This window comes from Marmota monax, unplaced genomic scaffold (genome assembly GCF_021218885.2).
Source record: "Marmota monax isolate L192 unplaced genomic scaffold, Marmota_monax_Labrador192_F-V1.1 WCK01_AAM20220418_F8-fsc00036, whole genome shotgun sequence".
Taxonomy (NCBI): domain Eukaryota; kingdom Metazoa; phylum Chordata; class Mammalia; order Rodentia; family Sciuridae; genus Marmota; species Marmota monax.
This window is the reverse complement of record NW_026694491.1, coordinates 10,368,528-10,498,041: the sequence shown is the minus strand read 5'-3', so window position 1 is coordinate 10,498,041 and position 129,514 is coordinate 10,368,528. Positions and strand designations below refer to the sequence as shown.

General features: G+C 37.7%; 1 long non-coding RNA gene across 1 annotated transcript; it reads right to left on the bottom strand.

The window, feature by feature from the left end:
* Positions 1–16,892: 16,892 nt before the first annotated feature.
* Positions 16,893–126,725, bottom strand: LOC124075674 (uncharacterized). Its single transcript, XR_009224482.1, has 5 exons — positions 126,661–126,725; positions 120,254–120,328; positions 118,675–118,737; positions 42,044–42,128; positions 16,893–18,699 (listed from the first exon to the last, which is right to left on the bottom strand). It is a non-coding gene; the product is annotated as an uncharacterized LOC124075674 (long non-coding RNA).
* Between the last annotated feature and the right edge of the window lie 2,789 nt (positions 126,726–129,514).

Here is a 129,514-nt window from a genome sequence, read left to right as displayed (position 1 = left end):
TATAGTGTATCATCTATTCTAATGTCACTAGCACTATTTCATTTGTGAAGATCATGAATGAAAACTATCAATGACATACAGAAGCATGAAAGCCAGTACATGGGTCCAGCTAGACTCAATGTTAACAACAACCAACCTGAAATCTCAGTGGCTTAACACAGTAAATTCTTATTTCTTATCATGGTTCAGTGTGGGCTAGTGTGTCACAAAGCAGAGGGAGGGACTAGATGCTCTACTCCACACATCTTGCCATCCACCCTACCCTGCGTGCTTGGTGCCCTCTCATATAGTTATGAGAAAGAAAAAGACAGCAGAGAATTGCATCTGGGAGAGGTTTTTGACAAAAGGGTGGAAAATGTGCACACCACTTCCATCACACCTGGGCACCACTCACATCTAAATGCAAAGGAGGCTGAAAGTGTAAACTCATTGTGTGTCAAAAGGAAGCCAACTGTCAGAAGAAAAAAAAAAAAAAAACAAACTGGCCATTCTGTACCAGAATGATCTAGGCTCACTTTCTAGCTAGATGACTTGATCCAGTATACAAATATTAAGACCAAGAATTCAAAAGTGTGAATTTACAAAATTACAAATTACACCATATTTTGCATATTCTGCCTCATATGCCTTGTACCTTTGGGAATAACAAAGGTCACTTTGCCATCAAAAGTACTGATTGTGATACAAATTGCAGAATCATTTAGTGAAAACTAAGAAGTCTGATCATTGGATTGAGATAATAGCTAAAACCAAATAACCATTGAAATGCTAAACACACCTGGACCACCACACAGGTTCAGAGCACCTTTCTGTGCTTTGTGCAAACAAAGACTCCTTCCACAAGGTTGGCAAAAAGCATTTAGAAAAGGAAGAAGAAGAAGAGGAGGAGAAAGGATATGTACACAAGGAAATGAACCAAATCAAATGTTTTGGGATATGGTTGACTACCTGCCTTGATAAGGAATCAGATGAATTTGTAAGATTTGCCCGCCCTCACAGTCAATAATTGTTAGAAAATTGTCAGCCCCAAGATGGATGACATCATGCAGGGCAAATGAAGATCATTTCCTTCTACATTGATTGGTGCTTGGGTTTTGTTTATACCCCAGCTGCCTGGGCCTGGTTGTAAGTAACCAGATATCCAAGGTTCGAAAGAGGCTTTCCATTTGCATCACTGCACAATGAGGGCAGCCAACAGGAAGCCCAGTGATTCAGAGAACTTGTTTTAATTGAAATCAATACCAACGCAAGCAAGACTGCTTGGAATGGCAGTGCTATGCTCTGATGGAATATTTTCATGGTCTCTGCCAGTGACAACTGTTATCAAGAATGAACTAATAACTTCAGTGGTGACTCACTGTGCTTTCTAGGAGGAAGGAAAACATCTTTGGACTAATAGGTTTTCAATTAGGAAAAGACAAATTTTACTTCTTCCGATTTTGTTAAGTTTCAATCATAGACTCAAGTTCCATTGCAGTTTGAGTTTCCATTAAATGGAACCCTGTCTTCTCTTCTGCCAATACCTCTCTGCCCTTTCTTTTTCACTCTTAACCCAAATTAGGTCTGGTGAAAAACAATAATTATGATAATTCGTAAGTATTGGAGTAGGACTAGGTGACCTAGTTCAAGGGTCATAAAAATCATCAAATTTTGCTTAGAGAGGACCAGATTGCAAATATTTAAGACTTTATGGGCCAACCAATCTTTTTTTTTTTTGAGAGAGAGAATTTTTTTAATATTTATTTTTTAGTTTTCTGTGGATTTATTTTATTTTTATGTGGTGCTGAAGATTGAACCCAGTGCCCCACGCATGCCAGGCGAGCGTGCTACCACATGAGCCATATCCCCAGCCCAGCCCCATGGGCCATCCAATCTTGATTACAGCCACTCAGTTTTGCTGCTGCAACATAGACAATACCTAGTGAATTGCTATTCTCTGTGTCCCAATAAAACTTTATTTACAAAACAAAAGGCAGGCTAACTTTGGTCTACAGGACTAAGTACTGGACTTTACATGGTTTACTATCTAATCTTGACAGAGGAGACTGTTATTATTTTATAGATGAGGCTATTTGGTGCACTCCAGGCTTCTCTAGCACTGGGTGAATTTATATCTAATACCAAAGGCATGTCTAACACTAAAACAGACTTGATTTTATCCACTTCACCACTTCATTGTCTGGCTGAAGAAGAAAGCAAGGAAGACTGGAAAATAGCAGAAGTTGCATTAGTCCTGGTCCTCATTATTTACAAATACAACTGTTGTTGTCCAACTCAGCCTTGTTGGTAATTCAATATTAAGCTGATCAAATTTTTCATGATGCAAGGTATATAAAGAGCCAGATGCCCTCTATGATAAGCACCATCAGAGCTAGTAAATTACCAAAACAAGTTTTCTCCCTACGGCTCCTGAAACTTCCATCCCACATAAATGGCCAAACCTGAGGGTCACTTGAGAATTAATTTGGTTTCTGACATATATTGTATTTATAATACCATATGTTTTAATGCCCACAAGAACTGGGATTGAGTATATCTCTATCTCTGAGGAGCCCTGCACAACACCTAACACACAGCAAGTTCCCAAGAGCTATCTGTGTCATGTCTTCACACAGCATCAATGTAACATGAGTAAGATGTTATCCCTACTACCTGTAAGCAGGCCCTCTAGCAAAAGAGAAGCATACACAAATATTGTATTCTGCCTGCATCATTGCTTAGGATCAAAAGAAAATTTAAAAGTGCTGCAATTGTTTAGAAGAGCAAAGAGAATTTAGATTACAAAACATCAAAGCTGGCTCTTGGAACATGGGTGGGATTAGGCAGGTAGAGATGTTGAAGGGAGGACATCTCTGCAAAGCAGAATTGATGAGTAGAAACAGAGACAGGGAAAAGGTGGGGTATTTGCACAGAAGTGTCTTGGTTTAATGAGAGCATCCAGTGGTGGGGTCAGTGCATAATGAAAGACAACGTTGGAAAAGCACAGAAAGAGAAAGCCGGACTTGAGTCATCATAGAAAGATTTTGAAATAAAAGCTAACAAAAGGGAATGTATTTACAAACAAAAAATATTTCAATGTTCTCCATTTTCTCCAAAATACAGAATTACTTTCCTAATTTAAAAGGAAGTTGACAAGAAAAGAATGTTGCTAAACTAGAATATCATAGAAAAATATAGTCTCAAAAGCAAAGTGGTTTATATGAACACACAATTATTTGTAAAGTTATTGTCTTTATTGTATTTTAGATGCATGGATTTACCTACATTCTAATTTAAATAAATAAACTATGTCTCAAGGAGTAACATAGACATGAAGTAGGAATGGAATCTATTTTTTCTCACCATTATATTCCCAGAACCTGGAACTGGATCTGGTGTTTGGCAAATACATAATAAATGTTTAAAGAAGAAATGAATGTAGTAGGATTGTCTTTCATATCCATAAAAGTGAGTATAATTTTTGCTTACTGTTTTGGCTTATATAAATATATGTCAGCTACCTAATAGACAACCAGGAAATGTACAAGTAAGCTTATTTATAAACACAATAAATCAAAAAACATGGGTTAGGTTTAGACCTCTGCCTTGACGTTAGAGTTGATTTCATAAAGAATCAACCTAAGCCAGGTGATGTGGCCCATGCCGGCAATCCCAGAGGCTCCAGAGGCTGAGGCAGGAGAATCTCAAGTTCAAAGCCAGCCTCAGCAAAAGTGAGGCACTAAGCAACTCAGTGAAACCCTGTCTCTAAATAAAATACAAAATAGGGCTGGGGATGTGGCTTAGTGGTGGAGTGCCCCTGGGTTCATCCCTGGGACCAAAAAAATAAATAAAAAGAATCAACCTGGACTCTTATTTTCAAATCAGGACCATTAGACTTTAGCTATATTTGAGGAGTCCATATAGTTCATTATTTCTCATGACTACAGATAACTTATAGGAGGAAAAAAAATCCTATGCTAAATCAAAATAAAAATTATTAGCCCCTTACTGGTTCTCCCATCCCACCACTATCACATATTCCTGTCTGACTTACTCTCTTCTAGTTAGGTTCCTGAAACAGTATGATTATGTTTTTTGAGATTAATGGGTCACTTAAAATTTAAATATGAGCAAAATCTTACTAGCAGTATCCTAGCCAATTGGTTATAGCAGTGTGAGTAGATCAATGTCTGCAGTTGGGGAGGTTTTCATGGGAATTCCTATGTCGTCTGGACTAGTCTTCAGGGTCTAGTGGCAGGGAAATCACTCCCTGTATTTCCTAATCACTGAAGCTAAAGCAGGATTTCCTTGCCAAGTAGGCAAAGCATCATCTTTAGAGACATCCTGGCCTCAGAGTAAGATGATAAAACCCCCAGATGGTGGCTTGTTTTTTCCATGTGGCACAGAAACATACAATGTCAATTAGTCATAAAATTGAAGCCCAAGAATGGCCCAAGACAGTGCAACTTCTGAAATAAATACAAGTTGGTTTATCTTTTTCCCCTCCTCCTCCTCTTCTTCTTCTTCTTTTATTAATATTTTTTTAGATGTCATTTAAAGACATTTATTTATTTATTTTTATGTGATTCTGAGGATCGAACCCAGTGCCTCACAGGTGCTAGACAGAAGCTCTACCACTGAACCACAACACCAGCCCCCTTATTCTTATTCTTCTTTTCTTTCTCCTTCTCCTTCTCATTTTCCTTCTTCTTTTTCTCCTCCTCCTTTTCTTCCTCTCCCTCCTCCTCCTCCTCCTCCTCCTCCTTCTTATTCTTCTCATAACTAGCTACTATCATTTACTTAAACAAACATTTCTTGGTGGAAGTGGTTACAGTGGTGGAAATATCATCCCAGTATACTGTAGACAACAGCTAGCTCCTGAGGTTATTACAGTGGCTGCCTGAGCAGACTGGCTTCCAAAAGTGGAGGTGGAAATTAAATGGCATTTACATAGCAGAGCTGTAGGGATAATTAGTAATTTGACACACAGCCGTTCAGGGCAAGGTCAACAGAAGGAGTCACAGAAGCATCATATGCTAAAACTGTTTAATGGGCTATGTGAAATGAGTGGGTGGTCTAGGATCAGCTCTGGACAGATACTGGTTCCCACACTCCCAAGCTCAGGAGAGGGTCTAGAGTTCTACTGCATAAAAAGAGTCATACATACAGCTCTTGCTAGACAGAGTTTGTCATGAAAGTTGCCATTGGGCCAGAGGCTGGAGTTCTTCTGGACAAATAAACTCATTTAATGAAGCTGTAAATACATGACAGTTTAAGAGCACTGCGAAAACTAAATTATATGAGTTGGTAAAAATTTTCAACTTGAATAATTTCTCCATTTCTTTGCCAATACATTATGAAAGGGAGTGAGCAGAGTTGTGTTAATCCCAGGTTAAATGAGATGTTTGGATAGCAGAAAGGCAGAGAGGTTTCATGTTGACGTTTCACAAACAGGAAAAAGAGAAAATGGCTTCAATTCATGAAAAATGCTTAAGAGTGGCCTAACAATGTGAGAATTCGTCAGTTTATTGAGAGGAGTCTGGTCATCTCCCTCCCACATCTCTATTGAATTTAGGATAGTGTCTATTTTCAGTGATACCATCCATCCCTTTAAGAGTGACAATATAGATCACTCTTCTATGCTCAGGGCAAACAAATTAAACAAGCAAAGAAAAGCAAAATGTAATGTCATGTTATGCTATGAATTCCATATTTCAACACTAATGCTTTATAGGTATTTGAATTCAACAGAATAGTACACAATCCACCATCCTATTGTGTACTATTCTGGAAACCAATCATCCTATATTCCAGACTGTATCTAAACTGAGCCCAAGCACAGGTCAACACACAGACATATTTCAAATTCCTCAGAGTAGGAAATCAGCAAATTTTCTTATGGAATGCCAAATAGCAAATGTTGTTGGTTTCATGCACAATGTGTTAGTCTTTGCAAAACTACTCAATTCTGGAATTACTCCTGTGAAAACTGCCACAGGCAACACATCAATGAAAGATGTGGCTATGGTGTAATAAGCTACATCTTAAAAACAGGTGGCAGGCCTATGGGCTGTAATTTTCCAACCCCTGCTCTAGAATAGATGAAGTCACCTGAAAAACAAACTGAGAATGGAAGAAAGAGCCAAAGTTTACTAACTAATTTTTTAAACCGTAATCTGATTTATCCCAGTCATGGCTATGAAGACATGATGAATCCCCTTAACCAGAAGCAGAAGCAGCTTCACTGTCAAGAGTATTTTATTAATTCATGATCTATGCTTCATCTACTTTCTAAAAGAATGTGAAATAGCTGTCACTGGGAATATACATGTAAGATATGCCTACATGGTATGATAGAAGAAACTTACCCAACCAACGTAATTCTAGGCAGAAGTATATATCATCAATGAGAAATTCACTGTAGAAGATAACTTGCCTTCCTCTAAGACTTAGTTAAGATGGACTGTGCCAAGTTTGAGCAGAAAAAAGCTACCAAAGAGAGTACTCAGGAAATGTCTCAAGTAGATCCCAATCCAGTAGAGAAAACATTTTTGAGGATGGGGTATGAGCTAACTTTATGATTAGTGTCAAATCATCCATTTTTAAAAGCAAAGAACAGAAAGAAGAAAAAGAGTATTAACATTTTTAAGAAATTACTATTGCTAAGCATGGTATTAAGTACTATAAAATGGATTATATATTTAGTTTTTTTCCCTTTTTTTCTATTCAGATATTCATTCCTTAAATTTGGGGAACACAGTCAAAACATAGCAAACTCTGTATCAGTTATGTGGTTTGTAAATATTTTCCCTAATCCATAGGTTGTTTTTCATTTGTTGACTATTTGCTATGCAGAAGATTTTTTGTTTGTTATAGTCCATCTATTATTTGTAGCCTGAGCTTTATTAATGTGATTATTATTTTAATGTTAGATGGACACAATACCTTTATTTTATTTTTATGTGGTACAGAGGATCAAACCCAGCACCTCACATGTGTGAGATGAGCGCTCCACCACTGAGCCACAACTCCAGCCTGTAGCTTTTCATGTGACATCCCCCCCCAAAAAAAAAATAAAATCATGTCAAGGTCTATGTCAAGGAGCTTTTCCTCTATGGGCTCTTCTAAAAATTTTATGGTTTCAGGTCTTATTTTTTTAAATATTTTCAATCCTTCAAGGTATGTACATTTAACTATACATTATAAGAAAGAAAATGAAAGCACACCTAATTTGCACAAAAGAAACTTTAAGAATTGGGATTTTAAACACAGCTCTATTTGTTTCCAAAGAACATGGCTTTCTGTTAAACAACACTGATTCTTGGGCACCAAATATTAAGATTTTGCTTATCTCTAGTCAAGAATCCTTACTTCTTCATAATTTCTCTTACCTATTGTATGATCTTTATTCTCTGACCATTGGTGAATCAAATTATGATCAAAACAACTTCAGAAATACTGTTGATTGTTTAGCTTTTGAAGTACCCCTCAAAAGCTCCTGTGTGAGAAAATCCAAGGATTTTCAGAGGTGAAATGAGAGCTGTAATCTAATCAGTGGGTTAATTCACCAATATGGATTAACCGGGTAATAAATGAAGGTAAATAGGCTGTGGCTAGAGGAAGAAGGTCACCAGGGGTATGCCTTTGGGATTTATATTTTGTCCTTGGTGAGAGGATCTCTTTCTGCTTCCTGATTCCTGAAGCTTTCCTCCACCACACACTTCCACCATGATGTTCACCTTAAGTCCAGAGCTAAGGGTTGACAAACCATGGACTGAATCTTGCAAACTGTGAGCCAAAATAAACTTTCCCTCCTCTATGTTGTTCTTACCAGGTCTTTTGGTCAAAGAAATGAAAAATCTAGCTAAAACAAACACCCAATCCGATAATTACTATACATTTCTTCTTGTTTGAGATAACTGGTCTACCACAAATTAAAGAATAGGCCCTTGGTCAAAAACTGGATCCCTTTTCTTTTTTCACTCATTTAACTGGAGTAGCCCTTTATTTAAAAGGCTATTCCATAGATCTTCCATAGCTCTCATGCATTTAGCTATAAGCCAGGCATGATAAAAAAAGAAGAGAGGAAGAGGAAGAAAGAGAAGGAGGCACAGCATGAGGAAGAAAACTAACATTTGTCGCAAGCCATCCATGGGCTGTGTGTGGGCCACCATGCATCATAGCCTAGTGCATAGGAATATCTGGTGTCTGGGAACTACCAGTGGACATTTTCTCTTGTGTAAGATTGCCCAGAGACATTGGTAATTCCTATTCTGTTCTGCCATGGCCCACACAGCACCTGAGATGGATATGATCTGCCAAGATGCCAATCAACCTGATGACGGCAAGACATCATGAAGCAAGGCTCCACCCTTGAAACCTTATCCCTGCCTTTGATGTACCCCATTAAATAAACCACTGAAGCCATCTTCTTTTGTCTAGTTCCAGCTCTTGTGTGGACTGGATTTATCAGGGGCTCTGCTTTTAAAAATATATTTCTGACTCTTTGTTTTTGTTCTTCACTAAATATTCTAGACTTTAATTTCTCAAGTGGCTTATACCCTCCTCAGCAGGAAGAAGAACACCCATGAGACACTGGCTGTCTGGGGCACTAAGTATGTGGCAATTGGTGACACTAATAATTTTCTGATAATCCTATGAAAAGGGTACTGCTACATTTGCATTTAATGCAAACCATCTTTCACAAAGAGAATCATTTGCTCTGTGTCACCAGCTAGAAAAGAAGCTAAATTGGAATTCAAATCCACATCTGCATAAATTATTTATGAATTCAAACCTTAGCAAAAAAAATCACAGGGATACTTTTCCCATTTACTGGTGACAATACCCTTGTGTTGGTAAGTACCAAGGAGATAACTAACTTGTTTCCTATAACTACAAAAAGTACAAAAAGGACTTTTGAACCCTGGACAGGAGTCTAAGAGTAAAAAGCTTCCTCTGCCCAGCCCACTCACTCTCCTCACTACTTCAAACCTCTACAGAAACTGGGAACTGAAAATAATAATGAAAGAAGGGAGACAGGACAAACATATTTGAAGGAGAAATAAGAACAGCTTAATATAGTTCTTTGAAAAACTTTATTTGGAGAATTTAAATTTATATATATCTTGGTTTAAAAGCAATCACAACTAAAATCAAAATATTACATTAGCCAGAATCATTTACTGGCATAGAGGAAAGATTTGTTATATATATATATATATATGAAAGGAAATATGAATTATTGCCTTCTTTTTTATTTCCCAACAGCCAGATGCCCAGGGTATTCCATGATGGGTTTCCAATATTACAAAGGTAAAAATCCATGACATTTTACTGAATTTAGAAACTCCATATTCTATGTGCATTCACCTAAGGCTATGAGTCAAATGACAAAATGCATTTTATTCCCAAGTAAGAGCAATCCAGTTGCTCTGACCCACATACATTGTCCTTTTATTCTGTCCTTTCAACAGAGTATAGTGATAAATCTCTTTGCCTATATAGAATCGAGATGAGATTCCTAAACAACAAAGACTGTAATTGTATTAGTTGCACAATGAGTCACCCTATCACTTATATCCTGAATAAATGTGAGATGCATCTGGTGAAATGGAATCCGTGGGCTCCCTTTAATGGCCAAATGTCTCCAAGGACAGAAAAGTGGGAGGAAACAATCCAGCTGCTCAGACTGCAAATCTTTTGTCCTTGAAAGAAAAAAAATTACAAAAGCATCATGAAAAAATAAATAAATGTGAGCACTTTACCTTGGGAAAAGATTAACAAAGCTTAGCTAGAATACTGATGGGTGGACTATTTGTGGGACTATTTATTCCTCACAGGAGGTCTGGCAAGAGTGAATTTTCCTCCATGATGTGTTCCTTAGATTATGATTTTCAAACTTTTTCAAGGCCACTACCTATTTCCATTGCTACTTAAAAAAAAATAAATTTAATGAAATGAATGGAAAGAAGAGGGATATTGCTTATAAGGCACCAAGAAAGAAATAATCAATATATTCTTTAGTATTGAAAACAAAAATATAGCATAAAAATTGTATAAAACAGGGACGTCTCTGCAATATAAAATGCACAGGTAGCTCTGAATGTCCTTGAGAGATCAGCAAATGTCCTTGGGTCATGGAAAAGAGAACTTTCCTAATGACAGAAAGTTAGCTAGCCTAGTGGTTGGAGGAAGAAGGTACTATGAAGAGAAAAAGCATTCCAGTCCCAGAGTTGAAAGGGAGCTTGCAGAAGAGTAACTCAAAATCCCCTGGGGTTGCCCATTCCTTCCTGCTATTCTCACTCCTCCTCAATCTCCCTGGAGTGAGGCAAGAGGGATTCAGTCTAGAACCTCTGAGATGACATTGCTTGCATTAGCCCTCCATGTGTGCCCTGGACAGAAGTTATCTTCACACTAAGTTATCTCCACACTAAATGGACATTAGAAAAGTTGCACCTCTCTGATCATTCATGTTCTCCCTCTGAGAAGGGTGTGGAACACAAGTAAAGGGATTCAGGTTTAGTGTTTTTCCCTATGTTCACAGTTAAGAGAAGAAAGATCATAACCTGCTGGAAAAAGTGACAGGGCCAGCACTGAGGTTAACAGAATAGCTCTGGCAAAGGCTGTAGCAATTGATGGACGTGCACAGAGGTGCATATTTCTGGGATAGCAGAAGAAACAATGGCAGGTAGGCTGAGCAGCATGAAGCAGCAACAGCCAGAGAGGAGGCATGAGGAGAGGGCAAATGGATCAAAGTGGGCAGAGGAAGACATGAGCATCTCACTCTTTTTTTGAGAGGGGCGTACCGGGATTTGAACTCAGGGGCACTCAACCACTGAGCCACATCCCCAGCCCTATTTTGTATTTTATTTAGAGACCAGGTCTCACTGAGTTGCTTAGCACCTTGCCATTGCTGAGGCTGGCTTTGAATTCTTGGTCCTCCTGCCTCAGCCTCCTGAGCGGCTGGGATTACAGGCATGCACCATTGTGCCTAGTGCACCTCACTCTTTAGTATGAGTAAAAATGGGGAAGACATGTGTACAGTGGGTGTTGTGCTGTTGAAATTAGTCACAGAGAAGGCCAGAAACCTTCCGGGATTTTTTTAATAGGAGGACAATCATCATCAGCATCGTAATGAACTTGCTTTGGCCCAGGCATGTGCTTAGCTTTGTTTTGCATGCATTATCTCATTCATCCCCATTACTCCTCTATGCAGCAGATTTTGTACTTCCCTAGCAGAGTATGGTTTTTTTTTTAACAGATGAGGAATGGGGGCTCATTGTAAGGCTAAGCATTTTGCCCAGGATCACACCAGCTGGCACATGGCACAATGAAGACTGATCTGTTTCTCTCCAAAGCTGGATACTATAAACAATGCTGAAGTATCCCCAGCAGCCTTGCTATGGATCTGTCTTTAAATTTTCATGTGTAGTCATATTTGTTCATCAACTCATTCATGAACCAAATATTTCTGAAGACCTACTATGTGCTATGCCCACAACTCAGCACTGAAGAAACATTTGTGAACAAAAATTACCATAGTCCCAGCTCATTCGGAGCTTACAGTATAGTAGACATGACAGGCATTATTCTAATGATTATATAAATAAATGTGGAATTACAATGCTGATAAATGTTATGAAGACTAGAAAGCAGAAAACAGGGGCATTTGCTAAGTCTGATGCTTCTCTGCAAAAGGTGGTAGTGAGTTAACAATAGAAAAAGAATTCAAAGATAACAAAATAAAATGTGGTGTTGGGAACAGTATTTCACCTTATACTAAATCCTTATGGATGAGAGAGAGAAAAGACAAATGTTTTTGAAGGAAATAATATAAAAGAATGTGATATTATTGTGGCCCTGGAAAGAGATAAAGAGGCTCTGAAGAATTTTGGTTTTTTTAAATTTTGGTCTAAAAAAAATAGTACAGTCTTGCATGTGTTTAAATGTTAAGTGAAGATAATAGCAAACACATATCTTGGTTATATGTTCTTTATGCAAACATTTGTATATGCTTTACATATATTACTCATTTAATTTGAGAAACAAGTAATCTTATTATCCTAATAAGCCTTTGAGAAACAAGTAATCTTATTATCCTAATTTTATAGCTAAGGAAATGGAAGCATAGACTTTAAATAAGGGGTATATATTCCCCAAAGATAAACTTAAAATAACCCTTTTTACTCTAAACTTTAAGAACCTCACCCCTCCACAGGTGCAAAGGCCTATCCACAAGTATGGCTGTATGCTGGACCGGTAGTCAGTGACGGGTATGATCCAATTGCAGTGGTACCAACCTAAGACAGGAGGCTGACGCCTAGAGGTCAGTTCATCCGATGACGGTAAGGACCATATGTTGAATTGGACTGCCTAACAGGCACGGTCCCTAAGCCACATGCTTGTTGTTTAAACAGAGAGGGGGAGATACAGAAGGTTGTATATGTCCTTCTGCTAATTGTTGTTTGACCAGGTCATGGGCTGCTTGTATCTTTTCTTTAGTCAGGGGCCACTGAGGAACCCATACAGGTCTTTCTGATTTCCAAGTAATTTTTATTGTCTCAGTGGCCCTTTCTGAAAATCCAATCCATGTCTTTCTGTTCCTTGATCTATTTGTATTGGTGCTGCTATACCTTGTTCTTGTTTTTCTAATCTTTTTCCTTTCCTAAAACCTTGTCTAGTCATAATAGTGGGTGCATTTTGGTTGATGTTATTTGTTAATGTCAAACCTAATTGATCTAGGACATCTCGTCCCCATAAATTTATAGGAAGATGATCCAATACATATGGCTGTATAGTTCCTTCACATCCTTCAGGATCCTTCCAATCTAATACCATTGCACTTCTATGGGGATTAGTCGCCACTCCTAGGCCTCGAAGCGTTTGAGTGGCTTGTTGTAATGGCCAATGTTTAATGCCGCAGTCTGGCTGGGCACAATCAGGAGCCACTTGTCAAAAGAAACTAACTTTATTTTTAGAACCACACACGCCAAACAAAATAGCCTCTCAGGAAAAACCCTCAGAGCCTCAACTGCCACCACCGGCTTTCCACAAGCCTCTCTCTCCCCCACCAGCTTCTCTCCACCTCCCACAATCCTCCTGCTCTTGAGGCCGATTGGCTGGGTCACATGGGCGGAGCCAAAAAAGTCCCCCAATGAGCAGCTCCGTGGTCTGAAAGGGCAGGGAAACAGCCCAATGAGCATCACCGCAGAGGAGCCAATCAGCTAGATGTTGCTGGGGCCGAGGAGCCAATCAGCTAGATGTTGCTGAGGCCGCTGTGAGCCAATCATCAGCCAGCAGCTGGAAGTTTGCTGGCAGCTGGAAGTTTGCTGGGGCCCCTTTGGCTGTAGCTCTCAACATCTCCCCCTCTCTGTTTAAACAACAAGCATGTGGCTTAGGGACCGTGCCTGTTAGGCAGTCCAATTCAACATATGGTCCTTACCGTCATCGGATGAACTGACCTCTAGGCGTCAGCCTCCTGTCTTAGGTTGGTACCACTGCAATTGGATCATACCCGTCACTGACTACCGGTCCAGCATACAGCCATACTTGTGGATAGGCCTTTGCACCTGTGGGGGGGGTGAGGTTCTTTGCCTCACCTCTGTTGGCCCCCAAATTTTAGACCATCACTAGTAGAGGAGGATGCAAAATGCCATGACATTAAGCCAATTGAGGGCTCCTTTGAAAAATTGTACCACCGGTGACACCATCAGCAAAAATACTCCAGCACTACCACAATTCGCTGTACCAACAGATAGTTCACAATGCATACAGGTGAGCTCACAATGTGTCCAGGCAAGTTCTGCAAGCAGTTCAGTGAAGGCTATTGTAGAAGCTGTAGATTGGTTTTATCTTTGACTTCACTAGCACTGGGATGAAGATAGGAATTCTGGCAATAATGGCTAAAGAAAAAATTATGTAACATTACAGAAGGCACTAAAAGAAAACAATTTTCTTAACAATTTACATTATCTTTAAGAGAATTATTAAATATAATGAAAAGGAAAGGTGAAAGTAAACAAACAGATCTGTTAACCTTCTTTTTTGTTTACATATTAAAACAATCCTCAACAGTTGTTTACCCAATTTAAATTAAACCATATAAATCACGTGAAAAAAAAATTTTTTGGATCCATTTTATCATGAGCGCTCATCATATATGATATATGGACATACGTACATTCAAACATATAACACAAAACACAAGTGTGCACACATAATATAATACATACAACACATAACATTATAGTAAAGGCCTTATAACTTTTTACAGGTGAAATCTCCATTGCAATGTTTAAAAACTCTATAGTCAAAAAAGAGAACTGATCAGCAAAACATTAACCTAGGTCTGTATGAGCTCAAAAAACAAAATAGAACTTCATGATATGACAAAGGGCAATAATAAAATAGATATTGAAAAAAGCATCCTGGTTCTGTTGCAGATGTAAGAATAGCCAAACTGGAGTTTTGGATATCAGTTGTTATGGATTTGAGCCAAATCATCTTCTTTTTGGTCTGTAGAAATCGCTTTAGTTAATCTTTCTGGAATCCAAATCGGCTGCTGTTCTCCCTGTGGAAACACACAAACAGACCCCCGACTCCAGACAATTACTGGGTCAGGACCTTTCCATTGTCCTGTTAGAATATCCTTCCAAAGTACCTTGGGCTTATGTACATTTTTTGGACACATATGCCTTTCCGCAGCACTAAGTCCTGATGAATCCAAATTTAAAAAGTTTAGAGTAAAAAGGGTTATTTTAAGTTTATCTTTGGGGAATATATACCCCTTCCCAATTCCTTCTTTTTGCTTTAATAAGTACATTTTAATAGTTTGATGAGCTCTTTCAACTATGCCTTGTCCCTGTGGATTGTATGGGATTCCTGTTATATGAGTAATGCCAAATGTTGAGCAAAATTGTTTAAAAGAGGTAGAAGTATAACCAGGGGCATTATCTGTTTTTAACTGTTTTGGAACACCCACAGTGGCAAAATTTTGTAAGCAATGAGCTATAACATCTTTAGTTTTTTCTCCGGCATGAAGGGAGCCCATCAAAAATCCAGAAGAAGTATCAACTATAACATGCAAATATTTTAATTTTCCAAATTCTGGCAAGTGTGTGACGTCCATCTGCCAAATATGGTTAGGTATCAATCCTCTAGGATTGACTCCAAGATTAACTTGTGGTAAAAAGGTCACACAATTTTGACATTGTTTTATTATTTGTCTAGCTTGTTCCTTAGTTATTTTAAAGTGCTTTTGTAAAGTATTAGCATTGACATGGAACTTTTTATGAAAATTTATAGCTTCTTCTAGTGTAGAGAAAATATGTATGTCATGTGTAGTTTTATCTGCTAAATCATTGCCCAAACTAAGGGCTCCAGGCAATCCTGTATGTGCCCTGATATGTCCTATAAAGAATGGATCTTTTCTGTCCCAGATTAGACTTTGTATAGTGGAAAGCAAAGAGAAAACAGTAGAAGAAGGGGAAATCCTACCAGCATCTTCAAGAGATACTATAGCATTAACTACATACTGACTATCAGAAAATAAATTAAATACAGAATCTTTAAACATCACAAAAGCTTGTAAAACTGCATTAAGCTCTACCTTTTGAGCTGATTGTTTGGGTACTAAAAATGTAAAAGTTTGATCAGGGGTAACTACTGCTGCTGTACCATTATTTGACCCATCAGTGAATATATTTGGAGCATTCATGATAGGTGTTTTCCTTGTCATTTTTGGAAAAATTACAGGATGCAATGACCAAAAAGACAATAAAGGATTAGATGGTAAGTGGTTATCAAATGAAACATTAGATTTGCACATGATTATTGCCCAAGTATTTAACTCATTAGCTAACTCATCAATTTGATTCATAGTATATGGAGTAATAATTTTATTGGGAGAAATTCCAAACACTCCCTTTGCTGCTTTTATTCCTTTGAGTATTAATTGTCCTACAGCCTCAGGATACCTAGTAAGAATAGTGTTAGGAGAATAAGATAAATGTATCCATAATAATGGACCTTCTTGCCAAAATACTCATGTAGGAATATTTTTTGTTGGTAGTACAATAAATAATAAAGGCAAACTTATATCAATTCTATCCAAATGCATATTTTCCATATATGTTTCAATGATTTTTAATGCCTTTCTTGCTTCAGGCGTTAACATTCGGGGTGAATTTGGATCTGATGGACCTTTTAGGATATCAAATAAAGGTCCCAACTCTCCTGTTGGTATACCTAAATAAGGCCTTATCCAATTTATGTCTCCTAATAACTTTTGAAAGTCATTAAGTGATTTGAGTTGATCTACTCGTATTTGAATTTTTGGTGGACGGACCATGGTTGAGGATAATAGAACTCCTAAATAATTAATTGGAAAATTTAATTGTACTTTATCTATTGCTATCTCTAGATTATAATTTTTTAATAAGTTTGTAAGTGTGGCATAACATTCTAGCAATGTGTTTTTATCTTTGTGTGCTAATAATACATCATCCATATAGTGAAATATTTGTAGTTCAGGATTTTGATTTGTAAGTGGCTGGATTACTTTGTTAACATAAATTTGACACATAGTTGGGCTGTTAGCCATCCCTTGAGGGAGTACTTTCCATTCATATCTCTGATCAGGACCTTCATGATTCAGTGCAGGGATAGTAAATGCAAAACGTGGACTATCCTCAGGATGAATTGGAATTGAAAAAAAACAATCTTTAATATCTATAACTAAAACATACCAGGTTTTTGGCAAAGCAGACAACTGAGGAATCCCTGATTGAGCAGGTCCCATAATAACCATCTCATTATTAATGGCTCTTAAATCTTGCAATAATCTCCATTTACCAGATTTCTTTTTGATGACAAAAATGGGAGTATTATGGGGATTGCTCAGCAAAAAAGGGTCATAGCTTCAGGATCCTTGATTTTAACAAATAAGAAACCCTTCTCTGTTTCCTACGGAGAAAGGGATTAATGCATTACAGAAAACATGGTAAACAGGTTAAGGTGGTGGTCCCTAAATACCAGTGTACATGAGAAGCCACAAGTATGCTCATTAGAATTCAGATTCTCCTGCCCTACTTACCTCCTAGGTTTCTGAATTAATAGGTCTAGCTTTTTTTTTTTTAAACCACACACAATCCAGGTAATCCTATTGGGTACTTTAGGGACAAAACTTTTAGAAATACTGCTGTACTGGAACAACGGGAAAGGAGAGGAGCATGAGTGCAGAGATAGATAGATTGACATGGTTGATAAGTGAGATTGTGAGGTTTCTTCCTATAACTTCTGTTTGTTCTGTGAAATAAAATGTAACATATATAAGTCCTAAAAGACAAACCTGGTGTCATCTAAAAGACTCATAAACCATGAAGGAGTGAGAATAAACCAACTCTGGCTTTAAGAACCATGCCCTATGGGACTGCTGAGTTACTTCTCCACTCTTGCCCCAGTGGTGGTTCAAGAAGGTCTTATGTCTGTGCTTTGAGCAATTGCAGGAAGAAGTGTATTTCCTAAAAGAGCGACAGGAAGTCCAGGTGAATGAGGAAGGAATTGATGAAATGTGGAAATCAACTAAGTCGCCAAGGGTGCTGCAGGCTAGCAGCCCTGTACAAGGAAGCCAGCAAGATCCAGAAGAGGAAAAGATGTATTTATGGCTGAAAGGGAAGTACACAGGAGATTTGGTTTATTTACAGTGTCCTTGTGTTTGCAATGGGCATTGTTTAAAACTTCTTTTATCCCAGAATTATTTCCCAGAACTTCCTACCAGCCTCCCAGAACATTGAGATTTACGTCTGAAAAACCTGTGCACAACGGGGAACATCTGTGGTCTTCAACTTAGTAGCTAATGGCCTTTCCTTCACTCTGACATCACGAGAGACCACAAGCCAACATGCTATAAGCATGTAACCAGCTGTAGGGAAAACATTATCCGGGAATATTGCCCAATTCCTAAGTGTTCAGCTATGAGAGGAAAAAAACTTATTTAATGGAAATATCAAAAATGGACTCAGTCTTTCATAGGTCATTCTAATTGCCTATTTCAGTCCCTCCTACATAGCAAATCTACAACCGAAGTAAGAATTGAAATCCAAGCAACTGTCAACTGTCTATGCATTTAGCAATTTATGATCCACAGGTAACATAAATGCTGTATTTAGCTAAAAAATCTTACTGTCTCCTTCTACTCATCCATAAGAAACTTGCTGGCACCTTTCACTAGGGAAAAATGCTTTCCTTGGTTTAACCTTGTCTTCCTTCAGGCTGTTACCATGAACTATATTAGTCAACCATCCATTGTGAAGACTAGAAGTAGAAGGGATACCTCCTACCCTATGAAATTGAACTAGGTACAAAATTCAGCATCTCCACCTCCACCTCCACCTCTCCAGGAGTTTGAGGGAAAAGCATGTCATTCACTTACTAAACTGAACTGGAAGCAGAAAACTTCTCTTGATATCTAGGGGAAAATGTTCATGAACTCAGGCCAAGCCAAAGCTGTCTTTCCCAGCCTTATGGGCAGCAAGCCCACCCCTTCGGAAGTGCCTCAGACAGGACTCTGTTGTGTTACTCCAGCAAGGAAGCTTCCTGTAGGTCTTCTGTCTCCTGCCTTGCAACCCTGAGAATAGCCGGAGCTCCGTCATCTGTCCTCCTCATCCTGTCAGAAAGACGAGTCAGGGAATTCCCACTTAAACAACCTCAGCAGAGTTGCTGGAGAAACAGAAGGAAAAAGGAAATATAAGAACATCCAAAGGGTTGTGGAATATACACACAAAGTAGACAATGTATATATACATAAATCACAGATACATATAAAGTAAGTGAAATATATACTATAAATATGCACACATGTGTATATATGTGTGTGTGTGTGTGTGTGTATGCATTTTATTTGTTTGTTTTAGTCAACTTTTCTTTCCTTGCTATGACCAAAATATCTGACAAGAATAATTTAGAGGATGAAATTTTTGGGTCACGGTTTCAGACAGTCAGTCCATGGGTGGCCAACTTCGCTGCTTTGAGTCTGACGTAAGGCAGAACATGATGGCGGAAGGGCACAGCAGAGGAAATCTATTCAGTTCATGACAGCCAGGACACAGAGAGAGAGCTCTGCACACCAGGAACAAATTATGAACTCCAAAAGCATGCCCCCAGTGACCTACTTTCTCCATGCACACCCTGATTGTCTCTACTTACCATCTAGTTAATCCACATCAATGGATTAATCCAGTGACTTGGTTAAAACTCTCATTACCTAATCATTTTATCATTGGACATTCTTGCATTAACTCACACATAAGTTTTTGGGGAACACTTTATACTAAATCATAACAATATTATAGGCATGTATTTGTTTATTTATATATTTATTACTTATATATTTATATACACGAGTAAACAAAATGTTGCCCTCTTTTCCTTCCAATATATATTGGCTCAGATTTCACAGTACCTTGGAGCATAGCCAAAAGACTCAAGACAACTAAAATTAAAGACAGAAGCAGATTTCCAGCAGGATGGGTGGCTGTTGTGGACACTTGATTTGCCAGGCCAGGCTTGAAAGCTGATCCAGGCTGTGGTAGATAGAGCCTGAGGAAAGAAATGTGTGGCAGCAGCTTCCCCAATATCCTACCATCTCCAAACATACAAGTTCAACTCACTCTGTTCTCTTATTCGTCCTCCAAATGGGAAGAAACATTTCTGGGGAGACATCTGTTTTAGCTCCCGGATGCCCTCAGAACACCCAGAGCAGCCGAGGACCTGCCTGCCTCGAGGTGGTTAGAGTGGGGAGGTATATGCCAGCAACCACTTGGGTGGCAGGCAGTTCCTTCTGTGCCCAAGGGCACTTGGCCTTTGAAGTTTGAAAAAACTTCAACCGTGGCACATTCATTACCATACACTTTGATTCTTTAAGACATTGAAATATGAAAATATAAACTTCTCTCCCTGAAGGAAAAGGGAGAGCAAAGAAGAATATACAAAAATGTGCACATTTTCCTGTCACCATAAATAATCCCCCAATCATCACAGCAGTCTCTGTATGTAAATTACTACAGGCCTCTTGCTGAACTGAGAAAACACTTTGTTTTCTTTATGGCAAAAACATTACTAATGCAATTGCATTTGTGAAGTCTAAGCCTCCTTAGGCGACCAAAACAGTTCCTTTTTGAAAAACTGCAGAATGGCATCACTTATCCTAAAGCAAACAGGACTAGCACACCTTGTTTTTCAATAATCAACAATAACCAGCTGCTATTGTTACTTTCTGGCTCAGAGGAACCCAATCTGGCTTCATCCTTACTGGCTTGACTACTGTCTGGCTTTTGAAACACACACTTAACTACATACAAAAATCACCAATGCAAATCACTGGTATTTCAGCAGTTCTAAACCAGGAGGCTCTCCCTTGGGATTGTGTGTTAGCAACTCAATCTGACATTACTGAAGCCAGCTCTGAAAATAGAGAACATAAAGGTCCTTTGCTGGAATGCTCACAAATGCCTGCAACTAGCATTTGAGACTCAGCGATCCACCCCCATCTGCCTTTCTAGACATCACACTCATTTCTGGAAACCAGGTACTCTCATCTAGTCATGTCAAACTGCCTCTGGCCTCCTATTCAGCATGAACTTACTGCCCCCTTGCTGTTCTTGATTTGAACATTAGGATTTGAACCCCTTTCAAAGAACCTAGCTCCTTGAGCTGCTTAGAATTGGACCTCTGGGTTCTCCTTTCTCTGAGTTCTATTGTGCTCTCTCGTGCATACAATTAATTGGCCCTTCAAACTATTCCATTCCCTAATTGTTAACATCAAACAAGAAATTGTTTCCCCACATATATGTAAACAAATATGTATGCCAAATTAAAAGTATTATAGTGGTCTGAAAAAAATAAATCATGTTAATGGACCAAGACAGACAAAAGGTGGGAGGGAAATTACAGATGGGGGATCTGGGTAGATATCTTTGAAATGAACGAAGAAGCCAACCTGACAAAGGGCTCAGGAGAGGGAATGAGGAGAATTCTAGCCCCCAATTAAAAGGCCCAAGAGGAAACCAGCCAGTAGGTCAGCAGCAAAAAGGAAAATAGAACAGAATAGAGAAAGTCATAATGATGAGTTCAGAAAGGAAGCCAGTGGCAGATGCTGGGGTTCATATTATCTGGTTAAGGAGTTGAGTTTCATTCTAAGTGCACTGGAAAGCTTTGGAGGACTTTGATCAAGTTTATGTTCTTAAAAGGCGATTCCAGGTGAAAGGTGAAAGAGGCTCACCCTGGAGTGGTAGAAGTGAGGGCAAAGAGAAGTCATTGGAGGAGAAACATTCTGAAGGTAGAGTTGGGAATTTTCGATGATGGATTAAATATAAGTTATAAGGCAAAGTGAAGAATCAAGAATTACTGCTAGATTTTGGGCCTAAACAATGGGATGTCAGATAACCTGGGTGAGCTAGTGTTTCTATTACATCCCAGTAAATAAGGCATTATTATTATCACATATTAAATACCAATGAATTATGTATGTTTTAGCCATTATTTCTAATTGTTAGATCAGCCCATCAAACAGGTATTGTGATCAGAACTTAATAAATACAATTTGCCTCAAAAATTTAATCTGCCCAGAATCATAGGATTAAGCCTGGCTTCAACCCACAGTCAGCAGGACCCTCACATCTACACTGACTTCATTCAGCTACATTAACATCACTTGTCCATCAATGACGAGACGTGCATCCACGTTGGGGTTCATTCTACAACAGCACAGGCACAGACATGAGACTAGGGAGAATGCACAGGTTTTGTTTCTTTACACACTTCTGAGAATTAGTTTTGGTTTTTTATATTATTGGGGCCTTTTGTTTTATCTTACAGAAGGAAGACTGAAGACTTTAAAATCAGGTCTGGAAAAAAAAAACAGTATCCTACACCTTAATAGTGGTACAGCCTTCACCAAGTTTCTTAGCTGATATTAATGCTAATTTCCTGGTTTACAAAGTGTGTACAACAATATTTACTACAGAGGAAGGTACAAAGATTAAATAAGAGATCCAGGAAGCATTTAACGCAATGTTTGGCAAGTAGAAAACTCTCAGTAAATAAATGGTTATCTATTTTTAGTGGTAGCTTCCAAGAGTGGGCACCAAGACACCAACAATTATCCGAGTCAGTATTTTATTATCTGTAATTTACTTCTGTCTCACTTGGTGAAACAACTCAGATGAAAGAGAAAGTGACTTGCCTAATAGCCAAGATAAATTAGAGTCAGAACAAGAATTCTCATTTCCCAAGTCCCTGAACACATCCACTAAATCACCCAAGTCTCTCGGATATCATGTATTTTTTAAACTGCTACCCAATTGATTGCTCCCAGATTCTGGAGGCATCCAAATCACATCTGAGACAGACTAGCCATTCAAATAAATAAACCATAAAATCATGTAATCATGTTCAAGGAAGACTCCTAAATCAAATTTCTATTAAGAATATACACTAAGGAAAAAATCTATTGTCGATAGAAAAATTTGTCAATATGACTTTAGGAGTTATTTTCATTCGGAAGATCTACAATCCACTAATCTATGTGTATTAAAAGAAATACATTTTCTCATCTACCCCATCAAGTCACATGATTTATGGAATTTTGAAATCTACAACCAGAGATCCCTTCTCCATGAGGTTCAAACATTTCCTTTGGGGAAACTACTAGAATGGGAAACTACTATAATGGTCAATTGATTATCAAAATCATCTGAACAGTTTAGTAAAAACTATCCATTTCTCCATCTACAAGTTCTTGAAGATGCTGATCCAATAAGTCTGGGGTGGAGGGTCTAAGGAATAAATATTTTTAAAAAACTGTCCATTAGCAATCAGAGAAATACAGATCAAAGTCACAATGAGATACAACTTTATATCCATTAGGAGAGCTATGATCTAAAGGACAAGTGGTGGTGAGGATGTAGTGAAGCTGGAATCCTCATATATTGCTAGTGGAAATGTAAGATGGTACAGCATCTTTGGAAGACAATCTGGTAGTTCCTTGGAAAGATAAACATAGAGTTACCATCTAACACAGTGATTCCACTCTTAGGACCATGCCCAATAAAACTGAAAACACATATCCAAACAAAGGCGCATATACAAATATTCACAATAGCATTTCTCATAATAGCATCCCTCCCCCCCAAAAAAAGTAAAAACAACCCAAATGTCTTTTGGATAAATAAAATGTTATCTGTACATACAATGAAACAGTATTTGTCCATAAAAAGTAATGAAGTACTGATATATAAAATGAATGAAAACATTGTCTAAGTAAAAAATAAAAAGCCAGTTACAAAATATCAGAGTTTTATTTACATGAAATTGCCAGATTGGGCCAATCTATAGAGATATAAAGTGAATTAGTGGTTGCCTAAGCTTGAGGGATAGGGGGAAGGGAGGTTGGAAGGAATGAAAGAATATACTGCTAAGTGGTACAAGGTTTTTCATGGGGGTGATTAAAATATTCTACCATTGGTTACAGTGATGTTTGCACAACTCGGTGAATGTGCTAAAGCTGTTAAACTGTATAATTTAAAGAGTGAGTTGTATGATATATGAATTCTATTTATTTAAGCTGTAATTTTTAAAAAAAAAAAAAAGCTTCATAGGTAATTTTGATGTGCAGATAGGTTTAATAAACCACTGTTTCAAGTCCTTGCTACACAAAGTATGGACCATGATCCATCAGTGGCAGCATCCCTGAGAGCTTGTTGGAAATGCTTGTTGGAAATGAGATACTTCTCAGAGCTGAGATAGATGAGATTCTACATTTTAACAAAAACCCAGGGTGATGGGTGTGCACATTAAAGTTTGAGAAGCACCACTCTAAGGTCTTATTTAGAGCCTTCTCAGAACATATCTACTCAATACTAGATACTCAAACTACAGACTTGGGGCTTCTTACTGCCTAAACTGGATTAGCATGCTAGCAAACATCAATGGTACATTCAACTGTAGGAAAATTTATCAAAACAATCTTGGAGAAAATCCCAAAGTGGAAACCTTCATAAGTAAATCTCCTTGGTATAACAGGAGTTTCAAATAGTGTTGCTAGAGTCTCCCTGGAGAACATGAAGGTGTTTTGGATGCTAGTGGAGAGAAGACGACTCTTAACCCCATAGTCAATCAGAGCAGAGGCAGAGAGGTTGGTATAGGTAATCAGAGTGAGGATAAAGGTGAACAGTTGTACAATCTGACATATAACTTAAGTCTCTTTTCTCAATTTTGGTTGGCCTTTTGTCTCCATGAAAAAAAAAATATGTGATTTTACACTGTCACAAAAAAAATTGTGATTTTCCTTTCACAATCTGTCACTCATTTCACATGTTTTATCATATCTACAGCAGTTAAGGTGCTTTTTTAAAAAGTGTAATTCTGCATTGCTGAGATGTTATGCTGGCCTCTAGGGACTCTTTTCCAGTGGCTAGGTACAAGCTGTTCACTTGACATTCCAATTCACAACACAGGGTCAATTTACCTCAAATATAAGCTGTCTGCATACACACAAAATGTTAAAAGCCAAAAAACATTTTGGTAAGAGACACTTTTCATGTTCTTATGCTATTCAAAGTGGCTGGCTTCTACAACAGTGATCAGACAAACAGCTTATAGACCAACTTAGCGGACCTTTCATAAATGCCCTTTTATAGTTTGTGCAAGCTATTTGAGTAAATCATGCCTTAGTGTCCTCTTTTCTAAATTAGTATAATAGCATCATAAAGTTGTTGTATGGAAAAATGACATAATGCACATAAAGTACTTCATATACTTTTTAAAACATAAGCAGTTCTCAACAATGTTAGCTATTATCATCATCGATTGTCATCAGATTCTTAAACCAGGATATAAGCCATGTTTGACAGCATATTTGCTTTTAAAAGAGTTTTTTAAATGGTACACTATGTTTACAGTAAAAATTGACTATCTATAAAACTCAATGGAATCAAGTATAGTTCTATATGGTGTCAGGATGTCTGAAAACCTGAGCTGAAAGCATGTACCAGGAAAGAGAATAGTGACCATATCAATAGGACAAAATATTTATCAGTAAAAATGATTGATAAGGGTTGAATTGTGACCCTCAAAACTCATTGTGAAGACTGAACACCTAGTACTCCAGTGACCTTATTTGAAAATAGCTGTTGCTCATGTGCTTAGTTAGATTAAGATGAGCTTGTTCTAATGTAGAGAGGCTCTAACCCAATAAAACTGGTAAGCTTTATAAAAAGGGAAAACTGGGCCAGAGATACACACAGGAAGAACATACCACATTAAGATGAAGGTTGAGATCTGGATGACACTTTTACATGCCAAGGAATGCCAAAGATTGTAGCAAACCACCAGAAGTTGGGGAAAGTATGAAATAGACTCTTTCATAGCTATCAGAAGGAACCAACTGTGCTAATACTTGACCTTGGACTTCTAGCCTCAAAAGCTATGAGACAATAAAGTTCTGTTGTTTAAGCCACCCAATTCATAGTCCTGTGTTATGAAACACTAGTGAACTAACAAATTGCCAAATGCATGGCTTGGTAGTAAATAAGGCAGGTCAATTTCTCTCTATCTTTAGCATTATTTCAAATTACTTAGAGGATCACAACTACTGTTGCTACTAATACAGATTAGCATACCTTACCTGAAAAACTGTAATGTCTAAAATCCAAATTTTTTTGAATGGTAACATGATGCCAATATGATGCCACAAGTGGAAAATTCCACATCTGACCTTGTGTGACATGTAGAGTCATATTCAGCACACAGAAAAGTACTGTATAAAATTTCTTTAAAGCTATAAGTTATATATGAAACATTAACAAATTTCATATTTAAACTTGGGTCCAACCCCCAAGATATCTCATTATGTATATGCAAACATTTCAAAATCAAAAAGGAAAAAAAAACAAAACAGAAAACCAAAACACTTCTGGTCCCAAGCATTTTGAATAAGGTATACTTAGCCTGTAATAATAATATTATTGTTAATTATATTTTAAGAAATTCTAGTAAGAAAGTGGAGATTAAAAAAAGGAAAAATCTTTTGGGGAGAAATGAGTTCTCATAAAGACAAGTAAAATTGAACTATTTATTATCACAGACTAGAAATTTTCAAGATTATTACAGTAACTACCCAAGGAGAGGGAGTAAGAAAATAAGCCCTTCTTAAGAATATGATTACATACATAGACAATCACCACTGGTAACTTGTGCACTAAACCTACATTTTATAAAAAGTAAAAATAATGGGGATCAACGAGCAAGAAAGACTGAGGGTTGTTTTTTTTAGTCAGGAAACCACCGTGTTCTTAACATTCATTTAGATACAAGATGTGTCTGGGTAATAAATAGGTAAATATTCATAAATTTCCTTAATATCTAGGTTTCTTGAGCCACAGCAGAGCCCTGGATTCATCACATCACAATTAGTGAAATATTACAAATTCTCCCAAATATTGAGCGCTATCTAGATTCTCTTGGATTACGCAAGAAAATACATGAAGAATATTCAATGAAAGTTAACAAATTCTGAAGAAAAATAGGCAACAACAACAAAAGTTCTTCATCAAGTAACACAAAATATTTTTTTTATTTATATATGACAGCGGAATGCATTACAATTCTTATTACACATAGAGAACACAATTTTTCATATCTCTGGTTGTATACAAAGTATATTCACACCACTTTGGTCTTCACACATGTACTTTGGGTAATAATGTCCATCACATTCCACCATCATTTCTAACCCCATGTCCCCCCCCTTCTCCTCCACCCCCTCTGCCCTATCCAGAGTTCATCTATTCCTCCCATGCTCCCCCTCCCTACCCTACTATGAATCAGCCTCTTTATATCAGAGAAAACATTCGGCATTTCGTATGGGGGATTGGCTAACTTCACTTAGCATTATCTTCTCTAACTCCATCCATTTACCTACAAATGAAAGGAAGTGGATATAAAGTGATTCAGGGGTGGTGTCATCCAGTTTCCAGCTTTGCCTGGAGCGCCCTCTTCAGGGAACACCAGTTATGGAGAAATCCCAGATTTTGCTCAGTTTGTGCGCCTTTTATCCAGGAGCTCCATGGTTCTGGGAGGAAGGGACCATACAAGAACCATGGAAGACATGAACTCTAAACTTGACCTGAGTAAATGAACACTGGGAAAATATGTGGGCTTCCCTTTTCTCCCCAGCTATAACTGAGAGTTCTGATGAACCCACCTGATCAGAGATATAAAAGGCTCAGTCACCCGATTGATCTAGGGTTGGTTCCTGGTTCTGTCATTTAACGATACATGACCTTGAGCAACTTAAATTCAAGTTCTCCATTTTCCTATCAATAAAATGAGGATAATAATAACTAAATAACTGTTACCTCAAAGGGTGTTTATTCATTCAACAAATACTTATTCTAGTGCTTATTTTGTGCTGGCCTAAGTTCAAGGTTCTGGGAATATAGCCATAGAAAAAGCAGAAAAAAACCTCTGCCCTTGTGAAATTTATATTCCAGTTTCAGACACAGTGCACAGTGGCTTGCAACACAGCCTGAAACTATTGTAGAATCTTCTTTTGCTCAAAACTAGCAGCTTTTTGGGGTCAGTTGGTAAATGAGCTGGAAAATTCACCCAAGGGATAAAAATGTTGCCTCTAAAATCTAAAGAGGACTATGCTGAGTCTCCTTTTTGGTTTTAAAATGGACTATATGTAACAATTTACCCTTTACTAGGGATATCTTGACATGTCTCGCACCATTGGACACAGAAATTTTAATTAGATGGGAGACCCCAAATTTTGTAGAATTTATTTCCCACCCTCTGGCAGGCAAATGTCTTTCCATAGGGGTCAGGGTTACTTTGTGCTCACCAGATCCATTTAACATACTATCCTCAATAAAATGAACCAGTGTGCTGGATTTAGACAGCATGTGACATTGAGATGCCTGTTTAATAACAGATGAGAAAAAGGTTCTTAATACAGTTCTATGTTAGAGCTTATCCTCAACAAGTGTTACTTATTTTTACATTAAAAATCAAATTGATCTTGCACATAGGATGCTAGACAGGGACCAGCAGAGATACAGTAAAGTTATTCAGGGAATCAACTTCTACAAACCACTCCAGATTTTCCTTCCCTTATCTATCATCAACTTGTGGTTTTCACAAAGATAGGAATAAACGTCTTACGCTACAACCCAATAAACATTGCTCAAATTAAAGCACCACTTAATTGCATCTCAGCAATGCTCCCTTGTGACCACCCCATGAGGCTTAATGAATAATTCATCAGCTCCCTGGGGTGCTTTCCTTTCCACTGCTCAGAAGAAAAAATACTGAGGTGTGTGCTTTTCAGACTCCCACCTTTGTTAAGCATGCCAGTGGCTTTCTAGCAGAAGTAGATGCCTGGGAGTGACAGAGGGATGGAGGTAGGTGTGGGTTCCCTTAACCTGCTTAAGCCTGAGCCCAGACCTTCCCCCCAGACCCTACCTATCTTAGCTCAGAAAGACTGTTGGGAGGCCTCTGTCCTCCATTCACAAATCAGCACCCCCCCCCCATCTCTGGGGCTCCAGCTGCTTTCTGGGCATCCCTTTAAGTAGATGTATGGACCTCAAAATAGAAGGGCTGTGGGGTAGCAGGGATTTTTCTCAAGCGAGCCTCACAGCAGGCAAGGGACTGGGGTCTTGGAATCCCAGGTTACTGCCCCAGAGGATCTCATCACAGTGGCAGCCAGAAGCCTCCCTCCCAGGGGCTAACTGGGCCAGAGAATCATAGAAGAACCTCTTTCTATCTGTGCATTGCGACATCACCTGTTTGGCAGCAGCACAAATGAGAGGCATATATCCACCTGATTTATGCCTTCTTTACTGTTTCCATTAAAGAAGAAGGAATTCGTTCCTCTGGGACATCCTCCACATTCAAGAAAGAAGGCTTTGAACTTGCCTATGGGACCCCAAATGTGCCCCAGATGGAGGATTCAGACTGCCTCTTCACACCATACCCTGCCTATGCCTTTGTATTAAAACCATAGTAATATCTCTCATTCCACAAGGTTAACCTATAAGAATTATCCATGAGATAAATATGATTACCACCATTTTACAGATGAGGACACTGAGACTTACCCAGGTGAGCCACCCTGCCTGAGGCTGGGTAACTAGAAAGCAATGAGACTGGCACTGGAACTCAGGTAATCCAGTTCCAGAACCAGAACACTCAAATTTCCCTATTTCCACACTGACCTCTTTTATCAATTTATGTGCTCTCTTTCCAATATATTTATTTATTTTGTCATACTAACCTCTCATATTTGTTTTATTTATTTTTCCACATTTTAGTTAGTGCATTATAATTATACATAATAGTGGGATTTATTATTATTTATATGCATATGATATAATAATACAATTTGGTTAATATCATTCCCCAGTATTTCTCCTTTCCCTCCCTCCACCCTCCTGGAGGCCCCTTCCCTCTACTCTATAGGTCCTCACTTCACTTTTCATGACCAATTCACTTCTTTTTTCAATTTGAACCACTTTGTGATTTGACTATAATGATTGATAAGCCATGTGTCTCTGCTACCTAGAGATGAGAATATAGTGTTAAGGAAATCAATCTGTAGGTTTTAGTTCTTTTACCCTTTTAACTTTTCTTTGTTTCTCGAGACTTTTCTTACCACTATTGAAAACATTATAAAAACAACAACAACATCAACAACAAAATATGTTCTAAATTGCCAATAAACTTGGCAAAATCATATACAAAACTGGTACACCAGGGTAATATCCTGTAAACCATTAGACTTCAAGTCAGAAGCCTGGATTTTAGTTCTGGCTCTACTCCCTGCTGAGTGACCCCAACTAAGTCATTTAACTCTCTGAGTTTTACTTTCCACATCAACAAAATAGAGAAAACCATAATGCGCACCCATAAGTAGCATTATTCTAAACTTAAATAGGGGAAGGCATGTGACGATGCTCTTTGCTGTCTATATAACCCTCCATCTGCCACTTTCATCAACCCTGCATGGCCAAGGGAAGGAGATGGGGGTATCAAAGGTGAAGGGAGTAAAACAAATAAAGCTTCTGTGAAGTAGCAGAAGAACTCTTAGGAAAAGTTACTATTTCTCCCTTCCTCTAGAAATCTCCAGGTAGGTGCCCACTACAACTCCCACCTGGTCCCTTCTGCCACCCTCAGCTCTCCTATCTGGCCCAGTTTGGGGGAAGATCACATCCTGTTTATTTCAATGTCAAAAGTCAGCTCTTTCCCTTGACACAGGCAGCCTACAAAGGAGAGAGAAAAAAAAAATGCCCACTGCTACTTCACCTGGATATGGAATTTAAAAAAAAAGAAAAGAGAAAGAGAGAAAAAAAAAAAACATGGCTCCTGATTGCACAGAAGAGGCTAGAGTGGGGAAGGGTCCCAGGCATCCCCCTCCACCTCAGATCATAATCAGAAATGAAGGCACACAAAGTTAAACTGTCATGGGCTCATTTGCTTCACATTCATTAGCTACATTTTTTTTTTGTAAAGCAAATAGAAAAGGAGGGTAGGGTGGGGAGGGACAACACAAACTTCTGGAAATGATTACAGCCAAAGAGGATTGATGTATTTTTTTTGTTTTGTTTTGTTTTCCCCTGAGTTTGTCTCTGGGGAACAAGTTTGACCTTTGTTTCTTCATTGAGCTCCTTATTCCCTGCAGAACAGTCATTGCATTCTCCTGAAAATCAATACTGAGAAACCAGCAGTCTTTGCTCTTCCATCCTGCAGGCATTAACATGTGTGGCAACTCTCAGATGCATCTCTCCCTCCCTCTGCCTCTGCTGCTCTTCCCTCCCTCCCCCGACCCTTTTTCATTTTCTTTTTGTTATCACAGATATCCCCCATGTTATGTTTCCATTGTTTTCTAGTATATCTCAAATAAGAAGATATTGCGAGATTCTATCCACACCTTCCAAATCTACAATAGCATTTTCCCAATTCCTTTCTTTTGGGGGCAAGGATATATATATATATATATATGAAAAGAAAGAAGCCAAGCAAATTTGAGGCAATAAACACAAACAGGACAGGGCAGGACAGGGTAGGATAGGGATGTGGGAGGGAAGGTCTAAGGTTACCTGTTTGAAATAGGTTAGTAAGGTTTTAACAAAAATATCCTCAAGCCTCCACTCAACCTTCAGGAAAAAAAAATGTACATTTTCTGATTCTTTACTCCCACACTTCACCTCAAAAAGGCAGAAATAAAGACAGGATGCTTTGAGAGCAGATGGGGACAGGGTATCTCAGAGGAAGATGAATCCAGGCTCATAGGGTGGTACTTACTGTTTTACACAGAGAGAGAGTAGGACAAGAAGCCAGATGCAAGAGCCTGTGGCTATAAAACTGCCTGATGGCCTAGAACTAAAGATTTCATTTTATGGACTGGCCAAACTGCCCGACATGTGGCATGCATTTACTCAGGGTAGAAGCCATACCAATGGTGGTACTTCCTGGGATAGAAAAGCAAAACAAATGAGCAGACTTTAGGAAGTTGCAAATGCCTTTACATAAATACATAAGACAGCACATAAATGAATGTATCTATGAGGAAATTAAATCATTTTACTAGAAAATAATACAATTCTTTCCTAGAAAAATCTGGAACATAAATGTGTTGTACCTATAGCTGCAATTGCTGCTCTTCTTTCAGGTATACACCTGGAAAGAAGGTGTACCTACACGCACATGCACGCAAACACACACACACACACACAGACTGTTTTTTTTTTTTTTTTCAAAAACACTTATCCAGATCACAGATGCATTTCAAGCATGTTCTCATGGACAAAAGCTTAATTCCTAAGAATGTCCTTAGTAGTGAATTTGTAATGCCAGGCCAATAGGGAAGATGGTTGTAACAGACTATACTTTTGGTGACATTTACACAGATTTGTCTTGGTTTTCAAATTGCACAATGTGGACCATGATATTGGAACACATTGTAAAAATCTAAATTGATGCAAACTATTTGGTGGAAGATTGGTGTTATTATTAACTGTCTGCTCCTTTTGACATGAGGATTTTTGTATTAGCACTACTTTTACAGTGAAAACAACTTAATGTCCATCAGTAGGATATTAGTTAAGTAATTTATTATTCCCATAAAAAACATGATATAGATCATGCATGATGATGTGTAAAGATGTTCAAGTATATAATTTAAGGGGAAAATGGAAATCATACACAATATTGTAATATAAGTGTATGTGTATATCTCTACATCCTTGTTAGAAATTAAAATATCTACAACCCATTAATAGAATTACATCTGGATGTGAATATACTTAATGCAGTAGTTTCCCTTATCCATTTGAGATATATTTCGAGACCTCCAATGGATGCAGGAAACCATGATAAATACCAAAATTTGCATACACTGTGGGCTTTTCTATATGTACACACCTATGATAAAGTTTAATTTATAAGTTAAGCAAAATACGAGATGAACAATAATCATCACTAATAAACTAAAACAAAGGTATACAATCTAAAACTTATTTTAATTCTAAAACTTTTTATTTGATATTTTTAAACCATAGTTGACCAAAAATAACCAAAATCTTGGAGAGCAAAACCACAGACTACTGTGCTCTTTTATATCTAAACACCTGTATTTTCTGATTTTTTTTTATTTTTTGCAATGTGAACATCTTACTATATATTCAGAACACATAATAAAGCTATCTTAACCAAATCACAGGAGGATGAACTTCCTTGTCCAGTATATACATAGATAGTCACACCGCTGAGTACATCAGAGGAGGTCAGTGAAGGTGGTCAGTCTTCTTTCTGGAGACAGCTGAGAATGATCTGGGGGCATTCATGCCAGAACTACCATCAGACTGGCCTCTCCAATCTATATTAAATTGAGTCTGGCATTTCAGCATGGCCATGCCATGCAATAAGATGATGACCAGGCAAGTATGACTGATTTGTAATCAATGTATGAATTCTTAAACTTGGGAGTTTGGGAAGCACAAAGTCTAACTTACTAAGAATTGACCTGAGACCATTAACTGTGATCTTTAGGTGTGCAGGTACACACACACACACACACACACCTGTGTGGTAAACTGGCATGTGGGATACTCATGGATGTGTTGTTCATTCCCAGCAGTTTCTGCCACTGCCTATCAGACAGCAGTCAAAGCATTCTGAGCTTGTGTCTAGATGATGCTCAACAACAAAAAAGCAGCCAATTCTTCATTTTTACCCTCAAAATTTTTTTTCAATATGCACAGCAGACACAATAGTATTAAAGGTAAAAGAAAATCAAGGAAAGAAAGTAATAATTGAAAAAAGAAAGAAATTCCAATGTTGGTCAGGTCCTCTGAGAAATACTATGCATCTGGCCCCTTCCCCCAGTCTAGGTCAGGGTAGTAATGGAACAAAATAAAAACTCTTGGTCAGTTCAGGATTTTCAGAACAGTACACCATGTTCCTTGCTTCCCCAGCCCAGCATGGAAACAGTAGGATGTCAACAGTTGCAAGAGACATGTAAGCAAAGGGACCTAGGGCAGCTTTACACAGCCCTGTACAGCATAACAGCATGACAAACAGGCAAAAGTCACATGGATGGATGTGACATTGGGTTGCTATGGGCTCCAAGAAAACAAACCCTGCCGCTGGGATCAGGAGATGTCTTAGTCCATGTGTGCTGCTATAACAAAATACCACAGATGCAGCAATAAAACAATAAAATATTTTCTCCCAATGCTGTAGGCTGGGAAGTCCAAGATCAAGGCTGGTGAAGATGGCTCTCTGCTCCCAGTACTTAGGTGCTGCAGAACTTAGTTATTGCAGTATTTAGTTGCTGCATCTTCCAGAGAAGACAAACATTATGTCCTCACATGACAGAAGAGACAGAAAAAAGGAACTGAACTCTTTACTCATAGCCTGATCACCTCATACAGGCCCCACCTCTTCATACTGTTGCAGTGGAAGTTAAATTTCAACACGGGTTTTGGAGGGAAACACATTCAATCAATAGCAGGGGCACGACAGCTGCTTCATAATGCCTCGATATTCTAAAATGTGAATGCAACGTCAATAAGAAAACAGGAAGACTAAAAGAACACATTTACTGAGTTTACTTTGAACTTACTAAGCTTAAGTTGCCACTATTTACTAAATAGGGGATTTTGTTGAAAATAAATTCAATGGTAGAGAACTAAGAAAGTGAATGTACATGCTGAGTTTTGACTGAGTGTTGTACCTGATTTACATAAGCTAAGTATTCCAACTGAGGGATCCCTCTCAGAATCCGTGTCCACAGCCCTGGCAACTTCATTTGTCCTAACTCTCCTAAGTAATCCTCATGACCTTAATGGACTTGTACATAACCCCTGGCTGCCAACACAGTTATATTTCACTTAGTACATATGTATTTGCATAGACGCTCTTATCAAAATTGCAAGGACCCTTATATCTGTTCCTTATTTGGTATAAAAAACAAATTGTTGCAGAGTGGAGGGCTACTATCCTGAAGGATTTTTTTTTCTATTTTTCTTTTTAAAAATTCTTTTCAATCCCTCTTGACTCAACACACACACACACACAAACACACTCACACACTCCTTTTGACATGTATGTGTTTCTCCAACAATCAAACACAAACATCCTCATCTTTGCATCTAAATGCTTTCCAGCTGAAACCACAATTGGCAAACACAGAGCAGCCATCTCTGCATGACAACAAAAATTTTGCAATATTTCTAGCATTTTCTAATACTACCATCACATTCACAGGCACATTACAAATACAAAGAAAGGAAAAAGGCATTTTGGCAGAAGCTGCTGTAGTGCCCAAGTTAAAAAAATAATCTAATGATGGCTAATGATTCTTTCACAAACCTTCTAAAATGTTTAGCTCAAAAAGATTAGCCTAGGAGGGAGCAGGGATGTGTAGAGAAAACAGAAGGGATTACTGCCTATAATCAAAATGCCAGGAATAATCATTGAGAGCAGCCAAAACAGAATATGAACAGAAATAGATTTAATTTGAATAATGCTTTTGAGAATTTCAATTCCTCTAAACACCCAGAGGTTTGTATATCTTCTCTATTTTATTACCAATTTCTCCCTGAAAGAGAAAACAGACATGAAATAGTCACATTACAGGAAAAATGTATCATCTTTCTCCTCCTGCTCTCTCCAGGGCAGTCCCTGGATACTCAGCAGAAGCAGACACCGGATTGGTCTCCAGTTTAACAATGGAGCCCACAGTTACTGCAGAACATCAGTGAAACTGCAACACCCGTTCTATAGGAAATGTCCGGGCAACATGGAAACCTGTGGCTGCACAGCTCATGGGTGGATGCTAGCATTTTATTATTTTGTAGTTATGTGCCCGATGAACCTGAGCCAGGAGGGATGCTTTTGGATCCTGGAGCACTGACCACTATGCAGTTTGTTTCTACACAACTAGAATGTGATTTCCATTAAGCCAAGGACTATGTTGTTGTTATAAATATCTCTTCATAACCAGCTGTCATTAAGTAGTTAAGGAATACATGAATGAGCTTCTTTGAGTTTTTAAGGTTTAAGGTGATAAGAAGCTGAACTCACAGGGTAGCAAGCAGAAAATTACCCATATTTCCCAAGAGGTCCCTTCCAAGAGGATGAAATTAGGATCACAGGTAGGCATAACAGTCTTGTCATAAGGCCTCCGATTCCATTGGACCTAGCATGGACAAGGTGCAGGACCTGCCAACTTTTTAACCATCCAATAGAGGCACATAGCAACAGAGATTTGTTGTTATTTGAAAGATGCAAGCAGGAATCAATAAAGGGAGGAGACAAACATAAGAAGAGAAAACGTGAGAGGCCACATACAAGTCAGAGTTCTGTCATTCCACCTCAGCAACCCTCAGATCACAGCCGGCGCTCCTGACCATGTGATGACACATGAACTTCGTACCATACATGTCCAGGCTGAGAAGCCTGGCCTGTATTTACAATATTATAATTGCTCACATGACAGTCATGTCTGGATGCTAATGCACATCGTCTTATTCATGGAGAAGAGACAATTTAATTTTTTTTTTAAATCTAGCTAATTTAGTTATTTTCCATGCCTAACATGATAAGGTTTCTCTGACCCAATATTCAAGGTATCAGGTAACATTCATTGATATCAGATCTAATAATGGGACAGATATTGAATACCTAGACTATTACAGAAGATTTTAAACATATGCCTAGTATCCATTTTGCCAAAACTCCAGGCCATAAACAAACAAAAGAACACCTTAATGTTGATCCTAAGTCCAAGTCTCCAACACAGAAGATAAACTTATAGAACTTATAACCCATTCTGATAAAAACTGTTTCTTACATTCCCAAGAACTCTAATACCAGATGTGCAATGGTTTTTACCACAAAAAATTCAGTTCAGTTCTCTGGTGAACACTGACTGGCTGTCCTACAATCTGATTCAATTCTGACACTACCTACCCTGCTATGCCCCTGTTTAGATACAAGGTGTCCTCCAAAAGCTCATGTGTGAGAAAATGCAAGAATTTTCAGAGGTGAAATATTAGATTATGAAAGGTGTGACCCAGTCAGTGGGTTAATCCACCAATATGGATTAACTGGGTGTTAACTATAGGCAGGTAGGGTGTGGCTGAATTAAGTAGGTCACTGAGGGTGTATCATTTGGGTTTATATTTTGTCCTTGAAAACAGAAGCTATCCCAGACATTTGTGCTATGTTCAACTGTGTCTTCTTGGGTCATTTCCATTACAATAATAAATAGCCTTTATTGAGCATTTACTCTGGTTTAAACACTAGGAGGCTAAGCCATATGCATAATTGAAATTGATCTCCAACAGTTATTTCATGTTATAGATATTATTATTTTTACAGTCCTCATGAACTAAAAAGCCAAATGACTGCATCAAAATTCACATATTGTAAGTGGTGGCTGACACTGGACCCAGACCTGCCAAACTCCCAGTTTAGGATTAATTCCCACCTATGATAATTTCTTGTAATAATGGTCCCAAATTCAAGACCTCTCCCTACATCTATGTCCTTGCCATACAACACTACAGTTCCTGCTACTCTGACCATGCTTACCTGTGTGACTTGCACTGGACAATGAGTTGATAAAAACAGACTTGAAAAATTCTGAGTTTGCCTACTCTTACCCTTTGGAGACCAGATATGGTCTAAATAGGATTCTTCAACTCTGATCTAGACACATGAGCCATTACACACCAGATTTGTATGTAGGAGAACATTTATTTCTAACCTTTGCTCTGGTTCACTGACCTACTCACCTGTTTGTATATCCACAACACGTTGTTTTAATTAAGCACAACTTCATTTTATTTCCTTTCAAGTGCTATTAGCATGCTTTTGTTCTGACCTTCCTTTTCAAAATTTCCTTGCTGTTCTTCTATCTTTATTTTATCTTTATTATAAAAATTTTCAGAATTTTCCTGTTAGGTTCCAATTTAAAATTATATTTATATTTGATTGCAATTAGTATTGCATTGAATTTGTAGATTATGTAGAAAAGAATTTGCATTTTTTAAAATATTGAGTATTTCTATCCATGGATGTGGTTAATCTTGCCATTTTTTCTTTTTTTGGTGTGTGTATGTGTGTGTGTCTCTTTTGCATACTTCAGTGAAGTTCTGCCATTTTTCCCACAAAAGTCTTTCCACTAAAATCCCAAGTCTTAAATATATATTATTAAAATAACACTTTGTTATTTTAATTTTTAAATGGGATCTTTTCTTTCCATTATATTTTCTAATGAGGTAGAACTAGGTATAAGTAAAGAGCTTTGTTTTGTTTCTACATATAATTTTCTTTTCTTTTGGGAGATTGAACCCAGGGGTGCTTAACCACTGAGCAATAACCCCAGCCCTTTTTATTTTTTATTTTGAGACAGGATCTTGCTAAGTTGCTTAGGGCCTTCCTAAGTTCCTGAGACTGGTTTTGAACTTGCAGTGTTCCTGCCTCTGTCTCCTGAGTCACTGGGATTACAGGCATGTGCCACCATGCCCAGCTACATAGAATTTTCTAGTAAATGTCTTAATGAGCTTTTAAAAATTTCCTGATATTATCAGTACTGGTGGAAAAGACTGAAAGAAGCAGGCCAACTAACAATATTCCACAAAATTAATTACCTGTGGAGAATTCATGAAGATATCCTAAAATAAGTGTTACATAGCAGTTCAATATAAAAATGAGTCTCTATTAAATACTGTTCAGGGTACAAGTTTCCAAAAATGTGCCTTTTTAATGTAGATGTTATCGCCTATAAAGTTATCTGATACCAACTTCCACCCACCACACACACACCCACAGCTTTTCTAAGTTTCTAAAACAAATCATTTCTATCATTGCTTTCTTTCTTTTCCCCTAATCAGTCTCTGCCCCCTTTTTAAATTTTTTTTTGTTCTGGGGTTAAAACCTGGGGCCTTACACATACTCGGTGAGTGCTCTAACAGTGAGCTACTTCAGCCTTCCCAAGTCTTAAATACATCTTATTAAAATAACTCTAATGTTTAATCTCAGTTGTTTGTCTCTTATATTCATCATTTCTTCTCATTTTCTCTCAAAAATCAGTGGTCACATTAATCCACTAAGAACTAGTCATTTATTTACATGGGCAAAACAGAACAGAAAGAGTACCTTGCACTTTCCCATCCTAACAGTGTTTAAATGCTGTTTACAATTAGTGGAGGTTTTAAAAGGGGGAGGGACCACCAGAAATAAAGATAATTATGCTTAATGATCCATTTCCACTAATTTCCTCTAGTTTTATCTACAGAGAAGTAGCCAAGCCATATGTGAAGCACTTTGTGTTAGACTTAAGTGCCCAATAACTCTGAATGGTAGGGACAAAGGCCTTCCCTTGGTATCTCCAGGACATTGGTTTCAAGACCCCCTTTGGATATAAAAATCTGTGAATGCTCTAGTTCCTCATATGTACAATGGCATAGCATTTGCATATGATATGCATATCCTCCTATACTTTAAATCATCTCTAGATTACTTATAACACCTACTACAATGTAGATCCCATGTAAATAGTTATTTTACTGCATTGTTTAAGAAATAATGACAAGGTATAACATCTGTACATGCCAAGTACAGAAGCAATTTGTTAAAAATTATTTTTCATCTGATCTTGATTGAATCCATGGATATAGAAGCTCCCAACAGAGAGGGCCAACTATGTTATTATCCTCACTGTTCTGATAGGGAGAGCCAAATGTATCATTATCCCCACTGTGTAGAAAAGGAAACATAAGTCCCTGGAAGAGAAAGTACTTTACAAGTTGCATAGTTAGTAAGGTCAGCTAAGTTAACCCCAGCAATCAGAATTAATCTTCATCCTTAAGCCCTGCTCTAACCCATTAACAATATGGGAAGAAACTATGGACCCAAATAATGATGTTCTCTCTGACAGTTACATATCTGCATTTGACACCAAAGTCTAAAGTATTTTATACATTTCACTGTTCAACACAGTAATCATTGCTTTAACCAGGAAGTGAACCTATATTTGGGGCCAACTGTAATGTGGAAAACATAGCTTCCTCATTTCACAGAAGCACAAACTTGGAGTTGTAACAAAATGCTCCTGGGTTCCCAAAATGTGTCTGGCCACATGATTGCAAACAAAGAAGAGCATAGGTAGGTTTGTGATATTTCACCACAACCGCCTTTTGCTGGATTCTGTGCATATGATATTGTGCATGATACTTCAGCTCATGGGTTCATAATTTCTTCCCACATTGTTAATGCATTAGAGCAGGCATTTAGTAATTTAGCACTTACTAAATGCCTTGTCAGAGGCCCAAAGCAAGGGAACCACTTGATCTTGGACTGAAACCTCCAAAAACATGAGCCAAAATAAACCTCTTGTCTTCATAAGATAATTTTTTCAAGCACTTTGCTATAGTAATAGGAAACTAATAAATGAAGGTTCCCAACATCTTCAGATACTTCATAATTCAGGTTGGCGTTCAAATCTACTTTTATTTCAACATTATACACTGTTTTGCAATTGGAAGAACGGTATAGTAATCCAAATATTTGAGGTTTTCCAAAGGTTTTAACTTTCTTCCTTTATTTTTAGATCCCCAATTTTCAAAGACAGCAAAATATATGTTTTTGATTCACTGAAAATGATATTTCCTTCGTTATGTTTTCCTCTCCTCTTCCCACTGAAAGCCAGTAACTACCCAAGTCTACTCTGAAACTTTTAGGAAATTAAATACTTTTAAAGTGTTTTCTCCCCCTTGAAGTAGTCATGGTGTTTGGATAAGTACAATCTTTATTAGTATATTCATGTTTATGAGGCTGGTCTCCTAGGACTGAAGGGAATTTGTTATCATCTCTAAGGCTGTCTTCCGTTAACTCACTGGGAAACAGCTGGCCTTCCATCCTGGCCTGCCTCACTTCAGCCAAATAAACATATTGCTGGTTCTCACCTGTGCAGTCTAGACCAGGCTTGCTGCCCTGCTGTCGCAGACCCTGCCAAGGCATTGCTGAAGCAAACCTCAGAAGCAGGAACAGGAAGCCTATTCAGAGATCCAGTTTCCTTGATACGGATCTGTCCTCTGCACTGCCTGCCTGACCCCCACCCACCTTTAATTCTCCCACTCCCTGTGGCCTTATCTTGATTCTAACTCATTGACATTGCATACCCTTGAACTACCCTCTCCAATGGCAGTAGATTTCTGGATTTCTAAGGCAGCTCAGTGACTAACCCCAACCTGCCCCAGCTGCCTTCTACCTTAGCTTGCCTTTGACTTTGGACAGTTGTCCTTGGCTCCAAACCCTGCACACTGACTTCAGTCACTCATACCCAAGGGCAGACATCTCCCAACCCTTTCCCTTTATGTCCCTGTGACAGGCCTTGGCATCCTAGCCAAGGGAAGCTATTGAATAAGGAGGCTCAGATGTTTTTTATATAACCTGGAGGCAAGTGATATGCTATGGAATTGCAAACCCATAGAAGCCACATGCAGAGAGCTCTGTTTATACTTCACCTGCACAACCTTGGTGTGTCGAGCCTTTCATGCCAAAGCATGCAATTTTCAAATTTTATTTTGAGGAAAGAAACTCAGGTGGTCTGTACCTATGACTACATGGTTTCATCTAGTTCCAGTATTACTAGATATGTGATGAAAGAATTAAAAACCATACACAATTCAGAGGCTGGCATTCCTGTTGATTTTTTTGTAGCACCAGCTATGTGACTTTAGGCAAGTACTTTAATTCTTTCAAACCTCAATTTCAACATATATAAAATTTGGACCCAAAAAAACAGTCTACCTAACTATTTTTTTTTTGAGGTTGCAGAATGTTTTATTTTTATGAGATTCTTCTCCAACAAATGTCCTAGAGAAATATTTCAAAATATTGATTTCATAACGCAGATAAAAAAGTAGTCAAAAAAATTGAGGCATTTTCATTACACTGAAAATTATAAGTCAGTGTATAAGTATGTTCTCATTATTATGAGAGTTATATGTTAAAAATTTTTATACACAAAACGTATTTCCCAAAAAGTCCATGCCATCATCCCTTTATAGCGCAGGTCTCAAATCCGAGGTCGACTTGAAACTTTTACTTCTCCTCCTGTGTGCCTTCACCAGGCTTATCCTGCCTTATTCTAGCATCTCCTAGTTTAAACTTCCCACTAAGACTACAAACTCCTTGAGAGCAGAGCCATGTGGTTCCTACAAGGGTCTCTGCATGTGCTGATAATAGATATAGCACTTGGTATACAACAGGCTTCATTTTAAGTGCTTTACATATGTTAACTCACTTAATCTTCATGACATCCTATGACCTAGAAACCACTATTACAACCATTTTATAACTGTGGAAAAGTAGGCATGAAGAGGTTAAATGACCTTCCCCAGCACACACAGCCAGTGAGTGACAGAGCTGGGACTTAAGCCCAGACAGCCTGGTTACAGGGTCCACAATGTAAATTACTGCACTACATTACCTTGATTGCACGAGCAGGTGGGTGAGTGGTTGCATATGTTGTTCCACTTATTATTTATTCTTTATTACTCTGGTCGCAGATAAGACTATAATGTAAAAAAAGCAGATTGTAATTAAATATTCATGGATTAGCAGAATAAAATTCTCTACTCAATGTACAAATAATTTCAGTGGGAATTAAAATCTGGATAATTAGCTAACCAACACTTTTTTCAAAATTTCACACAATAAAAATTATTTAATTTTGTACCAATTGTTGGCTTTATTTAAATATATCATTTTCTGTGCTTTTTCTCTGTTCGTAAATTTGCTATGAAAGTGTGTTTTAAAGATATGGAAATATTTTCTCCCATTCTGTAGGCTCTTTCTTCACATTATTGATTGTTTCCTTTGCTGAGAAGAAGCTTTTTAGTTTGAATCCATCCCATTTATTGATTCTTGATTTTACTTTTGCACTTTAGGAGTCTTGTTGAGGAAATTTAATCCTAGGCTGACATGGTGAATATTTAGGCCTACTTTTTCTTCTATTAGGCACAGAGTCTCTTTTCTAGTGCCTAAGTCTTTGATCCACTTTGAGTTGATTTTTGTGCAAGTGAGAGACAGAGGTTTAATTTCATTTTGCTACATATGGATTTCCAATTTTCCCAGAACCATTTGTTGAAGAGGCTTTCTTTTCTCCAGTGAATGTTTTTGGTGCCTTTGTCTAGTATGAGATAACTATATTTACATGAGTTTTTCTGTGTCTTCTGTTTTGTACCATTGGTCTACATGTCTGTTTTGGTGCCAATACTATGATGTTTTTGTTATTGTTGCTCTATAGTATAGCTTAAGGTCTGGTATTGTGATGCGTCCTGCTTGATTTTTCTTGCTAAGGATTGCTTTGGCTATTCTGGGTCTTTTATTTTTGCAAATGAATTTCATGAATGTGTTTTCTAGTTTTATGAAGGGTATAATTGGGATTTTAATAGGAATTACATTAATCTGTATAATGCTTTTGGTAGTGTGGCCAATTTGTCAATATTAATTCTGCCTACCTAAGAACATGGGAGATCTTTCTAACTTCTAAAACCTTCTTCAATTTCTTTCTTTAAAATCTGTAGTATTCATTTTAGAGGTCTTTCACTTCTTTTGTTAGTTTGATTCTCAAGTATTTCATTTAGGGAGGGGGTGATATTGTGAAAGTGATAGTTTTTCTAATTTCTCTTTCAGTAGATTCATCACTGATATATAGGAGTGCATTTGATTTATGAGCATTGATTTTATAACCTGCTACAGAATAGGAGAAAATCTTTACCACATGTACCTCAGATACAGCATTAGTCTCTGGGATATTTAAAGAACTAAAAAATTAAAAAAACTTAACACCCAAAACACGAATAACCCAATCAATAAATGGGCTAAGGAACTGAACAGACACTTCATACAAGAAGAAATACCATCAATCAACAAATATATGAAAAAAAGTGTTCAACATCTTTAGCAATTACAGAAATGCAAATCAAACTACTCTAAAATGTCATCTCTGGTCAGAATGGCAATTATCAAGAATACAAACAACAATAAATCTTGGTGATGATGGCTGGGGGAAAGTACACTCACATATTGCTAGTGTGAATGCAAACAGGTGCAACCATTATAGAAAGCAGTATGGAGATTCCTCAGAAAACTTGGAATGGAACCACCTCTGACCCAGCTATCCCACTCCTCAGTTTATACCTAAAGAACTTAAAAAGGAGCATATTACAGATATTATAGTGATACAATCACACCAATGTTTATAACACTTCATCTCACAATAACTATACTGTGGAACAAACCTAGATGCCCTTCAACTGATAAATGGATAAAGAAAATGTGGTATATACATATATATGTGATGGAATATTACTCAGCCTTAAGGAAGAATGAAATTATAGCATTTGCTGGTAAATAGAGGGAGCTGAAGAATATCATGCTAAGTTAAATAAGCCAATCCCAAAAAACCAAAAGCTGAATGTTTTCTCTGATATGCAGATGCTAATTTCACAATAAGGAGGGAGGGCTAGGGAAGAATAGAGTTACTTTAAATTAGGTAGAGGGGAGTGAAGGGAGGAGAGGGAGTATGGAGGTGGGAAAGATCGTAGAATAAATCAGACATTATTACCTCATGTACACATATAACTATACGACTGGTGGGATTCTATGTCATGTACAACCAGAAGGATGAGAAATTATACTCCATCTATATATGATGTATCAAATTGCATTCTACTGTCATGTATAACTAATTAAAACAAATAAAAAATTTTAAAAAGATATGCAAATATTTATGCAATATTTGTGGGGAGTTAAATGGATAGATAAATAGGAAAGAATAGGAAGGGATTGTATTTTCCTTTTTTCAATTTCTCTGAGAAGTAACTATGCCCAAGGTCTGGTTCCATCAAGATTCAAGTAGTTTTGAACCCTACTTGCTATGGTTTAAATATTAAATGTCCCCAAACAACATGTGTTAAAGGCTTGGTCAACTAACCTATGGTCCTATTGGGAGGTAATAGAATATTTAGGAGATGGGGTTTCATGGAAAGAAGTTAGGTTATGGGGGCATGCTCTTGAAGATGATTTTGGGACCCTGGTGTCTGTCTGTCTCTCTCTCTCTCTCTCTCTCTCTCTCTCTCTCTCTCTCTCTCTTCCCAATTACCATGAAGTATCCATCTCCTCCACCACTTGCTTGCCACCCTGATGTTCTACCCACTGCATGCCCAAAGCAACAGAGCCAGCAGATCATGGACCAAAACCTCTGAAACCATGAGCCAAAACACAGTCTTCCTTTTTATAAGTTGATTGTCTGAGGTCTGTTGTCTCAATAACGGAAAGCTAATACATTGCCCTAAATAAGCTACCCAAGGAATCCTGGGGGAACTTGGACACTGTGGCTTTAAAACTTCTGCCAATACAGATACATTCAGCCCTCCAGATGGTCAGTTATATCACTCCGACTTTTACCCTTAATCTCCATGCTCGAATTGACTAAGCTCTGTACCATTATCTGTCTGGTCTAAGTGCTTTGCTGTGCATTTGTCAAGCCTACATATTTTAATATCTACTCTCACAATTTTTGTTTAGTCCAGATTTCTATATTGAATTGCCCACCACAAAGTTTTAGTTGGAGGTTTTAAAGGCATCATATCCAATATATGATCCAATATATCCAAGCAAGAACAAATGGGCATCCCCTTCAAATCTGTTCCGTCTAGGGGTAAATGGCAGCATCATATCCAAATATCTAAACAAAGCCCAAAACAAAGGTGGGTAATCATACTGAAAAACCAGCCTCTACCTCAGAGCAAAGCCTGTCCAAGGAAGGGTGCGTGACTCTTGTCCTTGGAAAGACCACAGAGCACTTCTAGGCACATACCCACCCTGCTGAGTTGTTTATCTACAAATAACAGGAGAGATCTGTGGAACCAGGTGTCCCTGACTCAGTCAGTCTAGGTGAGGACCCATAGCAACCCCCTAGCAACCACCAAGGGAAAATATCTGGGATGCCAGATGACCCCCAGTAGTTTATGATGGTTGATAACATGTTGGGAAACCATGTAGTTCAGCACATACACCCCTTGTGGCTTAAACCAATCAGTTCAAACGAATCCCCCTCTTGTACTAACCAATCACCCTTACCCAATTTGTTCCCACCAGTGAATGTGATAATCATGTTTTAGAGTTGTTTTATGATTTTCCCGTGGTATGTGATGATTTGCTAAGAGATGCTATGATGTATGTGAAGTCCCTGGCTTCCCCAAAGAGTGTATAAAACTGCTGCAAACCCTGGGCTCAGGGCCTCTCAGCGTAACCAGTTGCTGTGTGCGCACGGAGGACTGAGCTAGCTCTTAATAAACACCTCTTTGCTGCTTACATTGATCTCTGATGGTCTTTTGGGGGTCCCGAATTCGAGCATAACAATCCCCACCTTTCCATCTTATACCCACTAGTTGATTCAGAAAGCTCAACAATTCTGTCAAGTATCTTATGACTCCACTTGCACTTCCTCCAAACACTGGGATCACATATACGTAATTCTAAAAGCCTCCTAACAGATATACTACTTGCATTCTTGCATTTCTCCAGATATTTTAACCCAGAAAATTCAAAGGGAAAATTATTCCCTAGTTTAGTTCCTTTCATAGTCTTCTAAATGCTTTGGGGACAAAAGGCAAAATCTTTATTGTGATTCACAAGACCCTGTTCACTGTTGTGCTCACAATGCCTAACACACATCCTCAAATGAATGAATGAGTGAAAGAATGAATTAATGTTACTCTGGTAGTTTGGAGGATGACAACATATTTTCATTTCATCCACATAACAACTTGCAAGAAGATATTACTATTTCTATTCAACAGACAAGGAAGTCAGAGTTCACTGAAGTGAGGTTATGTTTCCAAGGTGGCATAGGACAAAGCTGATATGGAACCCAGCTGGACTTCACTAAGCAATGCTTCCTCTATTTCATTTTAAAGTTGGCTCTTACAGGAAGTGAAGAGTGATCATTGTGGTCACTCCTCTACATTTTATAAAACAAGTAATTACCTACTACTAAATTTCACCAGCTGCTTTGTACTTTGTAAATGTAAATAGTATTAATATCTTTTGACATTTCCAAGGAGTTCTTTTTGGTGACCAAAAACAGTTATCACCAGTCCCTATTCAGGGCAAAACACAATAAGCCTTCAGGGGAAGTCTCTTGATAAATTAAAAAGCATGTCACCTTCATTGAAATGGAAAACACACAGAGAAAGGAACTGGGTGAATTAAAGCAAATTAGGTAGAAAAAGGAAGTTGGTGTGATAAAGGCAGGAACAAAAAGAATGGAAGAGATAATGAAAGAAAGAGAAAAAGAGATAAGTACAAGGGCACAGGAAAATAAAGAAAGAAAAACAAACGAAATTTTCAAGTCCTTGGAACAGCCCAGGAGGGTACACATGGAGAATTAAGCTGTTTTGGCTTTGAACATAACCAATGGGCTGAGCACATGTGAATGCATTACCAAATAACAAGAGCATCTGATGATCACATAGTTTGCTTGTGCTAAGGTTTTTAGAACAGTTTGGCCAATCCGAATTAAAATAACATTTTCTATTTGCCCCTAATGTCTTTGTTCTCAATATGGGTGAAAGTTAAAAGAAAGTAAAGGAATTGAATTTTTTTTCTCTGTCTAAAGCCAAAATGTCTGCCATGTCACCTCCTCCTATATTTCTGTTCCTCCTCTTGCAGCAGAATGCAGTTCTTCCACAAACCAGCCATGGGCAGACCATGGTACTCTTCTAAATATGATTCCTTCTCTATTAAAGTGGAGATTAGCATCCCAGGCTGTTTTTCTCGGTGTACTATGTTTCAGAGAATCTCACAGAAGTGGGAAGGACTTGAAGGGAAAATTTCTAGTACTGAGTACTTTATCTAATTCACCTACTACCATTTACCCCTCAATTCCAGTACTTCAAATTTTAGATTTTTATAATCACTTATTCTGTAAAATTGTTTTTCTGGTACTATCTTATGATTGTATTGCATGATTGGAAAGATTCTGAGCTCTTTAAAAATAAAAGTTATTCACTTTCTAGTTTATGCATCACATACACAGAAATATAAATCAGGGATAAGTTAAAAATGATAACACTAGATATGTAAAGTACTTTTAAAGGAAATCTAGATCTTGAATGTTGCTTTCTAGTCAAAAGAGGAAAAGAAGTGCTAAAGGCTTATCCTTGGGGATATCCCAAGGATAAGCCTTTAGCACTTCTATATCACTGATCTATATCATCCCTCTGTATCACTGATCTCCAAGGTGAGGTTCCAAGGCCAGCAGCAGTATCACAGCAACAAATATTTGTTAGAAAATCAGAAATTCTGTCTTACATAGACTACTTAATCAGAAACTCTGAGGTTGGAGGGACTGTGTCTATTTAGTTAAGACCCTGGCCCTTGAAGTTGAGACCAAGTGCTTTATGCTATACTGTATAAGACTCTGTTGGGATAGTCATGAGAGAAATAGATAGGGACAGAGCAAATGTATGATGGTGTGTTTTCATCACAAAAACTTGAACATAAAGACCAGTGCACCATATGATATTGCCAGTAGGCTATATAATTCAGCCTAAAACTAACACGTTACTGTTATAAGATTATCAATGTGTAGTAGAGGTTCACTTGATGCTTTGACTATAACACTTGTAGCTTTAAAACTTCTATGTTTATTTTTTCTTTTTCCCAATCTTCTTTTCCCTAAACTTATCCTTCCTCATATCTCCTCCCTAATCTCATTTTCTCTAAATCAGCTCTATTAAAAAACAAAACAAAAAAACTGTTCCTGGGCTGTGGTGGTGGCATGTGTGATGGGTTCCATCCCCAGCACCACATAAAAATAAATAAATAAAATAAAAGCATTATGTCCATCTAGAACTTAAAAAAAAATTAAAATAAAACAGAAACCCTGTTCCTGCTGATGGACATGAATCACAGCCTTTGGGACAGGAGTCCCCTGTGTTTCTCCTTTGCTAGCAAAGCAAAATACTGTCTTTTTCCTTGTTCTCAAAACTGTGTTCTCATTATTGGATTGTCACTGGGGACAGGGACTGAGCTTTTGGCAACAAATGTAGGAAACAAAACTTCAACAAGAGTATGGCATGTGGAATCTCAATAAATGTTCATTTATTTCCTTTTCTTTACCCTAATGCTCTAAAACAAACCCAATTAGAGTTTATGAACTCAGAAACAAGTCAAAAGATTATGAGATATATATCTATAGATACACCCAATAGTGATCTCTAGCAAACACCTAACCTATCACATGCACACATTCACAAGGAAGGAACTGTATTGTTAAATGAAGAGAGTGTTACCAGTTCACTTTTCTTGCAGGAAAACGAGTAGTTGTTTTTCTTCTATAAGTAAGGCAATCGAGGTAGCACAGTGTCTAGATGTTTGCCTGTGCACAACTCTGAGCCAAGAGCAACTGGATTTACTGCTACCTGCTGCCTCTTTCAGGCTTAGGCTTACTCCCTTCTTCTCTTGTTCTTTTCTTCCAGCTACTTGGCTACAGTTCTATGATGCTTGTAAAATAACTGACTTCTAGGATGGAAATGAGCACAGGGCTCAACAATAATTCTAAAGCAAGCCATGAACACAAAACCAAGCCTCCTGGCTGGAGTCAGTGCAAATTTTGAGTCTCATGTTTCTCTTGCCGTGCTGGGTTTGTCAATAAATATGGTGCAATAGGCCGCGTTACCAGAAATGGCCCAGGAAAAAAGAAATATACCTTCTAGCCAATCTATGTTAACTAGATGAGTAATGTTGAACTCAGATGATTAAGCTAAACACACCTTATAATCTTTGAGATCTTAAAAGAAAAAATATGGAGACCAATTTATGGGGGGAAGAGGGAGAAAGGAGAGGAATGGGAAAGGGAACAGAAAGCCTTCCTTGAGTGTTCGTACCACCTCCTCAAATTAAAGCCAAGGTACTCGTAAATAAATGCATAGAAAAGATTAAAACATCTATCAGTTTCCATTTGGTAGATGGTTGACAAGATACATGCTTTATTAGCTGTCTCAGTTAGTGAAGACACTTTAGCCATTCAGATTTTAAAAATAATAATTCCCTTCCTTCCAAATTGATGATATAATGATCAAAGCATCTGCTCACATTGGAAATAGCACAGATGCTCTAAAGGTCACACTTTCTGTGGAATATCAGTGCCCTGCCCTTTTGCTGGTTTTCATTGACTTGTTTGGGGAAATTAATTCATCCTCAGTATATTCCCAGAGCATACGGCCAGATGGATGTTAACCACCCAGCTGAAACTCAAGGTTAGAGTGCACTTGGAGAGTTTGTAGTTATGTATTTTCTTCCTAGGGACAATCTCAATCTTGTCTCCCAGTTCAAAGCCATTATCCTCAGTCTTTCAAATCTACCTCCTGATGGTTGAGGGCTGTGCCACCTTGCAACCAAATTGGAGTATGGTATAAACTCAGCAAGAGCCTGGATAGTTAGAACTAGGTAAGGGCAACCAACTATGTGTTCTATTTTTCCTTTATTACTCTTACGTACTCTCAGTAGAAAGGAGGAAACTTTGTTTTGAATATTTGTACATATCTGATCATAAGAGGGGTAGAAAGCTGTCATTCATAGTACTAGAGATACTTTTTTTTCTATTGGCTTTCTCTGCCTCCTAAGTATTCTATTTCATTTTAAATAAAACAGAATACTTCCTTCTGTTACTGATAGAAGCCTGAGACTCTGTAAAACTTTTTTCAATCTGTCCTTTCTGACCTAATCAAACAAAATGGTTTAAAAAGAATGGAAAGGTACTATAACATAAGATCATTTTATTTTTACACACCCACACACACACACACACACACATACATACACACATACACATACCTATTTAGTCCAGAGGACTCAATGGTTTCTTTCCTTCATTTCATCTGTGTTCATCCTCATGTCTATAGGCTGTATAGAAGCATTAGCTCAATAAAAGTGAATCTAGTCCATGTGTTCAAGAGTACACACACTCCTCCATTAGATCTACCTCAACACACACTTATTCCACATGCACATGCCATATGCATTAACATATGAGTACCCTCTTCTCTCATCCTCCCCTGCATTAGTTTGCTAGGGCTCCCTTAATAGGATCACGGACTGAGAGACTTGAAAAGCAGAAATTTATTTCTTCACATTTTAGAGGCTGGGAATCCAAGATAAGGTGAAATCCAAGATGTTTTCTCCTGAGGGCCTCCTCACAAGAAGGAGGCTCGTAACCTTATTTCTGTCTTCTTGTGGTTTTTCTCTATGTGTTTCTGCATCTAAATTTCCTCTTATTAGAAGGGGATGAGGGTCCATCCTGAGGACTTCATTTAACTTTAATTCCCCTCTTTAAAGACCCTATCTCCAAATGCAGCCACTTTCTGGGATACTGAGGGATGGGACTTCAACATACAAATATGAAGAGTCACAGCTCAGCCCATAATGCCCCTTAGAGAAAAGGAAGAATGTAAGTGGAAAAAGGACACCTGACTGTCCTCTAAAGCAGAGCTGGGGAGGTGGACTCTTGTTCCCAGGGAAAAGTGACATTCAGGGATGCAAACAGAATGAAGGAGAAAAGGAATGCAGGGCAGGGCCACTAGCTGGCTAGAACTGGAGCACTGTGGCTTGGCCCTCTGAACTTTCCAAGGGCCTATGAGAATGATTGTCAGCTAAAATTTAATGGTCTCCAAATATAAAAGGAAAGTGACAATAATAATAACTAATAATATAATATCTAATGAATCAGTCGTTCTGCCTCTCCTCTTATCATTGCATTTCCACACTATCAAATATCTATTTTTTTAAAACACAGACATAATAAGGATATTTTTTTTTGTACAAAATACTCTATGGTCCACCCATTACTTACAGGATAAGAATTACAGTTTTCAGGAGGGCATAAAAGGTCAGGTTTCATTTTTCATCTGCATCATGTGCAGCATTCTGATCACCCCTTCTTGCCCCTCTCCAAATGCTGTGTTCTCTTTTGTCTCTGGATCTTTAAATATGGTGCTTTGGGATGCTCTTAGACCCAGCAGGTAAAATATACCATCTTTCAAATCCCGGGTTCAATATCACCTCGTTTGTAAGATCTCCATTCTTAGGACATGTTAATTGCTCTTCCATATTCTGTAGCACCATGTACTCACTCTCAAAGATGGCTCTTACTGTATTGTTTCATAACTAGCCATTTCCATACCACTACACTATGAAATTGTGAGTTCTTGCAGCATAAAAGCCATCACCTTTGGCATTTTTTGTATCTCACCAGTGTATGGGTCATAAATACATAGTAAGTTAGTGAATTAAGTAGAATTAGTATCTTTAAGCCTGAGCAAACTATACATTTTCTCCAGAATTTTGCCTACTTATATCTACATAACAACCTGAATTACATAGGTGATGTTTATGGTGCCATTTCAGAGAATATTAGAAATGACAAGTGACTTACATAAAACTTAATTCAGTCCGGTCAATTGTCAATTTAGGGAGGTAATTGACAGAGAAGGAAAGAAATAATTTATTGATGCATCCACTTCCACCCAAACATACCATATTTAATCTTCACACTAAACATACACCTCAGGCATTGTTAACTTTCCATTAAGAGAACATGGGTTAATTTCTTCCATTATCTCACAGTGATTTGGACTTCAAGCACTAGAACGCTCATTTCAAAGCCCATGTTCTCTCCAGTATATCTTTCACCCATTATTTCTTGTCATTTACTATTGAGCAATAATAAAGACCTCTATTTCTAAAACCTTATTCAGTTTTCCATTCTGATTTAATTTCTAATCTGTTTGAAAAGGTATTATGTATACTCCTCGTTAGGATTTGCATAAAGGTATGATATCTGCAGAGGATAGGAACATGAAGTTAGATCACAGGGAACAGAAGAGAAGAGAGGTCCCCAGCTTTGGAATCAAGTAGGCATGAGATAAGTCCTTAACTACATTTTACATTTGGAGTTTTACCCCTACTAAATTGCTAGGAGTTGAAAAATAAGTGTGCCTCATGAAACTATAACAAGTATCAATTGTATTTATTCTTACAGGTATCTAGCACCTATAATAACAGTTCTATAAACTCTTTATGTCCTCATTCTTTCTTGAAGTCTTAGAACACACAGCCCACAAGCGGTGCTTGCTAAGTAAGCATAAAATTTGTCCTATCCCATGGGCTCAATGAGATAAATCAAGACATTTTTCCTTGTTATGTATTTTCATAATGATCCTCTTATATAAAGTTATAATTTTTAACTAGTCAAGAAGAACTGTGCTTTCTAAAAGAAGTTTGGACTATAATGTGATGATTTATGATAAAAAAGAAAAGTAGAAAACTATCCTAATTGTTTCACTAGATAAAACACACAAGAGTCAAATATCAATGAGCTCAGGACATCAAAAACTCATAGTTCTTTATAAAAATAAATGAGAAATGAATATATATGATGGATGGGGGGATTAATGAATGGATAGATGGATAGATAGACAGACATAATATCAGATACTTAAATCATAACTGAATAATTCTATGAAGGAAAGGTAGTTACTGCCTGAGAATTTTCAAGAAAAGTAATCTACAAGTAGCTATTCAGTAGCCCTTCCACCCAAAAAGTTTCACAGAGAAGAGGTCAATAAATTAGAAACTACCCATATCAAAAAATACGTCCATCAATGTGCTTTCAGAAAACTGCCAATTACTTTAAAGACAGTGGTAGAATTTGGTAAAGATTCTGTCTACTAATAGAACTGATTAAAACATGCAGAATTCCCCAGAGCTTATTTAATGAATTTTATAATAAATTGCTGGATCATTTTTATCACATAAAATGTGCCCAGTTTTCATTGCCTAGCCACCATCCATGCTATATGTTCACCCAAGGTTAATATCTTTAATGCAGTAGTTAAAAAAGTGAAGCTATCATCCCTTGGCTCCCTTCCCTGTTGTCCAAAAGAGAGATGGTCATTCATGAAATAGAGGTTTAGTAACCTGGAAAGAAAGCTTTTCTACTGATTTGATCAGGAAGGCATGGCCCACTCAAACCAGAGAGTCCAACAGAGAACTGCCCCTCTGCATGCATTTCATTCCAACACTGATGGAAGGGCCATCTTGGCATTGAACAGAAATTTTACTGAATTTTCCTATTCCTGATTTTTTTCCCCCAAATTTTTCCTTTGCATATCTTGGTTTATTTCTCTTATTTCTCTTTGTTTCTCCTTTATTATCCTTTTCTCCCTTCTATCTCTTTCCTCTTTTAAAAAATTTTTCCTTTAATGCTACCTGTGAATTTTAGCCTGTGGAAGGGACACTGCCATCTCCTTCTTTTTAATATTTATTTTTTAGCTTTACACAATACCTTTATTTTATTTATTTTTATGTGGTGTTGAGGATAGAACCCAGGGCCTTGCACATGTGCACTCTACCACTGAGCCACAATCCCAGCCCCCTGCCATCTCTTTACAATGTCCACAGATTCATAAAACTGCAAGTCTGTCAAATAATGAAAAACACAATAAAAAGAAAAAGCTGATAAGCCCTGATTCCTCAAATGGCAGCAAATTGACCTTTGTCTGGAAAGAGAGGCACTTAGATACTTCACAAATTACCACCTGCTGTGATGACCTTCAATCCATGAAAAAAAAATAATTTTGATACATTGGTGGTAAGCTGCTCAAAGACTTTCTAAGTACATTATGAAGAACAATCTTGGGATTTTTTTTTTCCTTAAAATCATGTGTAATTAAACTTTAATGATTTTCATTAACTGAAAGGAAATTTAACATGCCTGAAGATGCTCAATTTAAAAGGACAACCACTAATGAAAAATGTTTTTAAATGGATCTTACTGTAGAGATTTCAATAAAGGGCCCCTCTGGGATCATCCAGTTCTGAGACTATATTGCCTCCAGTGAAGGGAGTAGAAAAAGCAATGCAAACTCTATTTAAACTGAAAACATAAAGAGGAAATTTGTCCATTGGCCCACGAGGCTCCATTCCGGGTGCTTGGACATGTGTTCCTTTTACTGCACCAGAATAACACCTTCAAGCAATATTTTCCAATTACTTGAGGAAAATATGAAAGAATCATGGAAAAGAAAACATGAAGCAGAAATCCAAAGAGAAATCAAAGCTTTCCAGTTCAGTAGCACCAAAGAATTTGATTGCAAGGTAATGATCATTTGCCCCAGTCAGGAGAGTACTGTTGGGCTGAAACAAATGAAAGAGGTTGTGAAATCCTCTGGTGATAATGATGACATTTTACCCCATCCAAAGATTAGCTCAGTGCATGGTGAAACTAAAATAATGGGACTTGAAGACATGTCTTACGAATGGTGAAATGCATTGCTTTTCCAAGAGATTAATTCCCACAATAATGGGAATTTATACTCCATGTATATATGATAGGTCAAAATACATTCTACTGTCGTAGAAAAAAGAACAAAGAAAAAAAGAAAACCACAGTGAAATATCACCTCAAAAAAGGAGAGCAAGAGATTAATTCTAACAGCACAAGAGTAAGACATGATGCTGATTAACAAAAAGATTCTAGTCTGAGAGATCCTCTTGATTCAATAGGCCAAATGTGCAAAATATCACAGTGGTAGTCAGAAAAGAATCATGCAATGGAGAAGAGTGTCAAAAGGAAATTAGTTCTTCCAAAGACAATAGCGAATAACACAGTTTAATCCTTGCATAAAAATGTTTAGCCAGAGGAAATGAGAGGGTGTCTTTGGAGGCTTCCAGAAAATTAAACCAAGAATTAGAAACATGGATTCCCCTGCTGTTTCATTCCATTTCCATCATCTCAATGGCTACTCATCCTCTTTCCTTCCACTACCATCCTGAATGAGCTGGATTCCTCTGACACAAGAAGGAAAAAAATCATCACCCTAAGAACTACACAAATCAAGTCTGCACTGGAATTAATTTGAGGTAAATAAGCCATGTGATGGGAGGAAGTGGATATATGTCTATTACACTATGAAAATTAGTAGGCATCAGCTAAAAACTTGGATATTTCCAAGGTAATATGAAAAACAACTATTTGGAGTTCACAATATATGTTCCCATAGAAACATAGTTGAAAAAGATTCATTGAGTTCATATGTTACCCGTGAATTCTGTTCAAACCAATAGGCAGCTAAAATAATATTAATTTGTACTTTGAATCAGTAGAAAGTAAAACCAATTGCACTGGAATAAGAATGAGTTATAGGAAGATGAGATAATTGAAAGAAATAATTTTATGACTCTCGTACTAAAGGGCTTTCAGGATATATCAAGGGGCTTGGATATGGATGGCACCAGATCTTAATTTAGGTCCACTTTCACATCTTTCTTCTCTAGCTACACCCTCTTCCTTGAGGATCAAATTCACTTTGTGGCTTTAAATCCCACCTGTATTCTGAGATTTCCCAAATCTCAAACTCTAGCTCAATCCTCTCCACTGAGCACCCGGCAAGCAGACCCCATGCCCTCTTGTCTCATAGACCTCTCAAACTTCACATGAATTCCTGATTTGCCTTCCTGTACCTTGCTCCCTACCTCAGTTCATGGTAACTCTCTCCTTTCATTTCTGACTCCTCTTTCCTCTCACACTGTAAATCCAAACCATTATCATATCATTTCAGCTCCACCTTTTTACCTTCAAAATCCTATACTTTGCTCCTGTTGCTCTAGTCCAAGGCATCATAATCTGCACCCCCTGCCTTTTCCTTAATTCTCCCCAATTCTCCTTTCTCTACTGATATTCCTTCTATTTATTTATTTATTTATGATACGTGCTTTATACATATACTTAAGAGTGAAATTCCTATGGTATATTATATATAAATACATGTGTGTTATATATTATATATCATATAATAATTATATAATATATATTTTATATGTTATATATTATATATATGCACATAGTATGATATTGTTAAATTCATTCCCCATTTCCTCCCTTTTCCTACCTCTCCTTTCTCCCTCAAGAGCTCCTTCTTCTATCCACTGATCTTCCCTCTACATTTATGATATCCAACCCACTACCTTTCCCCCTTATTTTGCTCTACCTTCTGCATATGAGAGAAAACATTCTACCCCTGATTTTCTGAGTCTGGCTTTTTCACTTAGTACAATGTTCCCTAATTCCATCCGTTTCCTGGCAAATGGCATAATTTCATTCTTCTTTATGGCTGACTAAAACTCCATTGTGTATATATACCACATTTTCTTGATGTTTTTCTATTGACAGGCAACTGGGCTGGTTCCAAAATTTGGTTATTGTGAATTGTGCTGCTATAAGCATCGAAGGCATAATACTCTTATTGCAACTTCCTCCTGATCTCCCTTTCTTAACATTGCCTCCAGAAGTCAATTCTCATCATAGCAGGCAGAAATTCTTTGAATCATAAGTTAGGTCAAATCTCTCCACCCCTCAAAACTCTCCAACTGGTCCCACCTCATTCAGAGTAATGCCAAAAGTTCCCATTGCCCTGTGAGGCTCCCTGCTCTGTGCCCTCACTCAACCTCTCTGAGCTCATTCCCACTACATTTCCCTACTTCTTACAGCCCTGCCTCACTGCTATTTTCATTTTTCCTTGAGCATTCCAGTTCTGAGACTCTTAGAGTCTTTGTTCTTGCTTTTCCCACCATCCAAAGTGCTCTTCCTCCAGGGCTCATACAAATATCTTGCCCAACCCACCAACACTGGGTCTGCTGAAAGCTCACCTCCTTAGGCTTTTAAGAATAATTGTTCCCAGCATGGTGGCGCACACCATCCTCTCAGAAGGTTGAGACAGGAGGATCATGAGTTCAAAGCCAGTCTCAGCAATGGCGAGGTGCTTAGCAACTCAGTGAGACCCTGTCTCTAAATAAAATACAAGATGGGACTGGCAATGTGGCTCAGTGGTTGAGTGCCCCTGAATTCAATACCCAAAAAAAAAAAAAGAAGAATCCCCATCTCTTCTTTGTTTGTCCCCCACCCCATTATCATCATTTAACATACTATAACCAATTCTCTGTCTCTCCCATTCTATAAAGCATTCTCACAGGGCAGTGGCTCTTGTCCCCTATACTTAGAACACTGCCATGCATAGAGTAGGCTCTCAAATATTTGTCAAACAAATTGAATAAAGCAATGAAACAAATACCTGAATGAAAAATAATTACATTTTCTTCAATTTTTTTTTTGACTAAAAAAATTGGGTACTGGGAATTGAACCCAGGGGTGCTTTACCACTGATTTACATCTATGCTAGTTTTTATTTTCTTGTTTTGAGTCAGTGTCTCACTAAATTGCTATGGGTCTTGCTAAGTTGCCAATGCTGGCCTTGACCTTTCAGACCTCCTGCCTCAGCCTCCCAAGTTGCTGGGATGATAAGTGTGTGCCACTGCACCCAGCTCTATAAATGACTCTTTCCTTTCACAAGTGTTCTGGAGGCACTGTTCTTGCACACCCTTATCATTCATTACATGTGCATATTTCTTGGATGACAAAGGGAGAGAAAATAAATTTCACGTTCAGTCTCTTCATCTCCAGTCTTGCCACTCTCCGGGCAGCCACAGTGATCTTTTTGGTTGAAATCATACCAAAGGGACTTTATGGCTCTTGAAGTCAATTCTTCTAACCTGCCTTATTAAACCCCTTCATGGTCTACCTTCTTCATATGTTTCCAGCTTAATCATGAGAGAACCATGCCTCTGATATGGACAAAAGGAAGCAGTGAGGAGGTTTTGAGTCAGAGATCACTCCCGTATGCCAATGGCTATTTCTGCTGGATCAAGGTAGCTTGGGAACTGTTAATGACAGTTTGCAAGTTGGCCACTGACCATTCTCACAAATAAAGTAAGCCCTAAGTTGACTTTTTATTATTCACAGGGTCTATATGCCATCCAAGATATAGTTGATTTATTTACTCTTCATTCCTGAATGAAATGTAATACAGAACCCTAGTATAAAAGGCTATTGTTTTAAGGATGCTGTTCTACAAAAGGGCAAGGGTTTGAGGAGGTAGGGGTCAAGTCCTGACCATTCACTTCCTTGTGCTCTGGTACAGCTGTGGAGGCCCCTCTAAGCAGCCACTGTTGGTTGGACTCCAGCCCTAAGAATGTCAAGCAGCCTCATAAGGCATTGGCACATAAGAAGAAAGCTTTTAAAACAGCTGCACTTATTGATTATTTATAAAAATTGCCCAGGTAACTGAAATGCACTTTGCTGTCTTCTCCTCTGTTTAGTTTGTGACAAATAGCAACATCTCCAAACGGCAGGAAACAAGGGAAGAAATATGTCAACGTCTGTATCTCACAGGAGATGGAACATTATGCAGGTTTGCACAGAAAGATCGGCTCTCGGGGGAGTAATTAGGCTTTGGCGCACTTCTTACTGGTGCTACCTCAGCTTCTCTGCCAGAGGCTTCTGAGAAAAGGTTTGTTGTTTCAGTGTCAAAATTGCATTTTAGACTAGCTCTTTGAGCAGAGTGCATGTAGGGACAAATGACACCAATGATCAGCAAGTGGTATTTGTATTCACATTCTGTCTCAGGTCCATGACAGGTTTATTTTTCAGAAGTCCAATAACAATGATATTAAAAATGTAAAGCAGGAATTTCTAACTGCCAGAAAGTCTAATTTTTTTTTTATTTTCAAATACCAACATGAGGAAGCCTCCGAGGAGACTTTGGAGTTGTTTTATTTATTTATTTGTCTGTTTGTTTATTTATTTATTTATTTATTTATTGGATTTTTTTCTCATAGCATGTCATTTATGAATAGACAACTTTGTTTGCAAATTGAGAAATAAGACAATACTCAATTTTGAAAACCCAATTTGTATTAGTCCACTTTGAAGAAGGGCTATTTGCTAATGCAAATGTAAGGATGTCATTAAATTGTGTTGCAACACACAGACAAGTCAATGAATAACTACATTTTTAAACCCTTCCACAATGCCCTCTCCTTCTTCTACTTTCTTGCAACATAAACCAGCTCTCTGGAGGATAAAAGGGGCCAAGAAAGCCAATTAGAATGAACTGGCTAGTCATGCCTGTCCTCAACTTGTCATAACTTTGGATTGGAGTTATTTCTAGGATACCACTGGATTTAGCTTACTTAAGGAAGAACTAGTTGGATTTTGCATAGTCTCTCAATGCATTTGGGCCATTAATGGCTAAATGGTTATTCATAGCTACATCAAACATCCTCCTTCTCTCTCTTGCACACCCGTGTGCACACATATAACACACACACACACACACACACAGGCACCATACAAATTCATCATCCTTTTCCAAGGTTCTGGAGGAAATTACAGGATAGAATTAAAACTTTGAGGCATCTCATTATAGCTTATTTCAGCATGAATTTCATCACTCTGGCTTCAGAAACCATATTAATTGCTGCTTACAGGTCATCTCTGTTGATTTCACCCATGTAGGCAGCAGTTTAGAAATCAGATCCCTGAGCATTTTCTGTGTTGCCAAAACATACCAGCAACTACGAGGCTTGGAGTTCTTGCTTCATTGACTCTTATGTTGACATAATGCCCTAGCAAAGGAAGTTTAGGAAAGCATTTTACCCCTCAGAAGCTTGTTTTTTTTTTTAATATTTATTTATTTATTTTAGTTGTAGTTGGACACAATACCTTTATTCCATTCATTTATTTTTATGTGGTGCTGAGGATGGAACCCAGGTCCCCGAACATGCTAGGCGAGTGCTCTACCGCTGAGCCATAATCCCACCCCCCAGAAGCCTGTTTTGTTTTGTTTTTCCCTATAAATATCAGACCTTAAGGTTTTTTTAAAAAAATATCTCTTAATTTTTAAATATTGAGCCATCTGTATTAAATAAAGCCATTCCTAAGATATTCATATTACCCCCTGACTTTCATAGACCTCTTAGGCCTCAAAACATGGAAGAGTTTTCACAAGTCTCTGGCCCTGAGCACTGTTCAGCTTTAATGTAGCAGCAATGAAAATCATGCCTTCCACCTCTGATGACTGGTCTAGAACCAGCAGACACTGAGCATCAGCTGAACACAATGGTGCAACAAGTAGAGAGCCCTTGTTCAATTCAACAGCAACTCTCAGTGGAACATCTACTTTTCCCACTGATCACAGCAATTATTTTAATTTCTACGTCTATGTGAAAGGTATGTTGTTCCATTTGACATTCTGCTTTTGAGTTCCAAAGGAAATGCAGATATATGCTACAGGGAGGCAGTGTGCATGATGGCTCAGTGGAAATGTTCTGGATTCCTGCCTGCCAGAAGGCAGCCAAATCCAGCTCTCCCGCTGAGCTGCTTACCAGCTGGGTGTCTTCAAGCAAGCTACTTAACCCCTTAAAGTCACTGTTTTTCACTAGTCACTTGGAAGTGTGACTCGCACATTAACTTATAGGATTTTGAAAATTAAATTAAGCAAAATGCTCAGAATGGTGGCTTGGAAAAGTCATCCCTTCAAAAACTGGAGGTGCCATTAAAAGGAAAAAAGTCTACAAGAATTGGAGGTTTTCTTGTCAACAACAAAAAAGAGGTATTCATATTGATTGTACATCTTCTCAAGTCTGGACTATGGCTGTTAGCAATGCTATAATAGGAAGCATTATTATTATCTCAAGTTTTCAAATAAGGATATTGATGCTCATAGAAGTTACAGTAACCTTCCCTGCTCTTGGGAAATGGGTTCCTGGCACTCCAGCTCACCTTCTGGTATTCTTAGTGACCTTCTCAGCACCTTCCCCACACCCCTTCCTAGGACTTCTACAGACATAAAGAAGGGGAAAACCTCTGCATTGGACAAAACAGAGGGATGTGATTCCCCACCATGACTTTGACATCATTCTCTCACCCAGTATGTGTCAAACTTAAAATTTGAACCAAGGGTGGAATAATACCAAAGTCATCTTTTTCTACCACATTTTGAAGAACTCTTTCTAGTTGCACTGTAGAATCATTATCCTGCCTCCTAAAGGTCAGCCTAATTAATGGTGTCAGGCCTTTTCTAGAGTAATGGTCTCAATGTAGTAGGGGCCCTGCCACATCAGAATGTACAGGAGAAAGTCCAAAGCTGTCTTGATTGTGGAATTCAAGGAATACTGTAGACAGCTTAGGTTCTGGAGTTACTCCATAAAAACAATTTCCCAAGATTATTCTGAATAGGGAAACAAACCGACAAGATAATCAGACATTTTCCTGGTGGTGTTTGCAGGAGAAAGACAACGGAAAATCTTAGAGGAAAATCTTCATAAAGAGAAGAAGGAAAGAAAGAAGGGAGGGAAGGATGGAGGGAGGGAGGGAGGGAAAGAAGGATGTTGGGAAAGAAAGAGAGAAATATTTCATTTCATCCCAAAAGACTTGCAAAGAAAAGGTAAGACCTTATATATTTGTGGGGTATATTCAAGAATATTGTGAATAAAATGACTGGTTCAGGAAGCCAGAGGGTGGACAAGTTCAGCTAGCCTGACAATATAATATCAAATATTCTTCTTTCTCCTGTTCTTTATTCAGCACAGAGTGAGAAAGCTTCAGAAAACTCGGGACTCTTAGAAGAAGAACTGGGAGTACACTATCCATATGTCCAAGAAGGAAGGTTAATAAAGTCTTCCCAGAGGTTATGGTGGGCCATGGCCTCATTCTCCTTTGTCTAACACAAAGGTTCCACTTCTTCCATGGCTGTGGACAGCCTCAAGAGGGCATGGGGAAAAGATTGCTAGGGAAGTTAGAAGATGAGCTGAAGGGTGAGAAGACCCCATCTCCCTGAACACTACCCTTATCAGTGGGATTCTAGGATGGAGTGCCTTCCCCTGTCTGCAGATCACCTGAACTTGAATGTTTTCCCAACTTGGAAATCTTGTTTTCAGTTCCAAAGTGTCCAGTGCTCTTCATATGTTCAGTTCCCATGTTCTCATGTAAATAAGGTGAAGTTGTGGTGACAAACCCATGTTCATCCATTTGGAAGAAAAGCACTGTTTTTTTCAATAGTCATAAAGGATACTATTCATACAAGACTGAGCTGCACACGTGTGTCTAAACACACCAACACAGACAGCAGAGACAGCCCTGGTCCTAGGGCCCATGTCAGCCAGTTAATGAATAAGACCCTTAAAGCCAGGAAGGTGAACTCACCTGTGGAACTGATAAGAGTCCTTGTTTGACTTCCCATTGTCCTTTGTTTTGATCTAAGGCTGCCTCTTCTATCACTTTCTCCCTTGTCACAATCCCTCATTGTCAACCTTGAGACTGGAGAAAATTGTTCATTCCATGTAAGAGCAGCACACACCCCCTCCTTTTGTCTTCCTCGGGAAATTAGTAGCTCATGTTCCATTAACTGGAGTGTTTGGCCTTATCTCTTTCCTATAAGTGAAGTGGGAATTTCAATGCCATAATTTAGAATTATTCTGTCCAATGCATCCTAAATGGATTCTGTTCTCACTGCAGTGTTTATCTCTAGACCTCACTAAAGATAATATTCAGCCTCACCTACAAGCCCACAATTGTCCTCTCTTCAAGGCCGAAGTCTTTAGAAACATAATGAAATGTGACAGGCTTTTGAATTAGGCTCCAGATACTGTTCCTTTTATGACCAAATGGATTCCTTGCCATTTTAGAAGCCACTATGTACATTGTTTATAATTTATTTTATAGAAGGACCTAAGAAAGTTTCTTTTCTAAATAGACAATGCTTTCACTTTGTTCCAGAATGATCTTACAGATCATTCATTACCTTTTCTCAAATATATTTGAAATGTAAGTTTGAAACTAACACATAATCCTCAGATGACAGCATCGATGTAAACTTTTATCCTTTAAGTACCAAGGGTAAGTAAGGTTGCATTCTAACATACAGGCTAAAGTTATGACTTTTTATTGCAAACAATTCAACTTCAAGAGAAAGGTTAGAATGCTAAAAGTTGGGGAACATTCTCCCAGGATGCACCAATTCACCCAGCTGAATTTTTCGAGATTGATATTGTTTTATTTGGTTGGGATCTGTGGTCTCTATGCCCATGGTTGAGTAGTTTACCATCTAGTTCAATTTATTATTTCAAAAACAACTCAAGACTCAGAGAAGCTAAATGATTTTTCCATAAGTAATATAGATGAATAGGAGATAGCCAAGATTAGTTCAGGTTATTTGAATTCTACTTCAATACTCTTTTCACTAATATGTCTGATCATCCAAATATCTATAACCATTAACTTTTCTTTAACAAGACTCCACTGTTTCGATAAGTGAAAGGGAGAGTCATTATCAAAGTACTAGCTCAATTATTTCACAGTACTTAACAGTACTCTAAAAGTACATAGACTATTATGGCTTATAAATACACATCAAGGTCCAAAGGGTTAATTCAGGAAGAATAGCTAGAAAATAAAATTTACCCAGTTCTGTGGATTCTAGTCCTGATGGTCACAAATAATTCTTTGACTTTGACCAACTCCTTAGTTTTCACATGCAAAACTCAGCAAGTCTAAAAGAGATGCTTTGGTTAAGATTCTCAGGTGTTTGTTGGATTGGGTGACTGGGAGACAATTGATGTTCTTTTATCTTTTTTGTTTGTTTGTTTGCAGTTACTGGGAATTAAACTCAGCAGTGTTCTAACTCTGCACTACATTCCCAGACCTTTTTATTTTCTTTTGAAACAGAGTATCACCAGGTTGCCCAGGAGGACCTCAAATTTATGATCCTTCTGCCTCAGCCTACTGAGTAGCGGGGATGACAGGTGTGCACCACCACTCCTAAAGATAGATCCTTTCCAATACTGCAGTTCTATCATTTTTATCATCTGTTTACCAGGAATTAACTGAGACTCGCCTCACTGACCCTTCTGAGGAGCTTCACTTCCAGCACAGATGGCCAGAGTAGAGTCCACCCACATAGCAGCTCTGATTAAAAAAAAAAAAACCTAACAATTTCTGATAAGCCATTGTAGCAAACACTGTTAGCCTTCCAACAATATCTATCCACTTCCTCTTTCAGTAATAGTATCGCCTACACAAATTTCCACTAGACTTGAGGTTTCCTGATTATAGATGACAATCCCTGCCCTCCTTTGCAAATAGGTGTGGCTCTGTGACTAGGTTCTGACTAGTAACATCTGAGCCAGAAAGGATGTGCATAGCTTCTAGGTTTCTCTTTACTAGTAGGGATGTGTCTGTACTTCCTCTTTTCCCCTTCTGACTGTCTGTAGCCAACCTGATCACAGAGCTGGAAACTGTTAAACACAACAGAGCTAAGAAGCCACCCCTGTATTGCCTGCTTTTGAGAAATAAACTCTCCTTTTGTTTAAGCCACTGCATTGGGAGTCTTTCTGTTTTGACAGCTTAGATGGATCCCACAATGATATGGCCATCAATGAATGCTGTATGGAAGAAAAATGAAGAATTCAAGCAGGATGCTCCAGCCAGATTCTATTCAGAATCACCTAGCCCACAGGATTCCAGTTCTATTTATAGGGAAATAGTTTTGGTCATAAACTAAGGTGCCTCAAGTTTCATAAGAAGACTTGCCAACCGCTGAGGCCCAAGGATGTTTTTAAGCCAACATATGCTTACAAAATTATTAATAGTACAATAAGTCTTTATAATTAGCATATTGTGGTAAAATATTACTTCTCCAAAATTCTAACACCAATAAATTTTCCCATACCACAGAAACATAGTGGGATATATATATATATATATATATATATATATATATATTTTTTTTTTTTTTTTTTTTAATGTGGCGCTTAAGATCAAACCTAGGGCCTCACATGCACTAGGCGCATACTCTACCACTGAGTCACAAGCCCAGCCCCCATAAACATATTGTTTTAAGTAAAAACTCTAGGATCCCTGGTAACAAAACAATCTGTATTGGGTTGCAATAGTTGTCAGATTGTCTTTATACAAGTATATTTTCAAATGGAAGATCTATGTGAATCCTGAAATCCCAGGACCAGGTACCACTAAGCTTTTTGTACCAACAGAACTATTTACAAATTTTTCACTTTACTGGTCAGTTCACCATCACATCTTTCCTTCAACCCTAGCCTAATTCATAAATCATTATGTGAGTATGTAAAGCCAAGACGTAATGTTTTACAAGCATTCACCTTGAGAATAAAGAATAAGTCACAATCAAGTCATGATAATTGTGAAAGACACTCAGACTGGTTCATTCAACTACCAGTGCAATCTCCTAGCACACCTTTCTACAGAATTCAGATTGGAAAGTTAAATCCCACATTCCCCAGAGGATTCTGAATGGGACCCAAATTCTTCTAAGTTCACTCACTTTCTGAAAGCTCCCTGATACATTACATTACATCTTTTTTTCTGTTTACACTGGCTAACCTGAATTTTATTGCTGCAACTAAGAATCCTGACTGTTAGAATAATATTTTAACTCCTTGCCTCTTTAAGAATTAAAGACATGTAGAGACTCATAAAACATTTTTTTATGACTGTTTTCTTAGCATTTGACACTTTTAATGTTATTTTGTTGAGGGAAAGAGAAGGAAGGCTAGGTCTTAGGAGCTGTGAGTGCTAATCAGACATGCTAAAGAGCTACTCTCTTATTCCAGACTGACTCATTAGCCATCTGCACAGGCACAAAATCTTTTTCACACTGATTTCCATGTAGCAGCCAATGCTGGATGACTTTACAGGGCAGCTAGCTCCTGGATCAGGATTTATCTGATAACTTACAATATTTTGGAGGCCAAAAAAATTGAGCAACAAGAAATACAGCCATAAGAAACCTTGCTGATACGAGGTCATTAAGCCTGCTTCATGTAGGTTTCTAACTCTCAAAATATAGTCCCCAACCAGTAGGAACAGCAGCAGCACCAGGGACCTCCTTAGGCATACAAATTCTTACACATATATACATGCTTCAAATCTGCTGAATCAAAAGCTATGGGGATTGGGTCCAGGAATCCACATTGTAGCCAGGCCTCCAAGTAACTGCTGCAGACTTAGGTTTGGGGCCACTAATGTAGTGATGTAACCCCAAACTGAGGTTAAATGAAGCCTAAAAATAGTGGCTGGGGAAGAAAAGAGTTGAAGAAAAACTCTTTAATTTAAAAGAAGCTCATTTCAGAGGTAGAAAGCCTATAAATTTAATCTTTCACATATAAAAATTTGGGGAAAAGATTTAGTAAAAAAGAGCATTGTGTTAAGAATCTGAATAATTGAACTTGAATCTTGGAATTTTTTTTAACTAATAATTAAACAACTTTAAAGGAGTCACTTAACTTTTCTACTTTTCTGGACTTTTTGTCTCCTCCTTTTCTGTTGTTGTTTTGCCTTGTTTTGTTTGTTTGGGGGGCTGAGAATTGAACCCAGGGGTGCTGTATCCTTGAGCCACATCCTCAGCCCCTTTTTTATTTTTGTTTTGAGACAGGGTGTCACTAAGCTGTTGAGGCTGGCCTCCAACTTTCAATCCTCCTGCCTCAGCCTCTTGAATAAGTAGGATTATAGGTGTGCACCACCATACCAAACTGTCTCCTTATTTTTAGAGTGAAGGAATGGGATAAATGTTCTCCCACACTCACAAATTCTGTTTGCTATCAATTCTGGATGAAATGAACACCATTATCCTTGATTAACATCACACTGCTTTCTGTATACCATGCCTTTTCCAGTATCAACTTTGGATTAGAATTTCCCAGTATTCTATTTCTCTACTTAGGAGCTATGCCTGGTGGAAAATTGCCAAAAGATACTTGTAATTCTCCACCCAAGTCAATAGTCCAATAGAGCACTCCACCTCGGTTCAGATCTGAAAATTCCACTGAATATGAGAAAGGCCCAAAGTGACATTTAAAATTGGGAATTATCAGTGTCCTGGAATTATGCACAAATTCCACATGTGTCTCTCATTAATGATTATGCTCAAACATGTGACTTGAATGTTCAGGACTAGATATGAACACTTCAGGATCCCGTGTGTGTGTGTGTGTGTGTGTGTGTGAATTAAATGCTTTAATCTTCTTGAAATATTTAAGAATTGAGACTCATTAACATTTAGCCAAGACTGAGGCAAGTAGTCATTACATTTGGGAAAATCACAAAATTATCTCTTCACCGTGTGGAAATGCTGCACTGCTAACAGGAGATGTATCCACTCAATTTGGGAATTTTAGGGAAAGAAGAAGAAAAAAGTCTCCATTTTTATAATTGGAGTTTGTGGAAAATGGAGAAAAGGAGGGCTTGGCTTACCTCTAAAGCAGCAGGGACTGAGAGCTCATTGGTTAAAGAATTTGCTAAAGACAGAAATGTAAACACATTGCAAAAGCTCTAAAGAAATCTCAAGAAGCAAAAACTGTGCACCCCTGCAGGCTGAGACTATATCATTCTCTCTCTCCTCCCACCTGTGTTGGCAGGTAGTAGGTGCTTAGTATATATCTGGGATTAAATAAATGAATCAAGTTTATAATGAGAACATTAACTGTTTGAATAAAATCACAAAGAAACATAATACTGTAGTTGTATGTTTTGAGCAGGAGCAAGTTACTTGCTTTTTTTTTTTTTTTTTTTTTTTTTGATACCAGAGGTTGAACTCAAGAGCACTTAATCACTGAGGCACATCCCTAGCCCTTGTTTTATGTATGCATGCATGTATGTATTTTGTATGTTATTAAGAGACAGGGCCTCACTGAGATGCTTAGGGCCTCACTGAGGCCAGCTTTGAACTCACCATTCTCCTGCCTCAGCCTCCCAAACCATTGGGATTGCAGGCTTGATTTACTTTTAATAAGCTTGTAATATAGCTTCTACTTTCAACTTCTGAATGCCAGTGGAGTGTGCATGAACATTTCATGCAAATTTTATTATGTTGAATCTTATAATCACTGCTATAGGCCTACAAAAATGGCCAAGTTAAATGGATCAACCTGGTATTTTCTTTGGTCTAGTAAATATCATCTCCATTGAAAAAACTAATACTCTCTTCATGAACGCCGAATCACAAAGAGATACTCCTGGCACTGAAAGAGATGGATTCAGCATATGTTCTCAAGACTTCCCTTCAAACATGTTTTAAACCAATTTTAATTAAAGGTAATTTCATATTATAGATAGATGATAAATAGATACATAGATAACGCATACATGTATTTTAATAAAAGAGACTTAGCATTGTTCTAGAGCTATTAGACAAAACCAATTTAAAAAGATTCCAAAAATAAGTTCAAAATTAATAATGGTTATGACTGCACTGTTCTGTGATTGTACTAAAAATCACCAAATTGCAACACACTTTTAAAAGGTGAAATTTATAGTTTATCTATTATATCTCAATAAAGATTTGTTATTTGTTTTAGTAGAAGAGACTAGAGCTCCAGAAATTGGAAATACAAATGCATTGTCTGGACCGTTCTGCAGCTCCAAGGAGGAGAAGAGCACATTCCTGCCAAAACCCAGACATCTGCCTGTTGCTAGCCAACCTTCACAGCATCAGCTCTGCAAAGACTACATGTCGCAACTCACACTCTGGCCAAGCGATGAGTGTAAAAATACATGCAGTATTAATAGTCTCTGGTATTTCCAGCGTGATGCTTGAATTCTAGAAAGGGATCCCCTGAACATTCCTAAATCTAGCCATGGTGAAATGGTCTTCATGCAAAATGCCAATAGAGTCTTTCTGCAAAAGGATCTTTCTCAAATTTCACTTGTCCAGTCAGGCTCACCCAGCTGATCTTAGGCCATGGAATAAACACAGAGCATTACCTCTAAACAGGGATACTTAGTGGGCAAAGGCAGTTCTGAGTCCCAGATGAAACCTCAGCCAAGTATGCATGTACACAGATCCAAATGTATACACAGCACCAAGGGGCCCCATGGCATTTGAATCCCTTGCATGGACTCCATACTAGAATTTCTAGTCTGTGTTCGGTATACCGTGTCCCCACTGTGTTCTATTTGAGAATTGTAGTGACATTGAAAATTGAAAACAAAATTTTGGAGAGGCCCTAAATGGGCTGTTCTTTTTAACAGTCACAAATACTGATCTTGGATTCCTTGACTAGTTCTACAACTTGTAATAAGACACAGATGGCAGTGGACAATGGGACAAAGAATTGAATAGACTGAAATTATGATTACCTTATTTTCATGGTCTCAGACTCTTGGTCACTCTCCTTTTCTTTTCCATTTGTCATTTGTTATGGTTTAGATATGAGGTGTCCCCCGAAAGCTCAAGTATGAGAAATGCAAAAAAGTTGACAGGTAAAATGATTGGGTTATGAGAGTTTTAACCTAATCAATGCATTGATCCCCTAATAGAGATTAACTGGGTGGTAACTGTTGGCAGGGAGGGTGCGGCTGGAAGAGATGAGTCATTGGGGTTATGCCTTTGTGGGTATGTATTTTGTTCTTGGTGAGCAGAGCTTTCTCTGCTTCTTGGTGGCCACGTCCTGAGCTGCTTTCCTGACCACACTCTTCCACCATGATGTTCTGCCCTACCTTGGACCCAGAGCAGTGGAGCTGGCCATCTATGAACTGAGACCCCTGAAATCATGAGCCCCAAAATAAACTTTTCCTCTTCTGATTGTTCTTGTCAAGTACTTTGGTCACAGCAGTGAGAAAACTAAAACATCATTACGTATATTATTCCATTCCCAGTGTGTCTTTGCCATTCATTCATATTCAAGTTGGCTAGAAGTCCTTTATTTAATAATGACCATTTATATCCATTTTCAGTAACCATTACAAACTATTGTAAAATGACTCCAAAAATTCAGTCATTTCCCACAACTTACATAATCTGGCCCTGTCCATACTAAGCAACAGTCTTGACACTTGGTTTAAAATATATTCCAAGAGCGACTCTCCTTTTTAAAGGGAGGAAATGAAAAATGGTAAGATTTATTAAGCATCTAAGGTGTCCTCAGCAATGTGTCTAAATGTCATGGAGCACACAAAGGAAAAGGAGATTAGAGAACTCACCGCATGAGAAGAAGATTAACATTAAACAGGGATGAGAGGTGGGAGGGAAAGGGAGAGAGAAGGGAAAATGCATGGAAATGGAAGGAGACCCTCAGAGTTATACAAAAGTACATACAAGAGGAAGTGAGGGGAAGGGGAAAAATAATATAAGGGGGACAAACGAATGTCAGTAGAGGGAGCAGAGAGAGAAGAGGGGAGGGGAGGGGAGGGGAGGGGAGGGGAGGGGGGATAGTAGAGGATAGGAAAGGCAGCAGAATACAACAGACACTAGTATGGCAATATGTAAATCAATGGATGTGTAACTGATGTGATTCTGCAATCTGTATATGGGGTAAAAATGGGAGCTCATAACCCACTTGAATCAAATTGTGAAATATGATATATCAAGAACTATGTAATGTTTTGAACAGCCAACAATAAAAAATTAAAAAAAAAAGAAGGTAAGACAGGCAAATATAAGGTAATGAGAAAATGGAAGAACAGTTCATTCCAACTATTCCCATTCATAGACCTTAAAATGAAAATAAAATAAAATAAAACCAGTTTCAAATAAAGATAGAAGTGTTTTACACTCCATCCTTTGACTTGCCTGTACTAAAATCAGGCCCTTAGGAATACAGCACTGAAGTAGCATAATTCTGGAAGGCAAAAAAGCATTAATTTCTGGCATTCTACACAGCTCCATGTTATACAATATGTATTTAGCAAAATTAAGAAGTCACAGTCTTTGCACATGAGTTGCTTGCAGCCCAAGTTTAAGTTTCCCAAATGATGAGAAAGAAAAGGCTCTTTTTTTCCTTCCTACTTGAAGTTCAGCAGGAAGTGCCAAAGGAGAAATCTGTTCTTGCAAGATTCTCAAGCAGAAACAAGCATTTCCATTAAAATACAGCAAATAGGACTCTTCTCCTGAGATTTCTAACCTAATTAGTCAGATGAAAACATCTTTCAGATAGTCTCCTGCTCGTATGTTTGGAGATGATAAAAAAAAAATCATTGAAAATATTTTCTCCTTTCCTATCTATGGAACACAGCCTGTGCCACTTGAGGTACAAAGAGGCTAACAGAAACCAATTTACACGTCATTTAGAAAGAAAGCAGCACTGGAATGAAAACAAAAGTCTTGAGCAATTCTTAGAGATTCCCAACCAATTCTAATTTAAAATATTAATACCTATGACTAATACCCCAATGCAAAAAGCCTAAGTGAACAGTCACAAGAATGAATGAAGTTGGTTGAATTGAACAGGATTTTGTGGGATAATAACCCAATCCTGGATCATGGTCAAGCAATGATGTTACATAAAAGAGAATGCACCTCGAGTTCAGTGCACATTTTCTTCTTAGATGTCAGTCCTGAACTGCTTTCCATACACCTAAGCCCAATCTAGTGTATTAGGCACAGTATAATCACACGCTGTGCACAATAGTTTCAGAACCTGTGTTTATGAGTATGTGTTTATTTTTATTGCACTATATAACATGCACATAGAAAAGTACATAAAGTATCTTTGAACTTTGTGATAATTATTTCAACAAATAGTCCAATTCAGATCAATACATACAATGTTATCAACAACCCAGAAGCTGCCTATGTGTTCCTCTCTCCTAGAGAAAACCATTATCCTTACTTGTGTTTTCTTTTCAGGGCTACTAGTTATGCATGCATACCAAGCAATAGAGTTTGGTTAGTCTGTTCTGAATTTCCTAGGAACAGAAACATAATGCATGTGATCCTTTGATTCCTTTGTTGAACCCTTCAATCATGATCATTTCCATCGATGTTGCCTGTAATTGTCATTTGTTCATTTATGTTACTTTTAGTATTGCAATTTACTTTTCCATTATACATAGGTCCAGGGCCCATTTGCAAACATTTCTCCTGGGTACATTCCCAAAATTGCCAGGTCATGTGTTATGTACATCTCCAGCTTCCCTCAGAAATACCAAGCTTCCTTTGGATGTGATTTTGCAACCTGATTTTAGCCAATCTGGTCAGTGTACTATTGTCATTCTAGTTTTCATTTTCCTAATTGTTCATGAGGTTGAGCATCTTTTTCTATATCTGCTAGTCTCTACTATTTCTTAACTGAATAGTCAGCTTCCCCCTACCTGGGTTCCTGGGTATGCCACATTCATGCAGCCAGTAGTCTGACCTTTTTCTGGTGGATTTAGAGAAACCTCATTGTGTTGCTGATGATAAAACTATCGTATCAGTTGTGCTTCAATTCTTATCTGTCATTGGAACAGTCTACAAAGGATGGGACACTTTTCTGTTAAATCTACTGCTTAATATTTTAAAGAAACATTTTTAAAATCCCAGTCTCTAATTAGGCCTTAGGAGAATGATGGTAAAGTTTTGTCAGGATAAAAGTGAAAATTGAACTCATTTTTGCCACAGAAAGGAGGCTGTTTAGCACAGAAATTGAGGATCTAAGATTCATCAATGCACAGCATTATAATAGTAGCTTGTTGAATTGGTTTCTATTTTCTGAGTAAAATTACAGACTTTGATATTTAGGGTAACACTAGGATCCTCTCTTCTTCCAACTGAAAGAGCCCTAGAATTTCAGAGTAAGAAATGTAATGTGCTATTGTGTTTTTCATAAAGACCTTCATTAACTATTTATCTCATGTGCCCCAAATGGTCAAGGGCAAGCTAAACTCTTACTGATAAAGGACATTTTCTGAAAGAGCCTCTATTTTGCAGATATATAGCCTGCTCTGTATAGCCTGGAGGGTGTGCAGAGCAGAAAGCCTCCCTCTGCTTGGCATTAATCTTTTAATCCTCTTAGGTCATTTGGCTTCTTGTCCTAATCTACCTGTTTTCATTGTCTTTGTGTTACTAATCAAAGAGAAAATCTTTTCAGCATGTGCTGGAAGATATTTTATAAGGGACATATAGATTACTGACTTTGGTAAGATAAACTTACACGAAACTGTTTTTATTTCTCAGATCTTATGAACATATATACACCATATATTTCTCTTTTAAGAAAAAAAAAGTATGTTTAAGACTTATCCACAGAATAAATATACTTCTTTAAATGAAGAACTACAGAAGATGTGCAATAATATGAAATTATCTGGATGCATACTTGACTATAGTAAACAAAGTATTCAAAAACATGTATCTTCCTGGGGTTTTTGGTATATTTCACTTTTTGTTAATTGTTGTTTTCATAATGAAAACCAGAAAATTACAAATTCAGTATATGAAGAAAAAATAATTTGTTTGAAATGTGATAAAAGAACAGCTAACCAATTTTTACTCAGGAGAAAAAATAAAACCAATTGTTTAGCTGAATTGAATAATAAATTTAGAACAATTGCTTCCTTGGGACATAGCCTTATTCTCTTTGAGAAGCACAATAGGAAGGGTTAATTGCCTCAAATATGTTAAAATATTTGCACCTTATCAGAGGTATATGCATGGGGAAATTTTCCTAAATGGCTAACTTATTATTTCTAGATTTCTAGCAAGCATTTCTAATGAGGAAAATGTTTTTTGATTGTATATCATGTTATGATATTCTCTTTGTATTGACATACATTTTATATTTATAGGAGACATTTTATTCAATATAATATCCCTAATATATAACACAGTGTTAAGTACTTGGTAAACACTCAAAAGTTTCTTTAACAAATTGCACAAAACCTTTCTGTGGCCTATAATTTACTTTGGTTTGAAAAATTAATTTGGAAAAAAGGATAGACCCATAATTCTTCAATAAAGACATAAAATTTCCAGTTTAGTCAGGTTGAGGCTTTTCAGCCAAAATTAGTCTAAAAGCAATGTTAGATAATTCATCATTCTTCCTCTTCAGGAGCCTGCATGAGCTTGAATAAACCAATCAATAAGTTATAAATTACAAAAATAAAGAATGAAGCTGTTGCTCTCATTTGAGAATGAAAGATAAACTTTATAATAATGTTAAGAGGAAGACTAACTATCATCCTTGTTCCAGATACAGCATGGAACATTAAAAAGAACACAGACATTTAAATACAGTCAATAGATATTGAAACCTACGTCAAGGACTCTGTCAAAAATGAAGAGAATAGGGCTGGGGTTATAGCTCAGTTGGTGGAGTGCTTGCCTCACATGTACAAGGTTCAATCTCCAGCATCACAACATAAATAAATAGATAGATAGATAGATAAGACAGAATAGAAAAAAAGAAAAAGAAAACTCAGCTTTGTTGTCAATCCTACACTTCTTCAAGGTCACTCCATTCAGCCCCAGGTTCATATCTCTCTTTCACTGTATTATGACTGTGTGCATACTGCTTCATGGGCCAAAGCCTGTTTTATTGCCTGTAAAAATTAGGACTTTCTTATCCACTTCTCAGGAGGTCACTAGAAGGATGAAATGTGGCAGTGAGTACATAGTGACTGACCCATATAGACCAGGACATCTCAGGGGCTCACCCTTTACCTGCAAACAACCAGCCACCTCCAGCAAGATATGATGAAGGCCAAGAGAGTTGCATATTCATGATACAAATTACTATTTCCAGATCCCTCTAAATCAAGAAACAGGCAATATCATCTACATTTTTTATAAAAGAACTGAATTTACAGTACAAATCTATTACCTATATATTCTGTCTTTTGTTTACTAAACTACCTATAATGACTTATCACTTTGTCACCATGGAAGTGAAATAAAAATGCCAATGGAGTCCTCTGGGTGTGGGAAAAAAAAATAACCAGAAAGAAAATGGGAGAGAGAAACAAAAAAGCTATTAATGGTTTCTATCAACTCTATTAGTTTTGTGATGAAAACTGTAAAAGAAGTTAGTCTAAAAATCAGTGAATTCCATATAAAAGTCAAGGTCTTCTTTTAATTAACCTGAGTCATTAAGTTGTATTTTCTCTACTATTCATTTAACACAAATGTTAGTGAAAATAAATCCATCTCTTCAACTTGACATGCTCAGAGGGAAAAATACAGAAGGTTGAAGAATGACAAGTGACCCAATGGAAAACTGGATAAAATATTTGCCAAGTGTAGAAAATACTAAGGTTAACATTTATAAAATATAAGGAGGTAAGAAGTAAAAGGGGGCCGGGTGTGGTGGCACACACCAGTAATCCCAGAGGCTCGGGAGGATCACAAGTTCAAAGCCAGACTCAGCAACTTAGTGAGGCCCTAAAGTAACTTAATAAGACCCTATCCCCAAAAGAAAAATAAAAAGGGCTGGGAATGTGACTCAGTGGTTAAGAGCCCCTGGGTACAAACCCCAGTACCAAAAAAAAAAAAAAGAAGTAAAATGGGTTCCACAGTTTAGCTATTGTGAATTGTGCTGCTATAAAAATTGATGTGGCTGTGTCCCTGTAGTGTGCTGATTTTAAGTCCTTTGGGTATAGATTGAGGAGAGGGATAGGCGGGTCAAATGGTGGTTCCATTCCCAGACTTCCAAGGAATCTCCATACTGCTTTCCATATTGGCTGCATCAATTTGCAGTCCCACCAGCAATGTATGAGTGTACCTTTTTCCCTACATCCTCGCTAACACTTGTTGTTTGTCTTCATAATATCTGCCATTCTGACTGGAGTGAGATGAAATCTTAAAGTGGTTTTAATTTGCATTTCTCTAATTGCTAGAGATGATGAACATTTTTTCATATATTTGTTGATTGATTGTATATCCTCTTCTGAGAAGTGTCTGTTCAGGTCCTTGGCCCATTTATTGATTGGTTTATTTGTTTTTTTGGTGCTTAGCTTTTTGAGTTCTTTATGTTCCCTAGAGATTATTGTTCTATCTGATGTGTGAGGGGTAAAAATTTGCTTCCAGAATGTAGGCTCTCTGTTCACCTCACAGATTGTTTCCTTTGCTGAGAAGAAACTTTTTAGTTTGAATCCATTCCATTTATTGATTCTTGGTTTTAATTCTTGTGCTATAGGAGTCTTATTAAGGAAGCTGGCACCTAATCCCACATGATGAAGATGCCCTTCAGTAGATGAATGGATAAAAAAAAATGTGGCATATATATACAATGGAATTTTACTCAGCAATAAAAGAGAATAAAATCAGGGCATTTGCAGGTAAATGGATGACGTTGGAGAAAATAGTGCTAAGTGAAATTAGCCAGTCCCAAAAAAACAAATGCTGAATGTTTTCTCTGATATAAGGAGGCTGAGTCATAGTGGTGTAGAGAGGGGGAGCATGGGAGGAATAGAGGAACTCTAGATAGGGCAGAGGGGTGGGAGGGAATGAGAGGGGGCAGGGGGTTAGCAAGGGTGGTGGAATGTGATGGACATCATTATCCAAAGTACATGTATGAAGACATGAATTGGTGTCAACATACTTTATATACAACCAGAGAATTTGAAAAATTGTGCTGTATATGTCTAATAAGAATTGTAATGCATTCCACTGTCATTTTTTTTAAAAAATCAATAAAAAGGAAGTAAAATGGGGATAAACTAAAGGGAAAAAATGACAAAAATTTTTAATAAGTAATTCACAGGAAAATTCTATGTGATCAATAATACAAAAGTCTCACTAATAAAGAAATGCAATTTCAAGCATTAAGATAACAAAGTTATCCATATTAGATTAAAAATACCATTTTTGCTGAGGGTATTTATAAATAAAAATTCTTAGAATGTATCTATTTTTTTTAAAGAGAGAGAGAGAATTTTTATTTATTTATTTTTTAGTTTTTGGCGGACACAACATCTTTGTTAGTATGTGGTGCTGAGGATCCAACCCGCGCCGCACGCATGCCAGGCGAGCGTGCTACTGCCTGAGCCACATCCCCAGCCCCTTAGAATGTATCTAGAAATATAAATACATCTTAAATTTATGGAGAACAAGTTGACAACACCTACAAATATTTTAAATGTATACCTAGGTGCTTTGATCAAGCAATTCTACTTCTGGGAATTCTGCTTATGAAAGTAAGTCTACAAATCATAACTATTTCTTATAGAATTTTTTTCTTTTTCTTGTTTTTTGTTTGTTTGTTTCAGTACTAGGGGATTAAACCCAGGACCTTGCATATAGTTGGCAAGCACTCTACCACTGAGCTATATCTTCAGCCCTTTCAATTTTTATTTTGAGTCAGGGTCTCATTAAGTTGCCCGGGCTGGCTTCATACGTAAAATCCTCTTGCCTTAGTCTCCCAAGTAGCTGGGAATATAGGCGTGCACCACCATACTCAGCAAGAACTTTTTTGAGAGTCAGAAAAGCTGGAAATAGTATAAATGTCCTTAAGAAGGTAGTTTTTTAAAAAAACCATAGCTGGGCACCATGGCTCACGCCTGTACCCCAGCAGCTCAGAAGCCTGAGGCAAGAAGATCATAAGTTCAAAGCCAGCCTCAGCAACTTAGCGAGGCCCTAAGCAACTTAGTGAGACCCTGTCTCTAAATAAAAAATAAAACCAGCTGGGAATGTGGGTGGTGGTTAAGCCTCTCTGGGTTCAATTCCTGGTACCCCCTCTTCAAAAAACATGATTAAGCTTTAAAACAGATATAATGTGACATGATCATTTCTTCAAATTATATGGATACATGTGTATGACATGAAAATGTGCCCCAAAATGTACTGTGAATAAAAATTAAATCATAAAAAATTTTTTTTAAATAGTAAATGATAAAAAGAAATAAACATTTCAATTTATGCAAAAATCATATATTTCTGTTCATGTGTTTGCCATATGTCTAGAAAAAAAGCTTAGAATATATTAATCAATCTATTAGTAGAAAATTATTATTAAGAGCAATTGATTATGAGCCTGAGAAAGGGGGTGAGCATATTCTAGTTTACATTGTTTGATGTGTTTATTATATGCCTGTATTAATTTATTTATATTACACAGATATATAAAGATAAGGATACAAATAAATATCATGTTAGTCAAATTTCTATTACCATGACAAAATACCTGATGTAAACAACTTAAAAGGAGAAAAACATATATTTTGGCTCAAAGTTGAAGTGGTTCCAGTCCATGGCTTCTTGGCCCTGTGGCCTTTGGGCCTATGGCAATGCAGTACATAATGGTGAGATGGCATGGCAGAGGAGTTGCTCACCTCATGGAAACTGGAAGCAAAGAAAGGAAATAGGGGTCCAGGGTCTAAATGTCCCCTTCAAGGGCACATTTCCATTGACCTAATGTCCCTCCACTGGGGCCAACTGCCTAAAGGCTCCACCACCATTTCCCTGTAGTACCATAGGCTGGCAATGCCTATCGCACATTAAAAATCCAAACCATAACACACATACACACACACACAAACATACACACACACACATACACACACTCCTCTACATAGAGAGTGAGAAAGAATGAGAGAGAACTTGTACTCTGCCTGTACTTGCTCTAGCTTTTTTTTTAATATGACAGAAAAATTTTGGATGGTACAAAAAATGGAAAAATAGTTTATTTTTTCTCATTTATCAGTGATTTCTCTGGTCCTGCATGAACAGTGTATGCCATTGCAGTGTATGTTCTATTATCCTGCCCCTGATGGCTCAACCTGATGTAATGAGAATCTAAGTTTCTCCGAGGAAAGACGTTAATTCATCCAGACTACCTGATGGAAGAGGAATTATCTCCAAATTTTCTCTATCATTGAATAGAATCTGTCATTGTCTACCATTGCCCCTCCAGTGGACACAATCTTTTGATGCTGCAATGTTTATGTCTTATCAAACTATTTTATATTTACATGTGTAGCAGTCCCATCTAAATTTTCAGGTCTTTTTCCTCTGCTTTCTCACTGCATATCAAATCTGGCAAAAAATAAAATAAAATAATTTGACAAAAATCTCCATTCGTGGATATCGTGGGCATCTATACAATAATGTTTGCAAGCTCACTGTTCCAGAATGATGGCCCATTCTAAAATCCCAGACTTTGGTCCTTAGGAGCCTGGACTGTTCCTATGAGACCTCTTAATCTACTTCCAAATTTTTTACTTAATTAAAAACTCTAGGGCTGTGGATATAGCTCAATTGGTAGAGTGCTTGTCTTACATGCATAAGGCCTGGGTTCAATTCCCAGCACCACCAAAATATAAAAAATAAAAAAAAATAAACAAGATCTAGAATTGATCTACATGTAAAAAAAAATCTTGAACATGAATATACACTTATACACTGCTTAATAAATCTTTGGTGAACCAAGCATTTTTTTTTTTACAATAGTAACAAGAGACATAAAGAAGGTTGGTGATTCAAATCTTCTCAGTGGGAAGAGTACAGTGGCAGTATCAGTATTTGGGAAAGCACAGCTCTGTTGGTTTCATGCCTCTAACATCTAGTTCTGATCTGGAATCATGGTGAAGAATGAGCCAACTCCTACAGCTCCTCCCTTCTGTACTACTCCCAATCCAATATCCCCAACACACACACACACACACACACACACACACACACACACACATACACACACAGGTATGCTTCCCCAGGAGCAAAAATTAGGAAGTCAGAGCCCCAGTACTCGAAGCAGTGGTCCTCTGTGAAAATGACAGAAGAATGACCCAGATAAATATGGAAATATGTACCCAAAGAATAGGAGCCCAATGTAGAAGTCTCATCAAGAAGGAAAAAAAAGTGAATAAAAAAGTTCAACTTCTCCTGAATCATTGTTATCCCTGAAGATATAATTTTGTGCCATAAATATATTTAATGAAAAAAATAAATATTTTTTATTCACAGAAGTATTGTTTTACATTATCCTCAAATTCCCAAAAGGGCCATAAGTACATTAACTCAAGGTAGACTAAGCAGGGAACATTAGTGAGACAGGCATTTTGATTAAAACTAAACATTTAAAAATAGTGTTTGTCTCTCCGAGTAATATGCTCACTTTTCTTTTTCATGAAACTATATATGCTCTTCTCAATCTATGTATTTGCCTGCTTTTGAAAAAGGATGTAGTTTTTTTTAAAAAAATTGAAATTTTATCTTACCTTCACTGTAAAAAACAACAGCATGTCCTCAATCATAAATGGCAACTCACACCCAATGACAAGAAAACTAGGGTGGCGGGAACTGTGTCCAATTCTATACTTTATGGCTCTTGGACATGGGATGGGAGGGTCTCTATACAACTTCATTCTCCTGAAGCCATACAGAAACTATAGGCCTGCTGGGCATAGTAAGGCACATATTTAATACAAGCTACTTGGGAGATAGGGAGATGGCAAGTTCAAGGACAGCCTGGGAAACTTAGCAAGATATTGTCTCAAAATAAACATAAAAAGGGCTGAGGATGTAGCTCAGTGATGGAGTGCTTAACTAGTGTGCAAGAGGCCCCAGTTTCAATCTCCAGTATTGCAAATGAAACCAGCAAGCAAACCAACAAAAATTACTGGCCTAAGGACAAAAACTCGCTTTATTTTTCAAGAGTTCAGAAACTTAGATTTTTGCTGTAGGGTTGACAATAAACTGAAAATTTTTAAAGCACACTAGAAGCAAACAAAACATATCTCATGGCAGACATGACTTGTGTACTCCTGTTTGTACTTCCACTAAACATTTACCCTCTAGTAATTTGATGAGGTTAGGGGTCAGTAGGGTGAAGAAATCAATTGCATAATGTTATACAGAATGAAGAAAAAACAGAGAAGAATATTAAAATTTGGTTCTTCTAAAATTCAAGTTCACGTGACTTCTTGTTTCTTTTTAGCCTTTAATTATACATTAATTGAGATTATGTGGAATTCCTATAGTAAATTCACCTCCTTATAAAATCTATCATGGTAAATTTCATAAATTTGTACATGATATTAAAGATAATTTCAGTGTGTCTAAACTTCTCAATATGTTATAAATTTGCTTTCATGTATTTGGATCCTGGTGTCAAGCTTAATTGCTTAGTTAGTTAAAGGAGTCCCTTTGTGAATTCAAGAAAAATATTGCAGATCAAGCTGACTCTGTGTGCAACCCAGGGGGGTTTCTATTTCCTGCATCAGCCTGCAGTGTGTTATGTAGTAGCTATCCAAATCTCGTTTTCATTGATATTTTGCTCTCAGCACTCTATATTTTTTAAATCCTCCAATAATTTCCAATTGAAAAGGAGCATGGTTACAATTTCTCTTTATTCATCTTTCATATGTATTTAAGTGAAATCTGGTACTTGATTTACCTTTTATGAACTTCAGTTGGCCCAATAGTTACTAACTTTGAAGACTGAAAGAGCAACTCTTAAGAACAGCTATTATATCACAAACTAATGTCCTGTGATAGAGATCTACAACTTAGATATTCCTGATAATAAAAAGGTTTCTTTTCTTAATAATGACACCATGTCTGCAGGGTGGTGAAATAGGAAATAGGTTTCAGTGACTCAGTTTTGCAAAGTACAAATAATAATAATGATAAGACAAGTGGGGCACTAGGAAACGAAGACCTACACTCTTCCCTATTTCAGAGAAGCAGAAACACTGAGAAATGGAAGTGAAGGTTCATACCCTTCAGAGAGAGCTTTCAACTCTCCGATCTTCTAAGTCAGTGTTAGCTCTCTAATGATGACGAGATAATGCACAAAGTTCCAGTGCAATGAAATCTTACTTATATACTCTGAGATGGAGAGACAGAGGTGGCAAGAATAAGCCAAATGGGAAGCAATCAAAAGAATGTTAACAGATGTGTGTGGCCTTGGCAGGAGCTTCATGCTTTCATCTCCTTCATGCTTCATATCTCCTTTGCTAATAAAGTTTGGATTCACTGAAATCAAAATTTGTTTCTGTTTCCTGAGCTACTACAAGCAGAGAGAGATGGCTGAGAATGTCCTTTTGGGCACAGTGACTGTATCAAGGCAGACCCCACTCAGACCACCTGGAGCTCAATTTAAGACACGTTCTGCATAAGAGAAAACCAAAGTTGGTGACTCAGTGAACCCAACCCAAAAGCAGGGGTATCACCTTCTTCTCTTCCCACCAAGTAAAAGCAAACCAAGGATGGCCAAGTCCCCAAACAGTGAATGCCAGTTATTACGGTTTTCATGCTTCTTTTGGAGGAAATAAGGTTTGATCCAATGCCTCTCAGGAAGTTTCTCATCTGTTTAATTAACTTTCCTTCTCAGCTATATGAGTGCATTCAACAGAAACATGTTTTCCAAAAAATGTCTCCTTCCTCTGTTAGTGACTGGAAGTTTCTGGTATGGTCATTGGAAATCTCCATTTTTAAGGAGATGCCATCGCCTTGTATTAATCAGACTAAATGTCATATTGACACTTGCTGAGAGAGTGTCATTTCCTATTAGGACGCAGTATGGAAAGTGACTATAGAGGCTGGTTGTGGCCTGTCACTAGCAGTCTGTTTACAAGCATGCATGTGCTCAGGCCAGCATGTTCTAGCTTGCTCACTTTTCCAGGGGAATAGCCATCCACTCTGGCCTCTGCCCCTTTCATAACACACTACCCTCTGTCCTGGCTTCTTTTTGCCAGTCAACCGTGTTTTATTTCCTGTCCTCACTGAGTCAGTACAGCTCGCTTCATTCCCATCACAACCATTTACCATTTCCTTCCTTCTAAGTGAGGTTCTTCATTTCTACATCAATTAAAGACAAATATAACAGACATCAATGGAGTTCCTAAGTGAGATCCTGGGGACACAGAACAAAAAAAGACGAGTTTTGTCAAGGAGTTGGCAATCTAGTGGAAAGAGAGACAGAATTAACCAAATTCCCTCATCCAGCTTTAATAAGAGAAAGGAAAAAATCTTGTTTTACATAGTTGACAGCGTGTTAAAGCAGCAACAGGAAAAAGCAAGTATTGTCCTCTCTCTGAAATTCCTCTATACTTTGCAAATAATGTTGTTATTCGAATATGTGGACATACCTATTTCTGTAGGGGAGAAAGGAGAGATGAATAAGCAGGCCTATCCTTTGCCAATAACCTGTTTTGTTTGTTTAAATAACCTGTTCTCTTTGTCTAAATGCTAGGACAAAAACTGATTCTTATTAATTAAATTTATATAGAATATAATTATAAATGAGGTTTAAAGAAACAAAGATATCAGTAGTGAAGTCAATGGAAGCTAAATGAACCCCCTGCTTTTTCGAGAAGCATAACACAAGAATATGACAGGCCTGGAACTTAAGTGCCATTTGATCTTACCATCTCCTTATCCCACCTCGAATCAAAATTGCACCACCTCTCAGATCTCTTAAAAGGCTTCACAATAGAGATAATTAGAAGTCTTCCAGCAGAACTCTGGATTTAAAATTTTTTATTCCACTGGTTGATGAAAGTGATGTTGAGAATCTTTCTTAGATCCCCTCCCTCTCACTCGCTCTCTCTCTCACACACACACCCCAACACACCAAATAGGAGCAGACAGAGATAGATTAATATTAATAAATTAGTGAGTAGGAAATCAGTAAAGATGCTGATGTAACAGGCATAGCAAAAAAAAAAAAAGAAAGAAAGAAAGAAAGAAAAATAGAATTGAATAAAAAATAATAATTAAAAGAAGCCCTTAGGAAAACTGACAAAGTCCTTAATGCAAAAATCACCCATCTTATTTTTTTCTCACAGATAATATAATTTTATTACCTTTTAAAATTTTTACAAAATAATTTTTTAAATATACATGTATAAAATCAAATAAGAGTAAGTATTCAAAAGACTGTGGAGCTAGATATTTTAATCATGGCAAAGACCTATATTAACCTGATATCCATATCTAAATTTAAAATAACTTCCTTTTTAAATCTTGATTATATTAAAAGGAAACATTTGTGAAATCTATTCTTAACTATTTTTTTATTAGTTGCTCAAAACATTACAATGATCTTGACATATCATATATCATACATTTGATTCAAATGGGGTATGAATTCTTATTTTTCCCACGTGTACAAATTGCAGGATCACATTGGTTATACAGCCACATTTATACATACTGCCATACTAGTGTCTGTTGTATTCTGCTGTCCTTCCCATCCCCTTCCTATCCCCCCTCCCCTCCCAATCACCCATCTTATGATAAAATTATAAAAGTCATACATAAATTTAAATGTCAATTATTCAATTATATGATTTTTTATTATGGAAATTAGGACTAAAAATGAATGATCAGCATTTGATTTGCTTGTTTTCTTAAAGTGCTAACTACAGTAAGTTAACCTAAATATATTTAAATGTAAGAATAAACAAATCATCACCACGAAACTTAGGTTTATTTTGAGGATCCAGACCTAATCACAGTTCTTTAAATTATTCTTAGAATATTGTAAGTGTGCTCATTTTCAACCATGTACTGCTCCTGCCACGATCCTTGCCCCACAGAAGCTCCTAAACTCCTAACAGGCAGCATCAAGCAAGCTCACAGTTGAGTCATGTGACATGACTCAAAGGCATTCATCTGGATCCTGGACACAGCCCCATGATCAATGAACTTAGTGCTCATGGGAGAGTTTTGCTCCTTATTTTAAAGTAGGCATTTCCTTTGATTAAAAGGGAAGGCTTAGCTCACTAAATTCATTTTCCCAGGACTAATGAAAGAACATCCATCAAAGAAAAAAAAAAAGTCTCTAAGTGCTGAAGGCTAGGTAATGGAGCACAAGTGGCCAAAGATGCTTACATGAAGAGGTCAGCTACAATGCTATGGGGCACATGTAAGAGGATCCTATCCCCCAATCAGTCACATGTACCAACAGACAAGATACTGCCCCGTCCACCCTGAATGCTTCAGCCTGCTAACCATGGCAAAATTTTGCTGGGGTTTTATTGGAAGAGCATTGTTCTCCCTGTCATAAGCTACAAAGCTGTTAAACCATTTTATCTCATTTCTTCCCTTCTGAGAAGACAGGCTTATACAACATGGGGAATCCAGATGTTTGGAAGTCAGGTCAAGCTTCAAATCCCACCTTTGTCTATATAAGCTGTGAGACTTGAACAAATTTCCTACCCTCTCAAAACCTCAGTTTCAACCTGTGATATAGAAATAGCAAAAGCTGCCTTACAGAGTTACCAAGAGACTCTAGATGCAGCAGTGACTCGAGAATATCCAATCCTGAGCCTGCTTCACAGTAGGCACACACGCAAAAGTTAGTTCCCATCACTTCCCCTACGCCAGAGAGAGTCAATGGGGAAGCAAAAACCCAGCTGCACCTGGTGGGAAAGGAGGAACTGAAAGGGGATAAAGGGACTGTAAGAGGAAACAGAGAGGGTGACACAGACTAACTTCACCAGCACTGCCCCCACGCTCCCATCTCACCACGGCCAGCCTTAATCTCACATGGAAATGAGAGATAAAGTGTCTGTGTGTCAGACAGAAAGTACAAATTCAGCGCATCTGACGCAGAAACTGGGCAAAGTTGCCCAGAGTCGATAATAAATATAATCGCCCTGATCTAATTCAGACAGAGACCTCAGGGTTCGTTCAGTCACTTCCCGATGAGGGTTCTCCTATGGTCAGAAGGAAGTCTGCTCTGGCCTACACGTAATGGTGGCTAATGGTTTTCTAGATGAATGTCCCATGTGATTTTCTTATGAATGAGTTACTTCTTCTTATAAGGTGATACATGACTGACAGCGCTGCTCCCTGCTCTCTACAAGCACTTTGAGAAACAAAAAGATATTCAACCAAACCCTGATCCATGTTCCTGTCGGTCTTCCTTTTCAAGGTCGGGGCACTTTCATCTACAATCAGTCAACAAATATTTATTAAGCCAGGGAAGACTTGCTGTGTCAGGCACTGTGGGCGACAAGAGAGGCAGTGGAGTTCATAGGTAGAATCCACTGTCAATTAACGTAACCAGCTGAGCCCCAGGAGCCCCACCTGTAGGAAATAATTAACCAAGGAAACAAAACAAATTCATACTGCAGTGATGGTGTACTAGAATGTCCCCTGCCTCCAAGGGCTGACATAGGCTCAAATACAACGGCACTGAGAAAACTCCCAGCACCAGGATGTGTGTTTAACAAATTAATTCTCCCTCCCCCTAGGACAAAAACTAGAGAGGAACAAGGTCAAAGCCAAGGCTGTGGAGAGTCACAAGGAGGAGGTGATCAACTGCAAATGCTGCTGAGAGATTTTGACAAAAAGGAAGTCACTACTGACCTTTTCAAAAACTGTTTCTCAAGTGTGATGAAGATCAAAGCCACTTAATTGCAAAGAGTTTAGGAAAGGAAGACACATCTCGCAAGTGTTGCCTATAGGCCTAGAGAGTACAGTGTGAGAGGCTTGAGAGGGAGCAGGAAGGGCAAAAAAACGAGGTCGTTCTGCTTATTTTTTTTCCCCCAGGCTCCGTTTAAATAGGATATTTCTCTGCAGAGGGGGAAAATTTTAAATATTCCAGAACCTATCACAAGGATAAGCTGCAGTCAACACAGTAACCGCATGGCCCCATGCCTCCAAGGAACTCAAAGATAGGTTGAATCAATTACCTTTTTGTTTTGTTTTGTTTTATTAAGTCAAAGAATTCTAAATAAAATAAAATAGCTTCCTCGAGATTTTTAAAAACAACAAATAGATTTCTTGATTTCATCACAATTCTTCAAAGAAGCAAAACAAGATAGAATCTGATTAGTTTTATCCAGAAGAAACAGGGTACTTTTACCGTAATTCCTAATTCCTCTCACAAATTATTAAGAGTTTACACTTCAAATCAATAAATAGTGACTCCTTTTATTGACTTATTATACCCCTCGTATTGCTGAGTAGATATTAATTATTTATTAAAATATTTTAAATATTAAAATATTTCTGTAATATTTACAGAAAATATAAAGATGTTCATGGCAAGCCTTTTGCCCTCACATTTTTAACTTAATAAAGAAGACATAATGTAAAAATAACTTGTAGGTAAAGGTCACTTACAGAGGCCAGTGTGACCTATTTAATAAAGGGCTAAAGATGAATTCCAGCTCCCGGAACTGAGCCCGCGGGGACTGCTTCTTGGAGCTTACACTTATAGGAGCTTACACCGAGCACAGAGCAGCCGAGTTCCGGCTCCCGGAACCGTCCCGGAACCGCCCTGGCTCAGGGCTGCGGAGCCCGCGGAGGCTGCTTCTTGGACCCTGCTACTATCAGAGCATACACCAAACACTAAGCGGCCGAATTCCGGCTCCCGGAACTGAGCCCGCGGGGGCTGCTTCTTGGAGCCTACACTTATAGGAGCTTACACCGAGCACGGAGCGGCCGAGTTCCGGCTCCCGGAACTTCCCTGGACCGGGGCTAGGAGCCCGCGGAAACTGTGTCTCGGTCCGGGTCCTGCTGAGGGCAGGTCAGGACTCACCCATTGCTTGGGTTGCCTGGCAAGGGGAACGAAATGCTGCCATTCGCATAGGATACCAACATGGCAGAGATCTGATGTCAGCAGAAAGCGGTGGAGGAGAGATCTTCATCAATACCAGCGGTGACATAAGCAGTTGGTCTTCTGGTAAGGGGGGTGAGGCTCAGTCACCCGAGTCTCCTCAATTTGTCCTCGAGCCGGAGGGAAGGAGCCGGGCCGCCGCCAGCCCCCGGAGCAGGCCCAGCGGCTCGCCAGCGTGGTGACCGCGTGACCCCAATTGGAGAGGGGGCGGAGCGGAGCCGCCACCCACACCCGCCAGGTGGGCAGACCCACGACCCAGTAGTACATGGGCGTGGTAGGAGGGGCAGGGCAGAGCCGCCCTTCGCGCTTGCAAGGTAAACAGACCTGTGACAGCCTGGCGGGTCAGGCCCAGTGGCCTGCCAGTGTGGTACACACGTCACCCCAACTCGAGTAGGGGCAGAGCAGATCCTTATCCCACGCCCGGATCAGGCCCTGCCGGTGTGGTGGTCACGTGACCCCAATTGGAGTGGGGGTGGAGCGGAACCGCCACCCGTGCCCGCAGGGTGAGCAGACCAGTGATCAACCTGCAGATCAGGCCCAGGGGTCCGCAGGCGTGGTAGGAGAGGCAGGGCAGATCCGCCGCCCGCGCCTTCAAGGTAGGCAGACCTACAACAGACCGGCGGATCAGGCCCAGGAGCCTGCCGGCGGGGTACAAACACCACCCTAATTGGAGTAGTGACAGAGCAGAGTCGCCTCCCTTGCCAGGAACAGACCCAGCATCCTGCAGGCGGGGTAGTCACGACACCCCAATTGGAGTAGGGGCAAAGCAGAGCCTCCACTCGTGCCCGAAAGGTGGGCAGATCTGCGACCGACCAGCAGGACAGGCCCAGTGGCCTGCTGGTACGACAGACACGTCACCCCAATTGGAGTAGGGGCAGAACAGAGCCACCACCAGCTCCCAGAACAGGCCCAGTGACCTGCCGGCGTGGTAGCCACGACACCCCAATTGGAATAAGGAGAGAGCAGAGCCGCCGCCCGCACCTGCAGGAAAGATACGCAAGCAGTATGAAAAGACAAGGAAAGAAAGGACCACAAGCAATGCAGGTCAACGCAACTTTAGAAGAGGTAACAGCTGCAGCAGATGGAATGTCAGATAAAGAATTCAGGATATACATGCTTCAGATGATCTGGAGTATCAAGGAAGACATTAAACAGCAAAATCAGACAATGAAAGATCACTTCGACAACGAATTACGCAAACAAATCCAGGAAGCAAAGGATCAACTATACAGGGAGATAGAGGTTATAAAAAACAAGCAATCAGAAATCCTAGAAATGCAGGAAGCAATAAACCAACTTAAAAACTCAATGGAGAATACTACCAACAGAGTAGAACACTTAGAAGATAGAACATCAGACAATGAAGACAAAGTATTTCAACTGGAAAAGAACATAGACAGCTCAGCAAGACTGTTAAGAAACCATGAGCAGAACATCCAAGAAATATGGGATAACATTAAGAGACCAAACTTAAGAGTCATTGGGATACAGGAAGGTACAGAGCTCCAAACCAAAGGAATGAGCAGTCTATTCCATGAAATAATACAAGAAAACTTCCCAGACTTGAAGAATGAGACAGAATCCCAAATCCTAGAAGCCTACAGGACGCCGAATGTGCAAAATCATAAGAGATCCACACCTAGACACATTATAATGAAGATGCCCAACATACAGAATAAGGAGAGAATTTTAAAAGCTACAAGAGAAAGGAAGCAGATTACATTTAGGGGCAAGCCAATCAGGATAACAGCTGATCTTTCAACACAGACTCTGAAAGCTAGAAGATCCTGGAATAACATATTTCAAACACTGAAAGATAATGGGTTCCAACCAAGAATTGTGTATCCAGCGAAATTAAGCTTCAGGATGGAGAATGAAATTAAAACCTTCCACGATAAACAAAAGTTTAAAGAATTCGCAGCTAGAAAACCATCTCTTCAAAACATCCTAGCCGAAGTATTACAGGAAGAGGAAATGGAAAATAACAATGAAAACCAACAGTGGGAGGTAGGACAGTAAAGGGGGGGGGGAAACAATCAAAGAGGAAAACAAACAATGTTTAGTAACAGAAATAAACAAATATGGCTGGAAGAACAACCCATATCTCAATAATAACCCTAAATGTTAATGGCTTAAACTCACCAATTAAGAGACACAGGCTAGTAGAATGGATCACAAAACAAGACCCAACAATATGCTGCCTACAGGAGACGCATTTGATAGGAAAAGACATACATAGGCTGAAGGTGAAAGGTTGGGAAAAATCATATCACTCATATGGACTTCGGAAACAAGCAGGCGTGTCCATACTCATATCAAATAAAATAGATTTCAAGCCAAAGTTAATCAAAAGAGATAAAGAGGGACACTACATACTGCTTAAGGGAACCATACACCAACAAGACATAACAATCATAAATATTTATGCCCCAAACAATGGTGCAGCTATGTTCGTCAAACAAACTCTTCTCAAGTTCAAGAGTCTAATAGACCACCACACCATAATCATGGGAGACTTCAACACACCTCTCTCGCCACTGGACAGATCTTCCAAACAAAAGTTGAATAAGGAAACTATAGAACTCAATAACACTATTAATAACCTAGACCTAATTGACATATATAGAGTATACCACCCAACATCAAGCAGTTACACTTTTTTCTCAGCAGCACATGGATCCTTCTCAAAAATAGATCATATATTATGTCACAGGGCAACTCTTAGACAATATAAAGGAGTAGAGATATTACCATGCATCTTATCTGATCATAATGGAATGAAACTGAAAATCAACGATAAAAGAAGGAAGGAAAAAGCATACATCAATTGGAGAATGAACAATAGGTTACTGAATGATCAATGGGTTATAGAAGACATCAAGGAGGAAATTAAAAAATTCTTAGAGATAAATGAAAACACAGACACAACATATCAGAATCTATGGGACACATTGAAAGCAGTTCTAAGAGGAAAATTCATTGCTTGGAGTTCATTCCTTAAAAAAAGAAAAAACCAACAAATAAATGATCTCATACTTCATCTCAAAATCCTTGAAAAAGAAGAGCAAAACAACAGCAAAAGAAGTAGAAGGCAAGAAATAATTAAAATCAGAGCTGAAATTAATGAAATCGAAACAAAAGAAACAATTGAAAAAATTGACAAAACTAAAAGTTGGTTCTTTGAAAAAATAAACAAAATCGACAGACCCTTAGCGATGCTAGTGAAGAGAAGAAGAGAGAGAACTCAAATTACTAGCATACGGGATGAAAAAGGCAATATCACAACAGACACTTCAGAAATACAGAAGATAATCAAAAACTATTTTGAATCCTTATACTCCAATAAATTAGAAGATAGTGAAGGCATAGATAAATTTCTTAAGTCATATGATCTGCCCAGATTGAGTCAGGAGGATATAGAAAACCTAAACAGACCAATATCAATTGAGGAGATAGAAGAAACCATCAAAAGACTACCAACTAAGAAAAGCCCAGGTCCCGATGGGTATACAGCAGAATTTTACAAAACCTTTAAAGAAGAACTAATACCAATACTTTTCAAGCTACTTCAGGAAATAGAAAAGGAGGGAGAACTTCCAAATTCATTCTAAGAGGCCAACATCACCCTGATACCTAAACCAGACAAAGACACTTCAAAGAAAGAAAACTACAGACCAATATCTCTAATGAACCTAGATGCAAAAATCCTCAATAAAATTCTGGCGAATCGGATACAAAAACATATAAAAAAAATTGTACACCATGATCAAGTAGGATTCATCCCTGGGATGCAAGGCTGGTTCAATATACGGAAATCAATAAATGTTATTCACCACATCAATAGACTTAAAAATAAGAACCATATGATCATCTCGATAGATGCGGAAAAAGCATTTGACAAAGTACAGCATCCCTTTATGTTCAAAACTCTAGAAAAACTAGGGATAACAGGAACATACCTCAATATTGTAAAAGCAATCTATGCTAAGCCTCAGGCTAGCATTATTCTGAATGGAGAAAAACTGAAGGCATTCCCTCTAAAATCTGGAACAAGACAGGGATGCCCTCTCTCTCCACTTCTCTTCAACATAGTTCTCGAAACACTGGCCAGAGCAATTAGACAGACGAAAGAAATTAAAGGCATCAAAATAGGAAAAGAAGAAATTAAATTATCACTATTTGCAGATGATATGATTCTATATCTAGCAGACCCAAAAGGCTCTACAAAGAAACTATTAGAGCTAATAAATGAATTCAGCAAAGTGGCAGGATTTAAAATCAACACGCATAAATCAAAGGCATTCCTGTATATCAGCGACAAATCCTCTGAAATGGAAATGAGGACAACCACTCCATTCAAAATATCTTCAAAAAAAATAAAATACTTGGGAATCAACCTAACAAAAGAGGTGAAAGACTTATACAATGAAAACTACAGAACCCTAAAGAGAGAAATAGAAGAAGATCTTAGAAGATGGAAAAATATACCCTGTTCATGGATAGGCAGAACTAACATCATCAAAATGGCGATATTACCAAAAGTTCTCTATAGGTTTAATGCAATGCCAATCAAAATCCCAATGGCATTTCTTGTAGAAATAGAGAAAGCAATCATGAAATTCATATGGAAAAATAAAAGACCCAGAATAGCAAAAACAATGCTAAGCAAGAAGTGTGAATCAGGCGGTATAGCGATACCAGACTTCAAACTATACTACAGAGCAATAGTAACAAAAACAGCATGGTACTGGTACCAAAACAGGCGTGTGGACCAATGGTACAGAATAGAGGACACAGAAACCAATCCACAAAACTACAACTATCTTATATTTGATAAAGGGGCTAAAAGCATGCAATGGAGGAAGGATAGCATCTTCAACAAATGGTGCTGGGAAAACTGGAAATCCATATGCAACAAAATGAAACTGAATCCCTTTCTCTCGCCATGCACAAAAGTGAATTCAAAATGGATCAAGGAACTTGATATCAAATCAGAGACGCGCCGTCTGATAGAAGAAAAAGTTGGCTACGATCTACATACTGTAGGGTCGGGCTCCAAATTCCTCAATAGGACACCCATAGCACAAAAGTTAATAACTAGAATCAACAAATGGGACTTACTCAAACTAAGAAGTTTTTTCTCAGCAAAAGAAACAATAAGAGAGGTAAATAGGGAGCCTACATCCTGGGAACAAATCTTTACTCCTCACACTTCGGATAGAGCCCTAATATCCAGAGTATACAAAGAACTCAAAAAATTAGACAATAAGAGAACAAACAACCCAATCAACAAATGGGCCAAGGACCTGAACAGACACTTCACAGAGGAGGACATACAGTCAATCAACAAGTACATGAAAAAATGCTCAACATCTCTAGCTGTCAGAGAAATGCAAATCAAAACCACCCTAAGATACCATCTCACTCCAGTAAGATTGGCAGCCATTAGGAAGTCAAACAACAACAAGTGCTGGCGAGGATGTGGGGAAAAGGGTACACTTGTACATTGCTGGTGGGACTGCAGATTGGTGCAGCCAATTTGGAAAGCAGTATGGAGATTTCTTGGAAAGCTGGGAATGGAGCCACCATTTGACCCAGCTATTCCCCTTCTTGGTCTATTCCCTAAAGACCTAAAAAGAGCATGCTACAGGGACACTGCTACATCGATGTTCATAGCAGCACAGTTCACAATAGCAAGACTGTGGAACCAACCTAGATGCCCTTCAATAGACGAATGGATAAAAAAAATGTGGCATTTATACACAATGGAGTATTACTCTGCATTAAAAAATGACAAAATCATAGAATTTACAGGGAAATGGATGGCATTAGAGCAGATTATGCTAAGTGAAGCTAGCCAATCCCTAAAAAACAAATGCCAAATGTCTTCTTTGATATAAGGAAAGTAACTAAGAACAGAGTAGGGACGAAGAACAGGAGAAGAAGATTAACATTTAACAGGGATGAGAGGTGGGAGGGAAAGGGAGAGAGAAGGTAAATTGCACGGTAATGGAAGGAGACCCTCAGGGTTATACAGTGGAGGGGGTAGAGAGAGAGGAGGGGAGGGGAGGGGAGAGGTGGGGAGGGGGGAGGGTGGAGGATGGGAAAGGCAGCGGAGCACAACAGACACTAGTATGGCAATTTGTAAATCAATGGATGTGTAACTGATGTGAATCTGCAATCTGTGTATGGGGTGAAGGTGGGAGTTCATAACCCACTAGAATCAAAGTGTGGAATATGATATGTCAAGAAATTTGTAATGTTTTGAACAACCCACAATAAAAAATTAAAAAAAAAAAAAAAAAAAAAAAAAAAAAAGGGCTAAAGATATTCATTAAGAAGAAAAAAAAAGAGAAAATCCTTTTGGACTGGACTGGAGGAATTCAGAAGTTTTCTTAGAGGAAATGGATATTAAGTTGGGCTTTGAAAAAAGCATTTTTATCTAAAGAAAATGTGGCTGGGCTATAGACTGGGAGGAAGGAGGTGCCGTGGCTTTTGAACCCAGCCAGGAGGTGCTAATGAGAAAAGCCAAGGGGAAAGGAGCATCCTGGACAAGAGATGAAAACAACTTTGAAAATAGTCCAATATCTTACATCAAGGAAAGGAAACTACAGACCAATATCCCTGATGAACTTAGATGTAAAAATACTCAATAAAATATTAGCAACTTGTGTTTAATAACATATTAAAAAGACTGCACACCAAGACCTAGCTGGTTTGTTGCAGAGATGCGAAGATGGTTTAATAATGCAAATCAATAACTGTAACTCATCACATTAACAGAATTAAGGACAAAAATCACTTAGTCATTTCAATAGATGCAGAGAAGGCCTTTGACAAAATTCAGCACTCTTTCATGATTAAAAAAAAAAAAAACACACACGGAAGAAACTAGGGATAAAGAAACCTACATCATAAAGGCAGTATATGAAAATCTCAAAACCAACCTCATAGTAAATGGAGAAAAACTTTAAAGAATTACCTTTAAATTTGGGACAAGACAAGGATGTCCACTCTAATTATCCCTATTTAATATAATGATAGAAATTCTAGCCAGAGCAATTAGGCAAGAGAAGGAAATAAAAGAGATATAAATAGGAAAAGAGGAAGTCAAATTATCACTGTTTGCAGATGATTTGATCCTTATACCTAAAAGATCCAAAAACGCCACCGAAGACTGCTACAGCTACTAAACAAATTTGGCAAAGTAGCAGGTTATAAAATCAACATATACAAGTCAATAGCTTTCCTATGTGCCAACAACAAATCTGCTGAGAAAGAAATCAGGAAAACAATCCATTCACAAAAACCTTTAAAAAAATCAATAAAATATGTAAGGATAAATCTAACCAAGAAGGTGAACTTCTACAATGAAAACTATAAAACATGGAAGAAGACTTCAGAAGATGGAAAGACCTCTCATGGTCATAAATAGGCAGAATGAATATTGTTAAAATGTCCATACTACCAAAAGCAATTTACAGTTTCAATGCAATTCTCATCAAAGTACTAATGACATTCTTCATAGAATTTCACAGAAAAAAACAGTCCTAAAATTCATTTGGAAGAATAAACAATTAAGAATAACCAAAGCAATTTTAAGCCTAAAAGGGCAATATCTGACTTCAAATTGTACTACAGAGCTACAGTAACTAGCTGGCATAAAAACAGACACATAGATCAATGTCACAGAATAGAAGACAGAGACAAACCGATGCAGGTACAATCATCAGATCCTTGACAAAAGTGCCAAAAACACACATTAGAGAAAGACAGTCTTTTAACAAATGATGCTGGAACAACTTGTTATCCACATGTAGAAGAATGGAACTAGACCCTATCTCACACCCTGCACAAAAATCAACCCAAAATGAATCAAAGACCTCATAACTACACCACAAACCATGCAACTTCCAGAAATAAATATAGAGTCAGCACTCCAGCTTTTAGGCACAGGCAACGACTTTCTCAGTAGGACCCCTAAAGTTCAGGAAATAATGCCAAGAATTAATAAATGGGTCAGCATCAAAGTAAAAAGCTTCTGTACAGCAAAGGAAACAATTAAGAATGTGAAGAGAGGACCCACAGAATGCAAGAAAAATCTTTGCTAGCTACTCTTCTGACAGAGGACTAATATCTAGGATATACAAAGAGCTCAAAAAATGTACACACACAAAAAAAATCAAATAATCCCATTAATACATGGCCAAATTAACTAAACAGACACTTTTCAAAAGAAGAAATCCAAATGGCTGATAAATACATTAATAATGTTTAATATCATTAACAGTTGGAACTACCATGTAACCTAACTGCATCACTTCTTGACTGAAGAATTAAAGCCATCTTACTACAATGATGCATGCATACCCATGTTTATAGTAGCACAATTCACAGTAGCCAAAGTATGGAACCAGCCTTGATGTCCATCAACAGATGAATGGATAAAGAAAATGTGATACACACACACACTCAAAAAAAATTGTGTTTTATTCAGTCATAAAGAAAAATGAAATTATGTCATTTATAGACAACTCACTGGAACTAGAGATCATCACGTTAAGCAAAATAAGTCAAACTCGGAAGATTAAGTATCATATGTTTTCTCTTTTATATGGAAACTAGAGAATTAAAAGGAAACCAAAATTAGGGTGTATCTCCTAAAAATTAAAGGGAGATCATAAAGGAAAGGGACTAAGGGGTAGGGTGGGAGGGTAGGGAAGGGAGAGGGAAGTGCTGGGGAGTGATATTGGCCAAATTATATTATTACATTGTGTGCATGTCCAAATATGTAACAACAAATCCCATCAATATGGACAACTATAATGCACCAACAAAAAAAAAAAATTGGGCAGGGGGACGGGGTGGGAAAGCCAGTCCAATATCTACTTTACCAAAATGGACTTTACTCAATCCAAGCTGTCTAAATGGAAGATGTGTGCCTCTAGGCCTTTCTGTCTAATTCATTATTGTGTTATTACTCATGCCACTCTTTCCTAACTTCAATATTTCAGCCCTAGGGCCTGTTTTTTTCCCATTGTACTCATAATGCAGAAAGAGGAAATAACTCATCCAGTGCTGGGGATTTCTTAGTGAGGGTTTGAAGAGAGATGCTGGGGGTGGCTGACTCGGCCAAAATGTTTCCTTTTTCTCCTGCTGTTTGCCTGATTCTGCTGTTGAGCAAGCCTGGTGAGTGTCATCAGTGTGCAGTCTCATCTGATTTATCTTCCTTTACTCACTCAAACTCAGCCCTTTGCCTATTTTCTTCTGGTGTATTTGGTGTTTCACAACCTTTCACCTCTAAATGCCAAATAAGTGTGAGACATTTGTGTGTCTGGCATCAGATATTATTAATATTTTTATGTGCATAATTTTTTTATGAATATTTAATTTTATCTCAATTGTTTTTACTAGTAATATTCTTTTTAAAGTTACTTTTATTTTTATTTGTTCTTTTGAGTTATACATGACAGTAGGATGTATTTGACATATCATATATACATGGAGTATGACTTCCCATTTTTGTGGTTGTACCTGATGTGGAGTTACACTGTATTCATATATGAACATTGGAGAGTTATGTCTGATTCATTCTACTGCCTTTCCCATTTCCATTCCCCCACCCACTCCCCCTATCCAATCCAGTGAACCACCCCTCTCCCCTCATTATGAGTCAGCATCTGCATATCAGAGAGAACATTTGGCCTTTGGTTTTGGGGGGATTGGCTTATTAGCATGATAGTCTCCTGTTTGATCTATTTACTGGCAAATGCCATAATTTCATTCTTCTTTATGGCTAAGTAATACTCCATTGTGTATGGTTCTATATACCACATATTTTTTATCCATTCATCTGTTGAAGGGCACCTAGGTTGGTTCCATATCTTAGCTATTATGAATTGAGTCGCTATAAATATTGATGTGGCCGCATCACTACAGTATGCTGACTTTAAGTCCTTTGATTATGCCCTGAGGAATGGTACAATTGGGTCAAATGGTGGTTCCATTCCAAGTTTTCTGAGGAAATCTCCATACTGCTTTCCAGAGTTATTGTTACAGTTTGCAGATCCACCAGCAAGGTAGAAGTGTACCTTTTTCCCCCACATCCTCACAACATTTATTATTACTTATATTCTTGATAATTGCCATTCCAAGAGTGAGATGAAATCTCAGTATAGTTTTAATTTGCATTTCATTTTAATTTGCTAGAGATGTTGAACTTTTTTATGCTTGTTGATTGATCATATTTCTTCTTCTGTGAAGTATCTGTTCGGTTCCTTTGCCCATTTATTCATTGAGTTATTTGGGTTTTTGTTTTTTATTTGTTTGTTTGTTTTTTGTTTTCTGGTATGAAGTTTTTTTAGTTCTTTATATATCCTAAAGATTTATGTTCTATCTGAGGTGCAGGTGACAAAAGTTTTCTCCCATTCTATAGGCTCTCTCTTCATGTTCTTGATTGTTTTATTTGCAGTGAGGAAGCTTTTTAGACCATACCATTTATTGATTCATGATTTTACTTCTCACGCTTTAGGAGTCTTATTGAGGGATTTGGTTCCTAAGTTGACATAATGGAAATTCAGGCCTACTTTTTCTAAGTAGGTGCAAGGTCTCAGGTTTATGCATAGGTTCTTGATCCACTTTAAGTTGAGTTTTGTGCAGGGTGAGAGACAGAGGTTTAATTTCATTTTGCTGCATATGGATTTCCAACTTTTCCCAGAACCATTTGTTGAAGAGGTTATCTTTTCTCCAATGTACGTTTTTGACACCTTTGTCTAGTATGAATAACTATATTTATGTGGGTTTGTCTCTGTGTTTTCTATTCTGTACCAATGGTCTTCATGTCTGTTCTGGTGCTAATACCATTGGCATTGAATAGAATAATCTCCAAGAAAAAGCACTCAAAGCTAGAGTGCTATGGCTGTGGCTATCTAGTATAACTCAATATTTTGCTTAGCCATTATATCATTTAAATTACATTTCCAATACTTCATGTATGTATGATATGTCAAAATACAATCTACTGTCATGTATAACTAAAAAGAACAAATAATTTTTTTAATTTACAAAAAAAGAGAAAGAGAAGTAAAAAGGTATAAAGAGGTAAAGGATATTTGAGCCAGGCCACTACAGAGCCAGAACTTTCCCCCTCCTTATCTACTCTCTGAAAGTGTATACATGGTAAAATATTTATGTAGAGTAACAATGAATAGAAATCCTTGCAGTTTTGCGAATTAAAAATAAATGAGTCAATTTCAAAAAAAAAAATTCCATTTTTCTCACAGATGCACATTCAAACAATAAATTTCCAAGGTTTTCTGTTTTTCACCAAATCTCTCCTTTTTGAAATGCAGACCACCGAAATGAACATTCTTATAAGCTCCATAGAGTCCAGAGTGTCTCTTCCAGAGATCCATTAAAAAATTCCACACCAATAAACCACGGCTGCAAGTACAGGCGATGGACTATTTGGGCCTAATGAGATCCTAAAACTGACTTTCAATTACACAGATAGAGGAAATTAACTTTACAGATCAAAAACTGTTACACTGTCCTAGAGGCAGGCCACCTTGAGTACTTCTCCACCCAGTCAGCATAGGAAAGAGGCCTTTACAGCTCATCCTCATCAATCTGACATCTCCTAGATGAACCAAGAAAATGCCCCCTCTTCCCTCAATCATTCCTCTCTGCATCCATCTCAATAGGAAGAGAAATTCTTGGGTTTGGGTAGAGGCTTCTATACCTAAATTTGAGATCCAGTTATTAAACAAACATTGTTTGAGACTAGTCAAAAATATATTTTTTAAAATGGCTCAATAAAACAGGTTAATACAAACATGAAGCAGTATATGGATACTTTCAACAGTTGATAGCTTTCATAGACCCTTTAAGACTGTGCAGGGACTCTAACTTTGGGACAAAGAGCATGTTCTTTTGGGAAGCTTTTTTTTTTTTTTGTACTGAAGATTGACCCCAGAGGTTCTTTACCACTGAGATACATGCCCACATCCCCAACCCTTCTTATATTTTCTGTTGAGACAGGGTCTCCCTAAGTTGCTTAGGGCCTTGCTAAGTTGCTGAGGCTGTCTGCAAACTCAAGATCCTCCTGCCTCCACCTCTCGAGTCACAAAGAACATTCTTAAAACGTTCATTGAAACTGGGAGAGACTGCAAATGCATTAAAACATTTCCAGGACCTGCCTCTATTTCCCTGAACACACTCTTCACTCTACCTATTATCTTTGTATGTACATATCTTCTGCCACAAATACTGAAAAGGGTCAAATCCTGGGAAGTCGCTAGTTGGCTGTCAACATCCAAAGGAAGCACCTGCTGTAAGAGGTTTCCTGTCTGAGGCCATCTTCTCTTGCCAATTTGTTGTTATATTCACAAAGCCTTCAGTGGTGCCTGGGCCTTAGTAGGAACTCAATAAATACTTGTGGAATGTTAAAGAATTAACAAATAAAAGTTCTCATTGTTGATGAAGTGCTCCTTTAACTGCCTGCCTTGCCACAAACCAGCCTTGTCCTGACCACTGGTCTCTGTTCTCTCTGAATCCTTGCCCTGTGTGTCCTAAGGGTTTCCTCAAGTATTTCTCAACTTTCAAGTTCTCAGCCTGGGTTTGGCTCACAGACGCTGACCAGACCAGCAATCTTTATGCCTGTCTTAGAATCAGGCTGTTTACTAAAGTGACTTCAGGACTTCACTACTTATACTCCTAAATTCAAGAGCTACAGTGACGGAAGACCATTAAAAAAACAAAAGAAAGTAGAATTTGGGAGCAAGAGTTACTAAATGTAATAGCTAGTTCCAAGATGAGTCTCCTGGTATCCAAGCCCTTGTGAAATCTCCTCTCCTTGAACATGGGCTGGACTTAGTGCTCACTTCTAACACATTGAATGGGGGTAAAAGTTAAAAGATGTCACATCCAAATTTAGTTATAAAAGACTACTGCTTCTCTCTACCCCACCCTGCCCCTTGGATCACCTGCTCTCAGGCAAGCAACCATCATATGGAGTAGCCCCATGGTGAGCCCTGTCAGGCACAAGACAGAAGCTTCTAGTCATGAGAAGCTGAGATGTGCCAACAATCTCCTGTGCCAGCCGGAAATAGTTTCTTCAAGCCAAAACAATCCTTGAAAGGACTGCAGACCTGACCACAGTCTCCTAAGAGACTGAACCAGACTCACTCAGTTACAGAAGCCTCGGTTTCTGATGCACAGAAACTATGAGATACTGACTGTTGGTTGTTTTAAGCCACCAGATTCGAGGGTTATTTGTTACATAGCAAAACATAATTAATATGCTAAACTAGAGGTTAGCAGCTCCTATCTTAAAGGGCCAGATAGTAAATATTCTGAGATTTTTCTGGCCATATGTATCTATTGCACTCTCCGATTCTGCCATTGTAGCTCAAAAACAACAAGAGACAATATGCAAATGAGTAGATATGGCTACGTCCCTATAAAACTTTATTTATGAAAACAGTTCAGCCAGCTTGCAGGCTATCATATGCCAACACTCGCTCAAAACCATTGCATTTTTCAGTCTTTGTAGTTTCTAATGTGTTGTTGTCCTGCAACTCTTCCATCAAGAGGGAAATTGAGCCATTTCAGATAATAGCATGTCTTTTCCAGTGTGAAGAAAAGAGCCCTCCCACTAAGATTTAAAAAGTGAAGCTGGTACCTAGAAGAAAGGAAAGAAAGATGCAGGGAAAGGATCTTCCAAGGTCAAGAAGGAGAAGAAATCTACAGTTTTGAATACAAGAGAGTTTAAGAAGAGAACAAAGGGAAGCTGCGTGAGAAGGTCGGATTCCTGGTTTTGCACACCACAGGAAAACACTGTGCACAGACGGGGGAAAATGCTTCAGGTACAATCAGATAGGAACAGGAATCTCGACACAAAATGGCCCAAAACTCAGGGCATATATTTGTTAGAAGAGCCTCCCGTGGATTGGGCATAGCATGCAGAAGATGTTAATAGCTCTCACATGGAATGAGCCATGGCAGAGTGAAAGGAATCCACTTAGACAGCAGAGTCCAAGGCTGATTATGGATTGGGCCTCAATGACCATAGGCAATGGCAGGGTCTAGGTTAAGCCTCAAGGGACAGATTACATATTTACTTCTTTCTCCTCTCTAGAAAGGATCCTCTGTGACTCTTATTTTCCTTTTCCCCAAATCACCCCTCTCCCAGGGCAGACACAAAAGTTAGGTAGGACCAGCTATAATATCAACACATTTAGCAGAGGCCACCAAACAAAGATAAATGGAAACAGATCCATAACCAGAGGCTGCTCATAAATAAATCAACTTTCCCACATTTCCAGGAAGACACATGGGGCCCCTTCCACCCTGTTTGTCTGTGAACCATCTTTGAAAGAACAGAAGAAAGGACAGGAAATCTGGAAGAGCTACATTTTACCCAACAGTGACGGAGCAACCTCAACCTCCTTTGAAATAGGAAAGGATTGAAATACTTACACTTCATAAGTGTACAGTGCTTTCCCTGACAGCTAAAGGGATGGAGGCTCAGGGCAAAGTGTAGCTCAGTCACTGCATTTTGTTTTCTACTACAGCCCAAACAAATTGCTACAAATAGAGTGGCTTCAAACAACACAAATTTATTCTCGTACAATTCTGTAGGTCAGAAATCTCACAGGATCTTACTGGTCTAAAATCATCAGGGCTGCTTCTTTTCTCTCCAGAAAGGAAAAGATCTTAAGGGAGAATAATGTCCTTTTTTAACTTCTATAGAAGACTGGCATTCTTTGGTTCATGAGAATCTTTCTTAGCATGTTCCCCTGGAACCTCTTTCTCTCCCTATCTTGAAAGGGCTCACCCCTTCTGAGGATCAATGTGATTAGGTTGAGCCCACCACCTGCCAAAGAAGGTAGCCTATCCACAAGCTCGAGGCATGAGAACACAGACATCTTTGCAGAGAGATGGGGAGAACACTCCATCTACCATAGTCATAGAAAATAAATGCTTTATTTAAATTCAGTTGATGGTATGAATAAATGTGAGACCCTGATGATAGTAACCAGCATTTAAGTATAATTTATTTTCCACACATTTTGTAATTTATAAACCTTCCAAACACAACACATACTATAAGAGTAGCTAATTCCTTTCACAGAACTAACACTGAATTAAAAATTCAGAAAAAAAATGCATAGATTATGTCAATTTGAGGCAGCAACATCACCCAAGAAAAATCCAAGGGCTCCCACAGATGCATATCTAACTGAAAATACATTTCCATGTAGAATTCTGCCCAGACTATGAACCTTTTGCAACTGGTGATGGACAGATAAGACTTGCAGAGGAAGAAACTTAGATCTCCCTGGTTTGCTCCAATGAGAGCTTAATGAATCCATATGATCCAACATTAAATGAGGTAGTCTTTTAACTTCTTAAAGGCACCAATCATTTAAGTCATACAGAAGAGTTTATCAAATTATCACCATCAGCTTTAAATTATGGACACTCTAAATTAATAGTACCAATTATTACCATTAATAAGTATATATTACTTGAGCATTTTGTGCTAATTTCGTTAAGTTGGAGGGCTTGCTTTTTGTTTAGGGAGTTTCTGTTTTTTCAGATAAAGAATATTATCTAAATGGAAGCTATGAAAATTATCATTGTTATTCTTTTTTAGATGTTGATGGACCTTTACTTATATGTGGTGCTGAGGATAGAACCCAGTGCCTCACACATGCTAGGCAAGTGCTCCACTACTGAGCCACAACCTCAACCCATCGTTGTTATTCTTTTAAAGTCATCTGTTATTGTTAGAACTTTCAGAAAAGATGTTCAGATGTTTGATCATTGATTCAGAGAAAATGCACCCATGTTGAATATGACTGTCTTATCTTAAATAAGTTTTCAAATATCAGGTTTATCTGAAAGTAGCCAGGTCTGCAAAAACAATATTCCAGATACAGAGAAGGAAACAGTGCATCTGACACTGAGCATAGTTGGAAAATCTTCAATAGAAATGAAATGTTTGAGGTGCATATTGGTTGTGATTATCATTGATGTTATAAACATTGATACACTTATACTTTCCTGAGGTGCTGAGCTGCTGAAAATAAGTCCATTTTTATTAGAAAATCCTCCTCTTCAGGCAGTTGCATGAAGGCCTAAGCCTGATGTCTTTTTTGTTTGTTCAGTTTTTTCCTCCCACTCCCCCCAGTGTCTTTTTGAACACTAATGGAATTTCTTTCTGTCTTTTTCCAAAAAAAAAAAAAAAATCCTTTCTACACAATCCTCTACCTATTCTATAAAAACTTCCTCAAAAGGTGAGAAAAGATTAAAACATTATAGTCTTTTTAATTGTTGTCCACATTTCTGCAGATTCTCATCTTCTGTTGATCTGTCTACTCATCACTTGAAGACCTACAGAGAACAACACAATCAGGTAATTCAACAAAAACAAACTACATACAATGAGTGAGGTGGTGGTGTCCGGTGGACATTTAGTGTATATAAGACATTGTCAAGTAGCTGAACCAAATGTGGATATGATAAAAGAGAAAGTTCTAAAGAAATGCAAAATTGAACTTCACAGAAAATTCCAGAAAGGAGAGATGGCCCTACTGAACATTTAAAGGAAAAATTTAGTGCAAGTATGTAGCATTTTAAATTGAGCCATGAAGATTCAGGAGGTTAATGATTTAGGGAAAGAGTTTACCAGAGTCATCGGGATCAGCAGTAAGAATTCCTGATTTTGCAGAGAATAATAAACAACACACAGATGTTCTCAACCTTAACAAACTGAAATAAATCAACTGTGAATTAGACCACACAGAGTTAGAAAGAGCATAAAGTTTGAGGGTTCAAGGGGTCTAATCACCAAGGTCATTTACTGATTTGATAACCTTAGAGCAACTACTTTACCTCTCTCTAAACCTTAGTTTAATCTTCTGTAAACATGGAATGTGGTAAAAACAAATCAGGAGAACTGTTTATATTTGTAATCAAAAAGCATAGATCCTAGTGTATGGCTGAGTTTGAAATAAATGTTATTTTGCTATATTATTATTGTAAAGTTTCTTCATAGCAAAAAATACCACAGACCTCAGTACTTCCTTATAAGTAGATAAATTTTCTCTTTTAAGATTACTCTGCATCTAACTTCTAAATTCTCTTTCTAAAATTAACTCTGGGATCTGGAGACTAGAATAATAGAAACCTCACATGACATTTTTCCAGGAGCAAGCTACTGAAAAACTACTAAATATAGCAAATATAAAGAGAAGGGAAACGGAAAACTATGGAATATAGGAATATTGTGGCTATAAAATCATGAAGAAATCATGTGGCAAAAAATTCAAATGATAGAATTTCCTTAATTGCATTTATTTTAAAGAGAAATGTTTTGGAATACTGGGTTTTAAAAGATCTTCACATTTTGGCCCACTATTTCCTATTAAACTGGAACTTTACTATCAGTCCGCATACTAGAGATGTGTCATTATCTAAACAATCATTTCCATTTCAAAGAAATCCCAGTACTGTTTTTCTAACAGTTGAGCCATAACTGTGATGTTCCCATGGTTACCAAGAGTTCTAATTTCAGTTCCTCAATATGCGTTTTATCATGTTTGATTGTACAATACTTCAGAATAGTCTCCTCTTAGTTCCACATGTTCTTCTTTCTATTCTTTTTCTTCAATTTTCTCACACCCCATCCCTGTTGAAACTTCCCCTTTTGCTCTTTTTTTGGCTTAACTTTGTGTGCCCAACCTCTATGGTGATCATGTTTCGAGATAATCATTTCAGGGCAAGGAAAACAACGTTAAGGGGAAGGAAATGGGCCAAGATTAGAAGAATCGGCTCCTCATCCTTCTCCATGGCACTAGATTTAACCTCATAAATCCAAGGCCCTAGATTTTTTCCCCATGATGGCAAGGAAAAGAGCAAGAAATCTAGACTATGAGATCCTCAGATTCAGCGATTCCACTTTATATTAATTTGAATTTCTCTACTATAATGAATTCTGATGCTCATAGCTCTGGAGGTTGCTTTCTATAAACATTGAGGTCTTACCCCAGAGTCCACAGAATGGGATTCAGAGGAATTCATTAGGGGCCTGAAATTATGTGTCAAGATGGGGATATGAGTGCACTCGTGAGAGTGTCAACATGCAGCTGAGGCTTTTCACTTTAGTGGGAAGGAGGCCCATAGCCTTAATCAGATTCTCAGACATATCTGTATACCATAGATCGTTTAAGGAAATCATTTCTCTTGAGAAAAATCTGTGATTTAGGGAAGATCTCTGTGTTAGTCAGCTTTGTATGGCTGTGACCAAAATACCTGACAAGAACAACTTAGAGTAGTAAAAGTTTATTTTGGCTCACAGTTTCAGAGGTTTCAGTCCATATTCAGCCTACTCCATTGGCCCAGAGCAATAACATTTTATAAGTGTTGCAACATGAGGCCAAACATTATGGTAGAGAGAGTGCTGGGGCTGAGGTGGGGGACAGTTAAGCCCTTTCCTGGCACTCCATTAGACTTACTACCCCTAACTGGGTCCTACCTCCCAGTAGTCCATGCACTTGTCAATGAATTAATCCATCAAATGGACTGATGAGGTCAGAGCCCTTACAATCCAGTCATTATCTAAAAGCGCCACCTCACCTGTGAACAGTCCAGATTCAAACCATAGCAATCTCTGAAGGACCAAGTTGCTGATAAAAATAATTTACGTAGCATTTTAAAATTTGGAATGCATGTTTTGGAAAATCAATACAGAAATATGTAGTAGGACTCATAAAGATGTTCTTCCTCTTGGATCCAGCCATTGCAATGCAAGGAATGTTCCTGCAGGAAGCAAAAAATGTCAAAAAGTAGAGATGTTTGCTTCAATATTATAAATGATGGAGGAAAATTAGAACCCAGTATCAGAGACTGGATAAGCTAGTATTATGACATCAACACTTATGAAATGTTATAAGGCTATAACTACGGATACTCTGAGGAAAATATAAAAATGTGTATGATGAAATATTAAATTGCAAAGTAAATAGGAGTATGTGTGATGTAAGTAAAACCAGGAAAAAAATGTAAACATTTGAATAAAGAATTTGCAAAATAGTTGAACTAATGTGATTTTTGTTTTTTTTAAATCCTCCCCAATTTTAATATGCTATTACATGTTGAATTAAAAATAAAACAGATTTCTGTTAAACATGGGGAATTTAAACATATGTCTTCATCATTCCCTTACCACACTCCATTAAAATAATACTAGGGAGATGGAAAAAAAAGACATAAACCTACAAAGAATATGAGGAGAGAGAATAAAATGACAATATCAAAACTTTAGAATCTATAAAGCCAACAAGTGGGGATGATGAACTTACTAAAAAAGGGGAAAAATTAAACATACCAATAACGGAGTAGGATAAGGAATAAGTTTATCAACTGTAAAGATTGTTGGAAAGTGTGAAAATCGAAGACTTCTTTTACCTCTGGACGGGGAGGGAAGAATTGGGCTGAAACAGGTAGATACTTAAAAGCAACTTCTGAATCAGAAAGCAAAACCCAGTTGCACCCAGATCTAGCAATCCGAACTTGCTTGGGGACCTCCCTTTCACCACCCAAGAAAAATTACTTTTTTATAGAGATTGAAGCAGAGATTGGAGCATACATCATGAAAGTCAAATTAGAAGTGGCATACTGAAAATGAAACATTGAAATGATGGCTGACATACTGCATAGTAGGGCTCCATTTTCTGTACCAGCAACCAGTGAGGCCCTTTGGTAGGAAATCTTAGGAAAACCAACCTGTAAGAAAAAACTACAGACACTGATGGTTGTAGATCCTTCAGTGAAACATCCAATCCAATCATACCAGAATGAAGCTTACCAGAGTCCGCAGTCAGCCTTCTGGTGCATCAAAGTTGTGCATGAGAGAAGACCCAGAGAGCACAAATATTTGAGGAAACTTCTAACAAACAATAGCAACCACACCAAACAATCACTAAAAGAAACCAGGAGAGATGAGAAAGTAGAGACAGAAAAACCCTTCCCCAAATAAATTATTACCCCAGCAGAGATAAATAATTGCTTCTATGGAACGGAAGGCAAGATATTTTTTTTTTTTAATTTTTAATATTTATTTATTTTTTAGTTATCGGCAGACACAACATCTTTGTTTGTATGTGGTGCTGAGGATCGAACCCGGGCCGCTCGCATGCCAGGCGAGCGCGCTACCGCTTGAGCCACATCCCCAGCCCAAGATATTATTTTTAATAGACTATTAAGACAAGGAGCAGTTCTTGATATTAAAAATATGATACAAAAAAAAAGTTAAAGTGTGGTAGAAGGATTAGAGGGTAAGGAAGAGAGCAATCCAGAAAGTAAAATAAAAGATAAAGAATGAACCAGAACCACAGGCCAGAATGTCCAACATTTAAGCACCAACAGATGCTTCAGAAGAAAAGAACAAAGAAAACACTGGGCAAGTTTTGTCAAAGAAATAATCTAAGAAAATTTATAAGAACTGAGCTTGCACGATTCTCAATACAATGAAGACTGGTCAATCTACACCCAGACACAAAATCATGAGCTTCTGAAATACCAAGAGTGAAAAGGTCTTAGATCCTCCAAAATCAGAAAGAAAAATAGATTACACACATAAGCAGAGAATCAGACCCATGTCATGCTTTGGTGGTAGAGAAATGCTTTAAAAAATTCTAAGAGAAAATGACTTTCAATATTGAACCCCATGCCCGAATTATTCATCAAGAGTGAGAACAGACCAAGAATATTCCAGACATGAAAGATTCCAAGTAAATAAATAAATGTCATGTCATGTGCCCTTTCTCTGGAACTGATGGAGAAAGTAAACAAGAAAGAGGAACAAGGAGGCAGAAAGAAGGAAACAGAATCTCTAATTCAGGAGAGAGTTGAAGGGGTTTTCCATGATGGTGAGGGATATATACTACAATGGCCACTCTGCTGCACTAGACAGCACCAAACCCCATCCTTCCAAGAGGGAGACATCAATGCTTTTCAATGAGCTTGTAAGATAGTTTGATGTGTTTGGATACATTGGGAGAAGTTTTACAATTCTGGCAAAATGTTTGATGTTGAACTATGATAGGTACCCATGAAATTAAACAAAAGGGAGGAAATGATACAATGTTGCTCCATGAAAAACAAAATTTATATAGAAAGGAAAGTGAATCAGAGAACACTACCCAGTTCATCAGCGAATAAAGTCTATCTAGTTATAAAAATATATCCAACTTTGTTTTCTCCCTTCTTTTCTTAGATTTGCTTGTATTTTCCCCTAATAATGATATCAATGAATTCTTAATCTTTCTTTTAAATACTGAAGACATTTCAAAGTTACAAATGTAAATAAAATATAAATAGATTAAGAAGTAAATTAAGACTTTCTTTAAAAAAAAATAGTCGTAACCAAAAAATGACTTTACTGTTAAAAAAAAAAATTGAAACCTATGGTTCTATACCTAGTCAAATTAGCAATCAAATATAATGTAAAGTAAAAACATTTAAGATACAGAAAGATTCAGAATGTTTACTTTCCACATGTCCTCTCCTCAGGAACTTATTTAGGGATGCTTTCCAGGAAAAGAAGGGAGGAAACCAAGAAAGGGAAACTTCAAGCCAAGAAATGGGGGAACTCATGCCAGAAAAATAAGAATTATCAGTCACTAGATGAAATCGACAAAGAGTTCAAAGAAACAGTCAGAACAGATGAGCAAAGAAGCACTCAAGAAATAGAAGAACTTCTTAAATTTGATACTTCGGAATTTAAAATGTTTAAGTCCTCGATAAAGACGTGCAAACTAGAAAAAAAACGTATTAGAAACTCAAAAAATTTTTTTTAAAAGAGCAATTTAAGAATGAAAATCAGTGTATCATTTATGCTATGAACATTCGTTTAATATCATTAAAATACGAACATTTGCTTTGTTGATCCCTTCTTTAAACTGAATCTCTACTATTAGTTTTATCCATAGAGCTTTTGATAAGACTCAGACAGAAAACAGCTGATTGATTTGAGTAAGATTCATAAACTATGCAAAAACACATGAAATTGTCAATTTTTGAAATTTTCTGGTCTATAAAAGTGCCAATTTTTTAAAATATTTATATTTTAGTTTTAGGTGGACACAATATCTTTATTTTATTTTTATGTGGTACCCCAACCCCAACCCCAAAAGGCCAATTTTATATAGTTCATTCTAACACTTTAAAAAAAATAAGATTGAAATCTTGTCATGAAAATCAGAGACCCAAACAAGTCTTTTACTTGGTGGATAACAGAAAGGACACATAGGAGTAATGCATGAAATACTGGCAAGCAAATCCAGGATATTTCTGAAGAAGGAACTCTGATCTCCTCACAACATAAACCCAAACCTAAAGATTACTACTTGCTACCATTCCAAATGAGAGAAGGTTATACCAACCATCCTGTTAATGGCCCCATTTATTGACAACTTCAGCAAATATGAGTATCCATTGATTGAATGGTTTCTTGCATTTATAATGTCATAAATAGCTGCAAAACAAGACTACCCACTGTATCCACAGAATTATCCCTGTGCTGGAGAAACAGTGGATATTCAATATTAATTAATAGTGTATAAAATTGGTTCATGAGGTTTCAAACAAAAAATATGGATACATCAATTTATACACTGAAAACGGTGCAGTTAGAAACATCAATGGAATGCCTAGATAAGTAAATTATTAATAATAGATGTCTACTTGAGAATAATTTCCATACTTCTTAAATGCATAAGTGATATATATGATTAGTTGCCTACGATATGCACTCTGTGCGAGCTACTACAGAAAAATACATAGCTCAGTTTCTTTAGGCAAGCAACTTTAATCTAGCCGGTGAAAGATATATTATAAAGGTAGCATACTAGCCTACAAGTCATGTTCTAATAAAGTACTGAATGAATAAAATTGGCATTTAGTTAAGCATTATATATTGTGTTGAATTTATTCTCCATGAAAATCAAACAGGAAAGAAGTCAAGAAGCCCAGATTTCAGTCTCGACTGTGACATTTCCTAGTAAGAATGTAAATTACTTTATTTAACAGGGTTAAGTTTGTTTATTTTGCTGGATCACACACTTTTCAGTTCTCGAAAAATTTGAACTAATGGTCAACACCACACTAGGAAGTAATAGTGTCCTTTTCAGGGCTTGGAAGAGCTTTTGTGGAAAGATCTCAACAGATGTTAGCCTCAATTTGCATTTCAAGGGTTTTTAAAAAATGTTTTAAATATCATAGTACTTTAAACACTCCAAAAAGCCATGTACTAGATGTTAACACATTGGAAACCACCAACTTATATTTCCAGTTTGACTCATTTTTTAATGGGTCTCAGAATAAAGGCTTCTACAAGAGTATCCTGAGGTTACAAGGTAATCTGCTAAACAAATCTTGTTTATAGTTCATTTGCAAGGCTAATTATAATTTTTATACAATGTAAAAATACTAAAATAAATTAGATTTTAAGGATTATGTGAAATCAAAAGTGTCACAGTAGCTCTGATTCCATATTTTGTGTTAATCAAATGAAAACACACCGCTGATTTCATTTATTGCCTATGTAATGAGTAAATTAGTTCAGTTTGAATTCATCAAGTTATTATTACTAATAAAATATGCTCTACTTCTTTACAGTAGAGTAGCATTTAAGATTGTATTTGAAGGGAGTTATTTCTGCTAAAAAATTCATTAGAAAATATAATCTGAAAAATATTACACAAATCAAATAGTGTATGATTCTCAAAATTCTGCTGTACAACAAAAACCTAACTATCTTGTGTCCTGAGATGTTATAATATCACTTGTTATGCACACCAGATGTAAGGCAACTACCAGAATTTGCTTACTAGTTAAAAACTCTTTCTCTTCCCACTTGGTTTTGCACAACACCTGCAATTTAATCAGGATGTTTTTGGGTGTGCCTGCACTTCCCTGTCAACATTCAGTTTTGGGCAAATGCCAACCTGTAAGAGATTTTCATCTTGAGACTGTTTCCCGTCTTGCAACATCGGCTGTACTCTTGCCAAAAACATCAACCTGCTGAGGAAACATCCCCTTTTACTCACTCCCATCTGTTTCTTGATTCATTTAATCAACACTTAGCCCAAATGGGTCCACCTTTTAAGAGATGTTGTTAATACCCTTATCTATTTTTTTCTCTTCCTCTCTTTCTTATTTCTTTCTTTCTTTTGTTCTTTTGTTCGTTCATTCATTCTTTCTTTCTGCACTTATTTATTGTGGTGCTAGGGATTAAACCCAGAGCCTCTCACAGGCTAAGCAAGTGCCCAACTACTGAACTACATCCCCAATCCTTGATTTTTGTCTTCTGACAGAGGACTCAAAAGATTTATAGCTTCCAAAATATCCATCACACTAAGAGAACTTGGCTCTTTAGTTCTGCCCAGGAATATGAAAGCCATTTCTCTTCTTCCCCCACTAGAGTCTTTTTTAAAATGATGGTATTTTTTCAGCTCAATAGTTGCTCCTTGTTATATGTCATCAAGGAAAAGCAAACTGAAACAACAGTGAGATTCCAGTAGCAGTGAGAAGCGATGGTGAGACACTAGTGTACAAGCCACGAAACACCTCTTAGAATGGCCCAAATCCAGGACACTGACAGCAACAAATACTGATGAGGATGCAGAGCACAGGAGCTCTGGTGAGAATACAAAATGGTACACCCAGTATAGAAGATAAGTTGGCTGTTTCTTGTAAAACTAAAACTTCTTTCCATATGATCCAGCAATCACACTCCTTGGTATTTTCCCAAAGGAGTTGAAAATTCATGTTCACACAGGAACCTGCTTATAAGTGTTTGGCATCCATTCATAACTGCCAAAACTTGGATGTAATCAAGACATCCTTCAGCAGGTGATGGATCAATTCTGGCATATACAGATAATGGAATTTCATTCAGTGCTAAAAAGAAATGAACTATCTAGATGTGAATCAGATGAAGGAAACTAAAATGCATATTAATAAGTGGAAGAAGCCAATCTGAAAAGGTTATATACTGTATGCTTTCAATTTTATGACATTCTGGAAAAGGCAAAAGTATGAGAAGAGTTTTAAAAAATCAGTGGTTGCCAGAGTTAAGAAGGAGGAAGGAAGGAAAAGTCAGAACACAGAGAACTTTTATTATATTCTGTATAATAGCATAGTGGTACATTTGTATCATTATACATTAGTGTAAACCCATGCACAACAGGAAGAATGATCTGAGGGTGAAAGACAGACTTTGAGTGATTACACTGTGTCAATGTAGGCTCATCAATTCTAACAAATGTACCATCCTAGGGGGGTGGGATGTTGTATTGGCGAAAGCTGTGCACACAGAAGGTAAGGAGGAGTATATGGAAAATCACTGTAACTTCCTCTCATTTTCTTTTTGTGTGTGTGTGTGTGTGAATCTAAAACTGCTCTAAAAAATTAAGTCTCTAAAATCAAATATCAGCTTTTGTTATGGTTTGGATATAGAATATCCCTTGCAAAAAAAGACATGTGTTTAAGACTTGGTCCCCAGTGCAGCAACGTCCTAAAGGTGGGGTTTTGAGGGACTGATTGAATCACGAGGACTCTGACCTCATCTTGGATTAATCCACTAATAGTTGAATGGTCTACTAGGAGGTGGTAGAAACTAGGCCCAGTTGAAGGAAGTATCTCCTTTATGACTTGTCCCTGACCCCTTTCTCTCTCTGCTCCATGGCTGCCATGATTTGAACAGCTTTCTTCTAACATGCCCTTCTGCTATGAAGTTCTTCTTCACTTCAGACCCAAAGCAATAAAGTCAATTGACAATAGACTGAAACCATGAGCCCCAAATAAACTCTCCTCTTTTAAATTGTTCATGTCATGTATTTTGGTCATGGTGATAAAAAGCTGAGTGCCTACCTACCCACATGCTTTGTGCTTGTATATAGAGTGGACATTCCTCACTAAGGGTGATGATATCTGGAAGCCAATTTCCTAGTAAATGGATATTCTAGTTCTGATCACCAAGGAATGCCTCAATGTGTTAAAAGGATAAACTTAAACTGAAACCATCCTGTTGAAGACGGGAAAGTTTTCCTGAGAAAGAAGTTATGGGCAATAAAGTTATATTTATCTAGATTTGGGTCTATATTTGGCTAAAAAGACATTTTCTCCATCACCATTCCACTTTACTAGCAGAGAAAACTGTGATTGCTCAAATTGCTCAAAGATGTTACATGTTTATACTTTTTTGAAAATCTTAAGATCAAGAGGAAAAATGCACCTAATAGGAACCGTCTGCTGGAGTCGTAAACAGGCCTAGTTCAGATAAGATGTTATTGAATCTGGTGAATAATTTATACTTGGATATTTTAGAGACTACAAATACTAAAAAGCTACTACATTCAATGATTTTTTTATAATATTGAGAATAAGATGTTATAAGTTGAAAACAAAATCCAATATCTGTTTTCCTAGCATGCATAGATTATTCACTGGTTACAAATTAAAAGAAAGTTTATCTTCAAATATCTAAAAAAAAGTAATAATAATGAATAAGGTAAGTCATAAGACTAAAGAATAAGTTGAAAACTCTTTCGTGTGGCCTCCGTTACACTTTTCATACTTACAAACTGCTCCCCTAGTTCTTTCTGTACAAATCTCTCTGGACCTATTTTTGCTCCTCAACATAGCTGGTTTCCTGCCTGCTTACAAAATTTCTACCTGCCATTCCTTTTTCTGGAATGCTCTTCCCTAATTCTTCCCAATACTTAACCACAGTAATGAGGAATTTTTAAAATAAATTAATTTATTTTAAATGATACCTAAAATATAAAAATCATACATATTTATGGAGAAGTACCATGTACTGTTTTGATACATGCTTATGTCATGCAATGTGTAAATCAGAACAAACATCAGTCCCCTTTAACATTCATCATTTTTTTAAGGTAAAGACATTCAAAACCCTTTCTCCTAGCTTTTTGAAGTATTCAGTGTATAATTATGCCCTGTAGTCACTGTATTGTGCAAGAGCACACCAGAGCTTCTTACTCCTCTGTAACTATAACTTAATACTCATCAATCAGTCTCTCCCCACACTTCTCTCCCCACCACTCTTCCCAGCCTCTGATAACAATCAAATACTCTAGACTTCTATGAGGTGAAATATATAAATATATATATATATATATATATATTTTTTTTTTTCCACATAAAATGAGATCATAAGAGTAAGAACTTTGTAAAAGCAGAGACTATAGAGCCTGAATCCTGGGACACAGTGAATTAACACATGTAAATGACTAGAAGGTAATTAAAGGCTTAATTATTGTACATCACTGTTGTTCTGGTTGTCATGGTTAGCCAGCTATTGGACAGTAAATCCCCACAAAGAAGTCTCCGCTGAACATTGAATGCAGAGTTTCTCCTGCCACACTTCCTTTTCCAACCTGTCAATCTCTGTCACATCACATTTCCAGTTTCCTTCTTGCAAATGAGGTTTGTGTCAGAAGCAGCATTTTATAGAAAGTCTAAATTCCTAGGGACTAGCTTATTTTTAATACTAAGAAATATTTTCTCTGGTTTTCACAGGTAAAAAAAAAACATATATACATATATAAAATATATGTGTGTGTATATATATATATATATATACACATATGTGTGTGTGTATATATATATATATATATATATATATATATATATAGCCTGTCACAGTGGTGTTGACAAAAAGCCTACTTATTTTTAAGTGAATAGAATGACAGCGTAAGTGGCACGCTGGCGCTGTGGTTTCTTGTTGTGGGAAAAGGGGCCGGAATAAGGAAACACATGATTATATGTAATGTGCTGTCTTTCTTCAGGCAAGTCAATGGAATACTATCTCCTGGAGACAGTGGCTAGGAACATAATGAGACTTTTCATATTTTGAAATCTAAGATAATGACATCGAGTAAATTAAATTTGTGTGAGAAGGAAAGGTTGAGAAAGAAGAGTCTTAGGAATCATATTCCAGCCACCTCTCAGAGACTACAATTTTTTGGATTCCTTCAAGAAAATTATAAAATTTTTACTTTATGAAAACCATTGCCCAAAAATAAGGTAGTGGCTGAAAACCTAAATACATTCCAGAGATTTTAGATAAACTCTTGCACAATCGTTGTAGTGAATCATTACAGTGTTTAGCTTCTAACTTTTGAATATTTTCCTTCCTGGAGACAAATCCAGAAGCAATGGATTTTGGTGCTCATCTAAGGAAGAAAGTCCTGGGGTAGAACTGATGGTTGCTCTGACAAACCCATCCCCAATATAAGCACCATGACATTCTGTTATTCCTTCCACCCATCCCTTTCTCAGGTCATTATTTTCCTCCTCTTCATCTTTAGATCAAATGAGGGGAAAAAAGGGAACATCGCAGTGCAAAGTGGATTTAAGTCAGGATATTTTACAACATAAATTCTTTCCTCTTCTTCCCACACTTAAATCTCCAGTCTGAGTTCACCCTTTTAGAGAGGTTGAGTCCAGATCTCTGGATTTCTCAATGATCGTTCCGCCAAATGCTTTTCCAGTACTTCTCACCATCATAGCTCCAGTCATCACAGGCAACCCAGCCTTCTCATTTCACAATCATTTCTTTTACAAACAAGAAAGCTAAAGCCAAGAGAGAGAGAGTGAACCACTTATCGGGTTTATTCCAAATAAGAAGATGATATCAAAACTTATGACCAATAAATTTCTTGACTCACAGATGAAGTGAGAGACAAGTTGCTTCATTTGGTGCTGGAAATAACTCCTTCTTCTCAAGTTTGCCTGTATAGGGCTCCCGGGATACAGAAGCCTCACTCTTGCATAACCATGTGGAGTGGGAGAAAGGGAAAGTCATGTCCTCTGATGGTGGGTGGATGGCAATTTAGAGGGAGAGGATGGGTGGAGTGGGTGGAAGGCTAACCGTGGAAGGATGCTGCATGGATTGTAAAGAAACAGTGGATCCTTGGGCCAACAGGTCTGAGTCAGCCCCAGGAAATAGATCATCCTCTTCAACTTTGTCTTTGCAAAGGGAAGGTTTTTTTTACTCACTGTGTCTAACACCCTACTCTAGGGGCATTGAATACATTTTCTCATTTAATTCTCACCACCATCCTAGAATAAAAGCATCACTACCTTTATTTTAGGATTGATGCTAATAAAGATTGAAGAGATTAATTAACTGGCCCAATTAATTAACTAGCTACTACATGGATAAGCCAAGCTGTCAAGCTAGACCCTCCTGATACTAAAGCCTTAAGCAAAGATAACCAAGCTTCCCATAGGGGAGAAAATTTCTATGGAAAAAAATTGAAGGCCTGTATATACAACTGACTTCATCACTGTGAGCTCCTTGAAAACACAGATTTTTGTTGGTGGTGCAGTGGTTTTCATATCCAAGTTGTCAAAGGATAAAAAATCCTGGTATGCATATCCAATAAATGTGTTTTACTTCTGTATAATGTTCATATTAGCAAGGGGCTGGTTGTAGCTAATAAAAGTAGCAACAGGAGCTGATAGACAAGTGGCAACAGAAAGATCTCTGTCCCTACCATCACTTAAATGTCTCCAAAGGATCAGGGGCAAAGTTAATTGTGTAAGACAGCTTTGACAGGCAGAAATACTCACCAGTATACTCACCAGTATGACTAGAAGACAGTTTTGAGATTAGTCTGTGTTGAAAGAGAAGTCCGAAAAGAAGTCTTATCAAAGAACCAAGGGTCAGCATCCTCTGTCCTACTTTTACCATTAACCATGTGGCCTGTAAGCTATGTTAACTATCTGCTTCTATAACAAAATACCCTAGATAATTGACTTAAAAAGAGAAAAGATTTATTTTGATTCATGGTTTTGGAGGCCTCAATTTATGACCAGTTAGCTCCATTATTTCGGCCCTGTGGCAAGAATGCATGGTGGAGGAGGAGAGATAAGAAAGAGAGAAAGAGAAACAGAGAGATATAGAGACAGAGAGAGGGACTGGTGTCCCACAATTCCCTTCAAGAGCATGCATGCATAGAGCCTGAAATCTCCCACTAGCACCCCACACACACACTTTAAGTTTATACCACCTTCCAATAGTGCCATGCTGAGGACAAAGCTTTTAACATATAGGCCTTTGGGGGACATTTCAGATCCAAACTATAACAGAAGGTAGCAGGTGTGTGTTGTGCTATTATTGGCCTCATACTATTGTGTATATATTTTGGTCCTTTTTCAATGCTTCTCATTCCTGCTATTACTATGTTCTTCAAAATGCAACATGCATCTCTAAATCATGAGAAAGTTAATTCAGAAGCTTAAAAATAAATACATTGAAACCCCTTAATCTCCCTTTAATCAATTTATATGCTGCAATAAATGATATCCACCATAAATTATTCAATAAGTTCTTTATAGACTATCCTCACAGAGATTTGAGAAATTAAATCATGCACATAATCTACTGTATTTTATTTTCTAAGAATAGACTACAGGAGAAGAAATCACTATCGATACTATGACCTTTTCAAACTTTCTCTGAAAATGATAATACTTCTACTTATTTAACTGTCAAAAAGTATTTGCTATGTACCAAACCCTACACTAACATTTGCTATCTACCAAAAAATATTTGTTATAATACCAAGCTCTGCTAAATGATTTTGAGGATTCAGGGGAATATAAGAAAAAGGCTTTGCAACTGTATTCAAAATCTAGGTGGAGAAGGAAAACAACACACGTCAAGACAAGCAGGATAAGAACAGCATGTGCAAACTTCAGGTGAGTAACTAGGGCTGCAAAAGAGGAGACAAGAAGAGAAAGCCAACACACCTTTACCTCCAGTGACCAGGGAAGCTTTCATGAAGAGACATGATCTAAAACTTGAAGGATTGGCTGAGAGGAAAAAAATATAAAAATTATTTTATTAATTGCTCTTACATTACACAGTGTGGTGTTTCTCCCTGACTCCTGATACTCTTCTTAAATCTCTTCTTCCATTTAGTTACTCTCCCAAAACTAGAAGTCATCTATGATACCTCCCTCTCCCTCACTCCCCTGCATCCAATGCATCAAGTCCTTTTGACTTCCCTTGCAAATGAATCTCCAATGCAACCATTTTTCTCTGTTTCCACTGCTAACTCCCTAGCCACAAGACCTCTGCATTAACCTCTATCTCATAAGGCTGCTCTTGCTTCTCTCCAAGCTTTTCCTTTTCAGCAGCCAATGCAATCTTCCATTAAACACAAATAGGCTTCTGTCCTGGCTGAGATCACTCAGTGACTCGTCCTAGCCCTTGAAATAACATAGATTGCCTTTAACAGTCTCCTCAAGGCTCTGCAAATTTCTGGTCCTCATTGGCTTCTACAGCTTCATACTCAACCATTCTCTCCTGGAAACAAACAGCAACCTATCTGGACTCTGTAGCTGCACAAATAACCAAGTATTCCCTGCCTAAAGTTCTCCCCCCTCAACATTTTCTTGGATGGCTTCTATCTAACTATTATCTTAAACATCTTAAACATCCTTGCAGAAGAAAAGGCTTTGCATAACCAATTACCAACCCTCCCACCACCATTCCTGATAATCTCTCTCAAAATGCCCTGTACTTTACAGTTATATATGTAGGGTTTTACTTAAAGACTATTTTTCCCTTCAATAGATGAATGGATAAAAAAAAATGTGGCATATGTATACACAATGGAATATTACTCAGCAATAAAAGAGAATAAAATCATGGCATTTGCAGGTAAATGGATGGCATTAGAGAAGATAATGCTAAGTGAAATTAGCCAATCCCAAAAACCCAAATGCCAAATATTTTCTCTGATATAAGGAGGTTGATTCCTAGTGAGGTAGGGAAGGGGAGCATGTGAGGAATAGATGAATTCTAGATAGGAAAGAGGGGTTGGAAGGGAAGGCAGGGGGTAATTAATGATGGCGGAATGTGATGATCATTATTATCTAAAGTACAGGTATGAAGACACGAATTGGTGTGAATATACAGAGATATGAAAAATTGTTCTCTATATGTGTAATAAGAATTGTAATACATTCCACTGTCATATATAATAAATAAATAAATAAATAAGACTATTTTCCATTAGTCTCTAGTCTGAACCATAGCAGGAATGATGTATATTTTATTTACTACATATCTCCACTATCTAGATCCCCTAATAAAAATTAAATGAAAAATTAAATTGCCCAATTTCAACAGCTAAATTCATTTTCATTTTTCTCAAGAGTACTGTTTCACAGTTTATTGTTAAGTGTCAAAACAAGTATCTAACTTAAAATGTTCTACAAGTTTTTTCAACATCCTGTACATCTTCTCATTGGTCAATGCTACAAGCCCCCTCCCTTTCTCCCAAATATGAATAATTAAAAAAATAAAATAAAAGTCTCATACTGCTGGGGTGGAAGTGTAGCTCAGTGGTAGAATATCTGCTCAGCATACACAAGACCCTGGATTTGATCCCCAGCACTATAAAAAAAAAAGAAAAAAAAATTCCGTGTTTCATACAACCCCAAAAGCACTTTATTTCACACTTTAGTTTCTGAATGTCTTTTTAAAAAAATTGTTTCATTCTTTCTGGTTTTACTTCTAAACTTACTCCAAATATGCAAAGCTGAATCACAACTTCAGAAATATTTCCACCTTTAATTTTAACATCCAGAAGAAAGAAAGATAAACCTCCCAGAATCCTCAGAGGGAAAGAGAGAGAAAGGAAAACTCAGACTCCCAGAGATGAAGAGAATGAAGTAACAGAAGCTTGGAAATCAAACCCTCTCCCTAAACAGGTTTCCTATCCCCAGGACTTAAAATACACGCCCTTTCTTCCCCTGAACTCACTCTTCATATTTTATCAAAAATATTCATAGGTGCAATAGTTCCATGGAACAAAGGTACTAGAAAAACCATGCATCCTCTCTAAACATGTATCCCAAGATTGTCTTAAAAATTAAAATAGTGAACTGAGTGCTTATCAGTCAGCAACTTTTCTAAACGTTCTACCTATAGTAAAACACTCAGTTCTTTCCCCAGAAATCCTATGTAGTAGGAATTGTTTCTATCATTGTTCTAAGGAAAGTAGGCTCACAGAAGCTAAATAACTTGTTTAGCCTCACAGAGCTATTAAGCAATAGAGTCATTTTTCAGAGATAAAAATGTTACATATCCGCTCTTGCATCATTCTGCCCTTGTAACTTACACCAGGTATTTACAAGAAGACTTATCAGATAACCTCAGCAGATAGATTCGTTCAATCCTGTGCTGGAGTTAGGAGCTTCAAGAATGAGTAATTATTCTTTCCCTCCTAGAGCTTAAAATTCAATAAAGAGACAAAATAATGGATCGTATAAGAGACTCACCACAGGAGTCTCTGTGAACATCTTCTCAGGGAAAGTCACATCTGATCTGGGTAATGACAAGTCCATGGTCTCACAAGTAATGTGGAGCCCTGACCATACACCCTTAACTCTGAGTGATCACCTTTAAAATTACACACAGTAAATTTTAAACCCCAACTTTAGAAACCAACAGAACAAAAAGAATGAGTGAAGAAGTAATGTAGTAATTAATTATCACTTGTCCTTTGGGATCTGTTGCAAAACCCCCAGCGGATGCCCAAGTGGTTGATAGTACCAAACTATCTCTGTCTCTGTCTTTCTGTCTCTCTGTCTTTCTCTCTCCATATATATCTTTTTCTAATACATATGTTCCTATGATAAAGTTTAATTTCTAAATTAGGCACAATAAGAAATTAATAAGAATAACTAATAATAAAATAGAAAAAATATAACTACACTGTAATAATATGTATGTGGATGTGCTCTCTTTCTTACTCTCAAAACATCTTTTTGGAACACAGTTGGCTGAAACTGTGAAGGCAAAACTGTAGATAAGGGAGGTTTTATGGTTTGGATATTAGCTGTCCCTCAGAAGTTCCTGTATCAGTGCAGGAGTTAAAATGATCAGGCTATGAAATCTATAGAATAAATTATGGATTAATCCGTTTAATGGATTAATAATTTGAATGGATTGCTGGGTTGTGAGCACGACTGGAAGAAATGGGTCACTGGGAGGTGTACCTTGAGGTCTAATATTTTGTCTCGGGCTCTTTCCACTCTCTGCTTCTCACCTGCCACGAGCTTTGAAGATTTTCCCTGCCATGCCCTTCTGCTGTGATGTTCTGCCTTACCTCAGGCCCAGAGCAATGAAGTCAGCCAGCCATGGACTGAACCTCTGAAATCGTGAGCTCGGAATAAACTTTTCCTTCTTCTAGTTGTTCTGGTCAGAAATATACATAAGTCACAGCAATGAAAACCTTGAGTAATACAGGGGACTACTATAGTGAAAGGGTTGTCATGTGGGAGAGCAGTAGAAAGAAGGCTGAAGCTTAAAGCCTAGAGTTGGGGCCTGCCAGGGCAAGGAGTGTATTTGCTCCACGGAATCTCAAAATGTCTTAGACTGGAATCACAAGGCACCTCTCAAGGCAGCTTTAAAAAAAAAAACCTGTCTGGAGTTTTTAAGTGTCCTCCATTCTGTAGTACCAGAAGAATTCCCCCCACAACTCTGGGCAAAAGATAGGAAGCTTACTGCCAAGAAGAACAGAACCTCCGGGGTTCTTAACTCAAACTCCAGGCATAGCTAAAGGTAGGGGCAAGGTACCAAAAAGAGATGGAAGATGTGAAAATCTATGCACTGGATGGTGAGGTTCTCAAGCCCCTTTCCTAAACCTGGAATTACACCTCTAGGCAGCAAACTATAAAATTCTTCTCTGAGAAAGTAGAATGGTCCAAGAGAAGAAAACTATAGATGTTGACATTTGGAGTCTCACAAGGAGAAACTTGAGTTGCAACCCACTGCCTGCTGGTAGCTGGTCTGTACCGCCCAGACACATAAAGCTTCACTGAGTTTTTCAGGGCCACACTCTTAACCATGCTGGACAGGCAGGAATCTCCACACATCCTCTCACATGAAAGACATATCAAAACATGGCGGTTGGCGGGCGGGGGGGGGGGGCAGGGAAGCAGGAGGATGGAGAGGACATAAGAAATAGAGATCTAGGCAGCAATCAGTAAGAAAATTTCAAGAAAAAATAAACTTGAAGATGCTATATTTATAAAACAAAACTGAGAGACTAAAAAAATTTTTTTAATTTATATCTTAAACACAAAGATTATGTTGTATTATCCTTTATATAAATTTGAATACCTTGAATATCCTTTGATACTTTTTTGAAAAGGAAAAAGTATAACTAGATTGAAATCATAAGCTTTATTGCTAGTAAAAGATATTCATTTTCTTATACTTCAATAACACTTTTGATAGATGAAGAACAAGAACAAACAGAGCTCACAGTTCTATGAAAAATGAACAGTCAGAAAATCAAAAGTTCTTAAAATTAAAATGACAGCAGGATAAGTCAACAGAAAGGTTTTAAGATAAAAATCAAGAATGCTCCCAGCAAATAGAAGAACAAGATAAACAACTGGGAAATGGAAAAGAAAGAAAATAAGCCAATCAACCCAAAATATTTTTTTTCCTTTCTTAAATTTTTTTTTTGTTCTAATTAGTTATACATGACAGTAGAATGCATTTTGACACATGATGCATAAGTGGAGTATAACTTCTCATTCTGGTTGTACATGATGTAGAGTTACAAAGATCATGTAATTATATATGCACATAGGGTAATAATGTCCTATTCATTCTCTTATTATTTCTGCTTTCATACTCTCTTCCCTCCATTCACTCCCCTCTGTCTAGTCCAAAGTACCTCTATTCTTCCCTAGCCTTCTCCCTTCCTTATTGTGAATTAGCATCTGTATATCAGAGAAAACATTCAATTTTTGGTTTTTTGAAATTGGCTTATTTAGCTTAGCATGATATTCTCCAGTTTCATCCATTTACCAGCAAATGCCATAATTTCATTCTTCCTTAAGACTGAGTAATATTCCATTGTGTATATATACCACAGTTTCTTTATCCATTCACCTGTTGAAGGGCACCTCAGTTGGTTCAATAGTTTACCTATTGTAAATTGAGCTGCTATAAACATTGATGTGGCTGCATCACTGTAGTATGTTAATTTTAAGTCCTTTGGGTATAAACCAAGGAGTAGCAACCCAAAATATTTAACATATGACTGATATGAGTCCTCAAAATAAAGAATAGAGCCTCAGCTACCATCTTATCTCTTTTCTTTCCTTTTTTAATCAAGACGCCTTAAAAGAGCTGTATACATCTGCTATTTACAACCCTTCCCTTACCTCTCTTAACCCACTCCCATCTAATTTTCACCACTATCACTCCACTAAAACTGTTTTTATCAAGATAATTGTGTGGGAAGCCATCTGTGAACTGTGTGTGAACTAAAGCAATGTTGAAACCATTAGGCAGGAAAGCCTGGTATCAGGAACTCCCATTAGCAATGCTGCTGGTTTGAGAATGTCTGGTTCATGTAGCATCCTGCCTAGTTCCATCTTAAGTTCAGCACAGCATCAGAGATGGGGTGACCTGCGGGAACCACACAGCCTCTCAGAGATGGGTGTGGCTTGCCAAAATGCCAATCAACTTGTTTACTCAAGACCCCTGCCTCACTGAGAAGTAAGCACTGAACCAAGACCCCACCCGCTGACACCGTATCCCTGCCTTTGATGTACTCCCCCTTAAATAAAGAATCGGAGCCTTTTTTGAGTTGTTCAGTTCCAGCTTTTATTAGGACTAGAAGACCCATCAGAAGCTTCCCTTTCCATATCTAATTTCTGGTTCTGTCTTTATTTCTTACTGATTGTTTCAGACGTTTTATTTCCTAGGCAGCTCACACTTCCTGAGCAGGAACTGACCCTGTCATGGTGCTGGTTACCTTGAAAATCAGCCATAAGAAGTTCATTTCCATCTGTATATGGGCTAAAAATGGGAGTTCATAACTCACTTGAAGCAAAGTGTGAAAGATGATATATCAAGAACTATGTAATGTTTTGAACAACCAACAATAAAAAAAATATAAAATAAAAAAAAAAATAAATAAATAAATAAATAAATAAATAACTTTTAAAAAGAAAAAAAAAAAAAAAAAAAGAAGTTCATTTCCCATCCTTCATCATACATTATCAGTATCACTGGACAAAGTACATCATTCCCTCCTCCTTAGAAATCTTTCTTTTCTTGGCTTATGGAACTCCAGGTATGCTTGCTTTCGCTCCTACCTACCTGGCCTTTCCTCTCAGCCTCTTATGTTGTCTCCTAGTCATCTCTACATATGGACAGTGTCTCCAGGTGCTCCTTAGGTCTCTACTCTTTATAAGCCACCTTCATCCCCCCTCCTTAGGCCATCTCATCTAGTTCTGTGGGCATATGAACCACCTGGGCTGTTGACTTCCACATCTACATGGCCAGAGCACATGTCCCACCACCCAACATGAAGACTTAAGTGTCAAACTGCCAATTTCCATCTAAATTTAAATGTGTGATGGACAGCTCATGCTTCCAATGCCCAATTCCCAACTTGCCCTTATCTTTCCCCTTCCTCCCAACCAAAATAAAAATCTGTTCCTTCTGGACTGCTCCCTCTTCAATTTTTAGCAACTTCTTTTTTCAAGCTCGAGTCAAAACCTTGATGCTCTCCTTGATTGTCTTTTGTCTTTCCCCCTAGATGTGGTCTGTGCACAAATCATGACACCTCTATCTTCAAGACACAAAAAAGGACTCCACCACCATGTACAGCCTTACTGGCACTAACTGATATGAACCAACATTACCTCTCTGTGTTTTCTTATAACAGCCCCCTAAGTGGTACCCTCCTTCTATCTTTGTCCTCCTTCAGGCCATTTTCAACACCCCATCAAGACATAAGTCAAACCACATTTACCCTCTGTTCAAAACCCTGCAGACTCCCTTGCTACCCATGAGGTCTTGTCGTGATCTGATTCTCAGTTGCCTTCAGCTTCACCCTCTCAGCTCCCCCATCTGTACCCTTTACTATCGTCACACTTGTTTGTTCACTGTTCCTTCGGTACATGTGGATTTTGAACTCCCTTTTTTTGTGGTGCTGGGGATCACACTCAGGGCTTCTTGCATGCTAGTCAAGCACTTTACCACTGAGCTATATCCCCAGCCTGTGACCTTTTTTATTTTTCCTTAGCATTTTTCACTACTTAACATACTTTTATATATCTGTCTATGTATCTCTACCAATAAAATGTACACATTCCAAAAAGTTAGTATTTTTTGTCTTTGTATCTACTGTTGTATCCCCAGAGCCTGGAAGCCTACATCAATATAATGAAAATGTTTAATGATAAATCAAACAACCAAGAAAATAGAAAGGAAACGATTATCAAGGAACTAATTCAAGAAAATGTCTTAGAACTTAAGGATCTGAATTTACAATTGACACCTGATGTCCTACTGATAAATAATACCGGCACCAAGACTTAATGTTATGACATGTGAAGTGTTGGAAATTTTTTTAAAGACACTAAAAAAACATAACATGCAAAGAACTAAGGATTAAATTGCTATGAACTTGTTAGAAACAATGCAATACAGGAGGAAATCACAGTACCTTTAAATTTCAAAATAAGAAAAATGATTGATAGGTGATAGATGTAGAGCTGATAGACTAACAAAAATACTGGAAATATCTGGGAGGTGAATCTGGTTGCTCCTAAGGAATATCACACTTTGCCATGAGAGGCAGAGCAAGAACACCTTGCAGTATTATTTCCATGATTAACATATTTTAAATTATAATTAAGTTAAAACTAGAATGACTGAAATCTTTTTACACAAAGAAAAAGAGTTCTGACCTCTCAGAAGAGATGGCAGCCTCTGGAGCAGCCAGCTATGTAGAAGGTAAGCATGTCAACAGGAATGGTTGGAAATAACTCTGGGGAAGTAGGATGGTGGATTTTAATCTATGCTAATGACTTTGGACTTGATGCAATAGGACTTGAGGTGTTGGCAAAGAGTTCAAAGTAGCAGAGAGATGTGGTCATGTTTTGTAGAAATAGTATTCTGGCTACACTGCAGAGAACACATTAAATAGAGGAAAACTTGGCATAGGGGCAGAGAGTCCCTTTAGGAAACTGTTAGAAAAGTCAAATATAAAGATAGGTCTAAATAAAGTATACCGGAAACAGGGAGAAGATAGACCCATCACTTGTTAAGGACCTGTGGACCAATGGGGACCAATTTCCATCATGAAGCAAAAGGGAGAAGTTGAGGAGCAGAAAGATGTGTCAGTTGTCCCCGACAGAAACCAAGCATATGGCATTATTCTTGGGAACATCGCAGGCTGCTTCCTATGTACTCTAGTGTGAAGTGCTCCAAGAGAGGCATCTATTTACCAACTCTAGTTACTGTTACTTCTTAAAAATTTTAAGTGAACATTTATAATGATTGCAATTGTGCCTTTCTAAATTACTAAGTGGGAGCAAGTTCCTGTGAAAAGTGACCTCTTAAAGGAAGAATTATTCTTAAGTGCTAACTCCTCCTTAGGCAACATTTCTTTCCTATTTAAAAAAAAAATGTCTTGCTCTTATTCACGCTGAGAATGCTACTTATGGCTTCCTTCGCTCATGGGGACCTCAGAATTTGCCCCTCTTCTATAATCAGCTGTTAGTTTCTTCTTTCCTTCCATCCTTCCCAGTTTTCCTTCTAAAATTCCATTTTAATTATGTTCTTTATGAATCAAAAATATCCAAGAATTTTTTCTTCCCTATAGAACAAAAACATTCTTCCCATACAGTGTATGTACATCATCATTACCATTATTCATTCCAGCAATCTGGGGGTCCGGGGAAGTATCATCATCATCCTTGTTCTATATATAAAAGGGTCAAAAGAGAAACAGCAATTTCTGAATCAAAATTGAATGCTTTTCTGTTTTTCCCCTTACTTCTATTTAGTCTTCTAAGGTGCTTCAAGATGTTCATACTCTTCCTATTAATTTCTGTTGAGATGTTTAAAGTGGAGAGATTTACGGACGCGACTAGGATTCCTTTCTGATGTTCGTGGGAAGGCTGCGTGTACCTAAACTCCTACAAATGCATATCAAATTTTGCATTTGTTTTTATGTTTTTTTGAAACAGAATTTAAAATATTTATCAAATTCTTCAGGCATCCGTAGCCTTAAGAACAGTTCTTAAAAATACTTAAGAACACCACTTTGCAAGAAAGCTGATCCAGGAGATTGGGCTACTACTCCCTCTCCCTCCTCTGCTCCTTGTCCAGTTCTTCCCTTCAGCCTTAAATGACTTCTCCACTCATAAAAAGTCAAGTTTCTCTCCCAGACCAAGGGTACATCTCCTTCCTTGTGGTCTATGCAAGCCACAGGGGCCAAGTTCTCCCCTGAAGTGTTAGCACCCATGTTTTGTGTAGCAAATCTAGTCATTAGTGATAGAGCATCTCGTGGTACCGCTTGTGTTTCTGTGCTTTGGTTACTGTGCCATTCTGTTTGCTATGTGCTTAATAGATTTTAAGAATCTAGGATCTTAGACCTCCTCACATACTCTCTAGAGCATCTTTCCCAGAGCTCGTACAGCATGGATATTCAATGCATGTTTGCTGATTTGATCTGAGACAACTATCAAACTTTTCATTAAAATGCAAGCTTTATTCCAGTGTTTATTAAATGTCTACAATATTCCAGGGCCTATCATGGAAATGAAAATATGGAAGAACTTCTTGTGCAATGTAGTGAGAGAACCATTTAACTGGGACCTCCTGTCATGTTGAAGTATAGACAGTAGACATGAGAGAGGGGTATATTCAAAGGGATGTTTATGACTATCAAAAAAATGGGGTTTATTGACCCAATGGCTAAGAACAATAGGGGAATAGGAGTAGAGAATAGCAGGAACATAGAGAAGCTTATAGCCCCACAAAAGGATCAATCACAGGAGGGAGGTGATGCCAATCAGCCTTCCTTTACAAGACAGAGGAAAATCTCAAAATCTGTGTATGGCACTGGCTTGTGGTCACATAATGATCATCTGTCTGAAGTTAATCATGAAATATAGAAACACACTGAAATGACGGCAAATTTTAAATATGTCACAATTTTAACGTTGGTGAACTAAAAAAAAAAAAGAAAAGAAAAAGAAAACTGGGCCCTGAGTGAGCTCTATGTCATCTTGAATGAGGTCCACATCCAGTTGTGGATGCATCCCATGCTGGTAGCTCCAAAATATTATATATCTAGTTTGTGAAGCAAAATTAGATACAAAAACATGGACCAACAATATGGTTGATAATAGGAAGCGGAACCAAAAATAAATGGACAGTAAATAACAGATGCATTTGATATTTCTGAATTATTAAAATATTTTAAATGATATCATGTAAATTTTATTATAAAACCAAGTTCAAAAATATTCATTTGGTAATATTGTGCACAATCTTTTCTAGGTTATATCTGAACAGAAATCCATCAGAAACACTGACCACCAGCATCAAAATGACCATAAAATGAAACATATGTTAAATCAGCAGAGAACACATTAATTCCAACCAATGCATAACATCAGTTATTGGTACTGAAGTTCACCAAGAATTATATTCAATGAGCTAATTTAAATTATATTTAATATTATGAAGTTTTAGAAAGTGCTCTGAAACAATGTTTTAATTGTCTTCAAACCAAGAACATATGACTAGACG